Raw genomic sequence first — 128891 nt, forward strand, 5'->3', positions numbered from 1 at the left:
CCTCGCGGATACCGCACCTTATGTGTATACTGTATACTTCATCAGAGCATATATATACCATTTTAGCATTTAGCATTTTTAGATTATATATTAGATTAGATTTAGATATTGTACTGAGAGGGCATACATACCCTCATCTTGCACCTTGTTGCCCATATGCGCAGGATGTGCGGATGTGCTATAGTCACTTTTCCGCACCTACTCCCGAACTCCGCATGTGCAGATTGATAAGTAAGGGATAATGTATAGCTACGAGGTCATTGTCGCAAAATAATTGACCGACACGGAGTTTAGAACACAGAGGCGCCTCGCCGAGGTGTTCTAAACGTAGTGAAGGTCAATTATTTTGCGACAATGACCGAGTATAGGCTATACATTATCCCGCTTATTACATGGCTAACTTACTAACAATATACCTAATTCATTTTACACCATCGACAAGACGAGATCAAATGCAGACGCAGTTGTTCTGTGGCTCTGTCAGTCAGCCCAAATAAAGTGATTATTATTATCGCCGGCAGCCGGCAGGTGTGTCTGATTGCACTGATGCAGTGTGTGTCAGTGGGCTTGATTGCTCAGCTGCGAACAGCGGTCATTATTGCTCGGCAGAGGTCCGTTATCGAGTAATAACGGACCTCTGCCAGAGCGCTATTGACCAATCACAATCAAGCATTTCTGCGAATGTTAAAACGCCATGTAATAAACCTTGATATCTGGACAATCCAGAGAGACTCCGTGGGCAATCTGTGCATGAAAAGTGACTATAGCTCAGCCGAGAAAGTGCAGATCTACCTGGGACTGGCCTCTCCGTATTCAGGAGACTCAGGCGTATAAAAGTCTCTGATCTCTGGATCATGTCTCCAGTACACCCACACAGCCGTATAGCTACAACCACTTAATGTCAAGGCTCTCATCCACATTCATTCATTTTCCTCCCCCCGCTCTCTCTCCCATGAGCTCAATGTAACGTGGAAGTGCAGTGGTCTATACCAATTTTTGTAAAATAAATAAATAAATAATTCCTGAAATATCCCTTTAAAGTAGGAGCACTGATCCGAGACCAGATTGGCTCATAAGTCCTAGTGAGGTTGTATATGGTCACATGATGTGAGCAGTGATCCTAGATCAGTACTATATTCTCAGAACTGTGATGAATAGGGACCCACACTGTAGATATAACATAATGTTTTATATCTATGAAGTAAACTACCTTTACTCATATTATTATTTCCATTAACATATTGAATAATACATTATTGTCCTCCCCCATATTTTGTAGTCTCTTTTATAAATGAAACCCGAAAATGAGTTGAATAATTTAATTTCACGGCGTCTGTGCAGCCTTATTGTTTATTCACTGTGTCCATGGAAACGATGATGAACGCAGCCATAAAGGTGTGGTTTCCTCACGCAGAAAAATGCATAGCACTGTAGTCAGTTTACTTTTCTGATAACTACATCACTGCATAACTGTTTCGGACAGTACTGTACTGTGACGTACAGGCGTAGAGACGTCTCTGCGTAGGAGTGTAGAGCTGGAGAGAGACTATCCAAGGAGGCCCGTCAGTCTCTCCGTTCCAGAACAGAAACAATCCATCCAGAACGATCTGAGGGGAAATAATAATCATTCATTTTATTTATATAGCGCTTTTCAATAACCCCAAAGACGCTGACAATAAGCAAACAAAGAACAGAGAAACATAGAACCACAGGGGACAAGCAACAGTATGAATACACAAGAACATTAAAACCACAAGTTACAAACGACAAATACAGAAGCCAGTAGGGGAAACAGTCAGGGAAGTAAGGGAAGCCGAGGGGAGGGAGGGGGGGGGACGGAGAGAAAGTAGGGAAGGGGAGAGGGAGGTGGTAGGTTGGAGGAGGAGGGTGGTTATGGGTAGGGAAGGTTGTATGCTTGGGGGAGAACAGGTAGGTTTTGAGTCGGGATTTAAAGGTGGAGAGTGAGGGAGAGTCTCCGATGGTCTGAGGGAGGGTGTTCCAGAGTCGGGGTGCAGCTTTAGACAGCTGCTCCTTCTGAATGAATGACCTTTATTTATATAGCACCCTTCACAGCACGAATGCACAGGGTGCTTTACACTACAGCTTAATATAAAAACACAATAAAAACAAAATCAGAAATAAATGACAACAACAAACAGCAGTTAAAAACAGTGAAACCAGATAGAAAAAGTAGAATAAAAGAATTTGGATAAAATCATGAGTCACTAATTAAAACAAAAAACTATAGAACAGTGAGGACAAGAAAAAAGTGCCTATGCATGACCAAAAGCCTGTCTGAACAAATGTGTTTTTAATTGTTTTTTAAAAGAGTTCTCAGAGGGGGCAATTCGCAGGTCCAGGGGGAGAGCATTCCAGAGCCTTGGTGCTGTCACCTGGAAGGCTCGATCACCCCTTGTTTTAAGCCTGGACCTGGGGACCACCAGGAGGTGCTGATCGGCAGATCTGAGTGAGCGGGTGTTGGTGTAGGGATGGATGAGTTCAGTGATGTAGATGGGGGCCTGACCATGAAGTGCTCTGAAAGTGAAAGTGAGGACTTTGAAGTGAATTCTATAGTGTACCGGGAGCCAGTGCAGGGATACCAGAATGGGAGTGATGTGGCATGATTTTTTTGACCTTGTGAGTAGCCTGGCTGCAGCATTTTGGACCATTTGTAATTTATCTTCTCTTGCTCTCCTCCCCATGTGATATGTTGAACTTGAGTTTCAAAAAGAAAACTCTGGCCCTCGTTAGTCGTTACCCAGAAACTATTGCAGAGGGTTGTTTCAGAGAGGTCGACTCGTCACCCACCTGGCATTAAAGATCTGATCTGGGTGATCCCATCACAAGTGGACACTGGACAGCTCTTATGTACAGGTGGGAACGCATCCAAGAGCAAAAGCTCTCATCTCCGACTCAATTACAAAAACAATGCACAAAAGCATGGCCTTTCAAGTTCAAGTTTGTTTATTAAATATCACAATAAAATACAGGTACTTTACGGCGAAATGCTTGGTTTTGTGGACTTCATACATTAAAAAAATTAAGTAAGAAAGTAATTAAAAAGTAAGAAAAGGAAAAAAAAAAGTAAGTAAGTAAAGAGGAATATACAATATACAGTGCAATATACAATCTAAAGTAGTAAAAATGAGTAAACGGTGAGGTACAATGCAGAAAATGAGGTACAAAACTTTGAGGTAAGGTGCTATTTCAAATGAGGTATGAATGTAGTGCAAATCTCTTTAATAATAGATCAATATAAAGTGAGTGTTAAGGTGAGTGTTTGTTTAAAAGTGAGTGTGTGCATGTGGATGTGTGTGCAATGAGTGTAGATGATGGGTTGTTACATGGAGTCATTGAGTATCCTGATGGCCTGGGCCCAGGAGTTCAAAACTTGTAATCCCTATTGATTGATTGATTGAAAACTTTATTAACAGATTGCAGAATGGGTACAGTACAGCACAGCACAGCTGAATACACACAATTGTTAAGGGGATGCAGACCAGAGAAAGACTTTCGTCTCGTTTACATCAGGGTCCCCCATTTTCAATTCATAATGAGTTGAAATGAATGAATACAAATATGATCCAATCAGATGGGGATTACAAGTTTTTAACTCCTGCATGGGCCCTGGGGATAGAAGCTCCTTCTGAGTCTCTCTGTACCGACCATTCTTCTTGGAAGATTGCACATTGTGTGAGCTTTGCTGCACGGATGTCTCTATGGGGCCTATGAGAACAAAGCTGGCATTTGTGGGGGGGGGGTTTGTTCTATTGTAAATTGGACACGTGCACAGTCACACACAACCAGAATCCCCTTACACGGTATTACAGAAACACATGCGTCCTCCATCCAAATCTTTCCCTTCCCTCCAGCGAAGAAACCCATTACTGTGGTGCATCGCCGTTACATGACTCGCTTACAACAGACCTGTCAAAATTGAGGTTCATTACATTTTCAAAAGGCTCGCCGAACATCGCTTTAAACTCTGCCGGCGTTGGTCTGAAGACACCAGCGATACTTCCCCTATGGAGAGATAACCCCAGGTATAAACTAAACTGCTGCACTTTGGGAAGAACGGATTTCTTGTAAAGTCACAATGGTCTCCGGGACCTTGCAGCAGGTCCAGAGGAAATTCTAATTTTAGGGATGGGAGGAATCACGTGTTTCAGTCCTAATGACATTCAGTTTAATAAAGGGCACTTCACCAAAAAATAAATAAAAAAATTCAGATTCATTTTACACATAATCTCACACGTCCGAAACTCCAAACAAGTTTTGCACAAATTTATTTAGTTTGACGGTTATTGAGAGTAAATGAGTTTGAATATGGCCACCGGTGATGTCATTGAATCCCGTGTGTGGGTTTAATTACAGCTCAATGAAATGAAGGTAGCAGTCCCTACCTTTATAAGACAAATTATATAAATATATTTCCATCTACATTCATGGTGCTGTAATTAACACAATGATTCAACGCCCAATTAAATCCCTGGTGGCCATATTCAAACTACTTTAATCTCAATAACAAGTCAAACTAAATTAATGCATGAGAGATTATGTGCAAAATAAATCAGCATAGTGTTTTTTTTTTTGTGTAGTGCCCCTTTAAGTTGTAGGTAGACATCATTGTAAGCATCGAGTCACCTCATCATGATTTCAACCCAGATAGTGCAAATGATAAATGTCAATATGATATGAGGATCAGGCTGATCTCATGCATGTACAGTACAGTGGCATTGTGGTTTGGGGAATGCACTGCATCTGCAAGGAACTGAGGAGGTATTGTTCCATGTGGAAACAGTTCCACCTAATGGACAGACGTGACTACAATGCTTCCAACCCCTCCCACCCACTACACAGACTTGGCTGATAAGTTCTCCTTCTAAGACCCAAGATGTAACACTGAACAGCACAGGAAGTCCTTCATTCCAACAGCCATCAGACTCTACGCATCACTGAGCACAGGGTGACAGTACCATCAAATCTTCCTGGACTTTTAAATCGACACTGTAAAATTTTACACTTTACTGTAGAAAATGTATATCCCGGACCATATTTTATTCTTATTCGTGACTTTTGTTTTTACCGTGAGCGATCTGTAGTGCTGAATTTCCCTCGGGATAAATAAAGTATTTCTATTCTATTCAAAGCACATCAACATTTTACCAGTCAATCACCAAGTGGCACAAGATCCAGTTGCAAAACATGAAAATTGCAGCACAAGTAGAAATGATGGAGAGTTTCCTTAAATAAATAAAGTACCAAGGGATGTAATAAATCTTGTGTTTATTTAATCATGAATTCAATAAATAGTGAACATTGTGACTTGTAGGGTTTAAATTGATTAACGTGAAGGTGATTAAAACGTGTTCAGTCGCTTCACTCTATCAATTGTGCTCGTGTGAATCAGCATCTCGTCTCTTTTCTGTGACGTCCTGGGGAGGAAACAGAAATGTCATGTACAAGAAAAAGTGCATATTTTGCCATAATGGTGGTTCAAACGTGGGTTTGTACAAGACGACGTGAAGTTATTGAAGGAACTGGTTAAAAAAGGCACCTTGTGGTTGTGATTGTGGTTGTGGTTGTGATCTCTTCTGTTTATTCAAGTGTGATCCATCTCCATTCTTGCTGCCTTCCGGGTCAGAGGCAGAAAACACTCCTCTCCATGGCTTTTCTGTGGGATGAAAAGTTTAGGATTAACAATCACATTTGTAACATTAAAAAAAAACTGAACTACGGTAGGGTTTATCAATTCATACATTACGTTTCATATACACAATGGCCTTGCACAGAATGTTTGTGTGGTCATCTTTCGTCTAGTATGGTTGTGGTAACTACTTTCAAAAACCACTTTCTGTGCCGTGTTCGAGTAGGTAGAACACTGGGAAAGCATGATATTACTATTCTACTGTGATCGTTTACAAGATCCAGTAATAAGTTAAAATACCAAATTATGTTTTTTTTTTATCCATTTCTCATATATCAACACATACCAACCATTGGTTTGCAAATAGTAACCTATCCATTGCCATATATGCCATGCTGGAAGAAAGAACTACAAAAACATTCCATGCAAGGCCTCTAGTAGGAAAGAGGACACTGATGGCACCCAGGGGAATGTTCAGAGTATATAAGTACATATTTTTATGTCAGAACTGAAGACTCAATAGAATGAAGGGAAAGAATTGAAAATAATTCTGTGGGTCTATAACATTTGTGAGATCGACATTTGTGGCTTTGGGAGAGTGTAGCTCATATTCGCAAATATTGACTTAACTTTCCAAGACCATGGAAATAAGAATCTATTTTTATGATTTGTTAAAAAGGGGAACACCACCCAAATTAAGAATTAATCTAGCAGTTCCTCCTGATCGTATACTATATAGAATTGAATAAAATAAACACATTTTTACCAGTTTGCCATCTGTGTGCTAGGTATCGCGAGTCCATGTTCTTCCATTTGTCCTGAAGAGAAGACATGTTGATGTTCTCCGCATCCCGGTCCCTGAGACCACTGCCATGGGGGACCCAGCGGGGCCCCTCCCATGCAGCAGGGTGGTGCTGGGCCTCACGGGCACAGTTCTTCTCCCTTAGCTGTGGGTACAGGGCTAAGGGACACTTCTCAGAGTGCTGCTTGGAGGTCAGAGGTCTCTTGGGGTAGGAGTTCAGGGGTCTCTTGGGGTCAGCGACCCTCCTGGGGTCCTCAAGTTTTTTCCGCTTCAACGCCATCCGACAAGAACTGTTCTCGGAGGTCTCTCCCTCCGTCTCGTCTTCGTGATACGAGCGGGAAACATTAGGACTGGAACCTTTCCCCGTCCCTCGTGGCTTCGAGTGAGACTTGCAGGCTTCGCAAGTCTGTAATGGCGCTCGCTCCCACAGTTGGAGGGGAACACCTTTTCCCTTTAAGACCCGTCCCTCTAGTCCTGGACTAGCAGTCATACGGATCCTGTGCTTTGCCAGACATCTTGCACAAAATTGCTTCCCCTTGGGACCACTAGGGTCAAATGCGTTCCCATTTACATTTCGGTTAGTGCAGCATTCGTGATCAGAGAGGCTTCTCCAATCCCCCTTTCCTCCGATATTGCACCAGTCTCTTTTTGGCTTAAGGACATGATGATCCTTGCGCTCCAGGTTGAGTCTCCTCCCCCTGACGGGCACCTCTGAAGCAGGACTGCCCAGGGCTCGGTGCTGCTCCGGGGAAGATTGTGGCATCTTGCTACAATAGTAAATATTCCCAAAGTCTGATAGCAAACTAGTTGAAGGAAGGTACGCCGGCAGTGACTCAAAGGAGGTCTCTTGCTGATCCTGGTAATTCAGCTCACTTCTTAGCTGGCTTATATCTTCAGTGAGAATAGGATCATCCACCACCATTGAGCTGGATGCGACGGTTACCTCTATTGTGGGGACCTCCATTGTGGGGACGACATCTGCCGTGGAAACCATCTCCGTTACTGGGACCCCTACCAGAGGGACCACATCTGCCAGAGGGGCCGTCTCTACCGTGGGGGCAACATCTGGCATAGAAACCACCTCTATAATGGGGACCTCCACCATAGGCTCCATCTCCACCATGAGCTCCTCCAACAAAGGGGGCAGTGTGACCGTCCCCTCCATCGGATCCTCTTTTCTCAACTCCATTACAGTTTCCATCTGGGGTTCCATTAGATCATTTTTGATGAGCCAGTCAGAGGAGGGAACGCAAGTGTCGTCCATTGACCACACAGTAGACTCAATCTCCCTCAGTTCCTCCAGGTAGTCCATGTCGAAGGGCAGGTGTAGAATTTTGAACTGGACACTCTTTGAACTCTTGCCCCCATTCAGGTCTTCCTCGCTTCCCGTCACGTGGGCATCGCTGTGGATCACCCGGTCGTAGGCCGTATCTGGATCCATGTTCACAGGCTCCATCTTGGACTCCTCCAGAACAGCGATCTCGTCGGTGTTGCTACAAGGGGGAGTACCCACTAGCAGGATATCAGGACAGGATTGGAGGCTCTGCTCCATCTGTTCAGTGGATAGACACAGCCCCTCGTCCGGCGAGGCATGGCCCTCACAGAGAGCGCTGCTCTCCGCCATCTTACAGGACGTGTGGCGGGACAGCTCCGCAGTCTCCAGAGAAGGTAGACCGTCGAGTCCCATTTGAGAACTGCAGCATTCCATCCTCACCTTCTCCGTCTGGATCACAAAGCTCGTCTTTGGACCCACCCTGGTGGTGATGGAGGGTGCCAGGCCCCGGTTGTCCACCGGTCTGTCCTCCTTCACTTTGTCCACAGAGAGAGGCAGAGTGGTGGAGCTTTCATAAGCTTTGACTCGGTCCTCGTTACGGCAGACGGGGACGGCACCGGAGGCTACGCCGCCGCGGGGGAGTGAGGCGCTGGACTTGGGATTCTCCAACACCGTCTCGGTCTGTACCTCAGAGCTGGTCATCTCCCTGGCCGCCGGGGCGTGATGCTGGTAGCGGAACCTGCGAGCTTGCATGGCCATGGTCTGGTAGTAGGGAGGGTTGAGCATGCGTCTGTAGTCCATCAGGTGAAGGTGGGAGTGGGGCATGATGAAGGTCGGCGCCTCCATGTACAGATTTGGCTGATACTGGGGCATCATTGGAATGCTATAACCTAACAGACGGGGGGGGGGGAAACAGGAAATGTGGTCAAACTGATTTTGTTCCAGATTTTGATGTAGCGTATGGCATGAGGTCCAAATGGAATTGTGAGGAAAGTTTTAAAAGGAAAAGATAAAGAGGATAAACAACTTCTCAGCCTTATAAATTGACGGTACATAGTACCGAACTGCCACTGCTTGCATTCAGTTCTGTAAAGTCAACTGATGTGCACATAAGACAGATAATCCAACTATAAAAGCACAAAACATTTAGCTGAGGCTTTTATCCAAAGGTCTGAGTGTGCATGGGTATCTCTATAGAGATGTTGCTGCCCACCCTAGTGTTATCCCAGGTGTATGTAATGGTGCATGCATCCGTGTATCTAATGTTAGTGAGGTCGTGTCTACTTTGTACACTAACCGATTTTATTACCTTTTTATTTACCTACTGCATGTCCCATTTTATAATGTTTTATGTCGGCCCTTTTAAGGGACAGGTGTTGCTAATTAGCTTTGGCTACAAATACTATGATACAGGCACGCTATGTATTTGTACATGTCCCTTTAAAAACAATCTTAAAATCAACTTAGAAATTCTGTACAACAAGTCAGGTAAAGTGACATTATTCATCAAGCAGTGTCGAACTCGAGTGCTACACACTCTCTTTGAGTGGATAGTAGAATAGACATTAGCATAGTAGGTAGCAATATAGTCACAGTAGTAGATTATAGGTACAAAACACACCAAAACAAACCACCTCGTACCTAAACCAGAGAAGCCGCCGTAGGGGTTGTAGGACATGGGCATGGGCCAGTGCATGCTCTGGACAGGCAGGTACGGCTGTTGGGGCTGCACATAGAAGAATGGCCTGTGGTGCTGTTGAGGCTGCTGCTGCTGCTGCTGCTGCTGCTCAGGGCATGGACGAGGCCCACACGGCCCTTGGGAAGGCTGGGCTGGTTGAGGTCCATGGGGAGGGTTCGGCCCCCGAGGGCCGTGACCAAATGCGTGGTGTTGCAAGTTGCAAGTTGCTGCCGCCATCATCTGGAAAGAGGGGAGAAAGGCAGAGAGAGAGAGAGTGGCATGTTTACCCATCATACAGCGTCAAAGTGAAGCTCGTCTCTGTTGTTCAGTCACTAAGTTTGTTGCATCAAGGCAAATACAGGTGTGTGTGCAGTGAAGAGGTACCATATGTACATACATGCAAGATGACTATGACTACAAACAATCCAACATGGCTGCCATGTTAGGATTTAAATAGGAGATAGGATCACGCTTGTGTCGTTGAAACGCTGCACTCGTATTGGACAATTCCTCCATCCCAGGTGATGATGATTGACCAATCAGACTTCACAGGATGATTGTGAATCGTCAATTAGCTGAAAAGCTTAACTTTTTGGATGGTTGTGATTAAATATAAATCTTCTAAATGAATATATCAAAATGGACAACTAATTGTATCTCAATATTGACTGAAAAGCACATTTTATATTACATCTAAATAGGGATGTCAATTCCCTCTCTGTATACTTAGAAATAGGAAGACGATGACATAACATATCATCTGTGGTATTTCTTCAAACTGTATATATATCTCAGATATTGACTAAAAAGCTCATTGTAGCAGACATCTATTGACACGAACTCAATTAATATCTCATCTATGATGCTGCAGTTCAGTTCAAATAAAAGGCTCTGGGTATACTATAAAGTGATCAATAAAAGGCTCTGTGTATAAAGTGATCAATAAAAGGTTCTGGGTATAAACTGAAATAAAAGACTTGGTGTAAAAAGTGATCAATAAAAGGCTCTGGGTATAAAGTAATGGATAAAAGGCTCTGGGTATAAAGGGATCAATAAAAGGCTCTGGGTATAAAGTGATCAATAAAAGGCTCTGGGTATAAAATGATCAATAAAAAGCTCTGGGTATAAATAAATAAAAGGATCTGGGTATAAAGTGATCAATAAAAGGTGCTGGGTATAAAATTATCAATAAAAGGCTCTGGGTATAAAGTTATCAATAAAAAGCTCTGGGTATAAAGTGATCAATAAAAGGTTCTGGGTATAAAGTGATCAATAAAAGGCTCTGGGTATAAAGTGATCAATAAAAGGCTCTGGGTATAAAGTGATCAATAAAGGTAAATAAAAGGCTCTGGGTATAAATAAATAAAATGCTCTGGGTATAAAGTGATAAATAAAGGCTCTGGGTATAAAGTGGTAAGGGAAATTGTATAAAGTGATAATGATAATGATTTCAGCACCCAGTGTCGTATCTTGAGAGCGCGGTCTAACTTGACAATAAAGTGATAAGGGAAAGGGTATAAAGTAGGGTGACCAGGTGTCCCGCTTTTGGTTGTACTGTCCCACCATTTGACCGAATGTCCCGCGTCCCACATATTGAGAGGATGTCCCTCTTTTCGAAGCAAAAAAAAACATTGGTCTAAAAGCCCCTCCCTACAGTAAACGTAGCAACCCGCCTCTTGTCCACACACATTGCTCTGCTCGTGATGCTACCTCATATCGCAGATCTGATTGGTTAGGTAGTAATTTAGCGCTCTGCTCGTGAGAGTCGTGGCGCTACCTCATATCGCAGATCTGATTGGTTATAGTAATTTAGCGCGCTGTCAAAATGTAGCGCAGTCAACGTTTAGCGAGCTGTCAAAAAGGAAAACACAACAACATTACAAGTGTGAATCAAGATGGAAAGCAGTAAAAAGAAACGGACCTGCAGTTACAAACAAGACTGGCAAACGACACATGCCTGGGTGAGGCCGATGTCAGGCAATCCTCAGGGAGCTTTCTGTGTTTTGTGTCATAGTTCGTTTTCAATTGCTCATGGAGGAGAATACGACTTGAAGCGCCACAGTGGACGTGAGTCTCACATGAAAGTGGCTCACCAAAAAGAAACATCCAGATCTATGGATATGTTTCTTCTTAAACCAAAAAATTATAGCCAGACGGACAAGGTCACTGCAGCGGAGATAACAAGCGTCTATCACACTGTACAACACTCCCATTCATACAGGTCAGCCGACTGTGGTAGCAAGCTAGCTCCTGTCATTTGGCCAGACTAAGATATTGCAAAAAAAATATGTGGTCGTACGAAAGCTACATCCATAGTTATTCTAATAGAGAAACACAATTTATTTGTATTATTATTTTTGTTCCCTAGTTCTGTGTTAACAGGGAATATCGAACACAAGACATTCCTGTCAAGTGATAAAGTTTGAATATTTAAAACAGATGTTAGGTGGTAACAAGCCGGCTGCCAGTGCCAAGATGAATGTGGAGATATAATTCTGTATTTAATTTGTATTTATTTTGATTTAACCTTTATCTATTCGGTGAAGACCAGTTATTCTAATAAAAAAAAATTAATTATCTATCTGTCCCACCAAAATCTTACTGTTGTCCTGCTTTTGGACTTTTTGCATCTGGTCACCCTAGTATAAAGTGATAAGGGTCAGGGTATAAAGTGATAAGGGTCTGGGTATAAAGTGATATGGGTAAGGGTAATACCCACAGGCCTCTGGACCACATCGTTTTGGTGAAAGCCTCCTGCATTATGTCAGTTATTTCTCACTTTGTTACAAATTTGCTTCCTGTGACAATGTGGTTCATCACGTCCAACATAATGTACTTTGAAACATTTATATTGCTGCTGCAAAGTGTAGGTAGAGAGACAGTGCGCTCTGGTATACAAAAACACTGAAAAGGAAAGTTAAAGATGTTCATTAAACCAACATAAGCCTCTAGTAATGACAGGTATTTTATTGGACTGGTCTCAAACAACAACAGCAGCAGCAAGCCAAACAACAACAGCAGCAAGCCAACAATTTTATTGGACTGGTCTCAAACAACAACAGCAGCAAGCCAACATGCAACATAAACCATGTCCTCCACTGCAGGGGTGTGTGAGGGCGTATTAGTGAACAGTGCAAGGGGGCTGGCAGTGCCAATGGACCTTTATTGCAGGAACTCGATTCATGTTTCACTGGCAGCATGTTACAAAAAACAAACAAAACAAAAACAAAAGGGTCTCCGTATCCTGTGAGGTGCACTGTGCATTTCACCCAGTGTTGAAAACATTTTCTTCCCACATTGATCCTGTGAAATCATCACCTAGGTCCTCCTCGGTTGCTGGAAGCTGGGAAGAAAAGGGGGAAAGAAAAGGGGGAAAAAAAAAGTGAGCAGACTTACGTACGTTGTTCTAATCTAGAATTATATAAAAGTAGACGAGATGCCTTCAAACAAACTACACAACCTCTGTCCCTGTGAAATTGTGGCGAGTCCTGGTCCTCCTCGTTATTTTCCTTGTCTCTGGATCTGTGGTACACCAGCGACTGACTGGGTGCTTTCCTCAGAGTGACCTCTATGCAATGTAAAAAAAAAAAAAAAAATGACCAGGCTTCATAATCAACAGGGACTAGACTGGAAAATATTGAATACAAGAATGGATTAAACACTTGGGGGGAAACATCTGAACGTCTATATACGAACGTTAACCTCGTCTCGGCAGCGGGGCCGGCAGTCTCCTTCTGGCCTTGACGTCGCCACCATCCCATCTGCCTTGGTCTAAAGGGGTCACATCTTCCCTGCGTGGCCCATCTACGAGAAAACAACGATCAGTGCAGCGATTAAATCACATTTTTGTATTCACTTTAACAACTGACCAGTGCTTGATTGGTTGAACATTTTATTAACAGATTGCAGAATGGGGTACAATACAGTACGGCTCAATACACACAATTGGGGGATGCAGAGCAGAGAAAGACTTTCGTCTTGTTTACATCAGGGTCACCCCCATTTTCAATTCATCATAAATTATGCCATATCGGTAAAGGCATAACCCAATGTTTATGTGCAGGTGAGAGTGAAGCAATGAATATAAATCCTTGACAAAAGACTCACCCTGACAGGTTCTGTACTGTAGGTCACCGTCTGTGATCCCTGAACTCTCCCCCTCACAGTGCTCTTCGTCCTCCCGTTGGTTCACTGTGCCTGGGGGCTCTTTCCCGTGGCCTCTATTGCCGCCGTGTTCTGCAACGTGTCTCAGAGAGACGGAGTAGAGCTTCCTCGGCGCGGCGTGTCTTTTCAAGACTACTCTCGTTGGTCGCTCGCAGCTTCTCCCGTATTTGCATTCGTCGCCCGCGTCCCCCGCGTCGTCCTCTCCGTACAATTTGGTGGGGCTGGGAGCTTTGGTCCTCCTCGACCCTTCCAACAGACTTTTACCACAGCAGGCACATATGTACTTCTTCGAACACACAGGCCACAGTTCCTCGACGCCGTCGGCGACTTTAGGTGCCCGGCTGCCGACGACGTCCGCGAGTCTCCTGCTCCTGTAAATGTGCGCGGGGAAGATATCTATGTCCTCCAGGTCACTGAACATCTCGTCTCTGGAGGAAAGCTCGTCTATGGACGGACTGAGGACGCTCATCCGCTCGTGGGCCGCCGGCGAGCTCAAGTAGCTGTAATAGGGGGAGGAAAGGTGCCTGGCCGTGAGGGCGGCCGGAGGCTCTGGAGAAAACATGGAGCCCGTCAGAACCTTCTCAAAGGGCAGCTTGAGGATTCGGTAGGTCCGGTCGGCCTCCGCTTCATCCGGAGGGCCCGTCTGATATTCCGTCTTTGAGATTGTGTCACCGTTTTGTGGGTCTTTCAAAGCTTGCTGGCCGACGGAGGGGGGGTGGGGCGACTGCGCCGACGGCACCGTGGCATCTCGACTCTGCGCCGGGAGCTCCTCGGCGTCACATCTGGGGACGTTCGGATCGCTCAGCTCGTCGTCCGAGGGGTACTCTGGAACCTCTGGCGTGGGATCTTCCAACTGTGCTGCAGGGGGGCGGTGCAGGAACTGGACATCAGCTGCAGACCGCTGGGCGTTAGTACACTCCTCGCGAACAGATGAGCTGTCCAAGGGTAGCTCGTCAGAGCCTAGTGACCAGCAGCCGGTCATGTCCTCCATGTTCCTTCGGCTCGACTCTCCGTCGTAAACCGCCGTAGTGGAGGAGTCGCTGAAGATCCTGGCCGGAGGCCGAGTGTGGCTCGTCTCTGAAGCGGCGCAGGAAGGGCTACACACGGCAGAGGGACGCTCTTCACTGACCCTCTCGTCCCCGGCTGAACATATTTCAGAGGTCTGAGAAGTGACGCCAGAATCCAGTTCTCTCTCTGTGGCCGTCTCGCTGGTCCGGAGTTTACCCAGGCACTCGATGACCTTGTTGATGACATCGCTGGGGTCGGTTTGCACCTCCGAGCAGCTCATCTCTCTGCGTTCGTAAGGGTCGTGGTGGTGATAATGGGGGCGATACATGGCATCACTCCCAGGGGGCGGATGGTAACGAGGTTGAGGTTCATACATCCGTCTGTAGTCAGCTGGGTACATAGGAGGTTGTGGTGGAAGGACTAATCCAGGATACTGCATGTACGGGTTGTAGGGGGGCATGTATGGGTTACGGCCAAAGTTATTATAACCTATGTCAATAAAAAGACAGAAAAAACACAATCAACCACTCTGCAAAGTGACTCAAAATCGTCATCACAATTTAGAGGTACTACCAACTATGACAATAGATATAAGCTCAACAAGGCTTTATTATATTCCTAAGCCCCCAAAATTATACTTTCTAAAACAAATTTACCTCCTCCGGGTAAACCATATTGATTATATGGGTTGTTCAAATGCCACTGCTGGTACAGGTAGTAAGGTTGATGAGATTGTGGTTGAACATAGAAAAAAGGTCTAGAGTGTTGAGGTCGCTGTTGTCCGCTGCTCCCAGCAGTGTGCGGTGCTTTGCCTCCATCTGTGAGAAAAAGGGTGAATTAGAGGCACGTTGCTCAAAGGGGAACATTTCAACATTACCAGTTTAAGAATTGGCATTATGGTATTCCTGTGCAAACAGTAGGCGAACACAAACTCTCGAATTGTTTGTCAGCTGGATGTACACACGAGGCCCGGGGTTTATATTCAATTATATACACATGATTTTTACATTTACAATTAAGTGATTTAGCTGGCGCTTTTATCCAATGCGACTTGCAATTTCGCTTTTTTATCAACCTTAAATACACCCAGAATCAGAGTGGCATTATAGGCCATCATCATCCTAGATGCCCAAGCAAGCACCGACAGCCGACTGAATATGACATTCATTTTTAGATCATCATCAGACATTACCGTCCATGTTCTTTCACGCTGAGACTGTTGGATGATGTAAGTGTAACTAACTAAGCGAATCAGGAACAAATGTGTTTCTGTACATTTCTCCAAAAACTAATATATTGAGTCGTAACGTGTCGATCTGAATCAACATCACTAGTATCTACTAGTAACACAAGCGAAGACACCGGCCAATTATTCAGATTAACAACACCTGCGCCTTGCGCTCTGATTCTCGAAGACACACTCTGACGTCACGAGACTGGTATGCATATACATCTGGTATGTCATAAATGTATAGATGTAGCAGTACTGACTATCTGTATGTCATGTATGTCATATATGTCTATATGAATTGAAAATGGGGGACCCTGATGGAAACAAGACAAACGTCTTTCTCAGGTCTGCATCCCCTTAACAATTGTATGTATTGAGCCGTACTGTATTGTACCCATTCTGCAATCTGTTAAATAAAGTTTTCATTCATTCATTCATTCATTCATTCATTCATTCATTCAGACCGCCGCCATCTTGGTATTGGGGAAACAAACGGATTTCTACCATCAAATTTATGCGTTGAGCTCCGTTTTTATTACACATTTTATCACATTCTTGTTCATTTCATAACCTTTTCATATAATTTGTTTTGAAAATATTGAGGCCAACATGGCATTTCACTATTTCGAAAGCCATAGACATGCACTTAGACAGAAAGTTAAAAAGACAGGAAGTTGACTTCGAGAATTTTCCGTCTGTGATATATTCTTTGTCCCTCAGAGGTCGGTGTTTCTTGTGATATATTGTTTGTCCAGCAGAGGTCAGTATTTCTTGTGATATATTGTTTGTCCAGCAGAGGTCAGTATTTCTTGTGATATATTGTTTGTCCAGCAGAGGTCAGTATTTCTTGTGATATATGTTTTGTCCAGCAGGGGTCAGTATTTCTTGTGATATACGTGTTGTCCAGCAGAGGTCAGTGTTTCCCTCGGAGAGGAACAGGGACCAGAGAGAGAGAGACACTTGAGGCCGTGTTGGGGCGCATGCCTAGTATCCTCATTTGGCCTCTTGTCTTGCAGGCGCCTGCGACGCGTTGAAAAGCTCGCTGCTCGGTGTGTTCAGCACTTTTTTACTAGCTAACTGCGTTTGATGTCTAAATTTGGCTTCTGGAGTTTACTCGACACTTTATGTTGACAAGGAGAGGAGGAGTCGAGAGGAATCCGTGTCTGGAATGCACCGAGAATTGCCGTAAGGTACCTTGAACTGGGGGGGTTTGTTTAAAAAAAAATCGGTTAACTTGGGGAAGTAACGTCCCCTCTCGGCTCTAACGTTAGTTGACTTAACGTTAGTTCACCCTGTTCCCTTTAGCAACGAGGCTAGCTGAGCTAGCAGTGAGGAGACACCTATCTGCTCGTGTTGTTTGTTTACTCCGCAGCGCGTCCCTGAGTCTGAATACGTGTTTTGTTTTGCCTACAATTAGACGAGAGTCGTCCTATTCGACGGTGATGTTTACTAACGACGCTAACGTTATGTAGCTGATCGAGAGTGTTAGCAAAACGTGCTAATCCGTTAGCTAACCGGAATTGGGGGCAGCAGCCGCAGCTACTAGCGATCCATCTAACCACGTCTCATCGTTGTGTTATTAGCTCGTTAATGTAACATGCGAGGATCATACATAAATACTTCTTCTCCGATGGGTTGGTCCGACGTGGTAATAATAATAAGTGTTAATAGCCACGATCTGTAACGTTGATTGTAGTTAGCTGGCATTATAGCCAACGTTAGCTGTGTCCTAGCACTAGGCCTGGTGTGCCATCATGTTTTGAAAAGAGGGTTTGTTTTGGGGAACTGGTGGCAAAGTGTGACAGTAGTTATTAACCACTTGGCTATATAATAATAACATTAGCAATACAAGCTGGTGTTGGAAGTGTAGTTACACCCATATTATTCATGCGAGTGTAACATTAATAAATGTGTATCGATCATGTGTATTTCGGGGGGGGGGGGCTATTGCGTTATTATTAACTCCCACTCCTAAATACAGTATTTAGATTAATATTACTTAGGCTGATCTGTTTGCAACACATACTATGTGATGTTATTCACTTGTAACGTTAAAGCCTTGAGCTGTTCAGCTCTTACTGGTTGTTTTCGCAGAGTGGCCTGGCTGTGAAGGATGTGTCATGTAATGATGACCAACGTTAGCTAGTTATTAAGCTAAAACCCCACAGATCTCACGCTGCACTGACTTCATGAATAATAATTCTGATCATCCTGAGCTCAGTGGAAATCGAGTCAAAGTCTATAGAGATATTAGCGTTTCTGTTGAAACCTAAGCGAACCAAAACGATTCACTGTCAACTGTAACTGTTTTGATTTTCATTCAGGATTCAACTAGTGTGTGGTCGTTTTTGTATTTGTGAATTATCCTCCCCATAAAGATCCGCTAACATGAATATTAGAACTGTGTGTGTGTTGTTTTGGCGCCACGGTGATAAAGATGTCAAAAAGTCGTGAGCCATGATGACCACACAAGATGCTTTTTAAGATTATTTGGTGGACAATCTAGAATTGGACCAGTTTTCTATATTTTCATTTGTCAGGTTCAGGACTCCTGACTGAGTTCAATCATCATTTTTCTATCAATGATTCGATAGTTAATATTTGCCCTCAATAAATATATATATATATATATATATATATATATATATTACTGTTTTCACATGCTGTGGAGAGGGCTTTGTCGAAATTCAACATGACGTTGTTGAGAAGAGTATTTCTAGTATCCTTAGTGGTGTAACTGTATGCTGCCTGGTTGTATTGATAGTAAACGTGTCTTAATAGCTCTGTATCGTGGCAGCTTGCCAAAGAGACTGAAGCCATTTAGGATGCGAGTGGAGGAGCAGAAGCCACACAGTCGAAAGCATGTTCTTTTGTGTCCGCTTGAATGAAACGGTGCACTTTTATAGCACTGCTGACAAATTTAACTGGAGGGTGCTTTTAATCAGTGAGTGTCTCTCCTTGTGTGTGTGTGTGTGTGTGTCCAGTGCCCACAGGCAGCCACCCTCGTCCCCACACAGACACACTCGTAGCAAGCCGTCTGGCTGTCAATGCAGTCTCCTCCTGGAGCCAGTGATGGAAGGAGTGAGGGATTGGAGGGGGGGGGGGGGGGGGGTGACCTGCCAGGGGAGACCAGATTGTTGACAGCGCACTTTTCTCATGCGGAAGGGATTGGGGATGTGTGCTGATCTGACAGCCCAGAGAGAGAGAGAGAGAGAGAGAGGGGGAACCAGAGTGATGCAGACAGTTCATTTTGCTGCCTGACTGCCTCACAAGCTGAGTCTTAGTTTTACTATGGAGTTATGCATGCAGTGCACCAGGTTAAGTGTGCGCTGTCCGGGGAAATTAAATAATGAATCTAAATGTACAGTTAAAGAACCCCTGATGATTATTATAGGATACATGCTCAAAACTGCCTTAGCTTTGACTTGACTTGCCCTGTATTGCTGCGCAAATTCTTGTTGTATGCGTCCTGCCAGTTTGTTTTAATGCACGCTGGACTGACCAGGTCTCTTTGTGTTTCTGTCCTGTTTCTCTCTCTTCTCCTCTATCTGTCTCTTCTCTCTCTCTCTCTCCAGACAGGGACTGATGTAGCGGTGTCACAACAGTCTCTCCCTCTACCTCTGGCCCCCCCTGTGGATCACCCCTCCACCTCCGACTGCGGGTCCACGCAGAGTCAGGAGGGGAAAACACAGGCGAGACCTCATCGCTGACCGCTGACTCTGGACTATAAAGCCTAGCAGCAGGGCATCTGAGAGAGAGAGAGAGAGAGAGAGGAAGGAAGGGAGGGTGGGAGGGAGCACAGTCAAACTCCCCACCTTGCATCCTCATCGTGAGAAGAAGGGAGCTGCAATTGTTTTACTGCAGAGTTTTTTTTCCTACACAGGAGAAAACACCCCCCCCCCCCCCCCCCCTTCCACCAGTGGAGGTTTTGAGGGGGGCCATCTTCCCCATTCCCCCCACCCCACCCTCTTTTTTCCCTATTTTTATTATCCTCTCTTTTTGGTCCCTTTTTTGGTCCAAATTTTTTTCCCTGGTCGGTTTTGAGCCAGGTTCTACCCGGCGGCTGCGTGACTTCTTTTTAAAACTGGGGCGCGATTCATGGGATGCAACCATGTCGGATCTCAGCGAGCGCAGGCCGGTCAACACTGACTACGCCGTCTCCCTGCTGGAGCAGCTCAAGTTCTTCTATGAACAGAAGTTACTGACTGACGTTGTGCTGCTGGTGGAGGACACCGAGTTCCCCTGTCACAAGATGGTCCTGGCCACATGTAGCTCCTATTTCAGGTGAGCGGCGCGCCGGACCGTTACCCACCACCACGGTACTACAGACCGATGATGAGCAATAACTCCTCCTGTTGGGTAGGACATGGTAGCGCATGCTGGTAGCGTTGGCTAGACGTTTTATGGTGTGTGTTTGTACTCTAAAAAGGTCAATCTCGTTCTGAATGTAATTGGGTGCACCGAGGGAGGTGACATTGTAGCCTAGCAACAGTTATGATGGCTGTACGGGGGCTTGTCTTCTACATTGTAGCCTAGCAACAGCTATGATGGCTGTACGGGGGCTTGTCTTCTACATTGTAGCCTAGCAACAGCTATGATGACTGTACGGGGGCTTGTCTTCTACATTGTAGCCTAGCAACAGTTATGATGACTGTACGGGGGCTCGTCTTCTACAGTTACAATGAATAATGCACGGCTGCCCCTTCATAGCTGAATAATCGGTCTGTTTGGTCATAGTCGACCGAGACTTTCTTTAGTCTGAAATGTTGGAAACGCAATTATCAAGTGGACTTTAACCCTTTCACTACCACACTACAGAAGGTTAACCTTTCACTACCACACTACAGACGTCTGTAGTGTGGTAGCGAAAGAGTTAACCTTCTGTATTGTCGTCGTGAAAGGGTTAAGAACTTCTTTAGTCAAGGACAGCCCTTTTAGTTGTAGGTCACAGAATCGGCTAGGTGTTTTTTGCGCATGTGGATAGAAATGGTCAATCTCATTTTGAGTATAATTAGCTGCACTGACATTACAGCCTACCAACAGTTATTATGATGAACATAAAGGGGGGTCGTGTTACAAATGAATACTGGACCATGTTTTAGCGGATGTCTCGCTGTCTACTTAAAGGGGCGCTTCACCAAAAAAAAAACAATGCAGATATTATTTTGCACACAATCTCTCATGCATCCAAAAACCCAGTTTTGCACACATTCATTTAGTTTAGTTTTTGAGAGTAAATTAGTTTGAATATGGCCGCCACCACCAGGGATGTCATTGGGGACATTGAATCCTTGTGTTGTTATTTACAGCACCATGAAATGATGTAGATGAAAAAATAAATAGCTAACTTATACCTTCATTGAGCTGTAATTAATTGTTGGGGGCGACAGTGGCTCAGGATGGAGGTAGAGCAGTCGTCTGGTAATCGGTAGGTTCCCGGTTTGATTCCCGGGCAGTGTGTTGAAATGTCCTTGAGCAAGACACTAATTGCCCATAATTGTTCCCTTGCACGGTGGTATCCTCTACTGTGGGTGTGCGAGTGAATGTGAGGAACAAAATAATAAAGTGCTTTGGATAAAAGCCCTATATAAAATGCACCATTTATTACCATATATAAAAAATGCACCATTTACCATCAACTCAACACAAGGATTCAATAATGTCCCCAATGACAACACTGCTGGCCAGCCATATTTAGACTAATAATTTACTCTCAATAACTGTCAAACTAAATTTAAATGTTTTTGGATGTGTGTGTGAGAAGAATGTCCATTTTCTTTTAAGAGGCACAGATATAAACTGTTTCCTTGAACGTCGTGGGGGTCTCCCTTAACGCCCCCCCCCCCCCCGCGCGCGCGCGCGCGCGCGCTTGTTGTTCTGCCACTGATATTCCTACATGGAACAAGTGATGCAATTTCTAACCTGTAGTTGTAGAGAAGGATCCCTTACGACCCTCAGGGCCTCATTTGTAAGCACAGCGTTGCATAATGAAGTGTGTGCACTGCAGCGAAGATGACAGAACAGCAACCCCCCCCGACTCTGGGAAGAGTCCATCTGTACATGACAGGAACTCGCTCTCTCTTCCTCTCTCTCTCTCTCTTCCTCGTCTCTCTCTCTCTTTCACACCGCAAACGCTGACACACATTTCCAAGAAAAGACCCCGACAACTGAACTGCTTCCCCTCACACCCACCTCTACTCGCTCTCTCTTTCCCCACCGTTTCCCACGCAGTCGTTATCCAGCGAGAACATGCTAAGCATTTCCCCTCCAGCTCTCTGAGAGGTGTCTCGTCTCTTCCTCTTGGCACTGTCTCTCTTTCTGTCTCTCTCTCTTTTTCTGTCTCTCTCTCCGAGAGGTGTCTCGTCTCTTCCTCTTGGCACTGTCTCTCTTTCTGTCTCTCTCTTTTTCTGTCTCTCTCTCTCTCTGAGAGGTGTCTCATCTCTTCCTCTTGGCACTGTCTCTCTTTCTCTCTCTCCCTCTCTCTTCTGTCTCTCCCTGTCTCTCTCTCCCTCTGTTTCTCCTTCTCTCCCCCCTCTCTCACTGTCCCCCTCTCTCTCCTTCTCACTGTCTCTCCGTCTCTCTCATTCTCCCCCCCCTCTCTCCCTCCCCCTCTCTGCCTCTCCCCCTCCTGTCTCTCTCCCTCTCTTCTCCCCCCTCTCTCCCTCCCCCTCTCTGCCTCTCCCCCTCCTCTTTTCCTCTGTCTCTCCCTCTCTGTCTCTTCTTCTTTCTGTCTCTCCCTCCCCTCTGTCTCTCTCTCTCCTTCTGTCCACTGTGTTCTGTCACCTCTTTCTTTCCCCTTGCTTCAGGGGGCTCTCTGGAGAGAGAGCTCGTGTTTTATTAAGGAAACCCTTGTCACAGTTTTTGGTGTGAGGGGGAAGAGAGAGAGGGAGGGAGGGAGAGAGAGAGAGAGAGAGAGAGAGACATAGGGATATGCCTGCAGGGTTGCGTAAGAGAAGCCCCAGGCAGGTCTAGCTCCTGTTGTGAGCAGTATACCCCCCCCCCCCTCACACACACACACAGAGGACAGAGTAGTTGAGGACAGATTGTTGTTGAAGGACGAAGCAGCATGGGAGGTAAACAACTAGTCGTGTTTATCAGTAGATTTAGCCAAGTAACAGTTGTACTGATAATAATATATGTGGGTAAATGAGCGTATGAATGAGAGGGTGGTGTGGTGAATGAGAATGTGGCGACGGAGGCTCCAGCTACGTGGGTGTAGTTAGTTAGCCTGGAGGAAGGGAGGGTCGCTGGCCCGGCCAGCAGGGCTGCTGCTGCTGCTGTTCAGTCACCGTCGAGGAAACATCCAGAGCAGGCTGTGGTCACTGGACATCAGAATGAGCCGTGGCCCCGTGCTGTTGTCCCACCATCCAGGGCACACAAGCACTCGGTCCAGGGGCTGACCTGTTGTTCCCCCTTGTTTGTTTGTGCCTAACCCACTCCCAATACCGGCAAGACAATGGGTTCTTCATAGTAAGCTGGAGGTACTTTATATAGACGGTAGTACAGGGATGGAACGGTTCATGGTGCACCCATCTGACTTTTTCTGTCACCATACTGATATCCATACCTGGACTTTTTTGGGTATCGGCCGATACAGAGTTCCAATTAGTGGTCTGCAAGGGCCTTGAAATAAAGCCAGAGCCCTGCCCGAGCCCGTGAACTTCAGGCCCTGCCCGAAAATAAGCCCGACTGTAAATAATATTTTAAGCCCTAGCCCGCGTGAAAACCCGAAAAAAATTATTATTATTATTATTATTATTAAAATATTTTTTTTGTATTTGTTTTAAATATTCGAAACACGGTTTTATATGAACGTAATAAATAAACAAAACTAAGAAGCATTTACATAGCCTGTTTCGCAATGCCGTCTCTCCCAGTGCTCGCTTATATAGACTGACTCACACTGTCACATCAGCCTCGTAAAACGTATTGAAGGCTATAGAATCTTCTTTGACACACACACACACACACGACACACAATAGCCTACTCAGTCAAACAAACAAACAGAAAACAGAAATCAGATTTCGAGCAGAGCAACGTAATGAAAATCACAACAAAACAAGTAGCGAGTTGCGACCCAGCAAATAGTAAACATCACTCACCACCATGTCAGCAACGCGTTGAACACCGCTAACAAAACCGGCTACATACATCCCAAGAACAAATTAAAACGTTCGCCAACTGGCTATATTCCAACACAACCAATCGAGTTGAACTTGTCCCCTGAGTTCTCCCTGTGCGCTGCAGTAATTACATCCAAATGTTTCTCTGGCGCAAAAGAGAAAGCGAATCTTAAAACGAAGGTTATCATATAACCCTAGTTATATGAAGAAAAAAAAAAAAAACGGCGGTGCCCGGGCCCGGCCGAGCCCGAATTATTTATTAAAAAAAAAAAGCCCTACCCAGCCCGAACCCGCCGGGCCGGGCCGGGCCCCGTCGGGCCTGGGCAAGGTTGCAGTGCACTAGTTCCAATCCATTACTTTTAACAGTAATATAGACTTGGACCGTCATTTTGGGGTCATTGGAGACGATGGACAGAAATGAACGAGATATAATAAATGTTTTCTCCTTAGATGGAGATGGTCAACGTACTGTCAAATGATTTCTGGCATGTTCAACATGTTTTTCGGTATCGGATTTTAGTATCTGGGAAATTCTCAGATCCCGATATTCTATTTTAGCCTGGTATTGGACCGATATCTGTAACCAGTGTCGGTGCATCCCTAGTAAAAAATCTGAACCGTTGGGTTCGACCACCACACGGGATATACCACTGTGGAGTGTGGAACCCTTTGCTGTAGTCTAATGCAGTGATTCCCAACCTGGGGTCCGCGGACCCCCTGGGGGTCCGCCAGGGGGCGCAGGGGGTCCGCCAGACCACAGATGATTTGAGGTATTTTTTTTTTTCTTTTTTTTTTTCAGAGAAATATTTAATTAGCATATTTTTATCATCAGAAGCATGAATAGTCTCTCCACTACAATAAAAAATAAAGATAAATAAATAAACATCTAGACATGATTTTTGAACGTTAACAGTAGGCTACCGGGTAGCCGCTAAAACGCGAATCAGTTGACTGTATCACTTTCTGTAGCTAGCCTAGCACGCTAGTTAACTTTCTCGGCTCGTCTGCAGTCAGCCGCCAGAGGCGAAAATGTGTGACAAACGAAAAGGAGATGACGGCAGCTCATCTGCAAAAAAAGTTAGGACCTACAGCAATCGCGAAAATTACATCACCATGGGCTTCACTGAGGGACCAGACAAACGACCTGAGTGTGTGATTTGTGGAGAAAAGTTGGCAAACTCGAGCCTGAAGCCCAGCAAGCTGAAGAGACATCAGGCGTCTAAGCACCCAGAAACCGTTGGGAAGGATCTGGACTTTTTTCGGAGGAAAGAACAGTCTCTCAAGGCGAACAAGCCTGTTGATGTTAGAGTAGCGTGGAGCAGGGGTGGCAGTGATTTACAGAAGGCTACCGAAGCCTCCTTTTGAGTGTTCGCTTTTAATTGCAAAAGCAAAGAAACCGCACAATATTGGCGAGCAGCTCATCAAACCAGCCTGCATCAAAATGGTTTAGAAACTGTGCGGCCCACAGGTGGCGGATAAACTAAAATCAGTACCACTCTCGAACAATGTAGTGAAAGACCGAATTGATAAGATGTCAAGTGATTGCGAGCAGCAGCTGTCAGAAAAGCTTAGAAAGGGTCCATTTGCCATACAACTTGATGAAACTACAACTGTCGCAGACGAGGCTGTGCTCATCGTTTATGTGCAATATATCGAAAATGAGGATCTGAAGCAGGACATTCTCATGTCAGTCAACCTTACTACCACCACTCGAGGTGAGGATATTTTTACTGCAGTGGATTCTTACTTCATTCAACATAAATGCAAACCGTTCACCATTAGGGCCTGATTTGAGAGGATGAATACAGGATTTGAATATTGGCCAAAATTTTGAAATACATATGGTGCAAGATTAGATTTGTTGATTGAAGGCACAAGTCAAAGAAGCATAGTGGGTCTAATTATGATGCATATGCCTGTGTATAAGCAGTTTGTTATTAAAATGACAAAAAAAAGTATTAAACCCAGCTAGGACAGATTCTCTCTGCTACTGATTGGAATTTCCTGTCTCATATTTAGTTTAATTTGTTGCATTGATTTGTTCCATAAATGCAAACCGTTCACCATTAGGGCCTGATTTGAGAGGATGAATACAGCATTTGAATATTGGCCAAACATTTTGAAATGCATATGGTGCAAGATGAGATTTGTTGATTGAAGGCACAAGTCAAAGAAGCATAGTGGGTCTAATTGTGATGCATATGCCTGTGTATAAGCAGTTTGTTATTAAAATGACAAAAAAAAGGTATTAAACCCAGCTAGGACAGATTCTCTCTGCTACTGATTGGAATTTCCTGTCTCATATTTAGTTTAATTTGTTGCATTGATTTGTTCCATAAATGCAAACCGTTCACCATTAGGGCCTGATTTGAGAGGATGAATACAGCATTTGAATATTGGCCAAACATTTTGAAATGCATATGGTGCAAGATGAGATTTGTTGATTGAAGGCACAAGTCAAAGAAGCATAGTGGGTCTAATTGTGATGCATATGCCTGTGTATAAGCAGTTTGTTATTAAAATGAAAAAAAAAAATTATGGTATCTTATTAGGAGGGGGTCCGCGAATTTCATCAGAGATGTTTGGGGGTCCCTGGGGGGAAAAAGGTTGGGAACCACTGGTCTAATGCATCACTCCTGGGTTTACTTTGGTACTGTGGAACCCTTTGCTGTAGTCTAATACATCACTCCTGGGTTTACTTTGGTACTGTGTGGAACCCTTTGCTGTAGTCTAAATAATGCTGGGGTGTGTATGTGCTTTTGTAACTGGCCTTTGACTAACTGTCATACTACAACACTAATAATAAGGAATACTAAGTTCAGTTAACATTAGTAATTAATGCCCACTGCATTTAAATCCAAAACCGAGCGGGACCTTTTAATTTGTCCAAGCGAGGTGGTGAGTGCAGCTGTGTTAGTCAGTTTGTCTCGGAAATGGCTATTAGGCTACTGGTAAGATGAGCTATATCGCATAATAGTCTCCCGCATGTTTGGGCACATTACAGCTTTAGTTTAGTTTACGATAGAGATGGGATTAAACGGCAACAGAGTTTGAGAATTGTGCACCGCGAGGCGTATGCGAGCGTCAATACATTCGACGTTAAATGTGGATAGCGGTCTGTTACTAGCAGACAGATCCAGGAAGGCAAGAGCTACTAGGGCTGTCTTAAATGCTTCGAAGCTTCGAACGTTCGATTCGATGGCACAAGCTTCGAACATAAAAAAAAAAATCGAAGTTAAAAAAAAAAAGAAAAAAAATATTATTAAAAAAAAAAAAAAAATCAATTTTTTTTTTACTTCGATTTGTGTGTGTGTGTGAACTACCCATCCCAGTTAGGACAGCCGAATCCCGTCCAATCTTTCTCCGTCGACTAAAGACTCACTTCTTCAACCATTATCTGAAATGATAAAAAAAAAAAAAAAAAATCTAACCGTGACTAACCTTACTGTCATGCACTTGTCCTAATAAACTAACCTACACTGTAACACGCAACACTTTGATGAACATTGTTACTCAGCTGATAGAGTTGTACCCTTCTTGCTGTCTTGTCGTACAGAACTTGTAAGTCGCTTTGGATAAAAGCGTCAGCTAAATGACTAAATGTAAGTGTGTGTGTGTGTGTGTAGGTGTGTGTGTGTGTGTGTGCGCGCACCTTGTAGAATTCCACACATAAGAAAGAAAGATACTGGGATGAATAAACAAAATAGGAAATAAAATGTAGAAATGCATGCAATACATAAATAAATATGAATCTCCATATATGAAATATAACATTTAGATAAGGTGCTACTGAGATGTTTTGGTGAGTTCTTTGTTTTTTTGTGGAAGTTGCCCTTCTTAAAAATGCATGAACATTCACTGATAATTGGTCTGTAGTGGAGTCTACAAGGTCTACATTGCCGGACCATGTAGAATCCGGACCTTGTAGACTGACATAATTCTGTGCATAGTTTAGTCTACACAGGCCATATTTCAAATAATCAAAATCTTACTTCATTCATCTTAAACATTCTTGATTTGGGGGATTGGTAGTTCCCATGAAATCTGAAGTTGTTCAAACGACAACAGCGATCCACCTTGAATTAAATCACACAGCCGAGTGAAACCTTGTTGGATGCGTCAGTCACGAAAGGGGCTACTTAATTAATTAATCCAACCCACTTTATTTATAGAGCACATTTAAAAACAACAACGTTTACGAAAGTGCTGTACAAGTCCCACAACATAAGATGAAAAAAAAAAATATATAAAAAAAAAAACGTTTTATTTTTTTTATTTTTTTTTTTCGAAGCTTCGAATTAAAATCGAAGCTCGGCCCCGAAGCTTCGATTGCCAAAAAAAGCTTCGAAGGTCAGCCCTAAGAGCTACCCAAACTATTTAGCGTTACACAAAACAACCTCTGCGTTTAGATATTGACAGGGCAATATCATAATCAAAGCTTTAATGTTGTTATTTATAACAAAAGCAAACTATGCAGCCCACTGCGTCTGCAGGTCATTTGTCATTTCCGTGCACAACATCAAGCCATGATGTTAATATTTCCTTTCATAGTAAGTAAGTAAGTAAGTAGTCACTTCAGCAACAAGGTCACTTCCAAACGTGAACGGACATGAAGCAGAATTGTTAAAGAATGATCAACACGTCCACTATAGGCTACACTACTACAACTCTCATTACACCGGAGTGAAAAAATATAAGTTATTCAGACAAATGGGCCTAATTGATAATAGACAAATGTGTGTTCCTTATGCTTTCAGCTAATAAGTGTTTTACCAAATACTATTTGAATTAGCGATGGAATTTCTTCTCCCCACTGAACCAAACCGAAAACTGTGATATTATGAACTAAACCATGATTTTGTCGAATGTGCAATTTGTGCTTTCCTTTTTTTAATACTTATTGTAGGGGACATATTGTATTACCTCAGCTGAAGAACCATATAAGTCCGTTTGGTGTTTTCAGAGTGAACAACATTTTAAAACTATCTAAAGATGGTAATTTGTAGTATTGTGTTCTTGCATCATTCAAGACCGTAGAGTCTGAGTACTTTCTGGTGATATATCCCCTTTACAAGTGATTTTGGATTGATTTTACAACTGCAAATACATGTGCTGTCCAAATCATTTCAAAACGGGCTTATATATGGTTCTTCAGTTCAATGGTTCAATTATTGTACATCTAGCAAGCCTGTACTGTCGAACAAAACTCATATCAAACTGTCAAACTAGACATTGCAGGTAAAATATGAGTTTTGTACATGCAAATTTTTTCAAGATCTCTTCACACGCACATTATTAACTATGGCAATTGTGGCTGCAATTCTGAATGACTCGTTTCAAGAGGGGAGGTCAGGGTTCCCGTCACAGCTGAACTGCAGAAACGGCACATATTTACATATTTCACATGTTCTCAGTGTTGGGACAACCCCTCATTCTGTAAAAAAAACAATGCAAAACACAGGAAAAGGCAATTTTCACAAAAGGGCCCCTTTACCAGCACGAGCACAGAGCCCCTCTACTAAACATGGCCCACTGCCACCCGGCCAAGAGGCCTTCCTGGCCCCATAACCCGCCCACTACAAACGGCACAATGGCAAAAAAAATCTGTGGTTACTTGAAGAAGCTTTGTCTTGATTTCTTTGATGCCAAGTCCTTGATCAGACTGGTGAAGTCAAACTCGCAGCCACAACACGTTCAAGGGACGCCAGCCGGCTTTGTTTTCATTCACTAAAATCTCTTAATCGAATGTTTGCTTAAAGGGAAAATACGCCCTAAAATGGAATTCACATGTTATTTCTATAATATTCTTCAGTTCAGTTTTGATTTAATTTCTATAATATTCTACAGCTCAGTTTTGATTTATGAATATGAACAAGTCTCCCCTTAGCCTGTTCCACCCGTGCGGTCCATCGGCGGACCGCAAGTGACTCTGGTCATAAATCAATATTTTTTAGACTGTTGTATAAAAGTTGCGATTTTAATTTCAAACGTATTCAAGTATTAACATCATAAACATGTCACAACAGCATGTAGAATGTATATTATCATCAATACGTTAGTTTAGCAATAGGTTAAAAGTGTCATTAGATAGATTTAACTTTTCGATTAGTCTATTCTGAGAGGGTGACCATTTTGGACATTTTGAACCATGGGAATTGTTGTTTCTTTGCGGCCATTTTGTAATATACATCGCTAGCTGTCGATCAGCGTTGGAATTTTTCAAAACGACACTTCCTGTAAATTTCTATGGGGTTCAAAGTTCTGTATGGATTATTTCAATAACTGTTAATATTCGGGATAATTCTACCACAAAAGGTAACGTTTTTGACATATTAAAACGCAGTTAGTTTCTCCTCCCTATTGTTAGCATGTAGCAACAATTAGATCTGAAATTAGTTTAAAAATGGTTGCACTGTGGTGAAAAAAAAAAGTACAGTAGATTTCATTATCTGTTCTTAACACGCCTGGTGATACTAAATCCAAATTTAACTCGGGCATTTGAAAGATAATATGTATATATATATATATATATATATATATATATATATATATATATAAATGTGAGAATTGGCTATAATAAGGTAATTTATAAGCCTCCTATTAGGGCTGGGCGATATGACCAAAAACATTATCGCGATAAAATTATTTTCATATAATTCGATATCGATAATTATCGTCGATATAATGTCTGTCAAGTTTAATTAACTTCTTATGCTGCTGCGAATGTCTCGAGTCGAGTTGATGTCGTCATCAGTCCGCGCACGTTAGCAGTTAGCCGACAAGCGGAGTATCTCATGAGACAATGTAATAAATATGACACTAAAATACTCTCTTCCGCCACAATATATTGAAACGACGTCCACTGTATACCCCACACTACTATAAACGTGGCCTCAGAATTCACGCCACACACATACTCGGCACGTAAATATATAAAACAGCGCCGTGCAAGCTAATTAGCCTAGCAAGCCTTGTTGTTGAGTGAGTCCTACCTCTGGGTCTCCTTCCGGGTCTCCTTCGCTCTCGGCCATCTCCTTCACTGATTGGTTGTTAGTGCGTGCTCATATCCAAGCTTGGAAAATCGATATATCGAAACTTTGCGACCACGTTTCATGTTTATTTCGAGGAAATAATTTATCGCGATAGTTATCGTTATCGTTTTATCGCCCAGCCCTACCTCCTATTCTATATTCTATAATAATATTTCAAATTGCATTGGTTCGGATGGGAGAATTCAGTACTGTATCTACAGAACCTTCCGTTTAATCATCTTCCCTTTATTAATTTCCTTAGATTTTTTGTACACATGATCTCAAGAAGGTACTGAACGAGATCAGTGGCAGTTTTTTTTATTAGCATGGTGTTATTCACTGTCAAAGATGCAAAGAAAAATCATAATTCATATTCTCTTTGTTTCATCACAATTTAAGCAAGCCTAGTAATAGACACAATATTTCTGGCACTGTGAATACATTCCCTGAGGTCCGTAGATGTCCCTAGATACCAATAATATGCTAATGGACCTTGTAGAAGTGGAGCAATATTCCATTTACCTAGGTATATATTTTAGGCGGACGAAATTAGGTCTAGCGTGCCAACACTGAAGTTAATGGGAGGATGGGGATATTTGCGAACGCTTAAACTATATCTTAAATTATGGCTATGGGTCTAATACACCCGTCGCTTATCAATGACTTGCTTGCAGTCAACATGTACGAAACGGATTGTTTTTTCATCGGTACATTTCCGTTTTATACCGTTTTGAATACGAGTATAGTTTTGGAGATTTCTAGTAATTCCAGAGAAAGACATGATAATAGCCCTTTAGTGGAATACACAAAACACATTGTCATTTTTCGGCTGATTTATGAATCGTTTTCAAATAAACGCTAGCTCATGTACGAAGAGAAGCGGGGTCTGAAAAATCGCTTCTCCCTACTTTGGTCGGCGCAAACCTCACACACACACACACGCTCCGATGGCGGAGAAAGGAACATCTGATTAACCCAAGACTGGTAAAATAGAGTCCTTACCTCACATCAGATGTTCTGCAAAAAGATTAATCCAATTCCTGATGGCCATTCCAAATATTGATCGCGTTTATTGATCCAACGTTATAGTCCAAAACACATAATCTGATGCACAGTCCCATCCAATCCAATGATGTGCAATACCATCCGGGAGACAATAGGCGGCGGTATTTGCCCTTTGCAAGCTCAGACCCATTCCCAATGATAATGTCAGGCTGGATGGATAAAAAATGAATGGATATCGTTAATAAAAGAAATAACGATTAAAACCCGACTATACTCGTGATTGGCACGGAACGCATGGCGAGTTAACCCGACTATACTCGTGGTTGGCACGGAATGGGTTAAGCTGAACACCTGAGAGTAATGAGGATGATGATGTTATGAAGAGACAGTGAATTGTTGGAACTCCTAGGACACCATGACCGTCAGTAACCATGGTGATTTTACTGCAAGCCCTACATTTTCTATTTTTTTTTTTATTATCTTTTTCCCCCTTCTTTTTCCGTTTTTCTCCCCTCCCAATGTTAGTCGTTATGCCAATTCCCAATCCCCTTCCTGGTCGTTGCGCACTCTACCCCCTACTGTTGGTCTGGGAGGGCGGAGACTATCACATGCTTTCTCCGACACATGTGTAGTTGTGTACCCAGCCCACCACTTCTTTTCACCTGGCAGCGCGGACTCTCACTGGGAGAGTGTAACGTGTGGAAGGTCACACTACCTTCCCTCGCTGTGCAGGCGCCCTGACCGAACTGTAGGAGTCGCTGTTTACAACGACCCGGACCCACCCACCGGCTCCCCTCCCACTGGCTCTGCCAATTGAGCCAGTATGACAGCCGGCCAAGCCGGAGGCAACGCTGACAGCCGGATTCGATACCAGTGTCTCTCGTGTTGGTGACTTTGCAAGCCCTACATTTAAACACAACTCATTGGATGTTATTTGCTCAAACGAAATTCAGTGATTCCACAAAGTGGGTCAGTAATTAATTCAAAGGACCGCCTCCAACAAGTATCCCAATATTCCCAGCTGAGGGAGAGGGAGACTCTGTCTGTTTCTACATATTGACTTAACTGGCACAGATAATTGGAATAGCGCACTATGTATTCTATTTAAGGGTGTATTTCCCCTTTTTAATTCTGACTCGGTTAGGTAATGGTTCTTTTGACCGTGACGGTGCAGAATGTGGTCCCGTCCACTAAGTGCCAGATGAGTGGGTGACCTTGAGAAGCAAACAAGTTTTGACGAATATAGAATGGATGCATTTGCTAGGGAATATTTCACGTTGAGAGAAATCTGCAAGGCCCCAACCCAGTTTATACAAGAGAACAAATGTGTCAGTCGGGCAGCTAGAGCCCAGGTAAACCCACCACTACCACCGGCAGTAGTATCTCTGACTGTCCTATGTAACGGTCAGGGCTGTGTGGTCTCTGCTGGGAGGAATGACGAGTCAAAATCGATATCGTGGCAGTTTATTATTGGTAATTTATTTTACTACCTTGTGTTATACATGATGCATTATACAGCACAAGTGTACGGTACAAAACACAGAAGTGCAAATGCAATAACGATATACAATGTAGGCTGCAGGTGATTAAACTGGATATTAAATGTATAAAAAGATTACTACAGATGTAGCACTATTATATATATGGTATGTAAAAGGGATTATATGCAGGTTTATTCAGACAGATGTGGGTAAATATATGGTATATACAGCATTATTGTACATGCTATCATAGAGTTATATGGGTTATATGCAGGTGTACTGTATATATATATATATATATATATATATTATTTATTACGGTGTTTACAGCATTTCTGATCTTTGCCACTTGTACTCGGATTGATGAATGTATCTATTCGGTGGATAACACTGGAACACATGCAAGACTTTGGGCCGCGGCCCGTTAGTCCCGGTGTCTGTTGAAACGCTGAGCGCTTGTCTTCTGCCTCGCAGGGCCATGTTCATGAGCGGCCTGAGTGAGAGCAAACAGACCCACGTCCAGCTGCGCAACGTGGACCCCGCCACCCTGCAGATCATCATCACCTACGCCTACACGGGCAACCTGGCCATCAACGACAGCACCGTGGAGCCGCTCTACGAGACCGCCTGCTTCCTACAGGTCAGTCCGAAAAACATCCACCGTTGTCTCAAAAACGCTCACGTTCAACCCCATTAGCGGCGCGTGAGTTTTACGCGTCTAGTGAATGTTGATTTGTTTATTATTCCATTGTTGGCTTCTTACGGCCATATTTACAACTCTTGCCGTTTTTTTCACGAGCGCGGTCTCTCTCCCCCCTCTCTCTGCCCTGCCCCCTACAGGTGGAGGACGTGTTACTGCAGTGCAGGGACTACCTGGTGAAGAAGATCAACGCCGAGAACTGCGTCCGCATGCTGAGCATCGGGGACCTGTTCAGCTGCAGCGAGCTGAAGCAGTGTGCCAAGCGCATGGTGGAGCACAAGTTCCCCGTGGTGTACCGCCAGGAGGCCTTCCTGCAGCTGTCCCACGAGCTGCTGATCGACGTGCTCAGCAGCGACAACCTCAACGTGGAGAAGGAGGAGACGGTGCGCGAGGCGGCCATGCTGTGGCTGGAGTACAACATGGAGACGCGCTCGCAGCACCTGTCCTCGGTGCTCAGCCACATCCGCATCGACGCCCTGTCGGAGGTGACGCAGCGCGCCTGGTTCCAGGGCCTGCCGCCCAACGACAAGTCCGTGGTGGTGCAGGGCCTCTACAAGTCCATGCCCAAGTTCTTCAAGCCCCGGCTGGGCATGACCAAAGAGGAGATGCTGATCTTCATGGAGGCCACGTCGGAGACGCAGGGTGACGGCGGCGGGGGCCACGCGGTGGTGGCCGCGCCCGCGCACACGGCGGTGTGCTACAGCCCGCAGGCGGAGAAGGTCTACAAGCTGAGCAACCCGCCGGGCGACCTGCAGAAGGTGGGCACCCTGGTCACCCCCGACAACGACGTGTTCATCGCCGGCGGGCAGATCCCCCTGAAGAACTCCATCGCCAACCACGGCAAGAGCAGCAAGCTGCAGGCGGTCTTCCGCTCCGTGGACAGCTTCTTCTGGTTCGACGCGCAGCAGAACGCCTGGGTGCCCAAGACGCCCATGCTGTGCGCCCGCATCAAGCCCTCCCTGGTGCACTGCGAGGGCTACATCTACGCCATCGGCGGCGACAACGTGGGCGGCGAGCTGAACAAGCGCACGGTGGAGCGCTACGACTGCGAGAAGGACGAGTGGAGCATGATGAGCCCGCTGCCCTTCCCGTGGAACTGGAGCACGTCGGTGGCGGCGCACGACTGCATCTACGTCATGACCCACGACCTGATGTACTGCTACTTCCCGCGCGCCGACACCTGGGTGGAGATGGCCATGCGCAAGACCAGCCGCTGCTTCGCCTCGGCCGCCGCCTTCGGCGACCTGGTCTTCTACGTCGGCGGCCTCCACGTGGTCAGCAACTCGGGCGTCCGGCTGCCCACCACCAGCGGCACCGTCGACGGCGTGACGGTGGAGATCTACGACGTCACCAAGAACGAGTGGCGCCTGGCCGCCAACATCCCCGCCAAGCGCTACTCGGACCCGTGCGTCCGCGCGGTGGTGCTGCTCAACTCGCTGTGCATATTCATGCGCGAGACTCACATGAACGAGCGCGCCAAGTACGCCATCTACCAGTACGACGTGGAGCTGGACCGCTGGTACCTGCGGCAGCCCGTGTCGGAGCGCGTGCTCTGGGACCTGGGCAAGGACTTCCGCTGCGCGGTGGGCAAGCTCTACCCCTCCTGTCTGGAGGAGTCCCCCTGGAAGCCGCCCACCTACCTGTTCTCCCCCGACGGGGCCGAGGAGTTTGAGGTGGTGGACGGGGAGATGGTGTCCCTCCCCCACGTATAGCTCTTACCCTCCTCCGCCCGGCCCCCCTCCTCCTCGCTGACTGAACCACAGATGTGTGTGATGTGTAGAGGGATGAACATGAGGGGGGGGGGCGGATGGATCGGTACTCTGCCAACTAAAAGGGTTTGATGTATCTGTGTTGTCGGGAGGTGATCCGAGGACTCGTAAAAACTAAGGCTTGCATTTTAAGGCTCGGGCTGTCGCTGATGAAACCACAATCCAGCTCGGATCACCTTGGGAGCGAAAAAGGATGCCCCTTAAAATACTAGTAATCTTAAAAAAAAAAAACTTAAAAAAACCTAAAAATAAAAATATTAAAAAATAAACATGGAAAAAAAAACTTTCAAAAAAAGAAGAATCCGTTTTGGTTGTTCTTTTTTTTCTCTTTGTTTTTCTTATTTTGTCAATTGTGACATCTGTTAGATGCTATTACAAGTCTGTCATACTGTTGTTTATACAATGTGATCATCTAAAAGTCAACTGATTTGTGATGCTGAGGATGACGATGCACTTAACTGGTAAACCTCCATGGAATGACAATGGCAACTGTACCAACCCCCCCCCCCCCCGCCCTCTCTCCTTTCCCTCTAATCCTGGCTCCCGCTCTCTCCCCTCTTCTCTCTCACCACTGTTCGGAACCAGATCCATTTCCCGTACGGACCCTGTAGACGAGAGGAACTTGGGGGGGGGCACGAGTGTAGAAGGGTGGAGCGGGGGGGGGTTTGAACAGGGGGTGGTGGTGTCGTCGGGGAGAGGTAGAGAAGGCATTAGCTGGTGACTGCAGGTCCGGTCACTTGGCTGTCTCCTCCTCTCACCCCCCCCCCCCCCACCCCAGGTTCTCCACCCCCTGGACTCCACTAGTGCCTCCCCTAGCATGTCCACTAGCACCTCCCTAACCCACCTGTCTGTCTCTTCTAGTCTGGACGCAGGTCTTCCACACAGCTGGCCGTTTACAGAGCTCACTCTCCATCACACTCAACAGTGATTTATAGTTTTTATTTTTATTTTATTTTATTTCGCCGGATTTCATTTTTCTTTTTACACTTGGATTTCTTTCCACAACAACACAATACAACTCCACTCTCAGTACGACCATAGATTTTGGGGCTCATGCATTTTTATTTCCAAGCTGCTGAAATATATATAAATATAAAAATATATATATTTTTCATATGTTTTAAAAGACAAAACTGTTCTAGTGTGGGGAAAATAACCAGGTCTATTTTGTATTAGTGTCTTTTTTTTTCTTTTCTTTTTTTTTATTTAATACCAGACATTACTGTAGGGTGATTGTGTGTAGATATCAATTTTTCCTATCAGATTTAATTTTCTTTTTGTGAGTGAATATTGAGGAATTTTGCTGCTGATTGGGTCTGAGAGCAGAGGGCTGGCCCAGGGCTGTTGCTATGGAAATCGTCCCAGCAACCACTAGCAGTAGTGGAGAGGGTGGGTTGGGGAGGGATCCTCCTCTTAACCTTAAAAAACATGAGCACAGGTGCTTCATGACAAACCGTACTAGCATGTTTGGCTGCATCATGTTCCTTTGGCACTGTATTTTGAATGAACGTTAATTTATTAAAAAACATACCAAAAACGTTCCTGAAATTGACTTACCATTTCTTTTGTGTTGATTTGAAAAATGTTTTGTCGTTTGTTTTTGCTTGTCATTCATAAACCATAAAATGACTAGTTTGCTAATGTATAGACCTAATGTTACTTGGAAAGCATTAGTGGACTGGGTTCCAAACTAAACAGACACATGGTTTCTTTTATTAATTGGACAAGGGATGGATGATATATCGGTGACCGTATCGTTATCGGCAGATAGCTTTTAATTATTGACATTGGTCCAATAAGCAAAACTGGGCAGATGCATATTGGCAAAAATATATATCAGCTGGTTCTATTTATCAGCATTTGTCCAATGAGCAGAATTGCAGATGTGAACGCAGGCTTTGAAATGGACTACAGAAAGACTGATTATTTTCCATTTTACAGTGTTTTCATTCATGTCATAACTTTCAGTATGTACAAAATTGGATCGCTTTTTTTAACATACTGACCATAATTTATTATTGGTCATAACAGAACATGTACAGTCGGTTCCATAAATATTTGGACATCAACGTAATTTTCATAATTTTGGATCTGTACACCACCACAATGGACATGAAATGGAACAATCGAGACGTGCTTTAAGTGCAGACTTTCAGCTTTAATCTGAGGATATTTACATCCAAATCAGGGGAACAGTGTAGAAATAGCTTTCTGCATGTGCCTCCTTTTTATAAGGGACCCAAAGTAATTGGCTTTTCCATGGCCAGGTGTGTTATTCCCTCATTATTTAATTTACAAGGAGCAGTAAACATTTGGAATCTGTTGCTGTCAACTCTCACTATGAGGTCGAAAGAGCTGTCACTATCAGTGACGCAAGCCATCATCTGAAAAATGAAATAAAATAAAAACCCATCAGAGAGAGTGTGGCCAAATCAACTGGTACATTCCTAAAAAGAAAGAATGCACGGGTGAGCTCAGCAACACCGAAAGATCACGGAAAACAACGGTGGTGGATGACAGGAGAATTCTTTGCCTGGTGAAAACAGTTGTCCAGATCAAGAACACTCGGTACGTGTATCTGTGTCTAAGTCAACAATCAAGAGAAGACTTCACCAGAGTTAATACAGAGGGTTCACCACAAGATGTAAACCATTGGTGAGCCTCAAAAACAGGAAGACCAGATTAGAGTTTGCCAAAAAAAAAAAACGACAGAATCCTGTACCGTTTTGGAACAACATCCTATGGACAGATTAGACAAAGATCATCTTGTACCAGAATGATGGGAAGAGAAGGAAAGGAACTGCTCATGATCCAAAGCATACCAGTGATACCACCTCATCAGTGAAGCGTGGTGGTGGTAGTGTTATGGCGTGGGCATGGTTAGCTGCCAATGGAACTGGTTCCCTTGTATTTATTGATGCGACTGCTGACAAAAGCAGCAGGATGAATTCTGAGGTGTTTCGGGGCAATATTATCTACTCATATTCAGCCAAATGCTTTCAAACTCATTGGACAGCGCTTCACAGACCAGAAGCCTATACTGCAAAAGCAACCAAAGAGTTTTGGAAGGCAAAAAAGTGGAATGTCAATCACCCCTGAACTGAATCCAATGGAGCATGTATTTCACTTGCTGAAGACAAAACTGAAGGGAAAATGCCCCAAGAACAAGCAGGAACTGAAGACAGTTGCAGTAGAGGCCTGGCAGAGCATCACCAGGGACGTAACCCAGGGTCTGGTGATGTCTATGGGTTCCAGACTTCAGGCTGTCATCGACTGCAAAGGATTTGCAACCAAGTGTTAAAAGTGACATATTGATTTATGATTTTAGTTTGTCCAATTACTTTTGGTCCCTTAAAAAAGGGCGGGGGGGGGGGGGGGGGGTGCACATTTAGAAACGGTTGTAATTCATACACTGTTCACCTGACTTGGATGTATACATCCTAAAATTAAAGCTGAAAGTCTGCACTTAAAACACAGCTTGCACATTGTTTAATTTCAAATCCATTGTGGTGGTGTTAGAGACAAATATTTATGGACCTGACTGTATTATTAGTATTGGCCAAAATGTAGCTATTTGTGCATCCCTAAATCGGACAGATCCTTGCACTGATGGATGAATTGTAATCATTTTTAAAAGCAATTTTCTCATCAGGTCTCCCAGAACGGTAATGGACTGCATTTATATAACCGCTTTTATCTAAAGCGCTTCATAACTTGTGCCTCACGTTCACCCATTCACACAGACGGCTGAGGCAGACAGTGGTTCTCTAACATTTTCATGCAATGACCCCAACATGTATAGGGCGCATTTGATGAGGTTTTGTTTCAACCCCATGAGAAGATTTTGTCGAGTATGATTTAGTCCAGAAAATTCCCCGTAACTATACTGTAGGTGGGAAGTCAAAAGTCATTCTTATAAGTTTTCTCATTATGATAAAATATTAGTGAAATTAAACTACCGACCACATTAGCTGGGGACATCCTCAATGACCCCTGGGGGGTCCCCAGGCCCCACTTTGAGAACCACTGTCCCAGGCCACCCTTCAGAGGGGAATGCTACCCATTTTAAGAGTTCAAAGCCATTACCCCTTTTATTGTCTATTGACATTAAATATGAGGTTTCTCGCGGCCGGGTAGCCCAGCGGACTAAGCGTCTGTCTACCACCACAGAGACCGTGGGATCGAATCCAGCTGTGGTGCTTCCGGGTTGGCCGACTGTCCATACTAACACAATTGGCAGTGTCAGCGGGTGGGAAGCCGGCGAGGGTGGGTCCTGGTCGTTGTAAACAGCGACTCCTACAGTTCGGTCGGGGCGCCTGCACAGCAAGGGAAGGATCTGGGAGAGGTAGTGTGACCTTCCACACGTTACACTCTCTCAGTGAGAGTCCGCGCTGCCAGGTGAAAAGAAGCGGTGGGCTGGGTACACGTGTCGGAGGAAGCATGCGATAGTCTCCTCTCCGCCCTCCCGGACCGACGGTAGGGGGTAGAGTGCGCAACGACCAGGAAGGGGATTGGGAATTGGCATAACGACTAGCATTGGGATGGGAGAAAGAAATCGGAAAAAGATAATAAAAATAATAATATGAGGTTTCTCTCAGATTTCTAGCTTCAGGAGAGTGTTGCATGTTCACAAATATGAAAAGGAATAGTCTTGGCGCAGGAATAATGTGAACTCTTAAAATGGACAGCATTCCCCCTTTAAATGTAACTGACTTTTCGAGAATAAATAAAGGATGATGATGATTAAGTAAATATCAACTATATGTAATCATGTTGAATATTTGGAAGGGACCACTTGTGAAGAGTTATAAATCGTCCGCTCGGATTTGTGAATGTTTGTCTTTTTTTTGGAGTATTACTCATCTCTGGCGCGACTGGCTTAGTTTTTTGTGCTCACATGAACATGTTGACTGGTAAGCACCATTCCATGCTCAAAGCCCGTTAGTCAGCCCCTAACACCGGGCCTGAATGGCCGGAGCCAAACAAACACGACAGGACCCCAACCCACCCCCCCTCCCCCAGAGCCTTTGAGCTGATAATCTGAAAGTCATCCCGGAGGTCCCTGGGTTCATGTGTCCCTATGATGTAGCTGTATTGTTGTCGAATGGCACGTGGGTGTGTTTTTGTCTGGCCATGCGCTAGCACCACAGCACGCCCCGCCCGCCCGCCCCCCACCCCCTGCTTTGTTTGGCTGACCTACATTTGAACACAGACTGGAGCATACATATATAACCTCCCCGACACAAGCTCACAGGACCAAAAAGGGATGATTTCCACCTTTAATCTAATAATACCCAACAGCAGAGGCAGGCAGTGTATTATTATTATTATTTGATTTTTTTTCTTTTTACTTTTAATGCAGCAATATAGTATATCATTTCTCAAATACTTCCAAAAAAAAATGTCTGTCAAGAAAATATTTTTGTGAATTTGAATTCACAATTTACAATACATTCATATATTTTAAATACACATTGAAATAATATACTGTCGGATGATTAAAAAACAAAAAAACAGGATCAGCTTGAGAATGATCGATACTTAAAAAGACATTTTCAGAGTTCAAAAGTAACGTACAGTACGAAGAGGAGTTACCTAATAAAGGCCCAAAACTGAGTTTAAAAGTAAGGGGGGGGGGGGGGGGTCATGGAATGAATATACACAGCAGTTGAAAGATGGGACAAAAAGACACTCATTAACAGTTATACAACTGGACAGAGCGTGTTTAGCCAACATGTTCAGAAACCAGTCCAACCCACAGTTTCAAACAGTGTTCCCAAATACGGGACAGTTGGGGGGGGGGGGGGGGGTTAACAGTAAGCTTCTCAAATAACAATTATACGAGCTAAGCAGGTACGTAGATAATAGAACCATGGATACAATGTACACAGTCAAGAGTGGTCCACGGACAAGAGTCGTTCCAGTGTTGTCAGGACGAGACATGGAAATTACAGCGATTATGCGAGAGCCTAACTAGACACACAACCAATAAATAAGTTAGCCATACCTTAAAACTACCTGGAACCTTACCTTTATTTGTGATCACAACAGCTCTCCCAAAAAAGATACCTTGAACTGACTCTATAAAAGGCGGGGGGGGCGGGTGGTACTTGTCCAATAAGAGGGTAATACCCAGTGAAACATTTGACTAGATTAGGCTTCATTCACAATATTTCACCCTAGGCTACAGCAGGGCACTTTTCATGAATCTGCACATAATCGTGCATTTTTTTAATTGGTAAAAGTGGAAGGAAAATGTATCCAATAGCCTTATTCTTGTAACAATATGGACATTTTCTAATTCTTCAGCGATCCCTTCTCCACAGATTATGTGATAAAAAAATAAATAAGTCTCAGTTGTCACTGAAACCACAATTACAACGTGAGGCATGAGAGCAGTGTTGTTGTGTGTGAGTGAACAAGAATAGAACCAAATGTGATTAATGCACTTCTCAAGCGCACATGCTTTCATTCCACTTTAAGATAATCACCATGTTGAAAACGTTGTCAATCTTTTCACAGTATTTCTTAGATCGGCGAAAATAGGCGGCGACCGACAAATCCAGAAATATGCAGCGAACTCGGGAACGACACACGTACCCGACTACAGTCTCTCTGTGTCTTATTGGACAGACACAGCCACTACACGTCCTGATGACGCGCTGATCAAAGCACTCGTCTGCGATGGCCGTCTTACAGCACGCAGGTCGATATATGGTCAGTCTGACATGCCTCGGCGTGGAATCCGCGTTGTATATGTAAGGGTTAATGCCCTTCGACCTGTACATGATCATATTTTAATGGTTGAGGCCGCGGCGGAGGCAGAGAACCATCCGACGGTGGCCTCCGCCAAGTCCATTAACATGTTAATGTACAGGTCGAAGGGCATTATCCCGCTTATACCATGGCTGATGGCGAACAGATAAGAAAATACAATCAAAAAAATAACGAACCTTTATTCATGTTTTCATGCGTTTGGCATTCAACATTAACACTAGTGACACTTGGAAATCTGAATAATACCTGGAACTAGGTTGTTGTTTGTTATCAGCTAGAAAGCTGCATGATGTCTGCAAACAGGGATGAAGATTCTAACAGTATGTTTAACACACAGCTTAGGTAAGCTAACCAGCCATCTAAAAATACATCACAATTTCTTTTTTTATTAGATGGCTGGATAGCTTTGTAGTAAACATAGTTAGATCGTATTCACCTTATGCAACACTAGCGACCATAATGCCTGCTAAATTAGCTGCTGTCCGATACTATGGCAGGATATTATGTAGCGAGTCCACACTATGTAGTCAGCACATTCATTTAACCCTTTCACTGCCACACTACAGAAGGTTAACCCTTTACTATCACACTACCGACTAGGGCTGTCTTAAATACTTCGAAGCTTCATTCGATGGGCATGGGATTCGAATATGAAAATAATAAAAAAAAAAAAAAAAATTGCAAAATCAACTCTGCCTCTCTTTGTTAACTACAACAAGCAATGCTGTTTGTTATTTAAGATGAGGTCGGACTCGGCACTGACAGATTTGTGTTCATTGTGCTGCTTTTATAAAGCCTCAAATGACTGCTTACAATATTTCATGAAAGCAAAGTGTTTCGTTTGTCTAAGATTTTAAAAGGTTTAAACTTTACAGCACTGACAAAGTTGAACAAAGTGCTGTACAAGTCCCACAACATAAAAAAAAATATATATATATATATATTTTTTTTTAATATTATACTTAAAAAAAATAATCTCGAAGCTTCGAATTAAAATCGAATCTCGGCCCGAAGCTTCGAATTTCAAAAAAAAAAAATCGAAGGTCAGCCCTACTGATAGTAAAGGGTTAACCTTCTGTAGTGTGGCAGTGAAAGGGTTAACCTGATGTTGTGTGGCAGTGAAAGGGTTAACCGTTTGGTAGTGCGGCAGTGAAAGGGTTAAGACAGTTTGGTTGGAATTAGGTAGTAGGTGTCCATTATCAACCTTTAATGGACACCTATCAACCAATCAGAATGGAGTATTCACCCAGGCCATGGTATAAGTGTTGTATGTGTATCACACCGTCAGCGCTGTCTTCTCAGCCAGAGTGGACAGAGGAGGTGGCTGAGCTGGAGACGTAGCACACAGCCACAGAGAGCAGAGGCTCGGGACAATCCTTCATTAAAAAACCTGTTCAGATCAGTTAAAACCAGTTCAGTTCAGTTAAAACCAGTTCAGTTAAAACCAGCCCGATGCCTCTTCTTCTTGTATGGGGGGGGGGGGGGTCAGGAGTCGAAGGAGGGGTTGTTGGAGGATTTCTTTTTTTTTCAGGGGGCCAGGGGCTCACGGCTTGACCTCAGCTGCGGTCTCAGGCTCTTGATAGGCTGCGGCGGTAACGGCTGCCGGCTGGGCGAGGGTGGAGAACCAGGAGGACATGGCCGACTTGGCACTGGTTAGCGCCCCGCCGACGGACTGACCTGGAGGAGACGAGGTGAGGGAGGACTAGATCAGAACAGATACAACGATGCACAGGTTTTAGTTTTTTTAAACAAATCTAGACGACAGGGACTTTGTGTTACTGTGCAATCTGTGCTCAACTGCATAGCCCTGGAGTTTCTATGCTACGTTATGGTTCATAATGGCACGTCAAGAAGCCTTTGCACACCCAGCTAACAGGATAGCATGCAGGTGAATTAAAGAAAATCACATCTTCGTACACGTGGAACAGAATGTTTCCCACACTGCGCTCGTCGGGGCGTATTTTATGAAGCCATTTTGGTAGGAGACCTTCATCAGATGATTCACGAGACGACGACGACAGCAAAAGCATGTTGATATTATTATCTCCCAGATGTCTGGCGTGTGTTTGAACTTGATCCTGGGGAGCGTGCCCACATTTCCTTTTTTCATACATTTCTTTGTATCCGATTTGATCCCCCTTTTTTCTCTTAATTTCGTAGCCAATTACACCCAACCTATTATCCAATTGTCCTCTGGTAATAGAGGGTTCGTCCGGGAACATAGGGCCGTGGGACCATAGGGCGTAACCTTTTGAGAAATCTTAGAAATGTGGGAAGATAGGGCTGTGGGAACATAGGGCTGACCCCGATCTTGGCTTACCTACTGCCTTCCCCGTCCGGTGGTGATCATAGCTTACCTACTGCCTTCCCCGTCTGGTGGTGATCATAGCTTACCTACTGCCTTCCCCGTCTGGTGGTGATCATAGCTTACCTACTGCCTTCCCTGTCTGGTGGTGATCATAGCTTACCTACTGCCTTCCCCGTCTGGTGGTGATCATAGCTTACCTACTGCCTTCCCTGTCTGGTGGTGATCATAGCTTACCTACTGCCTTCCCCGTCTGGTGGTGATCATAGCTTACCTACTGCCTTCCCTGTCTGGTGGTGATCATAGCTTACCTACTGCCTTCCCTGTCCGGTGGTGATCATAGCTTACCTACTGCCTTCCCCGTCCGGTGGTGATCATAGCTTACCTACTGCCTTCCCTGTCTGGTGGTGATCATAGCTTACCTACTGCCTTCCCCGTCTGGTGGTGATCATAGCTTACCTACTGCCTTCCCCGTCTGGTGGTGATCATAGCTTACCTACTGCCTTCCCTGTCTGGTGGTGATCATAGCTTTACCTACTGCCTTCCCTGTCTGGTGGTGATCATAGCTTACCTACTGCCTTCCCTGTCTGGTGGTGATCATAGCTTACCTACTGCCTTCCCCGTCTGGACCACACTGCGGCTGGTGGTGATCATTGCGTTTCCGATCTTCTTCCCTCGCTCGCTGTTCTGCACCGAGCTGATGGGCGGGGAGAAAAAAATATAAACAAACAAAATAAACAAACCACAAAGACGTGTAATCAGAAATACGTTTACATTTTTGTCATTTAGCGCAGACGCTTTTATCCAAAGCGACTTACAAGTTTTGTAAGACGAGTCATCGGTAGGAAGGGTACAACTCTATCCGAGCCAGGTCCAGCAGGCTCAAGGACTCGTACTTTCATCAAGCCATCAGGCTCATGAACACTATTTTAGTCATTCAGATTTGATTTTATATATTTATGTATTTAGTATTTTAAGTATTTTAAGTACTTTACGTTGATTTTATTATACTGTTTTATATTACCACTCTCAGCACCGTCACCTTTCTCATACATCATTATTATGCTGGTTTTTACTGTGTTTTTATGTATTGTATTGTTCTACTGTGTATTTTATTGCCACGCTGTAGGTCGAGGGGGCAAGACCCAAGAATCTTGCTCTTTTTTTGCATGAGAAATATGACAAAGATGCAACTAGGGCTGTCTTAAATACTTCGAAGCTTCGTTCGATGGGCATGGGATACGAATATGAAAATAAAATTTGATTATGTAAAAGAATTATTTTTTTTTATTTTCTTTTGCAAAATCAACTCTGCCTCTCTTTGTTAACTACAACAAGCCATGCTGTTTGTTATTTAAGATGAGGTCGGACTCGGCACGGACAGATTTGTGTTCATTGTGCTGCTTTTATAAAGCCTCAAATGACGGCTTACAATATTTCATGGAAGCAAAGTGTTTCGTTTGATTTAAAAAGGTTTAAACTTTACAGCACTGACAAAGTTGAACAAAGTGCTGTACAAGTCCCACAACATAAAAAAAAAAAAAAAAATATATATATATATATATATATATATATAGAGATATTAAAAAAAATATCGAAGGTCAGCCCTAGATGCAACGATAAAGCTGAATCTGAATCCGAGTAACAATGTTCATCAAAGTGATTGAGTGAGACGCACGACGACCACATGACACACGTCTGCGTCCTTCCGAGAGACGAGCGGTGCTGCAGCTAAATGTCACGACGAGACCGGAGTCACAGGTGCCGTGTCTCGTGATCGGGGAGCAGAGGCCTGAGAATGGAAATGATTTTCCAAAACAAATGGCTAAATGCAGCAGCCTGACTTTCTCTCGACAGTGGCCTGGCACGATGTCGTCAACAACAACAACAACAACAACAACAACAACATAACCTTTTACATGGATCCTCCAACATTGACTTTCTGCCGTGGCGTCTCACTCAATCAAATGTCCAAAATACTTAGTAAAGGTGCAACCATCTCAATAATACAGAATCAAACATTGGAAAACATTTACGTTTTTCCATTGACCTCATGATCTCAAACACCCACACAATCTAAATTCGGAAGATTCTAACCTGAAAATGTGTGTATCGTTACACAACCGCTACCAAAACAGTAGTGTTGTTAAAACAACTATGGCAAGTAGGGATATTACTGCTGACCATTATATCTGAAAGTCATCATCATTATTGTTTAGTAACAGTTTAGGTCCCCATTTGCAATAGACACAACTGTGTTTTGTGTATGCATGTGTGTGTGTGTGTGTGTGTTGGTATCAAAGGCTTTCCCTTCACACACATACACATAATACCCCCTAATAAAAATAAATTAAGCCCCATACTCTTGTCCGACTATTAATGTGTCAATGTAACAGCCGTCCCTGAAAGACGAACCCCGTGGAGGCCTGGAGTTGGCAGGGCAGGGCTGGCATGGAGACACTACGGCATCTCTGACTCAGGGAGGGTGAGGTCACACGGTGCCGCAGGGACGAGACCAGATTCACTAAAAGGAGCTCTGGTTGCCTGGGAGCTGGACCAACAGACGAGAGAGAGAGAGAGAGAGAGAGAGAGAGTCCTGTACACACTCCATTCATCTAGCTGGCTGACCCAAATAAACAGAGTCCACTCAGAATAAAACCAGACAAGACACCAAGACCCGACAGCCAAGACCCTGAGAGCCAACGCACCAAGACCCTGACAGCCAACGCACCAAGACCCTGACAGCCAACGCACCAAGACCCTGACAGCCAACGCACCAAGACCCTGACAGCCAAGACCCTGACAGCCAACGCACCAAGATCCTGACAGCCAACGCACCAAGACCCTGACAGCCAAGACCCTGACAGCCAACGCACCAAGACCCTGACAGCCAAGACCCTGACAGCCAAGACCCTGACAGCCAACGCACCAACATCCCTTCCCTACAGCCTCATCACATGACTTTGTTTCACAGAAAAAAAGAAAACGCTGGCTGACCCAAATAAACAGAGTCCACTCACAATAAAAACAGACCCGGACAGCCAACGCACCAAGAGCCTGACAGCCAAGACCCTGAGAGCCAACGCGCCAAGACCCTGACAGCCAACGCACCAAGACCCTGACAGCCAACGCACCAAGACCCTGACAGCCAACGCACCAAGACCCTGACAGCCAACGCACCAAGACCCTGACAGCCAACGCACCAAGACCCTGACAGCCAACGCACCAAGACCCTGACAGCCAACGCACCAAGACCCTGACAGCCAACGCACCAAGACCCTGACAGCCAACACACCAACATCCCTTCCCTACAGGGCTGACACAGCCTCATCACATGACTTTGTTTCCCAGAAAAAAAACAACAAAAAAAAGAAAACATCTATCGCTGGCTGCTCTTTGTCGACCCCTAACAAGATGAATAGGGTGGGCTCTGTTAGTCTTAGAGCCGGCATAATACACATGCAACACAGCACATTCACCAGGAACTCAAGCGTAGGGCTACTCTTTTTTCAGGGAGTATAAATAGCATGCGGAGGGAGGGGGGGCAGCAGTGGGACAAAGAGTATTCATCCTGTGAGGTGAGTGACAGGGTGGGGGGACTCAGTTTCTCCTTTTCCTTTCTTGACCACCAGACTGAAGACAGGAACATATCAAGCCTCATTCCTACTAGCACCCCTACAACCCCCCAACGTCCAGCAACTCCCTGTAGGGTCACAGAAAAAGGGCTCCATGTTTATTGATGCAGGGAGTGAGGGAGAGAGCTTTCCACTATCCTGGACTGATGAACGAAACAAGGCAACACTTCAGCTTCAGGAAGCCGCTCTGACTGAGGGGGGCCTGCTCCGCTACTATGATGACTGATGGCTGCCCTGACCAATTAGATACCAGAAGAAAAAAAAAGTAGTCCACATTGTAAACATAGTAGTCTGAGCCCCTGGGGCCTGGCAGGAGGTAGAGGTGGTTGTTGGGCAACTCCGGGACGAGACGGGGGGGGATTTCGGCATCTTGTCAAGAGACGGGACGGAAGTCTGCAAGTGGGGGGGGGGGCGCTTCAGACAAAGTCAATAAACACTCGCCTCTGACGGACCAGGTTGAGGTAGAGAGACGGAGCTCTCCTGCCACTGTTACGCAACGCCCTCGCCAAGTGACCCATCTCGAACCCTGCCCTCTTTTCTCGACGCCCTGATCACAACCGTTGCTTTCCTCAGGAACAGGAAGGTGGATCAGGAAAAGAGGGTTTAACCCTTTCACGACCACACTACCAAAGGGTTAACCCTTTCGGTAGTGAATGGTTAACCTTCTGTAGTGTGGTAGTGAAAGGGTTAGGATAGGTAAATTTGTTTGGGGGAGGGGGGGGGGGCACATGCATAATTATGCACACGCACATACGTCCCACACGCGCACAAAATCCCCAACACACTAGCGAGCACGCGCACACTTCCTGGGGCAACTCTGAATACCCTACTGTTTCAGGGCAAGAGAGGAACCCCATGCCTCCTCCGACACAAAGCTAGAGGCAGGAAATGAGCCGCGTTTATTCCTTAGAAGCTCAGATGGCCAAGTGCCAAGCTTCCTGACTGCCCCCCCCTCCATACACGCCACATACAGGGTTTTATAGCACAGCCAGTGGAGCACACAGCCCCCCCCCACCCCCCCGTACGCCCTTTAACCCCCCCCCCCCCCCCCCCCCCACCCCTGTTCCATGGAGACAAAATACAGGAATCAAGTCTGTCAACACACTCTCAACACCAGCATGCTAATAACAGAGGAAGTATGTATTCATCCGAGGAGTAGAGCTCACTGCATGAGTCGCAGCTCAACGCACTGATTCCATCTATCCACGCAGTAATGTTATAAACCTTCTACCAACCATCTGCAGGAAATCTATAGGATTCATTTCACTTTTTCACTTGCTATCCTACTATAGCCTATGATGCAATACCTACTCTAGAGGGGGGGGGGGGGGGGGGGGGGGGTTGTTACCGGGGGGGAATACTACATACTACAAAATCAGATTGTGGGGGGTTAGCGAGGTGCCTTCAAGTTTAACCTTGTCACGATGATGGCTCACTTTTTTACCAGAGTAGATTGCCCTGGTAGTTTGCCCTGGTAGTTTGCCCTGGTAGTTTGCCCTGGTAGATTGCCCTGCTGCTGCACACCTGATTTGCTCCAGAGCAGGTTATGTTCTATTTATAGAGCAACTCAACAACACCATGAATAAATCCACTGAGAGACTGCCATCTCATGGTTAAATGCACGCCATTGGCTGATCTTGGGTGCCGGGTGATGTCATCACACATCTAATTCACAGGTCACCTGGCGCCACGATCAGCCAATAGTGATAGCATGCGTTTAACCATTAGACGGCCATCTCTCAATGGATTTATTTGTGGTCTTTAGTTGCTCTTTAAGAGATGGAAACATACAGAAGCGCCATCTATTGACCAATCAACTCTTTGGAAAATGGAATGTCATCACTAGAACATCACATGAAACTAACTTTTAAGGTAGGTGCACTGATAAGAGATTGTCTTAGGTTGTTTTTCATTTTCCAGCAATATTTTTCAGTAGTCTAGCTATACCATCTACATTTACATTTAGCTGACGCTTTTATCCAAAGCAACTTACATGTTTTGTACAACAAGTCATCAGGAAGGGCACAACTCTATCAGCTGAGTAACAATGTTCATCAAAGTGGTGAGTGCTACAGTGTAGGTTAGTATATTAGGACAAGTGCATGATAGTAAGGTTAGTTTATATATATACCGTATATATATTTTCTATTTTTTTTTTATTTTAGATTGCATTTTTCATTAAAAACTGTGATGAAAGCAAGGCTTTGACCGCATAATATATTGTGTGTTTGAGGATGACATTTGCAAGCAAGCCTATACTGTACTTTGGATTATGTTTTCATATTTGTCAGGGCTCAAAATTAATGACATCCAGGCGTCCCTTCATACCAGGGACGATAAGAGTAAAGCCCATTGTAGGTGAGCCTGTTAAGCAAACCTGCATTGAGCTGGTCATACTGCATACATATAATTTTTTAAGTGATTTGCAAACCTTTATTCATCACCGATACTCGTATACATGATCCCGTTAATGACCCGCGGGGCTCTGGGCAGCAGCACCTGCTAAATGGTAAATGGCTGCATTTATAATAATTTACAATTTGTTCCTCACATTTGAGCCATTCACTCACACATTCACACACCGACGGCAGAGGCCACCATGCAAGGTGCCAACCTGCTCATCGGGAGCAATTAGGGGTTAAGTATCTTACTCAAGGACACTTCCGACACGCTGCCCGGGAGGAGCGGGAATCGAACCGGGAACCTCCGGATTACCAGACAACCGCTCTACCTACCGAGCCACTGTCGCCCCTGCCGTCAGAACTGAGAGAACAGCGGAACAGGACACTGCAGGACGAGCCTCTTGACAATCTACTATCGTAAAGCAACCGATTCGATGGTTATAAGATGGCCAACGTTTTGATAAGGGTTGCATTTGCTCGTGATAGTCGATTAAGTGGGCTTAGTTAACAGGATTCCCGAAAGCTAGCAATAATGTTACCAACGGAGGACTACCGTTAATGATTCATATGGACTTCTAAAATTGTTTGTAACATAACGTTGTTGCTCTCGTGTGTCTGTGTGTGTGTGTGTGTGTGTGTGTGTGTGTGTGTGTGTGTGTGTGTGTGTGTGTGTGTGTATGTGTGTGTGTGTGTTTGTGTATGTGTATGTGTGTATGTGTGTATGTGTGTGTGTGTGTATATGTGTATGTGTGTGTCTGTGTGTGTGTGTGTGTGTGTGTGTGTGTGTGTGCGTGTGTGTGTGTGTGTGTGTGTGTGTGTGTGTATGTGCTTTGATCCATCATGCTAAGAGAGATACCGTTAGATGTAGTGGATTCACAGGTCTGAATCTCTGCTCCATCACACATTTGGACACTTTACTGGTAGATCAAAGAAGCAGGCTGTGCAATGCCAGTAAGCTCCCAGAGTAAGTAATAATAATAAACGTTATTCGTATAACACCTTATAACACAAAATTGCAGCTCAAAGTGCTTCATAACAGAAGAAAGACATAAAATGAGCACATAAAGTACAAACATATAAAATCACAGTTTTTCACATTAGGATCTAACAGGCCACCTTGTTTATAGTTTGATTCAGTTTAAAAAAAAATAGACAATAATAAAAGGAGTAAGATAGAATAGACAGAGTAAAATAGTATCAAGTTTATCTACGTTGTATTTCAAAGTATTCCAACCTTTATTCCAAAGTCATTTTTTAAAGCCCTCGACAGGGTAATATCAGATTTTATTTGGAATGAACGTTCAGTTCAGTCCAAATAAATAAAACTGCTCTCCAGAAGCCTAAATCGCAGGGAGGCTTTGCACTACCCAATTTCCTGGCCTACTATTGGGCTGAGAATATACACAGCATTCTTTATTGGCGTCACTCCCATTACGGACTCTTGTCAGTGGGTGCCGGCATGGGTGGACATGGAGAGGGCATCTTGTGCTCGAACATCCTTGCGGTCCTTACTTTGCTCTCCACTCCCAGTCACAACCTCCCAGTACACTGCTCTCCACTCCCAGTCACAACCTCCCAGTACACTGCTCTCCACTCCCAGTCACAACCTCCCAGTACACTGCTCTCCACTCCCAGTCACAACCTCCCAGTACACTGCTCTCCACTCCCAGTCACAACCTCCCAGTACACCAACAACCCAGTTGTTGTACGAGTGTTGTGTTATTGTCGTGTTTTTGTTGTGGGCCTAACAGCCCTGGGACCATGACGGAAATAAGGGTTTTACTCTCTCATGTTATCCTTTGGATCCTTGTTGTGTGTTTTTAATCCATCAATAAAATAAAATAAATCAAATCAACCCCTTGGTACAACATTCCCTCCGGATCTGGACCCAGTTCAGAAAACACTTTGGTCTCCACGCCATGTCACCGTCTTCACCCGTTCACAAAAACTTCCTTTTCCCTCCCTCTATAGTGGATGAAGCCTTCAGCAACTGGTCTAAGAATGGCATTCTGAGCATTTACGACTTGTACCAAGACAGTTCATTTATGTCTTTCACACAATTGTCTCTAAAGTTTAATTTACCAAAAACTATTTTTTCTTCAGATATTTGCAGATACGTAATTTCGTTAAGAATAAATTAGCTCGGCGGCTGGGTGGTGCAGCGGACAAGGCGCTCGTCACCAACGCAAGAGACACTGGTATCGAATCCAGCTGTCAGCGTTGCTTCCGGCTTGGCCGGCCGTCATACGGTCTCGATTGTGGCAGAGTCAGCGGGAGGGAAGCCGGCGGGGTGGGTCTGGGTCGTTGTGGACAGCGACTCCTACAGTTCGGTCGGGGCGCCTGCACAGCGAGGGAAGGATCTAAGAGAGGTAGTGTGACCTTCCACACGTTACACTCTCCCAGTGAGAGTCCGCGCTGCCAGGTGAAAAGAAGCGGTGGGCTGGGTACACATGTGTCGGAGGAAGCATGTGAAAGTCTCCGCCCTCCCAGACCGACGGTAGGGGGTAGAGTGCGCAATGACCAGGAAGGGGATTGGGAATTGGCATAACGACGAACATTGGGAGAGAAGAAAAATGGAAAAAGGGGGAAAAAGATAATTAAAAAAAACGAAAAAGAATAAATTTGCTCAGTTCCCCCCATATGCCCCCAAAAACTGAGATTGACCATATCTTGGCGGTGAAGGCTGCAACCAAAGGCTCAATATCTAAACGATATAATATCATATCCTTATCCCTACCTTCTTCGGTATTGGCCACATAAGACAGAACTGGGAGACCGATCTAAATCACCAATTTACAGACGAAGAATGGGAAAAGGCTCTTTCCCAAATACACTCTCATCCTCAATATGTGCCGCCATTCATTGATACAGTTCAAGCTCCTCCACGTCTATATTGGTCAAAGACCAGAAATGCGAAGATAAACCCTGGCATGGATCCCACATGCAACCGGTGCCACCAAGCCCCTGGTTCGCTTATCCATATGTTTTGGCATTGTCCAGCACTGGCCCCTTTCTGGATTTCCATTTTAAAATCTTACTCAGATATTTTTGCTGTGAATGTGTTGACCCATGTCCTCTCATTGCATTATTTGGCCTGACACATCGCTATATCTATTGGGCAATCTAATGCCATGGCCTTTGCCTCACTCATTGCCAGACGCCTCATCCTACTCAATTGGAAGGCAGCCACTCCCCCTTCACATTTGCATTGGATGAGGGATGTTATGTCTCTCATACATATAGAGAAAATTAGATTCACAACACAAGGCCACACAAAACATGGCAGCCCTTCCTACTTAATTTCAAAACCCATATGACTTCAGTCCCTTCTCCTTCCAACCCCCTGACCCCCTTCCTTCCCCCACCCACCTTTCTGACACTGCTGGACCACGTATGGGAGATGGCATTGTGGTGGTCCTACTACCGCTGAGGGTGTTAAATTCACTTTCTATTCTTAATTTTATCTGGAAAACATGCTACCAGAATGGAGAGTACTACTTATACTATATATTATTATTACTGTTTTTTCTTTATTTTTATTATTATTTCATTTTAATTTAATTTAATTTATTTTTGCATGTGTGTATGCATGTATGTACTTAAGTGTATACATCCCGTTGTTATTATTATTGTTTCTTGTCGGGGCGGGTGGGTGTATGCTTTACTTTAAACAAACTTAACACATTAACCTTATAAGGGATAGCAAAGGGGGGGGGGGGGGGGGGGGGGGGGAAGAAAAATAAATGGGAATAGTCCAATCATGGACAACCTGTTGTAGAGCGTGAGCATACTCTACAATGTCGACCCTCATACTGCAGCCTGTTGTAACTTGTATGCGATGATACTAATAAAAAGAGATTATAAAAATAAAAAAAGTTTATCTACGTTGTCCTTTCACACACAAAACTAAGTACCAGTATTATGAACATTTAAGTCCTTGTAGCTGATTTTCTTTAGAGTGAATCAGTGCAGGCGGGGGGGGGGGGGGGGGGGGCGCTCATCAACAGAGAGAGAGAGAGATAGCATGCGAGAGAGAGTGTCCAGTGACTTGCACAAGCAACATTTTTAAGCAACTTTCATTGTGTTTGGTCGCTTAGATTGGCTATTTAGCTTGTAACTCCAACACTGTATTGACATTTGGTCAACAAGCACACAGTGTAACTAACTTAGGACTGATCCTAACTATTTGGATATTTCAACTTTTGCTATTTTGGAAGGCATCAGTTGTACTCGGTCCTTTTTTCTTTGTTATGCCCAAATAGAATTTCAATCTTTCTTATCTTTATTGAGTATCTGAATATGATCATAGATGATGTATACATCAGTCTCTAGATAATGTAATTTTGGGACGGTCAATTATACTCGATTGGGATGATTAAAATATTTCTGGGGGACGTGGTGAGAGAAGTTAGTTTGGAGTCCCGTTTGTTTGTCATTTGTGCCCAAAAGCTCTTGTGTGGTTTCATTTTAAAAGAAGAATGAAACAGATTATCTGCATGCCATTATTTGTCACAGATGTCATCTAATCAATAATTGAACACAATACACAATAGCCTACTATGTCTATAAACCCTAGGGAAGTCATATCTACTTGTGCCTTAATGATGTGATGTAATGACAGATGTGATAAGCCTATTCATTTGCGCATTAACACAGTTTTTTTTTTTTTACATTTCGCTAGCAGTCCTTTCTATTGACCAATACATTTGACTTGGATCCTGTTTGAATAATTCCTCAACCCTTAAATCCTTGGACTCGGTCCATCACTATGCCCTCAGATTCACCACTAACGATGAATACGACACTCATCACTGTGTCCTTTATGAGAAGGTTGGTTGGTCCTCGCTGATGGAGGCGCAGCAAACACTGGTATTTGTACATTTGTATGGCCCTTATTGGTAAGCTACCTCCTTATACTACATCATTATTGGAATGGAATTTTGGTACGTATGGAACCCATTCTAGTGAATGGCTGGTCCTTAACACATTGAGTGCCACGCCCCTTCCGGGAAGTGCATCTGGCCTTGTAAACGCGCACCTTGTTTGTAGAGCTAAACCTATATTTTATATTATAGCTATGGGTCTAATAACGCTGTCGATTGTCAGTGAGTTGCTTCCAGTCAACGTGCAAAAACAGATTCTTTTTTCATCCGTACATTTCCGCTTTGAATATGAATATAGTTTGGGTGCTTCTGAGTAATTCCAGGAAACAGACGCGAAAACAGTGTTTTTGTGTAATTCAATAAACACGTTGTAATTTTCCGCCCGATTATCGAATCTTCCTGAAATCAACGCTAGATTAGCATTATTATAATTATTATCCTTCCTCGTGCATACATGAAATGGGCCCTGGAGCGCGGCGCTCCCCAAATATCAGATCAACGCAAGATTGGATATATAGAGTCCTTACCTGGTCTCTGATGTAATGCAAAAAAAATAATAACACACTCACAATTATCTGATCGCCATTCCAGTTATCCACAGCGATCCCGTCTCCGACGTTATTGGGCATTGCACATGAACGGGCGGGCGGGGTCAGTTGTCCAAGCCATCCCTACAAGCGCGTGTTTTGCCGGAAGTGTTTAGGACCCCGCCCCCACCGCCGCAGCTCGGTAGAGAAAAGAAACTACACCGTTTCTAAATGGAGTGCAATAGCGGCCGAAAGGCGTTAAGAGGGCGGTATAAGAACCGTCTGCCAGCTCAGACACATTCAGAACAGTATGCACAAGGTGCCCCGCTGAATTATGAATGGCAATAGCGATTAAAAGAAATACCGTGAGAAAAACGTAGTTCTACGTTTCCGGGCACTCAACAGTCGGGCGACAGAAACGTAGTTCTATGTGAATGTGTTAAGGTCCCTCGAGTTTGCTCTGAACAGGGTAAATGTGCATTTTGCTATGATGCCCCTCTAGCTCATGAAGTGAAATGAATGTCCCTAAAGCTTGAGATTCTCCCCTGCTGTTGTAATCCCCCCCCCCCCCCCCCCCCCCCCCCCCCGTAATCTTGTATGTACACTGGACGTGACTATATAAACGAGGGAAACCTTAGTTGCCTTTCGAGTTGAGTCGCTAACACACTCACAGCTCCAAGCGGGGAAACTGGGGGTCGACTCACCACGTTAGGGGGTCAGTGACGCAGAGCGACCACAGAGACACCCTGGGTATGTTCAACTTGCTGGGCAGAGTACACGGCCCCCGGTCTGTTGATCTGTTTGTTTGTTTACCAAGGCATTATGACAACAGTTCACATAGGCCACGTCTCGCATGCAAGAGCCCACCTCGTATATCACAGCCAGATCAGCCCGTGTTCTCACCATGAAGCTATCAATAGATAAGCTGGGGAGGAAGCCACGTATGAAGGGGGGGTAACATTAGAAGCCCTGGCTGGACTCGGGGACGCTCAGCCTGGGAGCGTGTCGCCTTTCCTCCCAGCTTCCTGGAAGGACACCGGATCTCCGCTGAAGATGCCAGCTCTGTTTTTGAGAATGAAACTCTCTTTATTATTAATGGGATCTGCTAATGTGAGACCCCCCCCTCACTCCTGACCGGTGGCTTTCTAAATCCACCAACGTCAACGGCACTAAGTTATCAAACAAGAGAACCTTACAGTAACATGCCACAATTCATAAGCAGGTTTGCACAGTGTAGGGTTTTAGTTTTAGTTTAATAAACGTCAAAACTGATATTGTTGGATTGAAGCTGCCAGTAGCCGATATGTTGTGCAGATATTCAATACGTTTAAATGTTAAAAATTTCTTGAAAAAAAATTTATAAAAAAAGAAGCCTATATATTGATTGAATACTATTTAGGAGCTTCAAAATGTATCTAAATAACATGCTGTTTGGTGAGCGCTTTCATCCAAAGTGCCTTATAGCAACACGACAGCATAGATTTATAGCATAGGGGACCCGCTTCAACTGAGCCATTGAGCAACATGGGACCATCAAATAGTTGTCAGGCCCTGGTCAGCAGTCTGCCATTGGTTTGAGAATGTTATATAATATAATACCATTAATTAGTAACCTTGCTCAAAGGGAAAACACAAAACGTAATGTTGAATTTGATCAAAATCATCGAGTGTCAATGGTGTCATCATCTGCTGACCTCCACTGTTTACAGCTGTGCGTCACAGTGCAACCTCTGAATGCCGCCACCGGGGGGCAGCACTCTGCATGTTTTTGGTGGGGCAACACATTTCTGACCAGAGCAAATAAACAAGACTTTGGTCTAAAGAGACAGTTACAGTACAACAATGAGAAGAAAATGCTACTCACTGTGAGAGTCTGAGTTTCACATCAGCAACACTGTACTGGCCTTGGAACGGGTGGCTGCAAAATAACAGTAGGGATCAATGGCAAGCAATGTACTACGGTCGGTAATTAATTATTTATTATAATAACAATAATAATAGGGGGCTTCCCCTATTTAGTAGTGTCTAAACCTTTCTAATCAACCAAATAATGTGTCCCAAACATCCCACAACATGATTTCCATGGTATCCCCAGCCCCTTAAAAGGAACACACCAAGGATTAAAGCATTTCTATTCTATAACATTTTGGGAAATTAGCTCCAGAGAGAGACAAGTAGATAGATACCAGTTTCCTCTCTGTGCGTTCAGTAGAAAGCTTCCATTCATTGTGCTAAGCTAGGCTATTTCTTCTTTCCCAAAATGTTGGCGTGTTCTTTTTAAGGCTCGTTCCGGCCACCTCCAGCCAAGTCTAGCAGTGCGGCTGCACTCAATGCATTTCCAATGCGAGGTACACGCAAGGTACTGCACATTCTCCTCTACACTGGACATGAATTGACTGCTGCTAGACCTGGCGGCGGTCACAACAAGCCTTTAGTTTCCTCTAAGGCCATGTTCAGACTGCCAGCCCAAATACGTTTTTTTTGGCATATCCAGATTGTATCCAGACTGATTTTTTTAAAGTCTGGACAGTGAAGATGGTTTGAAATGCCATTCCAGACAGATCTCTACAGGAGGCGTCTCAAGACGCTCTCTCCTCTCAGCCTGGACTCTCTCTCCTCTCAGCCAGGACTCTCTCTCCCCTCTCCTCTCTCCTCTCAGCCCCGGACGCTCTCTCCTCTCTCCTCTCAGCCCGGACTCTCTCTCCTCTCTCCTCTCAGCCCGGACGCTCTCTTCCTCTCTCCTCTCAGCCCGGACGCTCACTCCTCTCTCCTCTCAGCCCGGACGCTTCCTCGCTCCCTCTCTCCTCTCAGCCCGGACGCTCACTCCTCTCATCCTCTCAGCCCGGACGCTCACTCCTCTCCTCTCAGCCCGGACGCTCACTCCTCTCTCCTCTCAGCCCGGACGCTCTCTCCTCTCTCCTCTCAGTCGGACGCTCTCTCCTCTCAGCCGACGCTCTCTCCTCTCTCCTCTCAGCCCGGACTCTCTCTCTCTCTCTCCTCTCAGCCAGGACGCTCTCTCCTCTCTCCTCTCATCCTGGACGCTCTCTCCTCTCTCCTCTCAGTCCGGACGCTCTCTCCTCTCTCCTCTCTCCTCTCAGCCCGGACGCTCTCTCCTCTCTCCTCTCAGCCCGGACTCTCTCTCCTCTCTCCTCTCAGCCAGGACGCTCTCTCCTCTCTCCTCTCAGCCCGGACGCTCTCTCCTCTCTCCTCTCAGCCCGGACTCTCTCTCCCCTCTCCTCTCAGCCCGGACGCTCTCTCCTCTCTCCCTCTCAGCCTCGGACTCTCTCTCCTCTCTCCTCTCAGCCCGGACTCTCTCTCCTCTCTCCTCTCAGCCCGGACTCTCTCTCCTCATCCTCTCAGCCCGGACGCTTTCTCCTCTCCCCTCTCCTCTCAGCCCGACACTCTCTCCTCTCAGCCCCGACACTCTCTCCTCTCAGCCCGGACGCTCTCTCCTCTCTCCTCTCAGCCCGGACTCTCTCTCCTCTCAGCCCGGACGCTCTCTTCCTCTCTCCTCTCTCCTCTCTCCTCTCAGCCCGGACGCTCTCTCCTCTCTCCTCTCAGCCCGGACTCTCTCTCCTCTCTCCTCTCAGCCCGGACGCTCTCTCCTCTCTACTCTCTCCTCAGCCCGGACGCTCTCTCCTCTCTCCTCTCAGCCCGGACGCTCTCTCCTCTATCTCCTCTCAGCCCGGACGCTCTCTCCTCTCTCCTCTCAGCCCGGACGCTCTCTCCTCTCTCCTCTCAGCCTGGACGCTCTCTCCTCTCTCCTCTCAGCCTGGACTCTCTCTCCTCTCTCCTCTCAGCCCGGACACTCTCTCCTCTCTCCTCTCAGCCAGGACGCTCTCTCCTCTCTCCTCTCAGCCCGGACGCTCTCTCCTCTCTCCTCTCAGCCCGGACTCTCGCTCCTCTCTCTCTCAGCCAGGACGCTCTCTCCTCTCTCCTCTCAGCTGGACGCTCCTCCCCCCCCCCCCCTCCCCCCCCTCCCTCCAAGCTCCCCCCCCCCCCCAACCCCCCCCGGCCCCCGGACGCTCTCTCCTCTCTCCTCTCTCCTCTCAGCCCGACGCTCTCCTCCTCTCTCCTCTCAGCCCGGACTCTCTCTCCTCTCTCCTCTCAGCCCGGACGCTCTCTCCTCTCTCCTCTCAGCCCGGACTCTCTCTCCCTCTCTCCTCTCAGCCCGGACGCTCTCTCCTCTCTCCTCTCAGCCCGGACTCTCTCTCCTCTCTCCTCTCAGCCCGGACTCTCTCTCCTCATCCTCTCAGCCCGGACGCTCTCTCCTCTCTCCTCTCAGCCCGGACTCTCTCTCCTCATCCTCTCAGCCCGGACGCTTTCTCCTCTCTCCCCTCTCCTCTCAGCCCCGACACTCTCTCCTCTCAGCCCGACACTCTCTCCTCTCAGCCCGGACGCTCTCTCCTCTCTCCTCTCTCCTCTCTCCTCTCAGCCCGGACGCTCTCTCCTCTCTCCTCTCTCCTCTCTCCTCTCTCCTCTCCCTCCTCTCTCCTCTCTCCTCTCAGCCCGGACGCTCTCTCCTCTCTCCTCTCAGCCCGGACTCTCTCTCCTCTCAGCCCGGACGCTCTCTCCTCTCTCCTCTCTCCTCTCAGCCCGGACGCTCTCTCCTCTCTCCTCTCTCCTCTCTCCTCTCTCCTCTCTCCTCTCTCCTCTCTCCTCTCTCCTCTCAGCCCGGACGCTCTCTCCTCTCTCCTCTCAGCCCGGACTCTCTCTCCTCTCTCCTCTCAGCCCGGACGCTCTCTCCTCTCTACTCTCTCCTCAGCCCGGACGCTCTCTCCTCTCTCCTCTCAGCCCGGACGCTCTCTCCTCTCTCCTCTCAGCCTGGACGCTCTCTCCTCTCTCCTCTCAGCCTGGACGCTCTCTCCTCTCTCCTCTCAGCCCGGACGCTCTCTCCTCTCTCCTCTCAGCCTGGACGCTCTCTCCTCTCTCCTCTCAGCCTGGACTCTCTCTCCTCTCTCCTCTCAGCCCGGACGCTCTCTCCTCTCTCCTCTCAGCCAGGACGCTCTCTCCTCTCTCCTCTCAGCCCGGACGCTCTCTCCTCTCAAGTCGGATATCAAAGTGTCTCATTGAGTCTCTCGACACACGGCGACGGCGTTAAATCCAGAGTGACGGAAGTGATGAGCGGCTGAGCAGCAGAGTGGTGTGGACACAGAGGACAACAGAGTGGTGTGGACACAGAGGACAACAGAGTGGTGTGGACACAGAGGACAACAGAGAGGTGTGGACACAGAGGACAACAGAGTGGTGTGGACACAGAGGACAACAGAGTGGTGTGGACACAGAGGACAACAGAGTGGTGTGGACACGGAGGACAACAGAGTGGTGTGGACACAGAGGACAACAGAGTGGTGTGGACACGGAGGACAACAGAGAGGACAACAGAGTGGTGTGGACACAGAGGACAACAGAGTGGTGTGGACACAGAGGACAACAGAGTGGTGTGGACACAGAGGACAACAGAGTGGTGTGGACACAGAGGACAAGACAGAGTGGTGTGGACACAGAGGACAACAGAGTGGTGTGGACACAGAGGACAACAGAGTGGTGTGGACACAGAGGACAACAGAGTGGTGTGGACACAGAGGACAACAGAGAGGTGTGGACACAGAGGACAAGACAGAGTGGTGTGGACACAGAGGACAACAGAGTGGTGTGGACACAGAGGACAACAGAGAGGTGTGGACACGGAGGACAACAGAGAGGACAACAGAGAGGACAACAGAGAGGACAACATAGGTGTGGACACAGAGGACAACAGAGAGGACAACAGAGGTGTGGACACAGAGGACAACAGAGTGGTGTGGACACAGAGGACAAGACAGAGTGGTGTGGACACAGAGGACAACAGAGTGGTGTGGACACGGAGGACAACAGAGTGGTGTGGACACAGAGGACAACAGAGAGGACAACATAGGTGTGGACACAGAGGACAACAGAGTGGTGTGGACACAGAGGACAACAGAGTGGTGTGGACACAGAGGACAACAGAGAGGACAACAGAGTGGTGTGGACACAGAGGACAACAGAGTGGTGTGGACACAGAGGACAACAGAGAGGTGTGGACACAGAGGACAACAGAGTGGTGTGGACACAGAGGACAACAGAGTGGTGTGGACACAGAGGACAACAGAGTGGTGTGGACACGGAGGACAACAGAGTGGTGTGGACACAGAGGACAACAGAGTGGTGTGGACACGGAGGACAACAGAGAGGACAACAGAGTGGTGTGGACACAGAGGACAACAGAGTGGTGTGGACACAGAGGACAACAGAGTGGTGTGGACACAGAGGACAACAGAGTGGTGTGGACACAGAGGACAAGACAGAGTGGTGTGGACACAGAGGACAACAGAGTGGTGTGGACACAGAGGACAACAGAGAGGTGTGGACACGGAGGACAACAGAGAGGACAACAGAGAGGACAACAGAGAGGACAACAGAGAGGACAACATAGGTGTGGACACAGAGGACAACAGAGAGGACAACAGAGGTGTGGACACAGAGGACAACAGAGTGGTGTGGACACAGAGGACAACAGAGTGGTGTGGACACGGAGGACAACAGAGTGGTGTGGACACAGAGGACAACAGAGAGGACAACAGAGGTGTGGACACAGAGGACAACAGAGAGGACAACAGAGGTGTGGACACAGAGGACAACAGAGAGGACAACAGAGAGGCGTGGACACGGAGGACAACAGTCTGTGGACAGATGCTGAAATAAATGGTCTGCTGGCACTTTGGGAGGTTTCTCCACACGTGCTTCCGTGATGGAAAGCCTACCGCCGTTACCGCAGCAACCCACGCGGACAGGTTGGTGATGTATGGAGACGCTGATCCGATCCGATCACTTAGCAAATAACAGTCCGTCTTAAAGATCCGATTTGAGAAACTAAAAATCAGATTTGCCTGCAGTCTCTGGACGTGAGCCTGGGGGATAAGATGCGTCCCTTAGCCAGTGCACCTACCCTGGGGTGATCTCCGCCATGGCCGGGTGCTTGTTGCTGTACCACACCCTGTAGTTGTGGGAGATCTTCCACGCCGCGACGAAAGGCGTGCCGTAATCGGCCAATAGCCTCTCGTTATCTGGACACAGGAAAAAGAGAACACACACGCAAGGAGACAAAAGAAGAGCCGGGGATCAGAGAGCAACACGACGACGGGCGATATAACTGGATTTACGCTCATATTCTGTACGGAGTTAATTATGCGTGATGACGGCTGTGTGTGTGTGTGTGTGTGTGTGTGTGCACAATGCAGTGATTATAGTGGAGATGGTAATTAGGGCCCACTGAGCAGAGGGGGCTCCATACAGCCATAACAAGAGGGGGGGGGGGGGGCTGTATTATGACGTAAGTATTACAGTAGCTATTGGCTCAGATTCATTAAAGATGGAGAGAGAGAGGGAGGAGAGAGAGAGAGAGAGAGAGAGAGAGAGAGAGAGAGAGAGAGAGAGAGAGAGAGCATCAGCAACAGATATATAGAGAAAGATGTAGGGAGAGAGGGGAGATATAGAGAGGGAGAGCGAGGGATAGATAGGGAGAGAGAGGAGACAGAGATGGAGAGAGAGAGAGCATCAGCAACAGATATATAGAGAAAGATGTAGGGAGAGATAAAGAGGGAGGGATAGATAGGGAGAGATGAGAGAGGAGACGGAAAGAGAAATGGGTGAGAGGGGGAGATATAGAGAGGATGTGAAAGAGAGGAGGGGAAGAGAGTAGATGGGGAGAGATATTGAAATGGGGAGAGGCGGTAGAGTAGAGAGAGAGAGAGAGAGAGAGAAAGAGAGATTACATACATGGAGTGGGTGAAGGGAGAGTAGAGAGGAGGGGTAGAAAGAGTGAAATGTGAATCTACATGGAATACAGTTGAGATGTACCCGGAAGAGAGCTCACATCACCCCTGTACTTGCCTCCCTCCACTGGCTCCCGGTGCGCTTTAGAATAGACTTCAAGGTCCTTTTATTGGTTTATAAAGCCCTAAATGGTAAGGCCCCTGCTTACCTAGCAGACCTCCTCACCCCCTATACCAACGCCAGGGCCCTCAGATCGGCTGATAAGGGTCTCCTAACCACCCGTAGGTCTAACTTCAAGTCTAGGGGGGCAGGTGCTTTTGCGGTCGCAGCCCCTGACCTCTGGAACAGCATCCCCATGTCCATTAAATCTGCCCCCTCCATCGAGTCTTTTAAATCAAAACTCAAAACCCACCTATATCGCCTGGCCTTCCCTGACTCACTTTGACTCTTGCCGTACTTGTTGACGTGTTGTTCCGTTTTTCCTTTGTCTATCCGTTGATTGTTTTTTTTTCTGTTTCTTTTATACTTTTCTTTGTTCTTAGCTTAGCTATGTGAAGCACTTTAGTTGACAAGCGTCATGTTTAAACGTGCTATATAAATACATTTGATTGATTGATTGATGTACATGATCAGATACTGTATAATGGGTGAGATGTACTACAGATACTGTATAACGGTTGAGATGTACTACAGATATCAATATCAAGGACCATGATCAAACTTATTTTTTTAATTTTTTTCAGAGAGTGAGTGAGTGAGTGAGTTGAGTGTTATGTTACCTGGCTGTAAGGTGGAGGAGAGCAGTGAGTGAACGTAGAGGGTGAACTGGGCTCTGATCCACTCGTCTCCTCCCTCCCAGCCCGTTCCGTCCAGGAACACATCCTCGCGGTTCTCCGTCACGTGTTTCACCAGGTAGTCGGCGAACCGCAGGTCGGCCGTGGACAGACTCAGCACCTTCCTCAGCTCCTGGTCCTGGATCAGGATACGAGCCTCCTCTATCTACACACACACGGACACACACGGACACACACGGACACACACACGGACACACACACGGACACACACACACACACACACACAATGATGTACTGTGAAATCATCAGCCGGTGATTGGTTTACTTTTGTGGGGACAGACAGACAGAAGGGACAGACCAACGCTGCTCTAAATTGACCATATTCACACGGTGGCCATTTTGCTCTTATGGGTGGGAAGTTGGGAACAGGGTGGAAAGGAATCCCATCCAAGTCAAGTCAAGTGTTCCTTTATTAATTCCCTTGGGGAAATTAAAGTGTCATAACAGCATGGGGGGTAAGATAGGTAGTAATACTAATAGAACATAGAACAAAGTGCAAGTAGTAATGATAATAGAGATAACAGTGGCAGTAGTGAACAGTAGTGAGTGGCAGGATTCAATCAGTAGTAATAGTAGTGATGATAGTGGGGGGGCGACAGTGGCTCAGCAGGTAGAGCAGTCGTCTGGCAATCCGGAGGTTCCCGGTTTCGATTCCCGCTCCTCCCGGGCAGCGTGTCCTTGTGTCCTTGAGCAAGACACTTAACCCCTAATTGCTCCCGATGAGCAGGTTGGCACCTTGCATGGTGGCCTCTGCCATCGGTGTGTGAATGTGTGAGTGAATGTGTGAGTGAATGGGTCAAATGTGAGTAACAAATTGTAAAGCGCTTTGGATAAAAGCGCTATATAAAAAAGCAGCCATTTACCATATACTTGGTCCAAACCGTAGTAACAAACTGCACCAGAGTCCGTGCAGCGTTTATTATAAGTTCACCAGTCGTTAGCTCTCCAGCAATTGGCAACAGTCTGTGCCCACGGTTGTGGAGCCTGATGGCTACTGGCACGAGAACTGGCCGAGGCGGTTTGTGGTGCGTTGTGGGGGGGATAAGTCTACGGCTGAATGGGCTCCTCATCCGGGCTGGCTCCCCATAGAGGGGGTGGGAGGGGTTTTCCAGTATAGCATCCAGCTACGTAATCCTGAGCATGACATGAGTCAGTCAGAGAAGAGCGCTATATAAATCCAATCCATTATTATTATTATTATGAGCAAAATGGCTGCCGCCGCGTGAATATGGCCAATGACAACAGGGGGTGATGAAAGACACAGGGTGAACTATACTAGAGCTGTATGCGACAGGGACATAACACAATAACACCACTCTGGAGAGGAAAGGATACTAGTATTGGATTGGGCTGATAACAGACAAAAACAGAGTACTGTTATTAAAAAGGATCTAAAGCCGTTAAAGAACACTAAAAACACAATTCCAAGAGCCACGTGTCAAATTCACAGCAAGGAGACTTTGATTAGTTTCCTCCTTAGAAGCGTGACGTACCTCTCTAATGGTGAAAATGAGATCCAGTTACCTCAAAATAAATAACAAGTCTAAAATCTATACTATTCAGTGGAAGTTGTGTCTTAACCCTTTTACTACCACACCACAGAAGGTTAACCCTTTCACCACCACACTACAGAAAGGGTTAACCTTCTGTAGTCTGGTAGTGAAAGGGTTAACCTTCTGTATTGTCGCAGTGAAAGGGTTAACCCTTTGTCATGTCGCAGTGAAAGGGTTAACCTTCTGTAGTGTGGTAGTGAAAGGTTAACCTTCTGTAGTGTGGTAGTGAAAGGTTAACCTTCTGTAGTGTAGTAGTGAAAGGTTAACCGCCTCTAGTGTGGTAGTGAAAGGTTAACCTTCTGTAGTGTAGTAGTGAAAGGTTAACCGCCTCTAGTGTGGTAGTGAAAGGTTAACCTTCTGTAGTGTGGTAGTGAAAGGTTAACCTTCTGTAGTGTGGTAGTGAAAGGTTAACCTTCTGTAGTGTGGTAGTGAAAGGTTAACCCTTCTGTAGTGTGGTAGTGAAAGGTTAACCTTCTGTAGTGTGGTAGTGAAAGGTTAACCTTCTGTAGTGTGGTAGTGAAAGGTTAACCTTCTGTAGTGTGGTAGTGAAAGGTTAACCGCCTGTAGTGTGGTAGTGAAAGGTTAACCGCCTGTAGTGTGGTAGTGAAAGGTTAACCCTTCTGTAGTGTGGTAGTGAAAGGTTAACCCTTCTGTAGTGTGGTAGTGAAAGGTTAACCGCCTCTAGTGTGGTAGTGAAAGGTTAACCCTTCTGTAGTGTGGTAGTGAAAGGTTAACCCTTCTGTAGTGTGGTAGTGAAAGGTTAACCGCCTGTAGTGTGGTAGTGAAAGGTTAACCGCCTCTAGTGTGGTAGTGAAAGGTTAACCGCCTGTAGTGTGGTAGTGAAAGGGTTAAACCACGTGGCACCGGTGCCTCCCGGGGCGATATACGTACGTCGACGACGGCGTCGCTCAGGTGCCTCTGTTGGCGGAAGAGGATGTTGGTCGCCCCGGCGACGAAGCCGCGCACCGTGACGTCGGAGAGGAGGTGGTGTTGCTGCAGGGCCATGTAGGGCAGGCACAGGTAACCCTGGTGACCAAGGGGCAAAGGACGCGGGTTATTATGACTTCTACACCTTAGATCTGGGTTACAGACAGACGACGAGTAGAAAGGAGAGGCCGTTTGCTTTGGAGCCGCTGGTCTTGGCGTGTCTATTCTATATCTAGTCTATATTTACCATGTCTATTCTAGTTATCTTTTTATTACTATTACTATTGTTTTATTGCACAATCGTAGTGGACATGGCCAACCGCATTTCAGGGAAAATATCCAACAAAGCATAGTAATCAACTCCACTTACCCTTCGGTCAGACATCTAGCCATCAATTCAACATTCGTTTTAGAGACCCGTCCTAAACTCTGGTCAACAGCCTCCTTATCGGTCTTTAGAAAGCAACTAAAAGGCCATTTAATTTCATCATGAATCATCAACTTATTAAGTTAGTCCTGTGTAGGCGGCTACGTGGCGTAGTGGGCAAGGCGCTCGCCACGAATGACGGAGACGCTGGGCTTGCCTGTTCGAGCCCAGCGCTCCACATTGCTTTCAGTTTAGCTGGTCGTTCATACTAATACACATTGGCCGTATTAGGGGGTGGGAAACTGATGGGTGGGGATCGGGCGTTGTGGACAGCGACTCCTACAGGTCGGTTGGTGCGCCTGCGCAGTAGAATCAGGAAGTGTCGGGGGCAGCGTGAGCCTCCCACACGTTACTCCTCGCCACTGAGAGATCGAGCTGCGCAGGTGAAAAGATGCGACTGCTGTTACCTCAAGTACCGGAGGGGACTTGTGCTATGTATGACTTAGTCCACATTTCAGCCGGCTTGTGGGAGGCAAGAAACAGCGTTCGTGACAGGGGAGGGTTGAATTGGATGATACGAAATTGGGATGGGAGAAAAATATAGAAAATGGGAGAAAAAGTGGATAAAAAAAAAAAAGTTAGTCCTGTGTAACAGTGTTACCAATATGGCTGGTTATTTTGTTCTTTTTCTTAATTATATTTTTCATATGTTATTCTCCTCTCCTTTGCCTTCTTGTACAGTACTTTCTTAATTTTTTTATCTTGTTATTGGCTCTTGTTGATGTGTTTTGAACATGATATGTATCCTTGTCTATCTTCCATTTTTCATTAGTGTTTGCCTCATGTCTCTGATCTTGTTTTGTGTTGACCTTTTTCTTGACCATGTTTACATGTACTGTATTACGTTCATATTTGATTATGGACATTGATGGGACGGGAGTGGAACTTTATACAAACCCTTTGGGCTTTGTTTCCCTCCTAGCACTGTTTTTAAATAATGTGCTAAATAAATAAACTAAACTAAACTAAAATCCACCCCAAAATAGAAGTCACATTATTAAGCTGAACGCCAGAAAGACCGGTCTCTAGTGATGACGATGTCATCAAGACACAAGTCCTGGAGCTAGTATAGTGAAACTCCTAGGACACTATGACAGTAACCATGGTGATTTCACTGGGCTATAGCTGCCGTGTCTGATTCAGAGCTGTACGCCCTACATTTAAATACAACTCATTTGGATATAGTAACTCAAAACAAAAATGCTATGAGCCCAGGAAACCTGCCATTCATTCATTCATTGTCAATGGACCAACACCAAAACGTGTCACTTGATGACATCACAAATCCAAGTCTTGACGCTCTGAATTCCAGCTTAGGGGAAACTGGCGGGGTGGGGGGGGGGAAAAATCGATACATAGTAGTATCGCGATACTTTGCGTGGCGATACTGTATCGATACAGGGACGCCAAGTATCGATATTAAATTATTCATACATTTTTGGAAATTGCATTGTTCATTTCAATACCTGTAATAGTACAGTAGTCCACACACACACGTGTGCATTCAGTTAAGTTGGAATATGACTGTAATACAAACAGTTCAGTTTGTCAGGTACATGCAACACAGATTACAGTGTTTACATCTTTCTGCTTGAGAAAATACCATGTTCTGCAATAAAAATTATTGAAGTGAGATGAACAGACTGAACTTTATTTTATTAGATAAAACATGTTGACAACGTTTTACTTTGCAGTTGAAAAAAGGTAATAAATCGCAATATATCGCAATATTAATATCGCAATACTCAGCATATCACAATATATTTTGTATCGCAATACTATCGTATTGTGAGGCCTCTGGTGATTCCCACCCCTAGAAACTGCCTTCTACATTTGTAGATATTGAACTGTCCATAAGAAATAGCACAATGTAAATTCTGTTTTAGGGTGGATATCTTTAAGCTTTTGAACGTTTGATAAGTGGGCGGTGAGATTATAGTGTACAGTACCCTCCTTGACTAATCATTCCAAGTGTTAACTTCTAAAATGTCCAAAGAAGATCTGTAGGGAGACAGTGTACCTTGCCGCGGTGAGCGAGTGAGTGAGTGGGTGGGTGAGTGAGTGAGTGAGTGAGTGAGTGAGTGAGTGAGTGAGTGAGTGAGTGAGTGAGTGAGTGAGTGAGTGAGTGAGTGAGTGGGTGAGTGAGTGAGTGAGTGAGTGAGTGAGTGAGTGAGTGAGTGAGTGAGTGAGTGGGTGGGTGAGTGAGTGAGTGAGTGAGTGAGCGAGCGAGCGAGTGAGTGGGTGGGTGAGTGGGTGAGTGGGTGAGTGAGCGAGTGAGTGAGCGGGTGGGTGAGTGGGTGAGTGAGTGAGTGAGTGAGTGAGTGAGTGAGTGAGTGAGTGAGTGAGTGAGTGAGTGAGTGAGCGAGCGAGCGAGCGAGTGGGTGGGTGAGTGAGTGGGTGAGTGGGTGAGTGAGCGAGTGAGTGAGTGGGTGGGTGAGTGGGTGAGTGAGTGAGTGAGTGAGTGAGTGAGTGAGTGAGTGAGTGAGCGGGTGAGTGAGCGGGTGGGTGAGTGAGTGAGTGGGTGGGTGAGTGGGTGAGTGAGTGATTGAGTGGATGGGTGGGTGGGTGAGCGAGTGAGTGGGTGGGTGAGTGAGTGAGTGAGTGAGTGGGTGGGTGAGTGAGTGAGCAGGTGAGTGAGCGAGCGAGCGAGCGAGTGAGTGAGTGAGTGAGTGGGTGAGTGAGTGATTGAGTGGATGGGTGGGTGGGTGAGCGAGTGAGTGGGTGGGTGAGTGAGTGAGTGAGTGAGTGAGTGAGTGAGTGAGTGGGTGGGTGAGTGAGTGAGCAGGTGAGTGAGCGAGCGAGCGAGCGAGTGAGTGAGTGAGTGAGTGAGTGAGTGAGTGAGCGAGTGAGCGAGTGAGCGAGTGAGCGAGTGAGTCAGTGAGCGAGCGAGCGAGCGAGCGAGCGAGTGAGCGAGTGAGTGAGTGAGTGAGTGAGTGAGTGAGTGAGTGAGTGAGTGAGTGAGTGAGTGAGTGAGTGAGTGAGTGAGCGAGTGGGTGAGTTTCAGTCTGGTGAGAGCTACCTTAGTGAAGACGGCGAGGGGCATGCCGTACTGGTCCTCCTCCAGCCCCGACACCAGGCCCTGGGTGACGGCGCCCCCCTGGCCCCCTGCCGACTGGGGCTGCACGGTGATGGGGACCCCCGGCTCCGGGTCGAAGGGCTCCGGGGGCTCCGGCACCGCGTCCCCCCTCCCTTCCGCCGGCTCTTTGGGGGGGGGGCCGCCGCCGCCGCCGTCCTCCAGCACGCTGGGGTCCAGCGTCTCCCAGTCGCTCTCTGACGACTCCGGGGAGGGGCGGGACGGGGGCTTGAGGAGGTGGTGGTGGTGGTTGTCCCCCTCGGCGCCTGTGGGAGGAGCGTCCCCTTTCCCCCGCGGGGGGGTCGCCTCCTCCTCCTCCTCCTCCCCCACCAGCTCCATGGTGGCGTTGGCAATGTCGGTGACGGAGACGGAGACGAACTCCTCGGTGCCCAGGGCGCTCTCCACCAGGCTAGGCTCCTCCGACGTGCTGCTCTGTGGCCGGTAGTGCGACGAGTCCATCAGGCCGTGTTCGATCATACCTGGAGGGGCACAGGCGACGCCGTGAGAACACCGTTACAAACACAAACAATCACGCTTCTGTTTGGGGGGGAACTGTACATGAGCCATTTTGTTATTTAAATGTTATATTGTATAATATCTACATCCTGTTATCTGCACTGCACACTTTTTAGAACTGTACATATAGTCTTCTTTATTTTTGTCATTTTATCTTATTTTATTCTTATTCTATGCTAATTTTATTGTATTTATTTTATTGGAAGCTGCTATGGTCGAGGGACCGCAACTAATTTTATTTGACTCTTTCTTGCTGTAAGTTACTGAAGATACGTGACAATAAAGGAATCTGAAACAAACAACGGTTGACTTACAGAATAAAGATTTACAACAACAACAACAACAACAACAAAGAACTGCTGCTGACCTGGAAAGAGTGATAAAACGGACATGAGAGCTCCTACTAGTCTGTTGACAGGAGACACATAATACAGGACCTGGGGAGGTGGGCAAGAACACACACACACACACACTGTGAGGTCATTTGTCTTGAGGTATTTATCTGTTGGAGAAGGCATGCGTCGTAGACTCGTATTTTTTTAGTTTAAAAATCATACCTTCTTCTCCAGCAGAATAAGTTTGAAGAGAATGAGAACCTGTGGGAGGAAAAGAGAGCGGAGAATTGTTCAGATTCCAGAAATCAGGTCAACAGACATCTTAAGTGATCGTTAAGTGAGCTCCCAGACTGTGCAGAATCAATAATACTATACTCATTTCAAACATTACTCGTTTGTGGCATTATTTTTCTGTTACCTTGTGTCGAAAGTGCAGTATTAAATCTCTGGGCGATAGACCTAGAGGGAGAAAGTGGACATCGGGAATGTGGTTATTTGCGCCAAAGAAAATGCCCTGAACTTCGATCCCATGAAAATATAACGCTCGCATTACAACATGGCAGAGATGGGTGAGTCACGAGCATGTTTCAAATCTTATTCAAAGTCACAAGCATGTTTCAAGTCTTATTCAAGTCACAAGCATGTTTCACGTCTTAACCTTCAATTGTTCACTGTTACTTGCCATTATTACTTCTTCATTTTACTCCAGGAGGGTGTATTCCAGCTGTGAGCTGGTGACTGCACTCCTCAGCCAAGCTCATTTAACCTACATGTACTTTGTACTATGCGTTTCACTATTAAACCTATGTTGATCATGAAGATCCGTCTACAACCATAATTGATGAGTCTGGTTACACCACAATGATCATGGCAGATTTTAAATCTTTATCTAAGACCTTTTGAATGCCGAGATATATACCCACAACACTAAACTAAACTAAACAGTTTCCCATTTTGTATTTATTATGCAGCACGTGTCAGGTTTGGGGTGATCCCCCTTTGGTTACCCATATAGGTTTTGTCCATAAATCATGTCATTTGTCAGCTCTGAGCCCCGCCCCATGAAAGGATATCATGAAAGGACTTCAGTTACTGCTGTTAAGCTCATGGTCGACAAAAACAATAATTGCAATCAAGTGTCAGGGATTTCCAATTGAGCGCTATTATGAACCCAGCAAGCACACAAGGGACTGCTGCTGTTCATTTGATATACTATGTCTATCTGTGCTTGTTAATGTTGAACATAAATTAACCACACGGTCAACCTCACAAACCACCTACATCTACATGTTGAAACTGAGAGGTTCACACTTCCCTAGGGATGGGAATTGATCAGATTTTATCGATACGATTCCATTATCGATTCTGCTTATCGATTCGATTCCCTTATCGATTCCTGATACATTTATAATTTAAATAAATAAATTAGAAATGCAACAGAACTAAGCTGGTTAGAATAACAACATGCAACTTGATATTTCTGATTGTCATTTATTGTTGAGCCCCCACCAAAATGGTCGCAATTTCGAGCCCTTACAAATTGTGTGACTCTGTGACACTCGTTCACCTTTCCCTGAGTCAGTTTACCCCGCTGTGCTAGCGTGAAAGGATTTTCCTGAGGTGCGCGAGAACCACTAGCTACAGCCTCAGTCTATTGTGATCATCTAAAATGGATGAAATGGGAGAATATTTATACAGTGAAAGCATTCGTTTTCATTTAGATTTTCCTAGTCAAGGAATCAAATAGTCTGCTATGGCTGCATGTGTGGCGCTAATGTTATTGTTTTAAAATGCGCAACTGTCGGAAAAACATGGCATCGATAAGAGGAATCGATAGTCACAGAGGCATGCGATTCCAGGAATCTGACAATTAGGAACCGATTCCCATCCCTACACTTCCCCCTACTAGAAAACCCCTGAGCTTTATCTGAGAACGGCATCAGCTACATTCTCACATACTGCACTGTGGTAAGGGGCTTCAGGGCAAGATAAAGATTACACATTTTGTGAAGTAAGCAAATAGGAGTTCTATGGAAATCAAGGTGCAGTTCTGTGAAAAGCTAGGCTGAACTAGCACCTTGCCTCTTCAAGTCAATAGAGGCCTTGCGCAGCATGTTTGTGTAGTTCACTTCCTTCCTGAATGGCTGCCTGTAACCATCAGTAACCACTTTCAAAAGAAAATGCCTAATTTCTGTGCAGTGGTAGAGTAGGTAAAACACCGGAAAAGCATGATATTACTGTTCCACTGTGAGCCGTTTACAAAATCCAGTAATTATTTATGTTTTTATTATGTAATTATTATGTTTTGTTGATATACAGCATCTCTCATATAACACATAGCAACCATTGTTTTGCACAGTGGTTCTCAACTGGTCTAGCCTCGGGACCCAACATTTTCCTTAGTCATTAAGTCGCGACCCAAAATGTTTAACCACTATGATTTATGTAAAAAAAAAAGATTGCAGTAATAAGCAATCTTTCAAAACATGAAATAAACACAAAAAAGTGCAACAAAAGTGCAACTATTGCTAAAAACCCAATGAAATAAAAGAATAATAAATAATATATGCTTCTTAGCAGATTTCTTAGCTTAACATAACAGACCTAAATTTGGGGGAACTAATGGGATAACTGGGGTTGCAACAAAAGTGCAACTAGGGCTAAAAACCCAATGAAATTAAATAATAATAATAAATAATTATGCTTCTTAGACTTCTTAGCTTAACATAACAGACCTAAGTTTGGGGGAACTAATGGGATAACTGGGGTTGCAACAAAAGTGCAACTAGGGCTAAAAACCCAATGAAATTAAATAATAATAATAAATAATTATGCTTCTTAGCAGACTTCTTAGCTTAACATAACAGACCTAAGTTTGGGGGAACTAATGGGATAACTGGGGTTGCAACAAAAGTGCAACTAAGGGCTAAAAACACAATGAAATAAAATAATAATAATAATAAATAATATATCCTTCTTAGCAGAATTCTTAGCTTAACATGCAGGGGACTAATGGGATAACTGGGGATGATGTTTGCTCCTGACAAGAGTCTCAAAGTCTGGGGTGATTGTAGACAAAGCAACTCTGAGGTCATGCTCAATGTCCAATCTGTTCCTCCGCTTTGTCTTCAGCTGGACCAGAGCTGAGAAGCCACTTTCACAAAGATAGGTAGTGAAAAAAAAAAGTAAAAAAAAAAAAAAAAACATTTTTTTTTACACACACATCCGCGACCCACTCAAAATGGCCCCGCGACCCACTTTTGGGTCGCGACCCACCAGTTGAGAAACACTGGTTTTGCACATAGAAAACATCGTCTCTTCCATTGCCATGTACAAAACAATTGTTGCCATGTTGGAAGAACTACACAAACATTCTGTGCAAGGCCTCCATCATCTCCGCCAAACCTACACGCCTTCCATCTCTATTATTGAGACCAGCACAAACACAAGCTATACCTGTCAAAATGTATATATACACACAAGTTACACAACACAACACAAACGCCTCGTCTCGGTCAGAGCTGACAGGCTCTAATCCAGGACAAGAAAGAGGGCAGGGGAAGTGGTAAAGGAATGTCCTTCTGGTTCAGAGAAGTGTTTCCGTCAGCTCTGACCAAGCGCGGGTGTCGTTGACGTGCTTCACATCACTCGCAGGTTGATGATGGAATGGTGGTTTTGTTTTACCCAGGTAGACTTGCGACCCCTCCAGACTAGACCCCCTCAGAGAGCTGTTCATGTGTTCGTACAGTTCCTGTGGAAACGGGGAACGCAACAAAGTAAGACATGGTGACAATTCACAAAGTGATATATAGTCAGGCAAGAGACTCAGCTTCTCCCCCCCCGGCCATCAGAACACTGATCTCTCCACACACACACACACACACACATCCTCACTTACTCTCACACACCCCACGCAAATACACTACAAAAAGGTAACTTTAAAAACAGATCTGTATATTTGTATATTATTGTATATATTACTCATTGCCTTTATTCTTAAGCTTAGCATTGTATTTTATTCGTATTACTTATTTTTTTTATCATGTCTACTCTATTTTATTATTTGTATTTTTGCACAATCGAGGCGAGCATGGCCACCTACATTTCACTGCATGTCTTGTGTATGTATGTGACAAATAGAACTCTTGAATCTTGAATCTTGAAGTGATCTCAGTTTGGAACACGAGAGATACAAATCAACTCTCACCTTTAAAATGGATATCTGGGAGAAGTCTTTCTCCTCGAAGTAGGCGTGTGTGATGAGCTGTAGTTTTGCTTGGAGAAGCCCAAACAGAGGCTGAAAATGAAAGCAAACACTTCAGTACACCGACCACAAGCTGCCGATAGTCCGGTTTTCTGGTTTTCAATGCAGGGCCCAGACAACACCGGCCAGCGCCAATTCATTACTCCCGTCAGAAATGTAAATGGTAAACGGCTGCATTTATATAGCAGCTTTTATCCAAAGCGCTTTACAATTTGTTCCTCACATTTTACCCATTCAATCACACATTCACACACCGACGGCATGAATGCAAGGTGCCAACCTGCTCATCGGGAGCAATTAGGGGTTAAGTGTCTTGCTCAAGGACACTTCGACACGCTGCCCGGGAGGAGTGGGAATCGAATCGGAAATCTCCGGATTACCAAACGACTGCTCTACCTCCTGAGCCACTGTCGCCCCCCCCAAATGTCTCCCAAAACAATGTTTCTGTGAATCTTTTTGTATCTCATTGCCAAGAGAAATAATTTTGACATCTGTGGAAGTAAACAAATTGAAGGAGTTCATTCCGGTATAGAAATAACACATTACCTAATCTTCAGCGTTTCGATATTAAATGTAATAATAAATTAGCACACCTGTTAAAAAGCTCACAGTTTTGCAAGCAGAAGTAAGATAAGTCTAAGCTAGCGAATTACATCAGTGATATTCCATAACAAGTTTCACTTCCGTGCACACAACCACTTTGCAAGATTCGGTTATCTTTTATATATGAACGCCGGCTATCTCATCTCATTCGTCACACGCTCAGCTGGCTTGGCCGTGGTGAAGCCTACTCTGACTCGCTGTGGAGGAGTGGCGACCGTGTTTGTTTACAGAGCTTGGGGCAGAAATAGCAACATTGGGTCTGGGGAGAGAGGCGGTTGAGACAGAGGGTCAATAGTGCAGAGTCAGACAGACACTAATTAACAACTATACACTTTCACTGCCCGGGCTGCGCTCAACACATTCACTCTTCTCTGGAAACAGTGACACAGACAGTTAACCCCCTTGTGTCTGATAAGGACAAAATTGAATTTTGTCCTTTGAGATTCTTATTTTTCTTATAACTTTGCAGTGGTTATGTTGTAGCCAAGATATGTGGCAAAGGTGTGTATCTTTGAGCCCTGATCATAACGACCAAATATTCAATTAATTTTAGAATTGTAAGCCTTTAAATGCCCGTGTTTTGTGATGGCACAAAACTTTTTCTATTTTCAATATATCAAATGCAATTCTTCTGAGGGGGATTATTACAGGCTAGCATGTGTCAATGATTAGGATTTTTTTTTTTGTAATGTCAGATTTAACAACAACTCTTTTCAGAAAAATGGCAGTATTTTATTTTTAATCTAAAAGAGTTGTTTCCGACATTACAAAAAAAAGATCCATCAAAATGTGTTGTTGCTAATCATTGACACATGCTAGCCTGTAATAACCCCCCCCCCCAGGAAAATCCACTTTGCATTTGATATATTGAAAACATTTTATTATTTTTTTTTTTTTAACAATAATTTGCACAAACACTGCCATTTAAAGGATTATTTGAATATTTGGTGGTTATGATCAGGGCTGAAGTTGAATACAATTTATTTCAACATATAATATTTGTATGGCCTATTTGAAGAGGACAATTTAGTTTTCAGACACAAGGGTTAAAGATGTTGTTGCGCTGTCATCTGAATGGTGACATTCAAATTCTCACACCCATCCATCCAAAGATGCAATCTGGATAGAATATTTGGCTTGTGTATTTTTCACAGTGGAGGAGGTGTTCACAGTGTATGAGTTATCTCTATGTACTCCAGATCAGAGCTGATATACTAATGACTATTTAAGTAATCGATTCATCCCAACAATTATTTTATTGACTAATTAGATTTAAAAAAAGTTTTATTTTTTTAAGTATCGTCATTATATATAGCACACATACAGTACAACGAAAACAGTAATGTAACAGTAAAGTGCAATAGCAATATATCATGTACAAGTGATTCAACTGGAGTATATATATAAATGAGTACTACTGAGTAATAATGCTAATCAGATGTATGTAGAGTGTTATAGTATCATGTGTCTAATCACTCGATTAATCGTGACACCCCTACTCCAGATTGTAAACCCCCCCCTCCCCACCCTCTCTCTCTCTCATTCCTCAGCACGAACCGTCCAGTGCAGTCGGCGTCCTGTCACTGTGGATTATAGGAGATCTCTCCTGAACCCCAGGTTTTACAGTGGGCGCGCTCAGAAGTCGCCTCTTTCCAAGATGCCCCGCCCCCTCCCCGCGCCCGCCAGCGCTGCACCGTCCACTGACATCAGATCACTGTAACATCCTACGGCACACGTCACGTCACGTCGCCCGGCCCGCGCCATCCCTCGGCATCTCCCTAGAGATCGTCATGTGTGACCTTTGACCTATTCGCCGCATAGTGGAGTCGAGTCTCCAGTGAGTTCTCTTTGTTGCTTCACTGGAGGAGAGGGAGTTGCTTTAGGATGGTCCCACTAATAAGCTTAGGAATGTGAGGAGGAGGTGAAGACAACGCGGGGAATCTTAAAAAGGAACACGCCAACATTATGGGAAATGCGCTTACCGTCTTCTTCAGAGTCAGACAAGAAGATGGATACCAGCGGCTAAGTGGCGCAGTGGGCAAGGCGCTCGCCACTAACGGAGGAGACGCTGGGTTCGAGCCCAGCTCTCGGCGTTGCTACCAGCTTGGCTGGTCGTTCATACTAACACAATTGGCAGTGTTAGGGGGTGGGAAAGCGGGTGGGTGGGGATTGGACGTTGTGGACGGTGACTCCTACAGGTCGGTTGGTGCGCCTGTACAGCAGAATCAGGAAGCATCGGGGGCAGCGTGAGCCTCCCACGCGTTACTCCTCGCCACTGAGAGATCGTGCTGTACAGGTGAAAAAGATGCGACAGCTGCCTCCTCGTGTACCGGAGGGGACACGTGATGCAAGGCTTGGTCCACACTGCAGCCGACCAGTGGGAGGCATAGTCTAGCAACGTTCGAGACAGGGGAGGGGAGAATTGAAGGGAGAATTGGCGAGGCGAAATTGGGATGGGAGAATAGAAAAATAAGGAGAAAAAGTGGATAAAAAAAAAATAAGATGGATACCAATGTCCTCTCTGTGTGTTCAGTAGAAGGTTATCTGGCAGCGGCTGCAAGCTAGCCTAGCACAGCACAAAATAATGGAAGCGGATACGGACCAGCTAGCCTAACTGTTGGCCAAAAATACCTCTCCCTGAGTTTTAAGCTAGGCTAGCTGGTCCGTATCCACTTCCATTGATTTGTGCTAAACTAGGCTAGCTTGCAGCGGGATAGCTTTCTACTGAACACACAGGAGAGGAAATTGGTATCCATCATCCGATAATGTTGGCGTGTTCCTTTACAATGCCGATTTATTTTGCACATAATCTCACACACATCCAAAAACTGTTTTGCACACAGTTTGACAGTAGTTGAGAGTAAATGGCCACCAGTGACTACCTCACCAACGGACCACGGTACGTCCGACTGCAGGGCAGCGAGTCAGATGTGCTGGCATGCAACACCGGTGCCCCCCCCCCCCCCCCCCCCCCCAGGGAACTGTGCTGTCACCCTTCCTGTTCACCCTCTACACCTCCGACTTCAGCCACAACACGAGCATGTGCCACCTACAGAGGTTCTCCGACGACTCCTCCATCGTCAGTTACATCACGGACGACAACGTGGATGAGTACATGAGTACAGAGCCCTGGTGCTGATGGAGAGCTCCGTAGGGATGAGTACAGGGCCCTGGTGCTGATGGAGAGCTCCGTAGGGATGAGTACAGAGCCCTGGTGGAGAGCTTCGTAGGGATGAGTACAGGGCCCTGGTGGAGAGCTTCGTAGGGATGAGTACAGGGCCCTGGTGGAGAGCTTCGTAGGGATGAGTACAGGGCCCTGGTGGAGAGCTTCGTAGGGATGAGTACAGAGCCCTGGTGGAGAGCTTCGTAGGGATGAGTACAGGGCCCTGGTGGAGAGCTTCGTAGGGATGAGTACAGAGCCCTGGTGGAGAGCTTCGTAGGGATGCGTACAGGGCCCTGGTGGAGAGCTTCGTAGGGATGAGTACAGGGCCCTGGTGGAGAGCTTCGTAGGGATGAGTACAGAGCCCTGGTGGAGAGCTTCGTAGGGATGAGTACAGGGCCCTGGTGGAGAGCTTCGTAGGGATGCGTACAGGGCCCTGGTGGAGAGCTTCGTAGGGATGAGTACAGAGCCCTGGTGGAGAGCTTCGTAGGGATGAGTACAGGGCCCTGGTGGAGAGCTTCGTAGGGATGAGTACAGAGCCCTGGTGGAGAGCTTCGTAGGGTGGTGCGACAGCAACCACCTTCAACTCAACACCCGCAAGACCAAGGAGCTGGTGGTGGACTTCAGGCAAGAGGAGGCCCCCCACTCCCATCACTATCCGAGGGGAGGATGTGGAGATGGTGGAGACCTACAAGTTGGAGCACACTTGAACAGTCGACTGGACTGTTCACCAAGGCCCTTTACAGGAAGGGACAAAGCTGACTGTTCTTCCTGAGGAGACTCGGTTCTTTCAACGTGTGCAGTCGGCTACTGCAGTCTGTGGTTGCCATTGTCCTCTTCTTCACCTTTGTATGCTGGGGGGGGGGGGGGGGGGTAACATCAACTCAAGAGACACTAACAAGCTGGTGAGGAAGGCTAGCTCCGTAGTGGGAGTCAAACTAGAGGTGGTGGCCGGGCGGAGAACAAGGAAAAAGCTGGATGCTATACTGGAAAACCCTTCTCACCCCCATGAGGAGCTAGCCAAGATAAGGAGCATGTTCAGCCATAGACTACTAGTCACCCCACGACACACCACCAGTAGCCAGTAGCCATCAGGCTCCACAACTGTAGGCATTGAAGGAGGCAATTTCCACCCTACATTGTGGGGAGCGCTTTGAGTGTCTAGAAAAGCGCTATATAAATGTAATGAATTATTATTATTATTATTATTATTGACTGCTGGCAATTGCTGGAGAGCTAATGGCTGGGGAACTTGAGAACTGTTAGGACTATCTGACTCTTAATAATAAACACTGCACAGACGGTTTGGACCATGTATACAATCATCACTATTACTACTGTGATTGAATCCTGCCACTCACTACTGTTCACTACTACTACTGTTATCATTACTACTTTGCTCTATGTTCTATTATTATATTATTACTACCTATCCTACCTGGTCTAAGTGCCCCGTAACCTTTCTGAGAATGTAACAGCCACTTCAACCACCACCCCGACTGACTGACTGACTGACTCACCACTCGACTGAGGACACAAACACTCTTCTGGACCGTCTCTCTGGTGACATCAGCCTGCCGTACCTTCAGGGCCTGGAAAGAGAAAAACACACACACACACACGTTGTGGGGACAATGTGTGACTTAACTGCTCGTACTACTGCTGGCCTTATTGTCTTTTGATATCCTCAATCTGGTTGTCATTACATTTCCCCTACTGCTGTCACAAACCACTATGCCGACTGTATTTCATGTCCAAAACAAATTCACTTTAAAATCCTTTGTTTTTCCACCAAGGAACTGCATACAGTACAGTGAGCTCCATACAGATTTTGACAGTGAATCACAGTTTGATTTTTCTTTGGCTCCATTCTCATTACTACATTACTTCTTTGTAGGGGTGTAACGGTACACAAAAACCACGGTACGGTACATACCTCGGTTTTGAAGTCAAGGTTCGGTACGGGTTTTCGGTACAGTGGGGGAAAGTTTGGCTTTCTATGTTCCACTCAGGGGTGATGTAGTGTGCAGTAACTAATTGTTCTAACGAATATTCTATATTGAAATTAATAATAGACTTGTAAAAAAATTATAATAATTATATTAGATTGTGAAAAAAACAGCCCCCGGTGGGCGGTCGTTAGTGGTTAACATACCGTTGTACTTGTATTAGTTCGGTACACTACACAGCCGTTCGGTACGGTACACACTGAAACGGTTCGGTTCGGTATGGATACGTGTACCTTTACACCCCTACTTCTTTGTGAGGTGAAATTGTGACAATCTGCACTTTTAACTTCATGGTGATAAGTGTCACGTCTAACATTGCCATTAAAATGATGTCATTAATCCTTGGGCAATATTAAAAAAAATTAACAATTAAGAGGAGGGGCTGGGAGACCCCAGAGAGCGTTGCCTTCCTTTATGAAGCAAGGTGACGCAGGGCAGTGGTGGCTTAATTCATACCTAGGACCCCCAAATTGATACACAATAGGCTGTGGACCCCTGATTGGTAAGATCTTGTCCTACTAGGGACCCCCATTTGAGAAAATGTTAGTTGTTACATGTGGTTTAGTGCAGAATTCCATAACCGTCTGCACTGTAGGTGCTGAGGGAGTGACACCTATGATCAGAAATAGTCATTCTTATAAGTTGGGCTAATTTATAGTCAACATTAAATAAATAGTGAAATTAAACTATTTCCCAATATTTCTGGGGACCCTCTGATACCACCCCCCCCCCCCCCCCCCCCCCCACGCTGAGAGCCACTGACAATGAGCACTGACCTTAGCTTCTATTAGATGATAACAGGACACACACACTGACCTTAGCTTCTATTAGATGATAACAGGACACACACACACTGACCTTAGCTTCCATTAGACAATAACAGGACACACACACACTGACCTTAGCTTCTATTAGACGATAACAGGACACACACACACTGACCTTAGCTTCCATTAGATGATAACAGGACACACACACAGACCTTAGCTTCTATTAGATGATAACAGGACACACACACACTGACCTTAGCTTCTATTAGATGATAACAGGACACACACACACTGACCTTAGCTTCTATTAGATGATAACAGGACACACACACACTGACCTTAGCTTCCATTACTTCTAATTTTACTATGTTATTTTATTTCATACTTATCTTGTCTTGCACAGTCTCTGGAGCGCAACAGTAAGAAGCATTTTGTATAAAAGTATTCTGTACTTCTGTATGACAACTATTAAAGAAACTTGAAACTTGAACTTGAAACACACACACTGACCTTAGCTTCTATTAGATGATAACAGGACACACACACACTGACCTTAGCTTCTATTAAGACGATAACAGGACACACACACACACACTGACCTTAGCTTCTATTTGACGATAACAGGACACTCCATACACACACTTCATGTCATCACTCAGAGGGGGGAGGTGAAAGTAGACGGTGTCTGCAAAACAACAACAACAACAACAACACTGTGAATGGAACGCTCGCTCCTCGGGGGAGATTGACAAGTTCAGCTAGAAACACCATCCTTGTTGTGATGGAGGCCTGATTCCAAACTTGTTCCAGACCCTTCATCTGTTGCCTCCATTTGAAGATGTTTGGCTGATGTTGCATATGGATGTATACTGATGGTGTCTGGGCAATATGCCTTGGCTCACTCGGTATGAAGACTAGTCACTACTTCAAGGCTTACACCAATAACAACACCAGACACACCACGGTAGAAGGTTTATTAAGCTAAATCGAATAGGTGAACACATGCAAAGCACATGCCAGGGACATCTATGTGGCATGGATGCATTCTGAGGGGGCCACGCGGTCCGGCCTCTTAACACTTTGAATGCCCAAAACGACATAACTCGTTTTATCAGCCCCCCCATTGAGTGCCCACGACGACAAATATCGTTTTATTTTTTTATTAGCGATCTGAATTCATATTTCATCAACCGAGTCTACCGTTGGGAAACCAGCCCCGCCAGGCGCTCAGATGTGAAAAAAGCGCCCCCTATCGTCTCTCAGATGGTAATGCACCCTTTTGGAATGGACTCAATGAAAATGGACGAGAAAAAAAAAAACTCCGGAATCCACATTTTACTTCTCACGCATGTAACGAGAGCCGATCGGATTCATTGTGGACCATCAGAACAGCGTGTAATATGTCTTTACAGTACGTAGCATTGGATCAATAAAAGGATAGATTTTTGGAATGGCGATCAGGAATTGGAATAATCTTTTTGGATACCATCTGATCTCAGGTAAGGAATCTATTTTACCAGTCTTAGGATAATCAGACATGTTTTCACGGAGATATAAGCTTTTCCCCTGTTTGGCCATGCGAGCGATCAGGAAATAAGAGAATCGATTTTCAGCTCGCGGCACCAGCATGCATACGTACACATATACTATCGATAATCTAGCGTTTATTTGAAAACGATTCATAAATAGGCCGAAAGATTACAACGTTCTAGAATATTCCAGTACAGGGCGTTTATCACGGAATATTTTTATTTTACGTGAAAACGAGGGCTTTTCAAAATGCTATAAAACGGAAATTAACCGATAAAAAAACAATCCGCTTCGACAATGTTGACTGGAAAATGAGTCATTGATAAGCGACGGGCAGATTAGACACATAGCCATAATTTAAAACATAGATTAGGCGATATTAACGTTAACATTGAAGTGGTTGATGGGCATTCAAGGGGGTAAAAAGGAAAACACGGCTGGCTCTAAAAGTGTTAAAGGAACACGACAACATTTGGGAAATTAGCTTACAGTCTTCTCCAGGGAGAGACAAGAAGATAGATACCAGTTTCCTCTCTGTGCGTTCAGTAGAAAGCTATCTGGCTGCACGTTAGCCTAGCTTAGCACAATGAAGGAAGCAGACAGTGCCGGTTAGCCTTCGGGAGAGGTGTTAGTTGAACAATGCCTAGGCTAACCGGCACTGTCCGCTTCCATTCATTGTGCTAAGCTAGGCTAAGGTGCAGCCAGATAAGATAAGATAAGATATTCCTTTATTGATCCCCTTGGGGAAATTCAGGGACAGATAGCTTTCTACTGAACGCACAGAGAGGAAACTGGTATCTATCTACTTGTCTCTCTCTGGAGAAGACAGTAAGCTAATTTCCCAAAATGTTGGCGTGTTCCTTTAATGCTCCAGAAGTGTGAAGCTTGGAAAGGTAAAGGGAGGATGCTTCGGACAGCCTCCGAACGGTTGTGAGTGCACGCTCTATAACGGTGCTGTCCAGCCTCCGAGCATGAGAGACCTCAGATTCAGATGACTTCAATCGCCATATTATGTTTATAAAAAACACATAGGAACGTGATACAGCGTTTACAGTACAGTGCATACACTTTTTTCAGATCAAATGTTTGCAAAACAGGACAAAACAGTATTACAACGAGACAAGACAATAAAGTGCAATGGCTAATCATCTGGTAAAATAGGGTTTACAATTCCAATCCTAGCAGCTCCCCATAGTGAGGGGGGGGGGGGGGAGCAGGGGGACACCTGACTCATTAACTAGGCGAGCTGCTGAGGGAAAGAAACTGAGTCTGTGGCGGGTTTTCAGTGTCTTGGGCAGCCGTGGGGAAGCATGGTGAAAAGGTCGTGACCCGGGTGGGGGCGGGGTCTGTTGTGAGTGTGCGTGTGGGGAGCTGAGCTCAACCGTCACTTCCCTCGGACAAACAAAGTTTGAGAGAGGTCCGTTGAACACACTATATGCACGCCGCAGTGTGCTCTTAAAAAAAGTTACGGGGAATGGCGTGAAGAGGGAATACTCTGTGTACATCGCTGGTGATCGCTTTCCTCCTGAAGTGTTGTTATTCAAACTCAAATTCCCCGTGACACCAGATCACAGTGTGTGAAGTGACAGTGGGATCTACACAAGCCATGGAAAACATTCAGTCATTAGTGTCATTATTGTTCAATTACCAAACCTTTCAAGACCTCAATTATACATTTAATAATTTCCCCTCCTCCAGCAGATTCTCATTATTCCACATTTTATTCAATACATTTGTTTACGTTATTATTATAATATTTATTAACACTATTTGCATCCCTTACTCAACACGAGCCCATAAATCAAACCCTGGACTGACTGATAGTAGTTGTGTTTTCAACAGCAAGATAAAAAAAAAGGAGGAAGCGAGGTTCCTACACAGTCAGCAGTGAGCAGGGCCCCCGGCTGAACGCTTCTCTGTGGCAGCATCACGGCCAACCCCCAGAGCCATCAATATCCATCCTGTCTGAAGGAAGGGGGGTGGGGGGGTGGGGGGGGTGGAGAGGGCTAGGGAGGCCAGCGAGCGACCATAATGGCAGAGTGGTTTCCAATGCGGTTAAAGTCTCCTCTTCTAACTGCTACAGCACTGCGACCACCAGGGTTAAGATTGCGGATGACGGGTCACCGAGAGCGGTTGTGCAGTAGTAGCCTCTCACTGAGAGCGGTTATACAGTAGTAGCCGCTCACTGAGAGAGGTTATACAGTAGTAGCCGCTCACTGAGAGAGGTTATACATTAGTAGCCGCTCACTGAGAGCGGTTATACAGTAGTAGCCTCTCACTGAGAGTGGTTATACAGTAGTAGCGTCTCACTGAGAGCGGTTATACAGTAGTAGCCTCTCACTGAGAGCGGTTATACAGTAGTAGCCTCTCACTGAGAGCGGTTATACAGTAGTAGCCTCTCACTGAGAGTGGTTATACAGTAGTAGCCTCTCACTGAGAGTGGTTATACATTAGTAGCCGCTCACTGAGAGAGGTTATACATTAGTAGCCGCTCACTGAGAGTGGTTATACAGTAGTAGCGTCTCACTGAGAGCGGTTATACAGTAGTAGCCTCTCACTGAGAGCGGTTATACAGTAGTAGCCTCTCACAGAGAGCGGTTATACAGTAGTAGCCTCTCACTGAGAGCGGTTATACAGTAGTAGCCTCTCACAGAGAGCGGTTATACAGTAGTAGCCTCTCACAGAGAGCGGTTATACAGTAGTAGCCTCTCACTGAGAGCGGTTATACAGTAGTAGCCTCTCACAGAGAGCGGTTATACAGTAGTAGCCTCTCACTGAGAGCGGTTATACAGTAGTAGCCTCTCACTGAGAGCGGTTATACAGTAGTAGCCTCTCACAGAGAGCGGTTATACAGTAGTAGCCTCTCACTGAGAGCGGTTATACAGTAGTAGCCTCTCACTGAGAGCGGTTATACAGTAGTAGCCTCTCACAGAGAGCGGTTATACAGTAGTAGCCTCTCACTGAGAGCGGTTATACAGTAGTAGCCTCTCACTGAGAGCGGTTATACAGTAGTAGCCTCTCAGGAGACAGAGCGGTTATGCAGTAGTAGCCTCTCACTGAGAGCGGTTATGCAGTAGTAGCCTCTCAGGAGACAGAGCGGTTATGCAGTAGTAGCCTCTCACTGAGAGCGGTTATACTGTAGTAGCCTCTCACAGAGAGCGGTTATACAGTAGTAGCCTCTCACAGAGAGCGGTTATGCAGTAGTAGCCTCTCACAGAGCGGTTATGCAGTAGTAGCCTCTCAGACAGCTGGGTGCTGGACCCTGGCTAACCAACACAGGGACATCTGAAAACCGCCACAGCTGCAGTGTGTTTGTGTGGCACAATTATTTTTTAAACACCGCACTGCAGAGGGAAGCAGTCACTTCAAGTTATTTTAAATCAGCCAAAACCCTGCTGTGGCAAAGCACAAACACACACACAGTGGATCTAGCTGCATCAAACAGGATGTTTCTTCCCAGCACGGGAGCGAGCGGACCGCAGGGAAGTCGCACGAGTGTCAACAGCCTCTGTGACTGTGAGCAGCGTGAGGGGCGCTCTGCCAAGAGAGAGGACCTCCGAGACAGAGGGGCGCTCTGCCAAGAGAGAGGACCTCCGAGACAGGCCCCCGGTGAGGGGGCGCTCTGCCAAGAGAGAGGACCTCCGAGACAGGCCCCCGGTGAGGGGCGCTCTGCCAAGAGAGAGGACCTCCGAGACAGGCCCCCGGTGAGGGGGCGCTCTGCCAAGAGAGAGGACCTCCGAGACAGGCCCCCGGTGAGGGGCGCTCTGCCAAGAGAGAGGACCTCCGAGACAGGCCCCCGGTGAGGGGCGCTCTGCCAAGAGAGAGGACCTCCGAGACAGGCCCCCGGTGAGGGGCGCTCTGCCAAGAGAGAGGACCTCCGAGACAGGCCCCCGGTGAGGGGCGCTCTGCCAAGAGAGAGGACCTCCGAGACAGGCCCCCGGTGAGGGGCGCTCTGCCAAGAGAGAGGACCTCCGAGACAGGCCCCCGGTGAGGGGTCGCTCTGCCAAGAGAGAGGACCTCCGAGACAGGCCCCCGGTGAGGGGTCGCTCTGCCAAGAGAGAGGACCTCCGAGACAGGCCCCCGGTGATCTGTCACACTCACCATGTCGAGCGTGGGCTAACGTACTACTCCCGGATCTATTTTCAGTCCGGATGCAATTTCAGTTTTCATCCCCCGCCTTACCTCGGTTGTTATTTAGGATCCAGGAGGCATTCACACGCCTAACTCTGGCGCAGCGAGGAGCCACATTTGATTTGAAAACGAAAGAAAAGTGCACGCCGGCACAAAATCTGATTTGTGAATAATAGCAGTGTGCACTTTTTTTTTTTTTTTTTTTTTTTTAAATGTATTAAATATCAAATGTGACTGATTTGAAATAAAGTCCCAGTTTTAACCTGCATGAGAGCAACCGTGGGAAATAAACCCTGTGATTAAGACATGCTGCAATACCTTAATACTTATACTACCACTTTAGCCCATAAATTAAAGCATCTTAGGGAGATCACGTTTGAACTGAGAGAAGGCTGTAGGCCAGGTTGGCTCATAGCAGCTTTTGGTAACATAATGGACCAACACAAGGAGAGAAAAGGGATGTGTGTATGTATATATATATATATGTGTATGGGAGGGGCGACAGTGGCTCAGGAGGTAGAGGTAGAACAGTCGTCTGGTAATCCAAAGCTTCCCGGTTTGATTCCCGCTCCTCCCGGGCAGCGTGTCGAAGTGTCCGTGAGCAAGACACTTAACCCCTAATTGCTCCCGATGAGCAGGTTGGCACCTTGCATGGTTGCCTCCGCCGTCGGTGAGTAAATGGGCAAAATGTGAGGAACAAATTGTAAAGCGCTTTGAATAAAAGCACAATATAAATGTACCATTTACGTATGCATGTATATATGCATGTATGGTTGCAGTAGTTGTTTCAGTGTAACTTGAGGGCACAACCTCTTAACATGCAACGGCCCGTATTCGGGCCGACGTGGGCGGAACGCACAAACTCACGGCACTTTGCGAGCATCTAGCGGCTCGGGCTGCAGAACATATAAATTACAGAATGAATGAACATTACATTTTCACCACCACTGGTAGCACCCAACCTTGGGCTACGCAGGCTCAATGGCTGCCATACACTGGCACCAGGCACACATCACACTACACAATGGCTGAAAGGCTCAGGAGACAGGGATTGATATTATCAACCAATTAAGGGGAAGGGATGATTAGGTGGCCTTGGTGTCAGAGACCTGATCTATTTGTTGTCGTTCGAACGCCACCTCACTCGACCAAATCCGTTCACCTCACTCGACGCTCCAGAACTGGCAATCATACGCTGATGGCGAAAATTATTGGTCAGCGTTGTAGCCAATGAGTGTAGCTTTCCAATGATACCCCACGTGGGGGGGGGGGTGAATACGAGATATATGTGAAAGTTGACGAGCGAAAACCAGAAGTGAATCACATTTAGAATGAATGGCCGTGGACGAGGAAATGGAATTCTAGAGAGCTTTTTTTTGGGCACACGGTTACCCGGATCTCTCTCAAAGACCCATTTCTGAACGGATTTTTTTTTTTTTTACTTTTTTTTTTAGCGTTTATCGCTTTTTCTGGTCAAGCATGACCGACAGAAACAGGTTGAAATGGGATGTAGAGCAGGGGAAGACATTCTGAGAAATGACGGCGGGTCCGGGAATCGAACTCGTGTCCCCCAGATCCGTGACGAGCACAGTTTTCCCCGACGCAGAAATAGCGCCGAGATATGCGGTGAGCTACGGGAGCTCCCCTCTGAACGGATTTTTATAGAATTTGGACCTGTACTACATAAGACTTCAGGCTATGGATCTGCAGTGATTTCCAGCTTATACCCATTTAATATTTATATGGGGGGGGGATTGCAACCACTACAGAAAAATGTGAGTACAGTACACAAGTTCAAGTTCAACTAAAGTTCAGACCTCTGTTACTCTATTTCATTAGCACTAAAAGTGATTTTCCCTTTTTGCATTATTAACTTCAGAATGTTATCTTTCAAAAGAGACCAGGCTCATGCATGTGCTATAAGTATCAAGTATAAAGCTAAGCTGGCCACTTTTCTGGGTGACTGTTAAGAGGTTAAAAGGGGAATGCCACCCATTTAAATAATTCACATATGTCCTTCCTGTGCCCCGGGACAGTAGAGTCAGTATTTGCAAACACGCACCACTCTCTCCTAAAACTAGAATTCAGAGAGAAAGAACCCTCCAATGGGTGATGTCACTGGGATGTAAAATCTGGGGCTGCTCCAGACAATGAATAGGGCTCTGATTTTATGAAGGCATGAAATATTTGTGCATGCTCTTACACGCAAAGGTTTATATTCTAGCGTTGCTACGTCTGAACCTGAATTAAAGTCTCATTTGGGTGTAAGAGCTCACGCAAACATTTTATGGCCTTATAAAGTCATAACCCCATTCATTGTCTATGGAGCAGAAGATCAGGCCTGGATTTCACGTTCCAGTTTGGATTCCTGTCCATGATTTCTAGCTTGAGGAGAGAAGTATTGATTTAACTGTCCTGGGGGCGTGTATGCTTTTACCAACGCGTTCGTGTTTCCGGGTTCCCGTTTTGCGCTCTGATTGGCCACTGACCTACGCGCGTACGCCCCCCTCGCTATATGAGCGGCTGTGTCTGTGCGCTATTGTTTATTATTATCCGGCCACAGTGTGGGTTCGCTGGTCGGTGATGATGAGCTCAAATAGGTTATTATAATAAACACTGAATGGAGCAATATAGCCTTGTTGTTAGTTAGACAGCAGGCTATACTGTCTTCTTCAGTTGAGTTACACTTTGAAACATTTATAGCGAGTCTTGCTCTAGCGATGCATCATCACAACAACACGGGCGGCTCTACAACAACAATGGCTTATTTATCTATAAAGAAGACAATCCCATCGCTGACAACAAGTACTATAGTCACACACAGGCCTGCCGTGTTTTATGAATGAAGTCTGTTACAAAGGGTCAGATTAAACCGAATATATGTATTTATTGATTGATGTATATTGCATGGTATTTGTGTGTCGTTTGATATCCCTTGTATATTCTTTGTACATATGCACGGAATATCCCTTTAACCTAGTAGTTACTATAGCCCATAATAGTTCATTCTCTCATTGGACAAGAACCTGGCGCCAGCAGACAGGCCCCTTGAGGCAAGTTCAATAGTGCCGACGAACATGTCCCAACTGGCCCCGGTTCCGCGTAGGAATACGGCTACCGAAATACGAATGGTACTATTTGTTCACCGTGCATATGGATAGGGCGCAAGAAATGTAGAATTCCTCTTAGTCCCTTGTCCCGTTCAGTCTCGTTCAGTTCCAGTTATCCAAGCGACGCCTCTCCCCATTATGCAACGTGCGGTAGAGTAGGCTCGTATTGCCTCAAATAGAGTCGTGTTTATCCTACTACGTTTGTTAAACGTATCGTTCGCTACTTACTAGTAAAGGCCTTCATTACGAGTCAAAGACCACGTGAAGTGGGTAATTGTGTGTCTACATAGAGCACTTATTGCCGCGTGCTGATAGGATAGTAACGTCAAGTTCAACCGTAGACCACCGCGCACCACGGAGGATACCTACACCGGTGATTGCAGAGCCACTTACAACCGGTAGTACACCCCTTCCCAGAGTACAATAGAGAATTCCTAATATTCAGTATTGACTTGCCTACGCACATTCTTTGCCTTACAAGTGCATTCAAATGATAAATGTAATAATACCTTTTGATGTAATAAATATTCTAAACGAGTATTTGTGTGGAAACCGTGTTATTGTGGAGAAGTTCTCATCATATACCTGTGTACGGTATTGGCCAGTAATGTACATAAGACGGTAGTAGTTTAATGATACTAATACTTGATTAATACAGTCAGGGAATTGTACCCCTCAGTTACAATTGGTCCTTCGAGCCCCGGATAATAATTAGCGTAATATTAATATAATATTAATATTGACATGGCCGATGACGAACACTCCACAAACGGTTCTCCTAAGCTAGATCGCCCGCAGCGCAGACGGCAGCCACCTCCCTATCTAGAGGCATACGCTGTCAGTCCAATACCTAGCTTTAAAGGGAAATTAGAGACGGATAAAATAACTAAAGCGGATAGTAAAATTATGTCCGACCCTACCAACCAGGCTACCCCGCCAACAGAGGCCCTAGTGGGTTCTAATGTAACTGACCAAGCTCACGGTGGGGACCAGGAGGGAACTGACACGACTTTATCCCCCGACAACGTCGACAAGGTAGTCCCCGGAGAGCTCCAGGATAAAGAAAGCCCTCCCGGGATGGAACCCGACCCACCACAAGAAGAGACGCGCACCCAGGAGATGGGTCTCCTCGGTACGCAACAGGAGAACGGGTCTCCAACAAGTACTGCCGGGAGCCGATCGCCCCGAACGGCGTCTTCCCCCAGCGCGGCGGACAAGATGCTGGCGCAAGCACTCATCGCCACCCTGGCAGCCTCCACCGAACGCGATCGAATTCAAGCGCAACAGACGCGCGAGCGCGTACAGTTTGCAGGCGAGCGAGAGCGCTTCCAAGCGCAACAAAGGAGTGAAGACGACCGCATAAGACTGGAGACCAGACGCCTCCAGACAGAAGAGAACATTGAGAGAAGCCGCGCCAATGCACAGCACGCCGCCGCCAATGCACAGCGCGACGTCGCACATGCCCAGCGCGACGCCGCCAACGCACAGCGCGACGCTGCCCAGGCCAGCGCCAATGCGCAGCGCGACGTCGCCGATGCCCAGCGCGAAGCAGCGCGCGACGCAGCCCATGCCCAGCGCGAGGCAGAGCGCGACCGGCTGCAGGCGGAGCTGATGGACAAACTGGTTGCCATGGCGACACCCCCTCACTCCACACGGAGCTCTCAGAGATCGTCAAGACATGGGTCTAGGACACATTCCCCTACCCGACGAAGCGACCCGGGACCCCGCCAACAGGAGGATCCTGTCCACGTCTCCGAACCCCCTCCCCAGCCGTTCCATACGAGACCCAGCAACCAGGAACAACCGGACCACGCCGAGAGACTGAACAGAAGACTCCAGGTCCTAGCAGAGGAAGAGGAGGAGGAAGAGGAGGAATGTCAAGCCGACCAGCAGCAACGTACTCTGGCCCAGGAGGCCCAGTACAGCCCCGACCAGCAGCAACGTACTCTGGACCAGGAGGTCCAGTACAGCCCAGAAGTCAGCCCCGAGGCCCTGCGCTACAAACCCCCGACTCAACTCACGGGTGAGTTTGACGCACCGCCAGCCCCGAGGGACAGCACCTGGGTACCCGACCTTCGGTACCCACCAAGTACCAGCCCAAGACGACACGCACGGGGAGACTCGCCTAGGAGGCCTCTTCCCCAACGCTCACCGATGTGCCAGTCATCCATGGCATCGTACCTTGGCGCACCGACGTTTCCAGACTTCACCCATGAGAACCGAGCACAGTACACGGAGCTACGGATGTGCTTAGAGACAATGATGGTTGATGTAGCTGATGAACGCCACAAGTATGCTACCCTATTGAAGCACCTCAAGGTGCCCCGAGCGCACAATATAGCGCTGGCCTATGCCAACTCTACTACCCCATACACAGCGGCTCTAGCAGCACTCGACCAACGGTATGGACGCGTATGGGACTACGTGATACAGGAGATAAGAGACATTGACCGTCTCCCCCCAGCCAGAGACAACAGAGCGCTAGATGACCTGTCTATCAAGGTACAGTACCTGGTAGGGATGCTGGGGTCCCAAAAGGAAAAGGGTATCTACGAACTGTACGCTAACTCCAACGTAGAGAGGATATTAGAAAAGCTCCCTCCCGCCCGACAAGAGCGCTTCAGGCGGCAGAGAGACTACCGCGACCCCAACGGTCCAGAGGCATCCCTCCTAGACCTATCTGAGTTCCTCGCCAGGGAGGTCAGTAGCCTACGACTCGACACGTTCGTATGGAGTGGACCAAGCCCAAGACTCGGACCTCGGGGACAAACGGATAACCGCCGGTTGGTGACCGTTATGCACCAAGCCGAATCAGTACCACACAAGAACCACAACACCCCCTCGACGAAAGAGGACCAGTGGAAGATTGAGTGCCAGTACTGTGAGGGAGAACATCGGCTGTATCAGTGCGAAGATTTCAAGAAGCTGACCACGGATGATGTGAGTCAGTGGGTCAAGGACCACCGCCGCTGCTTCCGCTGCACGCGCAGCCACCTAGCAGCTGAGTGCCGCTTGAAGAAGAAGTGCAGCAGGTGCGGTGGCACCCACTTGGAGGTCCTGCATGACATCAACAGGCGTCAGCCAGGACAACAGAGTGGGCCCGTCGCGGTAATGTACCATGCCGAGGCGGTGGCACCAGCACCAAAGTTCCACCAGACCGCTCCCTGGTGTCCCGACTGCTACGGCAGACACTGGGAGCCGCGGTGCGACTCGCACCATATAGATTCTACGTCACTACCCACAGGAGTGCTCCACATTGACCAGCATAGCGGGACCCCCCGTGTGCTCCTCAAAGTGGTCAGAGTGCTCCTGAGCTACGAGGACAAGGTCCTGGACACTTACGCCGTCCTGGACGATGGGTCTGAAAAGACTCTCCTCCTCGCTTCCGCAGCAGCCCAGTTGGGCCTGCGAGGTGTCAAAGATACAATGACCATACGCACCATCAGAAGGGACCAGAAGACCATAAAGGGTGAAAGGGTCTCCTTCAAGATAGCAGCGGTGGACCAGCCCGAGAAGCAGTATAGTATAACTAACGTCTTCACTAGCCACAACATAGGCCTGTCTCAGTACACCTACCCCATCCCACAGCTGATGGCTAAGTATGTGCACCTACGTCAACTACCTATACCGCTTATCGACGGCGCCACACCGACCCTGCTCATCGGCTCCGACCACGTGGACCTCATTCTCCCAATTGAGGCGGCCCACGTCGGACCCAAAGGATGCCCAGTCGCGGTTCAGACCCGACTGGGATGGACGCTCCAGGGCCCCCTCTACGGACTTGACAGTCAACCCACGTCTACACGCTGCCTACACACAGAGGCAAGCGACACCGGCCTCTCCCCCGTACAGCAGAGGCTATTGACATTAAGCGAGAGGCCCGTGAGAGAACCGTGGGTACCAGAGGGAGTTCGGAACTCCACCCCCCTCAGCTGCGCTTCAGACGTAGCTGACATCGAACCCAGCACCCCAAGCGACTCCTTGACGGGGCGGCCGGGACCGGCCTCTCCTCAGACGGGGTACAGAGCAAACAAGAGAAACAGACGGAGGAGGAGAAAGCACAGCCAAGCACAGATCAAAGCAGTCTCAGGCCCGCTCCCTCCTGAGCCCCCCTTCATCCCGTCCAGTCGTCATGACCATAGACCAGTCACTACCCCGAGCTGCGTGGCCGGCCGGCCGCGTAAGCAAAGTGACCACTGGTGCCGACGGAAAGGTCAGAGTGGCAGAAGTGCTCGGCCAAGGGCGGACCTACAACCGACTCGTGGCGAGGCTGATAGAGTCGCCAAGGCTCCCCGACTCGCTTAATGACGACCATGACCCATGACTTTGTGAACTGACCGACCCCTCACGACGGACATTGAGTAGTGGACAGTGCGGTTAATCTGTCTCTGCTTAGCTAATTAGGTGGGACTAATTAGGGGGCGGCTGTTACAAAGGGTCAGATTAAACCGAATATATGTATTTATTGATTGATGTATATTGCATGGTATTTGTGTGTCGTTTGATATCCCTTGTATATTCTTTGTACATATGCACGGAATATCCCTTTAACCTAGTAGTTACTATAGCCCATAATAGTTCATTCTCTCATTGGACAAGAACCTGGCGCCAGCAGACAGGCCCCTTGAGTCAAGTTCAATAGTGCCGACGAACATGTCCCAACTGGCCCCGGTTCCGCGTAGGAATACGGCTACCGAAATACGAATGGTACTATTTGTTCACCGTGCATATGGATAGGGCACAAGAAATGTAGAATTCCTCTTAGTCCCTTGTCCCGTTCAGTCTCGTTCAGTTCCAGTTATCCAAGCGACGCCTCTCCCCATTATGCAACGTGCGGTAGAGTAGGCTCGTATTGCCTCAAATAGAGTCGTGTTTATCCTACTACGTTTGTTAAACGTATCGTTCGCTACTTACTAGTAAAGGCCTTCATTACGAGTCAAAGACCACGTGAAGTGGGTAATTGTGTGTCTACATAGAGCACTTATTGCCGCGTGCTGATAGGATAGTAACGTCAAGTTCAACCGTAGACCACCGCGCACCACGGAGGATACCTACACCGGTGATTGCAGAGCCACTTTCCGGCAAGGATTATTATTCTTCATTGCTTTGACCAAGCTGCTGGAGCAGAGAACCGTCTACCCCACTGCTGTGAGATCTACACATGCCCGTGAGGACATCACTCGAGCCCGTCTCTGTCGGAGCAGAGACTCCACGGCTTCATCTGCGGCGCGCACCCTAGGATTACAGCTGCTGCTTTCCCCGCTGACACAGGGGTGATATCGCCTCCGTGGACCCTTGACTTTCATAGAGCATTGCCTCCCCCTGCTGGCTTACAACCGGTAGTACACCCCTTCCCAGAGTACAATAGAGAATTCCTAATATTCAGTATTGACTTGCCTACGCACATTCTTTGCCTTACAAGTGCATTCAAATGATAAATGTAATAATACCTTTTGATGTAATAAATATTCTAAACGAGTATTTGTGTGGAAACCGTGTTATTGTGGAGAAGTTCTCATCATATACCTGTGTACGGTATTGGCCAGTAATGTACATAAGACGGTAGTAGTTTAATGATACTAATACTTGATTAATACAGTCAGGGAATTGTACCCCTCAGTTACAAAGTCGATTTTAATTTAATCGCCTTTGGGGACATGAGGTTATTATAGGATGATGCACGTCTGGTCTATTCTCCTGGTGACAATTCACTGAATTGAAAATGGGGGACCCTGATGTAAACAAGACGAAAGTCTTTCTCTGGTCTGCATCCCCTTAACAATTGTGTGTATTGAGCCGTACTGTATTGTACCCATTCTGCAATCTGTTAAATAAAGTTTTCATTCATTCATTCATTCTCCTCCCGATGTGTTCATTCAACTCGCGTCTCTGCGACCAGCCGCTCTATCGGAGATAGGATCACATTGTGTCATGTTTTGCTAGAGGGTGTATACGTTTATTATTCCGAATAGATCTACACAGGCTTATAGCCTATAATACGTGATATTTGAAGCAGGCACCACTGCTGTTGTAATTGTCTGGTAATAGCTGTTGAGTGTTTATTATTGGGTTGTTGTCGCAGACTCACTGCATGTTCAATTTGCGGCTCGTATGGTACTTCCTTCCTATACCCAGTTAAATCTGTCTTCATATCTCACGCCCCAAAGGCGATTAAATGAAAATCTACTTCATTCATAAAACACGGCAGGCCTGTGTGTGACTATAGTACTTGTTGTCAGCGATGGGATTGTCTTCTTTATAGATAAATAAGCCATTGTTGTTGTGATAATGCATCGCTAGAGCAAGACTCGCTATAAATGTTTCAAAGTGTAACTCAACTGAAGAAGACCGTATAGCCTGCTGTCTAACTAACAACAAGGCTATATTGCTCCATTCAGTGTTTATTATAATAACCTATTTGAGCTCATCATCACCGACCAGCGAACCCACACTGTGGCCGGATAATAATAAACAATAGCGCACAGACACAGCCGCTCATAGCGAGGGGGGCGTACGCGCGTAGGTCAGTGGCCAATCAGAGCGCAAAACGGGAACCCGGAAACACGAACGCGTTGTTAAAAGCATACACGCGTCCTGGCGGCCTAAATTCTTATCCCAACCCATGTTTGCTTCCGCGTTCGCGTTTTGCGCTCCGATTGGCCACTGACGTTTCTGGTCACGCCTATCGTGTGACGGCAAGTTCTTTCGCCGGTTAAGCTTAGGCACTCTTTCGAAGTTGGTTAAGGTTAGAGTTTGTCTTAGAGCAGGGCGATATCGTGTGACGGCAAGTTCTTTCGCCGGTTAAGCTTAGGCACTCTTTCGAAGTTGGTTAAGGTTAGAGTGTGGATCGTAGGCGTTAGGTAGTTTGCTGCTGGTCGAGGCGGAAATGGTCGCGTCACGCGATTGGGCGCACATGTCACATGACCAGAAACGTCAGTGGCCAATCAGATCGCAAACATGGGTTCGGATAAGAATAGACGTGTCCTGGGGCGTTGAAATGGGTGTTATACACCTTTAAATGACAGGTCTGGACAGTCCCCACATCAGATTTAGCTTGCACTGTGATCCTCTGGACCTGAATGGATCCTGAAGAGGTCAGGCTGAATGGATCCTGAAGAGGTTAGGCTGAATGGATCCTGAAGAGGTCAGGCTGAATGGATCTTGAAGAGGTCAGGCTGAATGGATCCTGAAGAGGTCAGGCTGAATGGATCTTGAAGAGGTAAGGCTTGCATATTGACCACATTTCAAAACAACAACAATGTTAACGGATGGGAAGGAAGGGAGTGGGGTAAAGTGATACAGAGACAGGTCGGTAGAATGGGGCATTTTCAGGGTGGACACAGTGTTAGAGCCAGTATTTTGATTTTATAAGAAAAGCCACTTAATTGTGATGTCTGTAGTGAACGCACTATGAAGGACTACAAATCCCACGGCGCCCGCGCTAGAAGCCGCTATGAAGGCAACCTGTTGAGAGACGCGGTCGGGAAATAGTTTTTAACCTTTTCATAACGTACCGTATAGTATTACACGTACATACAAATCGTACAAATACAATTTATGTTATAAATCTGTCCAGATACCAAAAAACAATGATATATATACGTTCAGTATTATACCTTCTTGGTAGTTGTGGGCCCCGTCAGGAAGCGCTAGAAAGGGCAGGTACCTCCACTCTTCTGGTACAGAGTTACTGTCATGTCCCTCATCAGGGACAAGTGGTGGGTACGAGAATTCCACCTGAAGACAAGGACAAAGACAGAGAGAGAGGGAGAGAGAACAAGACAAGGTTAGACTATACACTAGAATATATGATGAGAGTATAGAGGAGCTGGACGATAACTCATTCTCCTTAACACTATGAATTAACAATATCAACTGGAAGCGACAAGTGAGAAAATCAAGTGCAGGTAGGACTGAACAATAATACAACATTATCATAAAATAAAATCTATACAGCGATATATTGCGATCATTTGGGTGTGCCAATATCAATACACAGACGCCAAATATCAATATTACATTTATTTTTTTATTGTGATTGACAATCCCATTTTGCTGCAATAAAAATGATTGGAATGAGGTGAACAGCAATATATATTGCAAAATATCTTGACTCTAGTAGTATCACAATAATATGATTGTGATTCCCAAATACCAACCCTACCGAGTAGCACACAAACAGCATTTTCTCATTGGGGAATAAACACAAACCTGTCCGTGGTTACACTCAAGTTACAAAACCTAATTTATGGAACATGGGAGAGAGCATGTGTGCATGATGACAGACTGATGTTTTTACAGTATGTCAGATGAGGAGGCAAAGTCACACTAGTAGTCACCATGCCTTAGCTCGCCCTCTCTGCCTCTAGTCTGAATAACAGCCTAAGTATGTCTCTGGGCTGAGAGACTAGAGGACACTATTTTAAGGAGGAGGAAGTCCATTCAAAACACAGCCAAGAGACACAGCGCACAAGAGTAATTCATTAAGTCAATGGTTCTTGACTCTTTAATAATGGTGTCGTCATCCCTCCTCTACTTAAAGGAACACGCTAACATTTTGGGAAATTAGAGAGAGAGAGGAGGTCATCATTCGGCACGCATGCGATGCATGAATGCGATTCGTATCTGCGATTAACCCATCCCGTCGTCCTTCCCCCCCAAGGGCAGCCGGGAGCAGACAGGCGTCAACGTGAGCCGCGCCAGGGGACCAATCCAAGTGCTCCTGTCCGTCTTCGTCAAGGACGCCACAGCGTTAGCGATCTATTGTTGTTGTGCATGTTTTTCCATTGGGTTTATCTTATCGGGGGGGGGAACCCTTGCGAGCACGGGGAGAACATGCAAACTCCACACAGAAAGGCCTGGGAGATACCCCACCTGGGTAACTGGCATCATGGAAACCTGGTCCCCAAGCGGGAATCGAACCCTGGACCTTCTTGCTGTGAGGCGACAGTGTTAACCACTACACCACCGTGCCGCCTATAGCTTATCGTCTTCTCCAGAGAGATACAAGAAGATAGATAGATACCAGTTTCCTCTCTGTACGTTCAGTAGAAAGCTATCTGGCTGCACGTTAGCCTAGCTTAGCACAATGAATGGAACCGGACAGTGCCGGTTAACACCTCTCCCGAAGGCTAAGCGACACTGCCCGCTTCCATTCATTGTGCTAAGCTAGCCTAACATGCAGCCAGATAGCTTTCTACTGAACTCAGAGAGAGGAAACTGGTATCTATCTATCTATCTTCTCGTCTCTCTCTGGAGAAGACGGTAAGCTAATTTCCCAAAATGTTGGCGTGTTCCTTTAAAGTACCTGTATGAGACTCCCCAGAAAACATGCTAGTCAGGTGTAGATCATCCCACAACACCTCATACATTATGTATGATTATACCATCTCCTCTGACGTATTCCCTGAAGGTGAAATGCAATACAACACTCAACTATGAAAAGCGAATGCTTTAATACTTGAGTGCACCTTCAATATGCCTGCTGCCAAGCCAAACAGATGGACAGCAGGAGAGAGAGAGGAGACATACATAGAGAACCCAAAAGAAATGTAGAGAGACGAGAGAGACGCATACATTCGAGAGGAGAACCCAATCTTCTAATACCCAGCCAGCAGGAGGTCACTTGCCCCTATCGGGTAACCTCTCTCGCCACTGACATGCCAGCCTACTACCTGGAATAAAGAGCTCTTACTGTCTGCTCTCTAACCCGTCATTAGCTAACAGGTTTGGTGCAAGTAGGGGGGGACTAGGGGGTGGGGTTTGGCCTCATTCTTCCATGAAAACATGACTTCTATATCTCTCTCAGAGATCAATAGCTGTGTCTCTCTCAGGCAGCTCTGCTCTGTAAAACAGATCCATTGAAAGACACTCCCTTCTATTTGTCATCTGCAGGGACAGGTGGTAAGCGGAAACAAAGAAGCATGGGGTTTTTGTGCTCTGGCTACTTTTAGATAGCATGGTATTGAAATCTGGCAGGGTAGGAGAAGCAACGTTAATTACCCATAAGCCATAACTGTCATAAGCTACTTCATTTGCAAACTCATGCATGCATGTATGCACACACACACACACACTTGTTTGGTGTGCTGCTGACATGACATGTTGAGTATTACTGTCCTCATATAGAAGTGATAATCAAATAAGGGGCAATACTTCAGATCCATGTTGAAAGCATTTCTATGGGTGATGCATAGATTGGAAAGATTCCAAATGTAGGAATAATACATACCTTTGTGTGCCCCTAGGGCAAAATGTATCTAGTATCTTCTACGGTATCGTTTACTGTGGCTATACAGAATGCACAGAATGTGTGCAAGACTAGTCACAATATACATTATTCGTTTAATAGACTGGTTGGTTTCATAACCATCATGCAGTATCATTATCAAATTATCAGCACACAAACATGCTCGTTGTCTGTGTTGTTGTGTTGCAACTTGCAAGGCAGTTATAGCTCCAATTACTTCATATATCATTAGTTATTCTTCTCATCTTTCAGCTGAGCTGAGCTTCACCATGTGTATGTAGCAGTACTGTCTACCCTGTATGTCATGTATGTCATATTATGTTATGATGAATTGAAAATGGGGGACCCTGATGTAAACAATACGAAAGTCTTTCTCTGGTCTGCATCCCCTTAACAATTGTGTGTATTGAGCTGTAGTGTGTATTGTACCCATTCTGCAATCTGTTAATAAAATTGTCAATCAATCAAACATCAACTGGTCCCACAGATCAACAACACATCAGCCTAACATTTACCGAACCTATGACTTATCCATGGCAGGGGTTGTGCCAGGTTGTTGCTCAGGTGGAGCAACGTCAACACCGGGGGACAGTTGAAATATAATATTGTGGAGCTTTTAGCAGCAGCCACAGTTCTAGCAACTGTTCCTGGTGGGCTGGCGCTAACAACAAGCTGCTAGCATTGAACACTAGCTTCACGTACCTGACAGCCTTTTTTATGATGAAATCCAACCACAACAATATGCAACACGGGTCCCTTGAGTTCTTCTTTGCCGTGCGACTCCATGGCCCCTGGTGTTTGGAGAACGGTGTGTTGTTTTCACTCGCGGGTCCTCAGTGTAAACACACTAACAGGGCGACTGTTGTGCTGCTTCTCCTTGAGTGAGTCGAGCTGCTCCGCAACAATCAACGCGAAACGCATTTTCTCTTCCGCCTAGTCCTGCGATGACGCCACTCGGTGGACACAAGAAAAACAGCGCCCCCGCGAGGTAGTAGTTTCAAGTTCAAGTTTCTTTATTAGTTGTCGTACAAAAATACAGAATATGTTTGTTATATGAAATGCTTTTTTCCTGTTCTGCTCCTGAGTGTGCTAGATAAAAATAAAATAAAATAGATAAGTAAAAAATAGAAGTCAAAAGTACAGTAACAAGTGTAAACAAAGGTGTTCAAAACAAAAGTGTCAATATACAATATACAATACAGAGTAGAAAGAAAAAAAGAAATTAATAAATTAGTAACTGAGTTACAATACAATATAAAGTGCAATGCAGAAATGGGATGAGGTACAACTTAGGGTAAGGGTAGTAGCAGCTAACTGTATAGAGTACAGTCTAAAAAAGAGGGGAAAACACAGGAAAAACACATTTGACCATAAAAATGTGTCATTTATTTGCCGTGAATTCCACCGCTTTAATCCCAACACATGTAAACTTTTCATTGAGTATGACCTTCTTGGGACCAAGAAAGGTTTCGTCGATATTCCAATTTACAGTTTTGCTTGTACAGTTGTACATTTACCCCACCGCCTACCCAACCTCCTCCAATGTACAGTTTCTACGTCAAATGTATATACTCTTAACTCTCTTTTTTAGACTATTTTTTGTATCACAAACAGTACTGTATTTGCAAATCTGGTATGTCATTTACATTTACATTTTTTACATTTAGTCATTTAGCTGACGCTTTTATCCAAAGCGACTTACAAGTTCTGTGCGACAAGACAGCAAGAAGGGTATAACTCTATCAGCTGAGTAACAATGTTCATCAAAGTGTTGCGTGTTACAGTGTAGGTTAGTTTATTAGGACAAGTGCATGACATTAAGGTTAGTCGGGGTTAGATTTTTTTTTTTTTTTTTTTTTTTTTATCATTTCAGATAATGGTTGAAGAAGTGAGTCTTTAGTCGACGGCGAAAGATTGGACGGGATTCGGCTGTCCTAACTGGGATGTCATAAATGTATAGATGTAGCAGTACTGTCTGTCATATTATGTTATGATGAATTGAAAATGGGGGACCCTGATGTAAACAAGACGAAAGTCTTTGGTCTGCATCCCCTTAACAATTGTGTGTATTGAGCTGTATTGTATTGTACCCATTCTAAAATCTGTTAATAAAGTTTTCAATCAATCAATCAATCAAATCAAAAACCCCGAACGACTGCTCCGTGCGTGATTGCTTTCACCTGAATAATGGCGTCACTCCGTTCTTCTCTCGATTGCTTCAGACTTTTCATCAAGTGAACATGGCGGCAACACCAGCAACAAACCCATCGCAATTGCTCCCACTGGGTTCGTAATTTAACACATTCGGTTTTTGTATTTTGTTAAGCAGTAATAGTTAAACACAAACCCATATTGCGGTGGCGTGGCGTTAGGAGGGTATCCATAATGTGTTATGTTTAATGTGTTTGATAGCTTGGTAGGTAGCTCACGTTAGCATCACACCGGCCAGCATGACACTAACGTTAGTGTTTGTTTGCATCTCTGATAACGTTAACGTGAACAGAGACTGCATTTTTAATCAGACTTTAAGCAGGATTTGACGATACACAGTGTTACATACAGTCAAACGCTATCTAGTTTATCTAGTTTTGGTAGCTTTTTCCTAAATGTTGTCCGTAGTCAGGATTGGCTATAAATTAAATTGATTCAGTTCTCGTCTAATTCCATTCTCAAATACCCGCGAGAGTTTGTAATGTAACTCTCGCGGGTATTTGAGAATGGGAATTGGACGAGAACTATTCCATTTAATTTGGTAGCTATAACTTTTTGGTATTGTTGTAATTGTCAACCTGCCCTGTCGTGCGAATAAACTCTTCTCTCTTCACCTTTCAGAGCTGGTGGACAAATGTATCGGTTCACGAATTCATATAGTCATGAAGAATGACAAAGAAATAGTTGGAACTCTGTTGGGTTTCGATGACTTTGTCAGTATCCTTTCATCATAAAATCTTGTTTTATGCAAGCAAATTATTTGTTGTATTATAAAACTGTCCCAGAGAGCTTCCTTAACGTGTCACTTCAGACATGGTCCTAGAGGATGTGACAGAATTGTAAGTACATACATTTCATTAGAATGAATTGGGCTACAATGGCCAGCCAAGTATTGTGCTTATGGTTTCATTCATTATATTAAAGGAACACGCCAAAGTTATTGGAAATGCACTTACAGTCTTCTTCAGAGTCGGACACGAAGAAGATGGATACCAATTTCCTCACTGTGCATTCAGTAAAAACATCCAGCTGCAAGCTAGCCTAGCTTAGCACAAATTAATGGATGCGGATTGATTGATTGAAAATTGTATTAACAGATTGCAGAATGGGGGGCGGCTAGGTGGTGTAGTGGGCAAGGCACTCGCCACCAGTGTGGAGACGCTAGGATTCGCGTGTTCGAATCCAGCTCTCCACATTGTTTTCAGTTTAGCTGGTCGTCCGCAGTAATACACATTGGCCGTATTACGGGGAGGGAAAACTGAAGGGTGGGGATCGAACGTTGTGGACAGCGACTCCTACAGGTCGGTTGGTGCGCCTGCGCAGTAGAATCAGGAAGTGTCGGGGGCAGCATGAGCCTCCCACGCGTTACTCCTCGCCACTGAGAGATCGAGCTGCGCAGGTGAAAAGATGCGACTGCTGTTACCTCAAGTACCGGAGGGGACTTGTGCTATGTATGACTTAGTCCACATTGCAGCCGGCTTGTGGGAGGCAAGAAACAGCGTTCGTGACAGGGGAGGGTTGAATTGGATGATACGAAATTGGGATGGGAGAAAAATACAGAAAAATGGGAGAAAAAGTGGATAAAAAAAAAAAATTGCAGAATGGGTACAATACAGTACAGCTCAATACACACAATTGTTAAGGGGATGCAGACCAGAGAAAGACTTTCGTCTTGTTTACATCAGGATCCCCCATTTTCAATTCATAGTGACATTTATGACATACATGACATACAGGTAGACAGTACTGCTACATCTATACATTTATGACATACCAGATTTACAAATACAGTACTGTTTGATACAAAAAGAGTCTCAAAAAGAGAGTATATACATTTGACGAAGAAACTGCATTGGAGGGGGGTGGGGGGGGAAACAGTACATTGGAGGTGGATGGGGTGGGGGGGTTGGGTAGGGGGGTAACTGTACATTGGATTATCGACGAAACCTTACTTGGTCCCAAGAAGAGGGTCTCATGTATTATTGGGTTAGGACATTTACTCTACATTGGTGGGGGTTGGACATTTACAGGGGCCAGTTTCGAATTGCAGTCTCCCGTAGGTGCTCTTTGAGAGTGATTTTGAAAGTGGGTAATGATTCACATTCCTGTGAATCCAGCTGTGGGTAGGGCGTTCCACATTGATGTGGCATAATTGCGAAACGTGTTTAGTCCCTTGTTTGAGCCGAATCTGGGTTTCACATGATTTGTGGAGCTCCCTCTGGTGTTGTGGTCGTGGTATTCACTGACCTTTGGGAAGTATTTTGACATGTTGTACATGAGTACCTTAGTCGTGTAGTGTATCTTGTAGACCAGGCCCATTGCAAGTTGCTGTACTCTGTCGTCTACTCTAAACTAGGGCTGGGCTATATGGCCAAAAACGTTATCACGATAAAATTATTTTCATATAACTCGATATCGATAATTATCGTCGATATAATGTCTGTCAAGTTTAATTAACTTATTATGCCCGGCGCCGATGGACGGGCTATTAATAGACTTGTTTTGCTTCTGTGAATGTCTCGAGAGTCGAGTTGATGTCGTCATCAGTCCGCGCACGTTAGCAGTTAGCCAAAGCAAGCAGAGTATCTCATGACAATGTACTAAAAATGACCCTAAAATACTCTGTTCCGCCCAATTCATTGCAACGACGTCCACCGTATACCCCACACTACTATAACAGTTACCCTCAGAATTCAAAACACACACCAACTCGGCAGGTAACCTGTAAAATAGCGCCGTGCAAGCTAATTAGCCCTAGCCAGCCTTGTTTACTGAGTCCTACCTCCGCGTCTCCTTCCGGGTCTCCTTCCGCTATCGGCCATCTCCTTCACTGATTGGTTGTTAGTGCGTGTGCTCATATCCAAGCTTGGAAAATCGATATATCGAAACTTTGCGACCACGTTTCATGTTTATTTCGAGGAAATAATTTATCGCGATAGTTATCGTTATCGTTTTATCGCCCAGCCCTACTCTAAACCATCCTAGGTTGTCAAAGTGGGAAGGGGTGAGGTGGGTTCTAGGAGTAAGGTCAAGCAGTAGTCTGACCAGTTTGTTTTGTGATGTTTGTAATTTTGTTTTTAGCCCCTTTGAGTTGCTTTTGGTACCATGCGGTGCAAGCATAGTCGTAGTACCCTTGAATGAGTGCTCTTGCCAGAGTCTTCAGGGTATTCTTGTTTACCAGAGAGGAGATCCGGTACAAGAATCTAGTTTGTTGGTTGACTTTTTTTATTACATTGGATGCCATTTTGTCACAGGAAACATTTGCCTCTAGGATGGAACCTAGGTATGTAATTTCATCTTTCCTTGTGACAATATTGTCACCCACTGTAACTGAGAAGCCGTCGGTCTTGCTGAGTTTGTTATTTGAACCAAAGAGAATGGACTCTGTTGTGACTCTCTAGATGTGACTGTTTTGTGACAGCCGGCCTTTTGTTTTAGCTTTTTGCGGGTACAGAATATCATATAATGATCGCTTAACCCGCATGCTATAACCCCTTTATTGGAGATCTTGGACTTGTCAGAGGTCAGAATGAGGTCAATGGTAGTCTGTGTTGATTCACAAATTTCACATACACGTGTGGGTTGGGTGATTAGCTGGCTGATGCTGTGCCGATCGCAAAACCTACTGAATGACATGAAGACGGGTGCATCTTTTCGTTGCATATCCGATATGCGGATACGGACCTATAGCCTAGATTAAAACTCTGGGAGAGGTATTTATTAACAACAGCTAGGCTAGCTATTCCGTATCCGCTTCCATTCATTTGTGCTAAGCTAGGCTCGCTTGCAGCCGGATAGCTTTCTACTGAACGCACAGAGAGGAAATTGGTATCTATCTAATTGTCAGACTCTGGAGAAGATGGAAGCACATTTCCCATCATTTTGCTGTGTTCTAATGTTGGATACTATGCTTGTGTTTCAGTGAAATCACACCAGAGGGAAGAAGGATAACAAAACTTGACCAGATCCTACTCAATGGCAATAACATCACCATGGTATGTAAATGTGCTCCATGTTTTTCTATCATAACATGTTCTGGCCACATTATGAATTGAAAATGGGGGACCCTGATGTAAACAAGGCGAAAATCTTTCTCTGGTCTGCATCCCCTTAACAATTGTGTGTATTGAGCCGTACTGTATTGTACCCACCCAATCTGTTAATAAAGTTTTCAATCAATCAAAACCATACTTTTTGGCTTTAGCTTAACACTAAATACCATAACTAGATATGTTAATAAATAAAGAATATAAATGTTGCCCATTCAGCCTTTGCCCTCCTTCAAACAGACAAGTTTGGGTGAGTGCTCCTGTGTCTTTGTAACACCATATGCAAAAACAAAATCCAAAATGAAGAACACAACATACAAAACAGCAGTATTACTGTTGCAGGTATAGACACAGGGTATTCATTCACAAAATAATTCAAGTCCTCGTTTAGGCCTTTAGCGGCCAAAGTGCCATGTGTCCAGAAGAGTTCACGTTTTAGGAGCATATAGTTTGTGTCTCCCCCTCTACATGGATATTTCATTACCTCAATTCCCACACATTGGAGAGTGGAAGTTTTGTGTTTTTTCTTGGAAAAGTGTACAGCCACAGGACTAGATGTTACATTGCTTCTCATAGTACTGCAATGTTCAGTGATTCCAGTTTTTAAAGGTCTGGTGGTGTATGCCAGTCCACATGGGCATTTAATCATGTATATGACATTAGCAGTAGAGCATGAGATTACACCTTTGATACTGTATTTTCGTCCCATGTGGGGGTGTTTGAAGGAGTCAGTTTTGTGTATGAAATGGCATTGTTGGCAATGACCACATGGGTCATTTCCAGAGGGGACAGAGCTGAGGATGAGGTGATGGAAGGGGAAGGCCTGCTCTCACCAGCATGTTAAGTAGGTTATGGACCTTCTGTACCACATGAGGGGGCTTAGAAGAACTGTTCTTTTCAAGTACTGGATCTGTATCAACCATATGCCAATGTTCTTTGATTGCCCTCTCTATGGCCTTGGATACAGGTGAGTATTGAATGGCACAAACAACTCTTTGTTCTGTTTATTTTGGTCTAGTAGTAGCAAGGCATGCAGTTTGTTGTAATTTGGAGAAACACAATTAGGCACTTTCAAATCCAAGTCTCTTTTATATCCTCTTTTTCTAAAAGGATTTTTTTGTTTGGGTGTTGGAGGCCTTGTTAGAGCTGCACATCCATCATTTTAGATCTGATTCACTATGGAGAAGAGTTTCCATCTGTAGGTTTACAGTATAGGTCAGTTTTCAAGTTGTTATTTTCTTCAGCATGATTCAAAAGTAAATTTGATTTGCATCAGAGACATAGTGAGGTGTTTGGTTTTTTTAGTTTACTTGTGAGAAAGCCATGGGAAATCTTATGAGTAGGGATGTACCAATATCAGATTCTCAAGTGGTCTTATGAGTGTAGGAGGTTACGACATCCTCCTATTAAAAAATAATAATGAAGGACAACCATATATTAAGTAGCAGGAATGCATTTGTCCATTTAATAAAATACCTTATGTTCTTCACTTGTATTAAGCAATACATACTCTTCTGGTAAAAAGGTCAAACAAATATCAAATCCGGTTTCAGCCAAATATAGGCTATTATAAAAAACTATAATAAATACAACTGGGCAGATACAGATGGTGCTTTTTAAAGCCTTTATTGGCAGATCCAGAATTTCCAGATTATCTGGCAATACAGTATGTCAGTGCTTCCCTATTCACGAGACCATTACATATCAGTATATAAATGGACATGGAGCTGTGAGTTACCGGAGAACAGAGACTTTAAAACCTCTCCCTTCCTACTTCACGCAGGCTTAATATACCAGTCCTTATGGATTGTGCTGCAGTGTTGTTAGCCTAATTCTTTTAAATGCAACATGTGTTTTTTTCCTTTTCTTTAGCTCATACCTGGAGGAGAAGGACCTGAAGTATGAAAGGAGGATCAATGTTGAGCTGAAACTTTTATTATTTTTGTTTTGAATACATGTCTTGTCTTGTCTGTTTGTGTAAAACGTCTAGAATGCATTTGAACATGCGTATAATGAATCACATACTTGTGACAAGAGACTTTTTGTTATAAATAAATCAGAATTTCACACAATTTGACATGAACTATCCTGTGTTTATTTCAGACCCTTTTCTGAGGTCTATAAGATAATGTTCAATTTAGTTTAATGATGCAAGTGTTACTGTGATTATTAGGGGTCCAAGTAGCGAAGCTTCTGGAACCCTATTGTATCTGTCAGGATTATTATTAATATAAATATAAAGATTACTACGGAGCTAGCCATCCTCACCAGCGTGTTCAGTTTGTCTCTTCAGTTGATGTTACACCCCATCAATGTTTATTGTTCAAGTGTACTCCCAAAAGGAAGTTAACTGTTTAGAGGTGCTATCTGGTACTAATTTGCTGTAATTGGCTTAGAAGAATAATGGGCGTGGCCGTATTTATAAAAAATGTAAAACATGCATACACAGCCATAGCTACTGCTACTTCTGTCCAACTCTGACCATGACACCATTCACATGATCCCCATACAAGACTGGCCTAAAGACCAGTAAACCTCTGGTTAAACCTATCAATCCAATTCAAATTTGCCAACCATGTAGCACGTTTATAAACTCTTCTGAAGGTCATGAATTCAAAATACCTTTTGATAGATTTTGATATTAGTCACCAAATTTGGACCATGTCGGAAACGGTAATCTTTTCAGATTTGATAATCCATACAGTTCTGCTATAGCTGGCCGTTTGCTCAAATGCTATGAGCAGGGTTTGTTACAAAAAAAAACTTCAAGGCTTTGTGCTATTGCAACCACATTCGTTGGACATGTATAGATACGATGTCTGAGTGAACAAGACAAATCTGGTGCCATTTGGCAAATAGGTGGCACTGTAGCAGCATCATAAGTTTTAAGTAGCCATAATGCTGCCGTTTGGCCTGTCATTTTGTTACCTCAATGTGAGAAGGTGCCTGACAAACCAATGTCCTATTGTCACATAAGTAACCTTACCTGAGGATAGAGGTTGTGGGTTGTCCCAGGGTGAGTAAGTCCTTCTGAACACTTGTGCATTTTCATCATGGGAGATCTTAATCATTGCTACTTAAACTCTGCATTGCCAGGTTTTGAACATGTGATACCAGGATGGATTGGACTTTAGACAAGTGCTATAATGCTATGCTTCCTAACATGCATGCTTGTGTTTCTAAAACCACACATTTTGCTTGGACCCCGTCATTGCCGCTTGTGGCTATATTCATATACGTTATTGTAAATTGACAATGATAACATCCCACTCAAGCTTGAAATAGTGGCAGTTTATTGGTTGGATCACATGTTGACAGCAGTAACTTGTTTATGAATGATGTGCGTTAGTGGAATTGTTGGCAAAAGGTGTTGATTGAGGTGCCAGGAAGTGAGAGGAAAGTGCTTTTCTTTCCCAGTGGTTCCCGCCTACTTCCCTCCAATCTTCTTAGTACATTGAGGGCTTCTCTTCACCTTTAGGATTGGTCACCTTTTCAAGGTTCTTGCTGATGATGTCATAAAGTTCAACCTGTACCAAATGAATAGGAATATAAAGGATGACTGACATGGCATCTGCTCCAACACCCACAGTGGCTGGTTCACTCCAACATTCACTATATCAAATGATGTAAACTTCCAAATGATAGTTGGTTACCTACTAACGTGGCTGACACAATAGACGATCTTACCACTGCTAGGCAAAGATTAAGCTACCAGTATTTGGCTAGTGGCTGTTATTTCCCCACCATGCATTGCTTTATTATTAATATGGCCAACATCAGACAACTGACTTACATAGAAGCCACGGATATCCAGGACGATCACTCTGATCTCAGAGTAGATCGCTTCATCCTTATCATGTACAAGAGAGCGGTAGTCCATCTAGGGAAAAAAAAATACATTTCATGGGTCAGAAGAATAGCATGTATGTTGTGGAAATGTCTTTATATTGATTCTAATAATACATTTATTTGATATAGCACCTTACATATGGTATCTCAAAGCACTTTACATACATTGCATTACAGTACATGGACAAACACAGTACATGGACTTTCACAATGACAACATGGTGGTGATACTACAGAGAAAGGGAGACAGCTTAGAGACTAAACAGAAAAAATAAATATATAGATGTGTAAATGTAAGTGATGCAGGGGTTGGGGGGTCAGGAGTGACTGAGTATGCAAGGTTGAACAGGTGGGTTTTGATGTGGGACTTAAATGTTTCTACGGATGGGGCTTCTTTGATGTATGATGGGAGTTGATTCCAGACCCTATACAGACTCAAATGATCGCATATGACGGACGACAGAGCATTTACCGGTACCTTTCTTCTTATCTTCATCATCATTCTTGTCTGTCTCCATTTCCTGTTATGAATGTTCATGTTTAAAAGGCATGTCTGGAAAGAAATTGACCACTTACCACATGAGTTTCTTTTGAGGCTTTGGCCACTGCATCTCCCCTTTCTGAAAAGTACCTAGACAATCCAGAAGAGTGTTATTGTAAAATAAAGGCTGATGACAGGAACGGAAAGACACATTCTCAGATCTACCAATTACACTGTGGTGCATCTTACTTGTTTATGTTGGTCTGAAAGCCATCCACTTTGGTCTTCACTGCAGCCATCCTCTCCAAGACTTTCTCCTGTTGGAACACAATTATTTCCATGAACTATTTGGGACATTTGGGGGGGCGACAGTGGCTCGGGAGGTAGAGCAGTCGTCTGGTAATCCGGTTGGATTTCCACTCCTCCCGGGCAGCGTGTCAAAGTGTCCTTGAGCAAGACACTTAACCTCTAATTGCTCCTGATGAGCAGGTTGGCACCTTACATGGTGTGTGAGTGAATGAGTAAATGTGAGGAACCAATTGTAAAGTGCTTTGGATAAAGGCGCTATATAAATGCAGCCATTTACCAAAATGTTTGTGCACTAAGGATGAACTGTATATTAAAATGCAGTCTACTTTACCTGAACAGCAACCCCAAAGTCATTTCCATCCTCTATTTTAGGAATTAGATGCTGAATCCAGCAGGTTACCTAGAAGAGGAACACCACAGTATTGAGTTTGAGGGACTATTTTGCCAGTGTTTGCAAGTTTATCATCCAACCACATAGTGTCACTGTTGCTTAAATGGCCTCTCTACTTACCAACTCTTCACCCAGTTGTGTTTATTTGTACAGCAAGTGAACACTCTAGACAGGGTTGAGCAATGAACGGGAAGTTCACCCAAAATAAATAAAAACAAAAGTATTTTTCCTCTTACCCGGATCTATCCATCCAGATCTGTCTGCGGCCACGCCAATACAATAAGATATTAGTGGGGCAGATAAGCTCATATGGAAGGTATTGTGCATTTTATGAAAGAAGCATGAAACTTTCTAAAGTGTTTCTATATACCATGAAGTTTGTTTTCAGACGTGGAAACACTTCTGAGTTGACCTCTGAAACTCGTCAGAGGCTGTACACATTTTGGGCTCTCAAAAACATGTTATTTTAAACTTTTTTCCAGGCACAAAGGTATTATATCAAATAAGAGTTGGGAACCCACTGGTCATCATAAAAGTGCTTTAATAGATTAAATCAGCTGTATAGGATATGGCAATTGGGTTTTATGTCATAAACACACCTCACACAAACAAAGACTAAAAAAAGGACTCAACAATATGCGTGTTATATTTGATTGAACAGTTGACATCTCTTAACCTACCCTAGTTGTAGTAAGTAGTACCTGCCCTACGATGACATCATTAGTGAGGCCGAACAGTCTCCTGAGCATGAGGAAAGGGCAGTACACTTGAGGGCAGCCTGTTTGCACTTGCAGCGTGTTGTACACCCTTTCTTGCAACCACAATGGATCAGTTCATAGCAGCTCTGTGATGCTTCTGGAAGGGTGGTCCACAGTGGCTGCCATCCCATTTCTTCTTTCACCCAGCCCCAATCAGCAGGGCTTGGCAGCTGAGGATCAGGTTCCAAGGCGTTGCTCCAAACATTGGCCCGATAGCTGGCACGCTTGTGTTGCTCTAGCGCAGCCTTCGTTGGGGGCATGTTCACCAGAGCTCTGGATTTCTGAGTGAAGAGCTGTTTTCTAGCTTAATTTACATCTGTGGTTTCGCTTGTCCGGTCATACATCAGTACGACAAAGCGCTCCAACCGTGACTTGGACAGCTCACTCACATCACCCTGAATCTGCAGGAGCTCATTGAAAGCCTCAGTCACTTCAGGGAAAGCCTTCCAAGTCTGCCATGCTCTTTTCTTTCCTCTTCCAGCAAATGCACCCTGCGAGTGCGTGGAACAATGGGAGAGCAGCACAGGTACTTGGACCCAGCTTGTTGGCTATTTCATGAACGCCAATATATCTGAGGTTGGTTCCACTACCAAGAGCAATCCACATTTCCTCTGGCTTGATCTTCCTAAACATGGCCACGGCCAGGACTACAACATCGGTGTCAACAGTACGAATAGTCACCTTCTTGCAACCCTTCTGAACAGCATCTGACACATGCAGAAGCAAGCGTGTGTCTGCTTCCTCGTGAGAACATGGGGTGAGATTTGTCACGTCACAATGGGGAGGAGAGCAGAGCACCATTTTGCCATGGGTTGCGTAAACTTCTTTTCTCTCATCTACTGTGATGCAAATTACTTGCCGAGAGAGGAATCCAAACAATTCTGTTTTGTTCTCATCAACACGCAGGAAGTCTTTCCAGTGCTTTGGCAGTGCAGTGGTAGGCATCACCCGTCTCCTGATTCCCTTCCCTCTCTTCTGTTGGGTGGTTCCTTTCAGACTGTCTGGGATATAGATGTCCCAGATAACATCAATACACCTTGTTTTCTCAAGCTGGGATTTTGCATATATACTATCTGCATAGTTGAAATGGCTAATCCTTCACGAAATTCCATTTAGCCATTGGGGTTAGTTGCAGAGTTGGCCGACACACATTCATCATAAAGCATGCACGGAGAGGCTGTAAGTAGATGTACATTTATTAAACAAACTCCGGTTGACTTTTCTATACTAAATAAAATAATATCGAACAGGATCTCGACAAAGTAAACTGTATAACGTGATGCGGTCAGAAAACTGTTGCTCACCCGTCTCCGCTGTCTAACTCAGCTGTCAGACATTCCATTCAATAATTTGAAGACTCCAGACGGGGGGAGTGAATCTATGCCACGCCCCCACAGTCATCAACAGATAAGTGTCCAGGTAATTATCCATTTCAAGATTAATTTAAATCATACAGGTAAATACAATTTCATATCAATTATTAATATAATCCATAAATCAGGGCGGCTACGTGGCATAGTGGGCAAGGCGCTCGCCACAAATGCGGAGACGCTGGGCTCGCCTGTTCGAGCCCAGCGCTCCACATTGCTTTCAGTTTAGCTGGTCGTTCATACTAATACACATTGGCCGTATTAGGGGGTGGGAAACTGATGGGTGGGGATCGGGCGTTGTGGATATTGACTCCTACAGGTTGGTTGGTGCGCCTGCGCAGTAGAATCAGGAAGTGTTGGGGGCAGCGTGAGCCTCCCACGCGTTACTCCTCAACACTGAGAGATCGAGCTGCGCAGGTGAAAAGATGAGACTGCTGTTACCTCAAGTACCGGAGGGGACTTGTGCTATGTATGACTTAGTCCACATTGCAGCCGGCTTGTGGGAGGCAAGAAACAGCGTTCGTGACAGGGGAGGGTTGAATTGGATGATACGAAATTGGGATGGGAGAAAATATAGAAAATGGGAGAAAAAGTGGATAAAAAAAAATATATAATCCATAAATCAAAATATATATTTTTTGTTACAGGTTTCCCATCAAACTCAAATTTGGTCAATATGGCTCCAACAATAGTCCTGGAAGGTCTTTGCTGGACCAGGATTCAGCATCTGGACCACAGCTGCACCATCAAGGAACACAGCATCAACCACAAGAGGAGGTTGTGAGTCAGTGTCATCAATCATTATGCAGTGCAAGAGGTCTGATTTTGTACCAAGCCACATCTTCCCTCCTTGAGATAAAGATGGTTTTCATGACTGAAGAACTGATCCAGATTGCCATCACGTGTTTGGCAAGCCACATACAGCCACGAGAAGAGATTGCAATCACGCTTCAAGTTGTATCTTCTGCTTTGACTGTTTTCACTGGTGGGCAGCTGAACAGAGGCAATTTGTTCTTGGGCAGGGTATCTGTGACTGGCTTTGTTTGCTGCTCCAGGCGTTCTTCCACAGATCTTCCAAGGGACTCCACTTTCCTTACTGTGTCTGCAACTGATGAACTTATGATGCCTTTAGAGTCAAGCACCAGGAGATCCTGACTCTCTTCAAGAAATGGGTTCCCCATCTCTTCAATCACTGCTGTGAGGTTTCTTGCACTGCTGGCTGCTGTGAGTGGTGACGATTTTCACTTTCTGGGGTGCTTTCATTCTCGAAATCTGTAGTCATTCTGGCAATTTCTGGACCTGCCACCATCCAGCGATGCAGTGCCCCAGGATTCTCTGTCAGGCCAACTGCTCCACCAGATCCTTTGATGAGTGCGTTGTTCTGTTCGTGGCAATGGTCAATTGCCAATAGCAGAGAATTTGTGACTTGTTTTATGCACACAACAAACTTTCCAACACGGAGGACCATCATGTCACGGACATGCACTGATAGCCACCTGGAGTAATGACTGTGGTCCATAGCAAACATCCAGGGTAGTAGCTGTGTGAGGGTTTACACATAAGAGCTGAAAGTTGCCCTCCTGCAGTGATCTGACGTACCGGTATATTATGAGCATGAGGACCTCAAGTGATAAGGTTTTCAACCAGTAATCGAAATGCACACTTTCCCTGACTTGCTGTAGGCACCATTCTTCAAATGTTGGAGGGGCTGCTTCAGGTATGCAGTGCTGATATGTAGGCCAGGTGCAGTAGCTTGTACAGGCTAGCAGCAGTAACTTGGTGGGCCTGTTTAGATCCAGCTCAGTGGGTATCTGTCCAAATTCTTGAAATTCAAGAAGATGCCTGGCCAATGACACATAACCACTGCCTAGTGGTGGCTTGCTTGAGCGGGCAGGGCATTGCAAAGCTTCCCTTGTTTCCACTTGGCAGAGAGCACAGAGTTCCCAGTTAGTGGGGCAATGCAGCTTCTATGGCGTTTTGACATGATGCAGGCACAGTGTTGCATCAAATGGCTCAAGAGTGTCGTAGGCTGCCTTGCCAGTAGCTAGCTGACACATACAAAAATCCTGTAGTGAACATGAACATACCATATTGTAGATGCAAGTATATATTGGTATTATTTTACGCATGTATTTATTTTTGTACATATTTAGTGAGAACATTTTCATTAACACCCTCTTTGGAGGAATTAATGGTGAAGAGGTTGGAGGTGGATTGGCTAACATTACACAATGGCTAGCTAGCTAGATAGCTAACTGTATTTCATTTCATTCATCAACAGCTAGAAATAGTATTTGATCAATAAGAACATGATACAAATTCTCACCTGTCCATACATCAAAATCTCTTCTCTGCAGTAAAATCATGCAACAAACTGACACATGGACACAAGGCCATGGCTGAGCAAGTGAATGTCTTTATTAGAAAAATAAACATTTTAACAAACATAATATATTATTATAAAGGAGAATAATGGGACGAAAAGTGGAAAAATGCAATGCTGAGGTCAATGACCCCTCAAGGTCACCAGAGGTCAGTCTGAAAGTGTTTCCACGTCTGAAATCAAACCTTGAGGTATGTAGATATGCTAAAAGTTTCATGCTTCTTTCATAAAATGGACAATTAGTTTGCTTAACCGCCCCACTATATAAGATACCGTATTCCTTTGTTGATCCCCTTGGGGAAATGCAGGCATCAATAGAGCTCAAGGTTACAAAATTACATTTGAAATACTCTAAAGCAACATAATTTTCCTGAAATCATGGCACAATCACTTGTGGTATTCGACAGAAGAAAAAAAAATGTCCCCGTTTTGTGTGAACTTCCCATTTAAGCTTAAGTCAACAGTTGTAGTTGTAGAACGGTTCGGTTCACAGCTTACCGTGATGATGGTCTCTCTCAGTGCAACAATCTCTGGTTTGACACCGTCTAGCAGTTTCATAATCTTCTCATTCCCTTTGATGAATCCACATTTTGGAGCTGAGGAGCACAGGGGAGAGAAATCCAAGTTGATTTATCTCTTTCTTTTACATATAGGGGACACTATACAGACTCAAATGATCCCATATGACTGACGACTGAGAGCATTTACCTTTTTTCTTCTTATCTTCATTCTTGTCCGTCTCCATTTCCTGTTATGAATGTTCATGTTTAAAAATAATTTGAACAATATTGATCATGGGACTGACTGAATGACAGAGAGAAGCTCAGATCATTTTTGTGCAGGCGGGCATACTATTAATAATAGATTAGATTTAGAGAAAAGCACCTTTCTCAGACTCAAGGACACTTTACATAAAAAGAGAAGCTATATAAAATACAAGATAAGAATATGAATATACGGTATATATACTGTATAGTAACAGGAAAATAAAACAAATACAAAAGGAAGCAAGGTGCAGTCCATTTGGAAGAAACAGTAACACAAAATAAACAAAAACAACAGGATCAGTAGCTTAAAAGAAAAGAGTCAGGGGGGGAAAGGGGTGGGCTACTTGGGAGCAGTGCCGTGTTGCGAGAAGGTAAGTGTGAACAGGTGTGTTTTTAGATGGGTTTTGAAGAGGTTGATGGTGTCGAAGCCTCAGATGGAATGGGAGAGGGAGTTCCACAGCCTGGGGGCAGCTACGGAGAAAGCTCGGTCTCCCAGTGTGGAACGCCTGGTGCGGGGGATGGTGAGGAGGTCGGAGTTGGAGGAGCGGAGGCCTCGTGCTGGAGTGTGTAGGCCAATCCAAGAATGAATCCCATACATTTGTCTTTGTATTATGTAGGATTTGGGTCAAACCGTTTCACAAGCTCACCTCCTCGTCTGGAGCAGGGGGGTCTGGGATGGGGATGTCCAGGGGAGCTTTGAGAGAAGACATGTCTGCAATGTTCAGAGCCTCTTCCTAAAGAAAAAAAAGAGAGAACATGCACAACAGGATAAAAGCGCTGCTAAGCCTTATTTCACATGATCTGATGTAAATATCACTTTTTGTATTGCTGAAAATGCCTACCTTGAGCAGGCCATCCAGCCATACGATCTTCGTGGGTATGTAAGTGGAGAACAAATGATCTGCCTGGAAAACAGACAAGACTAATTGTAAAATCTGCAAAACTGTTGAACTTGATACTCAAGAATGTTGCTATAGTTTCTGGGACCAACCTCCTGATAAAGGGACTGATGGAACTTGTCCACCTATTAGGGAATAAACGAAAATCAATTAGACACTAGAAAGAACGTCATGAATATCCTAACCCAACCCCCTCCAATGTACAGTCATTTACCTAGTATGGTTGTCAATAGTCCAATGTACAATTTTGTTTGTTTGTACAGAGTCTCCCCCCCCCTCAATGTACAGTTTTGCTTGTTTATACAGTGTGCCCCCCCCCCCCCCCCCCCCCCCCAACCACCTCCAATGTAGGTTGCCCAGTGTGGTTGTCAGTATCCCAGTGTACCCAACCCCCCCCCACCCAACCTCCTCCAATGTACAGTTTCTACGTCAAATGTATATACTCCCTTTTCTTGACTCCTTCTGTATCACAAACAGTACTGTATTTGCAAATCTGGTATGTCATAGATGTATAGATGTAGCAGTACTGACTATCTGTATGTCATGTGATGTATGTCATATATGTCCTGATGAATTGAAAATGGGGGACCCTGATGTAAACAAGACGAAAGTCTTTCTCTGGTCTGCATCCCCTTAACAATTGTGTGTATTGAGCTGTACTGTATTGTACCCATTCTGCAATCTGTTAATAAAGTTTTCAATCAATCAATCAATCAATCAATGACCACACGAAAACAACGCCTCCATTTCAAACCATGTACGGTTTGGAGAGTTGGTTGGTTTGCTTTTGTTTTCTGTACAGAATGACACGGGGCTTGCTTTCCATGTTGTCTGCATGTGCCTTCAAGCAGCTGTTCACCACGAATTGAAATTGCCCGCTTTAAATTAACTTTATAATAATAACAATTGTCATCATCAGTGTCACACACATACGTGTATCCTAAACAATAACAATGCAAGTTGGCTATCTTACCTTAGCTGCGTTGTCTCTGCTTATTTTCAGAACACATGTTTTCGACATGTTGAATGCCCTTTGAACCTGAGTAACGAATAAATAGTTGTGTAAAACAAGGAAGCACTTGCAGGAGAATCGCTAAAAAGTTCAAACCCCCGAATAAACCCACCCTATTTCATTAGATCCGTTGGATTACTTTCGATATCACGATGATCACAATGGCTGGTGCAGCTTGGCACCTCCCACTTTCTCCTTCAAACGTTGGTAGTTTCCTACAAGGAGGAGTCGAGTTCATAATACGATTTTGCATTAATTAATTTCATAATAGGTAGCATCTGTAAAAGAAAAACACATTTTTATAAAGAATTGAAAAATAGTTTTAAATTACCTATGACTTTTAATAGACTGTTTCACTGGAATCTTGTTGCTAGGGAACAGGTTGGACCTGCGTGTGTGTGCATGAATGAATGTTATATGTAATGTTGCTTCTCTCCTAGACTCCTACCCTGCCAAACTATTGCAATATAAAATAAGTCAGTAGCCAGAGAACAACGCCATGCTTCTTTGTTTCTGCTTGCCACCTGTCCCTGCTTACGACAAATAAAAGAGTGTAGGGTCCAGCTGCAGCGCCGGAGAACCTTTTATAGAAGCATCTCGGAGGTGCGCTGTTTTAAGGGGAGACCACCCACCTAAAATAAAATGTTCCTGATTTTGGGTCAATTTTGAGATTTTTGTATAATGTTGCCCCTTTACATGTCTTCTTTCAAACTAGTGACAAGAAAACTTATAAACACATTTAGTTGCTTATTTTGCTTCATTTTGCATGATTACGAGACCGCCGCCATCTTGGTATGGGGGAAAGAAACGGATTTCTACTGATCAAATGTATGCATGGAGCTCCGTTTTTATTACATGTTTTTAGCACACTCTTGTTAATTTCATAACCTTTTCATTTAATTTGTTTTGATAATATTGAGGCCAACATGGCATTCCACTATTTTGAAAGCCTTTCTGGTAGTTCTAAGGTGTAGTGCCGAGAGATGGGAGTCGGAGATGGTGGCTCGAGGCAGAGCGAATAGTATTTATTGAGTACATCTACACAATACAGTACATTACTGGAAAGCTAAACAGAATGCGCTTAAATGAGAATGTTCGATGTTCTAGAAGGTACTACTATGACATCATCACCAACGTTCCAGAATGACTGGCTACTATGACATCATCACAAACGTTGCAGCTTGTTCGGGCAGATTTAAGGTTCTAGAATAATCTACTATGACATCATCACAAACGTTCCAGAATGTTCGGGCAGAACTAATGTAAGGTTCCTAACAATAGTGCCGTGGGTGAATTATGTACCATTACAATCACTACAAAGGCGAGATATGAGTCAAAGCTTGCCCTGATTGACTTACAATCTTGTCCATACAAGACACCTGCAGACCACTGGGAGAACAATCCAAAGACTTGGCCATCTCTCGAATACCCAAATGTGTACCACTACCTGATCAAACATCCATGTAAGATTCGATAAGATAAGATAAGATAAGCTGATATCGGTACTGTAGTACTACTACAAGCTATGAATGAATGAATGAAAACTTTATTTAACAGATTGCAGAATGGGTACAATACAGTACGGCTCAATACATACAATTGTTAAGGGGATGCAGACCTGAGAAAGACGTTTGTCTTGTTTCCATCAGGGTCCCCCATTTTCAATTCATATAGACATATATGACATACATGACATACAGATAGTCAGTACTGCTACATCTATACATTTATGACATACCAGATTTGCAAATACAGTACTGTTTGTGATACAGAAGGAGTCAAGAAAAGGGAGTATATACATTTGACGTAGAAACTGTACATTGGAGGAGGTTGGGTGGGGGGGGTTGGGTACATTGGGATATTGACAACCATACTGGGTAATTTACATTGGAGGTGGTTGGGGGGGGGGGGGGCCGGGGGGCACACTGTATAAACAAGTAACACTGTACATTGAGGGGGGGGGGGGGAGGAGACACTGTACAAACAAACACAATTGTACATTGAACTATTGACAAAACCATACTAGGTAAATGACTGTACATTGGAGGGGGTTGGGTTAGGATATTTACAGGGGCCAGTGTTGAATTGCAGTCTCCCGTAGGTGTCCCTTGAGAGAGGTTTTGAAAGTGGGTAGTGATCCACATTCCTTTACAGCTTTGGGTAGGGCGTTCCACATTGATGTGGCATAATTGCGAAACGTGTTTAGTCCCTTATTTGAGCCGAATCTGGGTTTAACATGATTTGTGGAGCTCCCTCTGGTGTTGTGATCGTGGTATTCACTGACCTTTGGGAAGTATTTTGACATGTACATGGGTACCTTGGTCGTGTAGTGTATCTTGTAGACCAGGCCCATTGCAAGTTGTTGTACTCTGTCGTCTACTCTAAGCCATCCTAGGTTGTCAAAGTGGGCAGGGGTGAGGTGGGTTCTAGGAGTAAGGTCAAGCAGTAGTCTGACCAGTTTGTTTTGAGATGTTTGTAATTTTGTTTTTAGCGCCTTTGAGGTGCTTTGGTACCATGAGGTGCAAGCATAGTCGTAGTACCCCTGAATGAGTGCTCCTGCCAGAGTCTTCAGGGTGTTCTTGTTTACCAGAGAGGAGATCCGGTACAAGAATCGAGTTTGTTGGTTGACTTTTTTTATTACATTGGATGCCATTTTGTCACAGGAGAGATTAGCCTCTAGCTATGCTAGCTGTCATGAACTAGAGCTAGCAAACTTTACTAACAGATTGCAGAATGGGAATACAGTACAGCTCAATACACACAATTGTTAAGGGGATGCAGACCAGAGAAAGACTTTAGTCTTGTTTAAATCAGGGTCCCCCATTTTCAATTCATAATGACAACAGTACCGATAGGAGATAAGATAAAAAACTGAAGAATATTGATCAGGCCAGAGTTACATTATGTCTTATGTTATTTCAGGTGTATTCTCATCAGAAGCCATGGAGAACTATAAGTCTTTAGAGGCATACCGCTTCTTTGTCTCTGGTTGGGTATAGAAACAGTGTTCCACCGGAAACTGACAAGGTGCACCTTGTTGCGGGCGGATGTCAGACCATCCTACAGAGTGAATGATGATCCACATCATCCTTGGGTGGCCTTAGATGGCACGGGAAAGGTGGTTGCAGGTCACTGTGACTGTATGGAGGGGTGAGTTATACAAAATAATATTTTTTAAATAAAAAAGAAATAATAAAAAGAAATGTTGCCACACATTTTGTGAATTATCGATACATGTTATATAGCTGCACCAATACTAGTGTCCTTGTCTCGAGTGACGAGATTTGTGCGTAGAGCTTACATTGTTTCATATTATTTATTCAGCTTAGGCGAAACATGCAGCCATGTAGCAGCCTTGCTCTTCAAGGTGGAGGCCGCCGGCCGCCTCGGCTACACCAGGACCGTGGGCACAGATGAATCCTGCCTCAGCTGATAGAGGTGTACCCTTCTTGCTGTCTTGTTTTGTACCATAGAAGAGATGGATGTTGACAATAAATGTATTTTAGTTACACTTACATTTTATTGTGTATGTGTTTTTTTTTGTAAGATAGTCTACTACACCATAACAATATTTACACAAAACATTTACTACACGCTGTTGTAACACAATCATTGTAATCTGGCTCACAGGGCAAAGACAGTACACTGCAAAAAATGTAATCGTATCAAGTGAAAATATCTTGTATTTGATCAAATATTGAGTAGAATATCTTTTGCAGATACTTTTGCTTATTATACTATTTCCCCCTGATTGGTCAATTTAATCTTGTTTTTACTTACAATGGCTCATAGTGCAAAATTATCAGCGAGATCTAACGAAAAACATCTGCAATAATAATCCTAGTCCTGTATCACAGGTCAATCACAAATGTCTCTCTAATCCTTGAGAACAATGCTGTCTCCCAGATTCACCAAAGCAGCACAGACTCGGATGATCTTGTCGATGCTGCTGTATTGATCACGATTGGCTTCACCTGCTAGACTCTGAACACAGCGAATTGGAACTGGACCCTTTAGTATTGTGTATCGGTTCTTGACTAGTCCAATCACCCTCTCAATGTGGATCCGCACTGATGAGATTTTCCGGGCTCTCTCCACCTCCTCTGCAGACAGCTGCTTCTTGTTCCTCGTAAATGGGGGTAGAATGAGTTGTGCACCGCAAACAGATGCAAAGTCATCCTCGAGTGTGAAACCCCTGTCTGCCAGGATCTGATCCCCGGGCATGTGCAGCGCAGGGTTTACAAATCCACACTCCCTGACAATGTGGATATCTGAGGCTCTGCCTCCCCAGGCCTGGGACACAAAGTTAATGTGACCCACTGGGCTGCACGATATGAACACTTTCACTGTGGCGTGGCGTTTGTAGGAGGAATAGCACTGAGCACGAGCTTTGAGATTTCTGGGTGCATCGATGAAGATTTCAAAACAATCTATGATCGATGTGAGACGAGGAAACTGTTTCTTTTCTTTTTTTTTCTTTTTTTTTTTGATATTTTTGCACAAATCTTTCCACAGCATAATATGCAACATCCAAGATTTGTCTTTTTCTTTTTCGTAACATCATACAAAACATACAAAAGTTTAACAACTGACATGGAAATTAAAAAAGCACTTACAAAAAAAAAGAAAAAAAAATTACTATACATTGTGCATATATATCCCTGATGCACATACGTTACATGTAGACCGATCTACCTGCGAGCAGGTATGTGCTGCATCTTCTATCGGGATGCCATCTTTCTCCATAGTGCATGTGAGAGGATGCGTCTCAAATATATGTAGGTGTGTGTGAGAACATTGAAGTATCTCTCTGTTCTTCGTTTATCTCTATCTAAGTTCATTGATCGTATAGTTTTCTATATCACCCTTCTCCTGCATTGGTTAGGTAGTTCTCAGATGTTCGGTTCAAGTAAGGAGAGACTGCTGACAAAGTGGTCAAAATAACTGCGGTGTTTATTAATACCACAGCTTAGGAATCAACAAGTACATCGTCTCTTTGGTTCAATCTAATTGTCTCTTTCATGTGGCTGTTGTCCATGCTCGGATCAGCTAGGGTTATCAGAGTTTTCTTCTTCCGGTGCGGTCCTCTGGTTGTTGTCTTGGTTTCCAGGCCAACACGCGCCTTCTCTCTCGTGGTTCGCTGGTCTGGTTGTCAAGGCAACCTGGTCTCCTCGCCGATCAGGCAGGGAGCGCTCGATTTCGTATCGGCGGAGTCTGCTATGAACCTCGGCTCGGTCATCTGGTCTCAATGGCTCTCTGTGTCATCGGCTCTCCCGTAGCCGGCTTGGCGAGTCTCCCTCTGTCGGTGGAGGTTTTCAGCGCTCCAGCTGCGATGCGATCTCTGTCATCGTCTGTGTCCATGGCTCTGTGTCTCCATGCTCTCAGGATCCTTCTCGCTGTGTCTCAGGCTCGGCTCTCGAGTTCTGTGTGTCTCTCCAGGTCCTTTCTGGTGTGTCTTCTTTTTTGTGTGTCGCCATCAGCCCTTTTTATCAGGGGGAGAGAGAGAGAGAGAGAGAGAGAGAGAGAGAGAGAGAGAGAGAGGGGGAGGGGGAGAGAGAGAGCGTCCCTGCCTGCCTATTCATGTCTATAATCTGCCTTTCCTTATTTGGCCATATTCCTTGTAGCCGGCTTGTCTCAACATGTTACACTTATTCTGCTGACACAACCGTTTCACCATAGAATCTTGCCGGGCTGTTTAATCATTGATTAGTTTAATGCGTGCCATCTCTTCATGCTTCTTGTGACAACAGTTTTCATAGTCTATGGGGAGACAGACTGGCTCTTGATGCATAGATAATAAAACATGAGCTATTTCCATCTACAAACTCTTTACCATTCTGTAATTGCATTTTAGAATACTAAGATAATTCTTTATTGTCTAGCCAGTGACTCACTGTCTTGTCTTCAGTTGGGTCCACTTTTTACTTTATTTGATTGAACTATTTATCTTACTGTTTGTTTTTCCTATTCTAAAGTAATCTGTAATCTAGGTTGTAGCTCTATTTTGATCACTAAGTATTTTGTTCAGTATTAACATTAATTAACAAACGATGTAACTGGTGGCATTCTACTGTGTAAGGGGAGATTTCCAAATAGTCTGTGTCACCTTTCTGACCTCTGGGTCTTCGTCAGCAGCTGCCGTGTATCTCAACTGTTATTTCCGTTTTGTTTTAGTTCCTTCCTTCAAAGATAATGATCTCCTCTCTTGTCAGTTGGAGGTGGCCTAAACCACAGCTGCTAACCAACCAGTGGAATGTGCATTAACGTCATAAACAGTCTTTTGCCCTATCTCCCTCTCAAGCCTAGGGTCACAGAAATAACTCACAAGGGGATATCTAAATGGCCCTTCTATCAATCAGCATTTTGTCTTTCTAATCATTACCTTGTACATTTCAGTTGGCTATGTTCATGTTTTCATTTAGAAATATACGACAACATGTATGAATGTGTGTCTCAGATATGTGTATGTGGGTACGTGTCTCACGTAAGTATGTGTGTATGTCTCATACGTGTGTGTGTGTGCATCTCTCAGGTACGTGACTGTAATCCTACCTTCTGTGTGTTCAGCCGAACGCACAATTGGAGGGGGGCTTCCCACCCTCCAGAACATTTACAACAAGCGGTGCAAGGGGAAGGCTAAGAGAATTATTAAGGACTCGAGCCACCCGAACAACTGCCTCTTTGAACTGCTGCGGTCAGGCAAGCGATACCGGAGTCTTAAGGCGAGCACAGAAAGACTCAGAAGAAGCTTCTATCCCCAGGCCATCAGGCTGCTAAACGAACAATAATCGCTAAACGAACAATAATCACTATGCAACAACCATCAAATGCACACAGCACACACACCCACACGCACACACTCACTCAAACAAACAACACACACTGGGGAGCTCCAGTAGCTCACCACGTACCGCGAGTGCTATTTCAGCGGCGTGGACAACCGCGCTCGCGCGGATCTGGGGCTGAGTGCGTTCGAATCCCGGACGGCAACCGTGCCTTTCCCAGAGTGTCTTCCCCCCCATCTGAACCCTTTCAGCCTGCTTCTGTCGGTCGAACTTGACCAAGTATGAATGCGAAGAAAAGCGATAAACGCTAAAAAGAACCAGGTGACTGGTCAAAGTTTAAAAAAAAAAAAAAAACACTGCAGCACCCACTCTCCACACTTTAGATCACACAAACACACTTACACTTTATATTTATTGATAAAGGATTTGCACTACAACTCGTACACCTACTGTGAATTGTACCTAAATTGCACCTCGTCCCATTTCTCCATTTCTGCCTTGCACTATATAGTATTGTATATTAGTACACTGCACAGTATTGTATATTGTATGGTAACTACGTCTATTCTGCATCGAACATTGTACATATGTCTAAACTGAACACTGTGACCTCATTTTTTTACTTCTAATTTTACTATGTTATTTTATTTCATACTTATCTTGTCTTGCACAGTCTCGGGAGCGCAACAGTAAGAAGCATTTTGTACAAAAGTATTCTGTACTTCTGTATGACAACTATTAAAGAAACTTGAAACTTGTCTCGTATCCATGTGCGTCTCTGCCACCTGTGTGAGTGTATATCTCAGGTGTGTATATGCATGTGCGTCTCAGCTATGTATGTGTGTGTCCCCTATGTATGTGTATATCCCCTATATGTGTAAGTGAGAGCTTACGCTTCAAATATGTGTATAAGTACGTGTGTGTATGCCTGTTCCCTACAAGTGAGTATATGCGTGTATGTGTGCCTCTGGCATGTATATCTCAGCCTTGTGCATATGAGTGTGTGTAATTCAGTTATGTACACATACGAGTATGTGTGTCCTAGACATGCGTATGCGGCTAGATATGCGCATGTGAGAGTGTGATAGAGAAAGAGGCCATTCCATAGATACACCATCCGGACATACAATCTATGCATATACATATATAATACAATATAAAGTATAGGTACCATCAGGTCAGATCCCATTTTTCACATTCATCTTTGATAATACTGAAACCCCACCTTAATCATTCGTCCCCAAACCGTTCAGTCAGGCGTAGAAAACTGTCCCATACCTCAGCAAAGATATCCTCTCTCCCTGCGACTCTATATGTTACCCTTTCATATGATGCTGTCCGGAACATTAGTTCCATCCATTCTTTAAAAGTAATATCAATGGGTGATTTCCAATGTCGTAAGGCACGAGGAAACTGTTTGAATACTGGGGGGATGATTGAGATATGTGGTCCCTGTCCTGCCATCTAATCAAGAAGTCAAGCTTGGGGGAGCTCCAGTAGCTCACCGCATATCTCGGCGCTATTTCTGCGTCGGGGAAAACCGTGCTCGTCACGGATCTGGGGGACACGAGTTCGATTCCCGGACCCGCCGTCATTTCTCAGAATGTCTTCCCCTGCTCTGCATCCCGTTTCAACCTGTTTCTGTCGGTCATGCTTGACCAGAAAAGCGATAAACGCTAAAAAAGAAGTCAAGCTTGACGTACATCAGGTCTATCCAGGTCCAGAACACTTTGATGACTGTTGCCTTTGACACACCTCTGATGTGGGAGATGAGGTCAAAGGACATGTCGTGACGCAGTTTGACAAGGGTGATAAATAGCTGATCTATGGGTGAGATAATGGTGGTCCTTGTCTTCTCTGTGTGCAAGTAAGAAAAC

General features: G+C 45.2%; 4 protein-coding genes across 5 annotated transcripts; 2 read left to right on the top strand and 2 right to left on the bottom strand.

Moving 5' to 3' along the window:
• Window positions 1–19838: 19838 nt before the first annotated feature.
• On the top strand, window positions 19839–37271 carry kbtbd2 (kelch repeat and BTB (POZ) domain containing 2). The gene is made up of 3 exons (XM_084326753.1): window positions 19839–20087; window positions 33919–34084; window positions 34285–37271. The coding sequence occupies exons 1-3, from the start codon at window positions 19915–19917 to the stop codon at window positions 35854–35856; spliced, it is 1911 nt and encodes a 636-aa protein (XP_084182879.1). The 5' UTR covers window positions 19839–19914; the 3' UTR covers window positions 35857–37271.
• A 6408-nt stretch (window positions 37272–43679) lies between these two features.
• On the bottom strand, window positions 43680–102607 carry avl9 (AVL9 homolog (S. cerevisiase)). The gene is made up of 16 exons (XM_084326303.1): window positions 102453–102607; window positions 99118–99238; window positions 83330–83415; window positions 81472–81543; window positions 76132–76221; window positions 75609–75675; window positions 72343–72383; window positions 72147–72185; window positions 71957–72026; window positions 71020–71552; window positions 67538–67672; window positions 65019–65238; window positions 63413–63530; window positions 58307–58360; window positions 45604–45692; window positions 43680–44367 (listed from the first exon to the last, which is right to left on the bottom strand). Exons 1-16 carry the CDS (start codon window positions 102534–102536, stop codon window positions 44234–44236), a joined length of 1953 nt encoding a protein of 650 aa, XP_084182429.1. The 5' UTR covers window positions 102537–102607; the 3' UTR covers window positions 43680–44233.
• Window positions 102608–103937: 1330 nt separating this feature from the next.
• Window positions 103938–110087, top strand: lsm5 (LSM5 homolog, U6 small nuclear RNA and mRNA degradation associated). The gene is made up of 5 exons (XM_084326316.1): window positions 103938–104036; window positions 104583–104678; window positions 104773–104800; window positions 107884–107956; window positions 109883–110087. Exons 1-5 carry the CDS (start codon window positions 103991–103993, stop codon window positions 109913–109915), a joined length of 276 nt encoding a protein of 91 aa, XP_084182442.1. The 5' UTR covers window positions 103938–103990; the 3' UTR covers window positions 109916–110087.
• Window positions 110088–111280: 1193 nt separating this feature from the next.
• Window positions 111281–120645, bottom strand: psme2 (proteasome activator subunit 2). 2 transcript variants are annotated; one of them, XM_084326341.1, is made up of 13 exons: window positions 120561–120645; window positions 120342–120444; window positions 120191–120256; window positions 119310–119342; window positions 119161–119223; window positions 118966–119052; window positions 118260–118299; window positions 118050–118147; window positions 112981–113049; window positions 112590–112657; window positions 112436–112490; window positions 111804–111890; window positions 111281–111537 (listed from the first exon to the last, which is right to left on the bottom strand). In XM_084326341.1, exons 3-13 carry the CDS (start codon window positions 120236–120238, stop codon window positions 111457–111459), a joined length of 729 nt encoding a protein of 242 aa, XP_084182467.1. In that variant the 5' UTR covers window positions 120239–120256; window positions 120342–120444; window positions 120561–120645; the 3' UTR covers window positions 111281–111456. The 2 variants fall into 2 exon arrangements, with proteins under 2 accessions (XP_084182467.1, XP_084182468.1); XM_084326342.1 differs by having other exon boundaries at window positions 120369–120444; window positions 120561–120623.
• Window positions 120646–128891: the final 8246 nt, after the last annotated feature.

This window comes from Notolepis coatsorum, assembly GCF_963971535.1.
Source record: "Notolepis coatsorum genome assembly, chromosome: 12".
NCBI classification, from domain to species: Eukaryota; Metazoa; Chordata; class Actinopteri; order Aulopiformes; family Paralepididae; genus Notolepis; species Notolepis coatsorum.

Excerpts from the sequence above, each read along its gene's own strand:
- avl9 (XM_084326303.1), bottom strand. The coding sequence starts at position 102,536 with ATGGAGTCGCACGGCAAAGAAGAACTCAAGGGACCCGTGTTGCATATT. Across the intron at positions 75,676-76,131 it reads CCCAGATATCCATTTTAAAG|GAACTGTACGAACACATGAA; the intron begins GTGAGAGTTGAT and ends CCGTTTCCACAG. Across the intron at positions 67,673-71,019 it reads CCCTCGCCGTCTTCACTAAG|GGTTACCTGTGCCTGCCCTA; the intron begins GTAGCTCTCACC and ends CTTGGTCACCAG.
- lsm5 (XM_084326316.1), top strand. The coding sequence starts at position 103,991 with ATGGCGGCAACACCAGCAACAAACCCATCGCAATTGCTCCCACTGG. Across the intron at positions 104,679-104,772 it reads GGGTTTCGATGACTTTGTCA|ACATGGTCCTAGAGGATGTG; the intron begins GTATCCTTTCAT and ends GTGTCACTTCAG. Across the intron at positions 104,801-107,883 it reads CTAGAGGATGTGACAGAATT|TGAAATCACACCAGAGGGAA; the intron begins GTAAGTACATAC and ends CTTGTGTTTCAG.
- psme2 (XM_084326341.1), bottom strand. The coding sequence starts at position 120,238 with ATGTCGAAAACATGTGTTCTGAAAATAAGCAGAGACAACGCAGCTAAG. Across the intron at positions 119,343-120,190 it reads GCAGAGACAACGCAGCTAAG|GTGGACAAGTTCCATCAGTC; the intron begins GTAAGATAGCCA and ends ATTCCCTAATAG. Across the intron at positions 111,891-112,435 it reads CCTCAAAAGAAACTCATGTG|ATGGACTACCGCTCTCTTGT; the intron begins GTAAGTGGTCAA and ends TTTTTTCCCTAG.
- kbtbd2 (XM_084326753.1), top strand. The coding sequence starts at position 19,915 with ATGTCGGATCTCAGCGAGCGCAGGCCGGTCAACACTGACTACGCCGTC. Across the intron at positions 20,088-33,918 it reads ACATGTAGCTCCTATTTCAG|GGCCATGTTCATGAGCGGCC; the intron begins GTGAGCGGCGCG and ends TCTGCCTCGCAG. Across the intron at positions 34,085-34,284 it reads AGACCGCCTGCTTCCTACAG|GTGGAGGACGTGTTACTGCA; the intron begins GTCAGTCCGAAA and ends TGCCCCCTACAG.